Below are 144,179 nucleotides of genomic sequence, written 5' to 3' on the forward strand. Positions count from 1 at the left end.
AGGCCACCTCCTTTTTTCACTGCTGAATTCTCATCACCTCAGAGCATAGTATAGAATCAGCATTTCCTCAGTAAATGTCTGCTGAATGGCAGTTACAGTGGTAAAGAATGGCAACTTAGTTTGCAAAGGACAATACATAGGGTTTCTCTTTTATCTACAATGACACTTCTCTAAGAACCTCTCTACTGCTCTGCTGGCCTGAATAGATCCAAGATGACTACTTGTCAATCTATTTGGTGAGAGATGATGTATTGCACAAAAGAGAAATATACAGCTTTTTACCACACAACTTAGTGCATGCCAAATTCTTTCCTTCTGTTCAAAGCATTGTGTCTCTCTGGACTGCCCAGTTACCTTCTTCCCTATTACTCAATTAGCAATGTGTTAAACACCATTCCTCTAGTGGTTTTAACCTCAATAACTTACGCCTTGTGGCTTTCAAACCCTTCCACTTACATGAATGCCAAGTCCCATTGCTCTATTTCTTAAAACAACTCAAGTAGAACAGAATTGGTTTACTGCTATGGAAGCCAGTTCTCAATATTTCCTATGACCCCTTGTGGATCCTGGCCCAGACAGTGACCCCACACTTATATACAATGTTGCTCATTTGCAAAGCCCTCTGGTACCCCCCCCCCCCAAATCTGTCCATCTTCCAAAGCACTATTCAGCCATGTGTTCAAAACAGGCACTATATTCTAGGGGCCTGAGAAATTCTCCAGCAAATTCTCAGCCATTATCAGTTCTCCCTGCTCTAGAGAGGCAGCAGGAAGTACAAGGACTGTTTTTTGCAGCTTTACTTGAAGAATCTGGCAGTACACTAGGGATATAACGAAATGGCAGTTAATCATACAACTTTCCCTGAATGACTGCTGTGTGAAAAGTCAATTTTAGGTACTTTAGAGGGGACACGAAGAAAATATGGAAAGCTTTTTTGTCCGTACTTCTCAGAATCTGACCATCTAATTCTTGTCCAGACACATAAATACAAGACAAAAGTTTACTGGTCCTCTCAAAGAGCTGAAAAATACATAATTACAAAGTCAACTGAACAATATTTTATGAGCCAATGAGAAAGAAGAATAAGCATGGAACTAATTAAGACAGGTTTCTTGGAGATATGACTCCATGGACAGAGGTTGAGGAGGGAAGGGATATGGTATAATGGTATGATAGTTAATAGTATATGACTTGATACATATTGATCAGGTAGGAAAAAACGCTGACTTGAAAATATTACTACCCAGAGAGATCTCATGGAGTAGCATAGGTAGAGACAGGGCCCAGCATCAAACAGCAGCAATTCTGGAGATTTTCTAGAACTTAAAGCTCAACAGTAAGGCCTAAACAAGATTTCATGAGATAACCACAGCAGCTCCAAAGCTAAAAGAAAACCTATTATATTGGCCAATATCCTAAAGGTTTACTGAAAGCCATTATCCTCTGTAATTGCTAATCTGAACGTGCCCTTGCATATCTCAGTCCGCATGGATCTTAACTGTATCTACTTCTCATGCTTCTGACTCCTCACAGACCAATCTATGTTTTGCTTGCCAATATGCTTCTACTATTATTACTAATCATAATACCGCCAGCTCCAAGATAAAGAATTTTACACTAACCTTTTCATTGACTCTTCACAACGACATTTTGAGGCCCCCATTACACAACTTGCCTAAGGTCACACAGCTAGAGGTACAAGGACTGGAACTTGAATCTAAGTCTTTCTGACATCAAAGTTCATTCTGTTATCCATTATTCTATAGGTTTTTAATATGTACATCAAGGAAACATTATTTCAGTACCTTGCTATTTCTACTTCTAGAAAACATATAAAATAAAAATGAAACAAAAAAATTTCCAAACTCCATTTTCAGGCAAACTGGTATGGCAGAGACTGCAATGTGTTCACCAAAATCTATTTCCTTTCCTTTAATAAAACAAGCTCCACTACATTTCTAAGACACTTACTTGCAGTGTGATAGAGTCTGGACATTGAAATGTGGGTAGAATTAACATGAACTATTTCTAGCCCTGAGCCATAAAATCCTCCCATGTATCCTCCATTCTTTCTTCCCATAATTGCCAGCAGAAACCAGATGATCTGTTAGAAGACTCAGAGGCCCTTGTAGATGGATGGCAAAGCCACATGATAGAATGGATTTACTTAACTAATTCCTTTCCATAGCTAATGATTCTCCTAACATCATGGATGGCACTAAGCATTGTACCAATGAACACATAAACCATACACACATACACACACACACACAGACATGCATAGGTGTGGCCATTTACATTGAATAATTGTACCAATATGCCTCTTAATATATGTTTAGGTATCTACGAATAAAAATTTGCAAACAACACTGTTTCATTTGAGCTGGGACAGACAGTTCATTTGGTTAGAAACCAATATTAACAAAGCTAAGGTAGAAGGTTGACATACACAGAGAAAAACTGTTTAAGCAGCTATAACTGCTGCTCTAGCTCAGGCCACTGATTGAACCCTAACCTCAGTTCAGTGAGTCACCACACTAAGGGAAACTTTGGCTTAAGTAAGATTATGAGGATGGCTCAGTACAAATTCACCCTGACCACTGAATAAAAACTAAAAAAAGACTGTTATTGGGTCCAAAGTATGTCATTTTTTTTAATACAAAGGACAGTTGGCCCATTCTTTTCTTTGTTCAGGAAAATGTAAACATCCCCACATCTCTCCTTACTTCTAGAAGCTCAATCTGTTCTCTCTGCTCATAAAGACCTTGGCTCTTGGGATTAGCACAGCTTTAAGGCTACTGAGTTAGTTTATGTCTGTTTTATTTCCCCTGGAACCATGCAGAATGTACACACAGAACACAGTCCTGATCTCTGAGCTTTTATTATGCTTTTATAATCAATACCACAGGAAGTGCATGGATTTATCATTTCTAAAGCTTTAAAAATTATTATACAAACTACTGGTAATGTTGCTGCCAGCTTGCCCAACAAGTTCTAGACCTGGGCAAGACTATGAAAAAAAAAAGAATTGAAGACATGACTACTCGGTCTGTATGCAACAGTCCTCTATTATCTTTCTGGAAAAAAAAAAGAAAAAAAAAACCCATTACTTCTAAATAGTGGTGATAGAGCTTAAATCCCTAGGACTTGAGCTCGGTAACCTGACAGAAGCCCCCATAATCATAGTTTTCAGTGCCAGCTCATTTGATTTTCACAATCAATTATGAGGTATTGAGGGCAGAATTTAACTGTCTTCATTTCAGAGAACAGAATAAAGAAATAGAGAGAGGAAGTGACTTGTCCAAGGTCACACAGCTGCTTATTGATAGGGCTGCCAAGACTCTGTACTGGATCTTATGATTCTCATGTTTCTCATTTCAGCATGCACTTTCTTGGCCTGTTTGGAGCAGTTGCCCAGATAAGATGGGCTCTCACTTGAAATTAGTCAGCTGTATTGACTTGTTCTCAGGATGAATGCATCCTTAAGGATGGCCAGGTTCTTATTTACATTAAGATTCTTGGAGAGAGTCTGAGTCAAGACAATTTGCCTTTTTCACCCCTCCATGTTCATTTCCTTATTTCTCCTCTCTTCCCTTTTGTTGTTCCTTGATTAGCAAATAAACCAGTCAATTTACTTTCCCCTCATTTTGTCTCCAACCACCTTTAGCTATCTGCTTCAGTGTTCACGCTTCCAGGAACATTGTGTAATTTCTCTCTCATACATGGTTAAGTCTTTCTTCCTGCTCTCATCTATTTTCTTCATCATTTCTTAAAGAAACCCATTCCAATTTATCACCTTCTGCTTACACCAGTGACAGCCACCAACCCTACACCTAGATTCCACTCTTTCTTCAGAATCTAGAGAGTTTTGTGTCCACAAGCTTTGAAATGGGTTGATCCAAAGGTTTTCATCTAACTTTTTCTTAGAATTCTTTCCTAAATTCCTATATGGAAGAGATTATATCTAATTTCCATTGCAAATGGCTTGCAAGCCGGACAGGAAACAGTCCAGTTGTAAAACCAAAAAGTAGAAAGGGCAGATCTTCAGAAATGGGAGGTAGGCCAATATGTCAGCAAAACTGGAAAACAAAATACTATCCTTCACCTATCCCCTCTCCCCCAGAGGAAACACAAAAGAAGATTATTAATCTTTACTCGTTATCTGAAACTTTTAGATAGAAAGGTAATAAAAATAATAATTTATCATAATTATCAAGTACTTCCCAAGATATAGTAGGCCAATGGCTTGTTAAAATATAACCCTAGGGCTGAGAGGAGACTTGAAGTGTGACCCTTGTCCGTCTCCTCATCTTTACACAATTTGTTCCTATATATTTTAGAATTATTTGCCCATTTTCAAAGATGCCCAGAAAGAGCCATTATGCAACTTTTCTCTGGGGTTGTCTGCAATTGAGTAAAGACATCAAAGTTGACTTAAATCATATCAGCTATGTAGACATAAATCCTAAATATAAATCTTATCCAGACTGGTGAAAACTAATTTTAGAAATACAATATGTTTATTTGTTGAGTTACAATCTCAGTTATAGGACCCAGAAATAATGAAGAGAAGCAAAACATATCTTTGATCTTAGGGGCTCAGAATCTATTTGGGTATATCCATACTAACATTGTGATAGGCATTGCCATAGTAATTTGCATAAACTTCTACGGGAGCAAAAAGGAAAGAAGAATGAAATATGGAAAACAGAATTGGGAAAGGATTTATGGCTGGATCTTGATGGTTCACCAGGTAAAGTGGAAGAAGATGCACCATAGTTCAGAGGAACCAAAATGTGGTGTGTTTGAGGAAAAAGCACACCTATGTGTGTGTAATCCTGTTTTATGAGCTATTTCAGTGGCAGAGATGAAGTTTGAATATGATGCTGGGGCAATATTATGCAAAGCCTTGTGTTCTATGATGAGGATGTAGGATTATATACTATAGGTAGGGTTGTGAGTAGACAATTATATGGCAATATTTGCAATTTAGTAAAAAATCACTATGACTTTCAGAGGGAGGAAAGGCTGAGGGAAAGAGATTAAAGGATGTGTCAACAGAGTCCAAGTTGTCAAGTACCTGCACAGAGCTGTCCATTTGCTGAGACAAACTAAGAATGCTGAAGAGTGGAGTTTAATACTGATGAGAATAAGAGGCAGGGAAAAATAACAACACTTAAAAGAGAAACAAAATATGAAAGAAAGAAGAAAAAGTAAAAGAATGTGAATGTTAAACATAATTGTTTATTATGTAATAGGTATAGCACTAAATATTTTATGCACATTATCTCAATTTTAAAATTTGTTTTTAAATTTTTCACTTTTTGTTTTTGTGGGTACATAGTAGGTGTATATATTTATGAGGTCCATAGCATATTTTGGTATAGGCATGCAATGCATAATAATTACAACATAGAAAATGGGTTATCCATCTCCTCATGCATTTATCCTCAGTGTTACAAACCATTTAGTTATAATATTTTTGTTATTTTAAAATGTACAATTAAATTATTTTTACTAGAGTCACCTGTTATGCTGTCAAGTACTAGGTATTATTCATTCTAACTATTTTTTGAATCCATTAAATATCCCCACCTTCTCTCAACCCGCCCCTCCCCCCCCGCTACCCTTCCCAGCTTCTAGTAACCACCCTTCTGCTCTCTATCTCCATGTGTTCAATTGTTTGGAGTTTTACATCCCACACATAAGTGAGAACATGCAATTTTTCTTTCTGTGCGTAGCTTATTTCACTTAATATAATGGCCTCCAGTTCCAACCATGCTGTTGCAAATAAAAGAATCCCATTCCTTTTTAGGGCTGAATGGTACTCCATTGCATCTAAGTACCACATTTTTCTTTATTCATTCATTTGTTGATGGAAATTTATGTTGCTTTCAAATCTTGGCTATTGTGAACAGTGCTGCAGCAATTATGGTAGAGAAATATCTCTTCGATATACTGATTTCCCTTTTTTAGGGTATATGCCCAGCAGTGGGATTGCTGGATCATATGGTAGCTCTATTTTTATTTGTTTGAGGAACCTCCAAACTGTTCTCCATAGTGGTTATACTAATTTACATTCCCACCAACAGTTTATGAGGGTTCTCTCTGCATATCCTCGCCAGCACTTTTTATTGACTGTCTTTTGGATAAAAACCATTTTAACTAGGGTGAGATGATATCTAATTGCAGTTCTGGATTGCGGTTGTCTGATGATCAATGATGTTGAGTACTTACTCATATGCCTGTATGCCATTTGTATACCTTCTTTTGGGAAATGTCTACTCAAATCTTTTGCCCAGTTTTTTTATCAGATTATTAGATTTTTTCCTATAGAGTTGTTTAAACTCCTTATACATTCTGTCAGATGAATAGTTTGAAAATATTTTCTCCCATTCTGTGGGTTGTCTCTTCACTTTGTTGATTGTATCCTTTGCTGTGCAGGAGCTTTTTAACTTGATGTGATCCCATTTGTCCATTTTTGCTTTGGTTTCCTGAGCTTGTAGGGTATTGCTCAAGAAATGTTTGTCCAGACAAATGTCCTGGAGATTTTCCCCAATGTTTTATTCTAGTAGTTTCATAGTTTGAGGTCTTAGATTTAGGTATTTGATCCATTTTGATTTGATTTTTGTATAGGGGTCAAGTTTTTTTCTTCTGCATATGAGGTATCCGGTTTTCCCAGCATCATTTATTGAAGAGACTGTCCTTTCCCCAGTGTATGTGTTCTTGGTACTTTTGTCAAAAATGAGTTCACTAAAGGTGTGTGGATTTTCTTCTAGGTTCTCTGTTTTGTTTTATTGATCGAGGTGTCTGTTTTTATGACATTACAATGCTGTTTTGGTTGCTATAACTCTGTAAGTATAATTTGAAGTCAGGGAATGTGATTCCTCCAGTTTTGTTCTTTTTGCTCAGGATAGCTTTGGCTATTCTGGATCTTTTGTGGTTCCATATAAATTTTAGGATAATTTTTTCTATTTCTATAAAGAATGCCTTTGGTATTTTGAGAGGGATTGCATTGAATCTGTAGATTGCTTTGGGACATATGAACATTTTAACAATATTGATTCTACCAATCCATAAACATGTAATATCTTTCCATGTTTTGGTGTTCTCTTTAATTTATTTCATAACTGTTTTATAGTATTCATTGTAGATATCTTTTACTTCCTTGGCTAACTTAATTCCTAGGTATTTAATTTTATTTGTGGCTATTGTAAATGAGATGACTTCCTTTCTTTTTCATATTGTACACTGTTGCCATATAGAAATGCTACTAATTTTTACATTGATTTTGTATCCTGAAACTTTACTGAATTTATCAGTTTTAATAGTTTTTTGGTGGAGTCTTTAGGTTTCTCCAAATAAAAAATTATATCATCAGCAAACAAGGATAGTCTAACTTCTTCCTTTCCAATTTGGATGTCCTTTATTTCTTTCTCTTGTCTGATTGCTCTAGCTAGAACTTCCACTACAGTGTTGAATAACAGTGGTGAAAGTGAGCATCCTTGTCATGCTCTACATCTTAGAAAAAAAGGGCTTTCAGCATTTCCCTATTTAGTATGATACTAGCTATGGGTCTGTCATATATGTTATTTTGTTGAGGGATGTTCCTTCTATGCCCAGTTTTTAAAGAGATTTTTCATGAAGATATGTTGAATTTTATCAATGCTTTTTCAGCATCATTTGAAATGATCATATGATTTTTGTCCTTCATTCTGTTGATATGATGTAGCACATTGATTGTTTTGGGTATGTTGAAACATCCTCGCATCCTTGGGGTAATTTCCGCTTCATCATAATGAATTATCTTTTTAATGTGTTGCTCAAATCAGTTTGCTAGTATTCTGTTGAGGATTTTTGAATCAATATTCATCAAAGATACTGGCCTGTGGCTTTCTTTTCTTCCCTTTCTTCTTTCTTTCTTTCTTTCTTTCTTTCTTTCTTTCTTTCTTTCTTTCTTTCTTTCTTTCTTTCTTTCTTTCTTTCTTTCTCTTTCTTTCATCTTTCTTTCTGTGTTTTTGTCTGGTTTTGGTATCAGCATAATATTGGCCTCATAAAATGAGTTCAGAAATATTCTCTCTTTCACTATCTTTTGGAATAGTTTGGATAGGATTGGTATTCTTCTTTAAATATTTCATAGAATCCAGCAGTGAAGTAATGGGTTCCCAGGCTTTTGTTTGCTAAAAGACATTTTATTATGGCTTCAATCTCATTACTTATTATCGGTCTGTTTAGGTTTTGGATTTCTTCCTTGTTCAAGCTTGATATGTTGTACATGTCTAGGAATTTGTCCATTTCTTCCAGATTGTCCATTTTATTGGCATATAGTTACTCATAGTAGCCAGTAATGATCCTTTGAGTTTCTGTGGTATCAGTTATAATGTATCCTTTTTCATCTCTGATTTTATTTTTTTGTGTCTTCTCACTTTTTTTTCATTTGTCTAGCTAAAGGTTTGTCAATTTTGTTTATCTTATCAAAAAACCAACTTTTTGTTTCATTGATCTTTTGTGTTATTTTCACCATTTCAAATTCATTTATTGCTGTTCTGATTGCTATTATTTATTCTCTTCTACTAACTTTGAGGTTGGTTTCATCTTGCTTTTCTAGTTCTTTAACATGCATCATTAGGTTATCTATTTGAAGTTTTTCTTCTTTTTGCATGTAGGCACTTATAGTGAAAAATTTCCCTCTTAGTACTGATTTCACTGAATCACAGAGGTTTTGGTATGTTGTGATTCCACTATAATGTCTTTTACAAAAGGTTTGACAATTTTCTTCTGATTGTTTTCATTGACTCACTTATCATTCAGAAGCAAATTCTTCCTGTGGCTGATTTCTAGTTTTATTCCATTGTGGTCAAAGAAGATGCTTAATACTATTTCAACTTTTAAAACTATTTTAAGACTTGCTTTGTGATCTAACATATGGTATATCATTGATAATGATCCGTGTGCTGAGAAGAAAGTGTATTGCACAGTCTTTGGATGAAATGTTCTGTAAATATCTATTAGGTTCATTTGTTCTATAGTGCAGATTATGTTTGATGTTTCTTTGTTGTGTTTTTATCTGGGAGATATATCCAATGCCGAAAGTAGGGTGCTGAAGTCTCCAGCTATTATTGTATGGAGGTCTATATCTCCTCTTTAGCTCTAATAATATTTGCTTTATATACATGTGTGCTCCAGTGTTGGGTGATTATATATTTACAATCATTATATCATGTTGCTGGATGGACCCCTTTGTCATTATATATAAATATAAATATATTCATATTATATATACATAATATAAATATTTTATATTATATATACATAATATATATATATATAATATACTTATATTATATATATAAGATTTATATATTTGTTTATATATAAATAAGACAAAGAAGGCCATTTATATATAATATATTTATACAAAGGCCATTTATATATAATATATAAGTATATTATATATAAATGGCCTTCTTTGTCTCTTCTAACAGTTTTGCTCTTGAAATCTATTGTGTCTGAAACAAGTAGAGCTACTTCTGCCCTTTTTTGGTTTCCATTGGCATGGAATACTTTATTCCAGTTCTTTATTTTCAGTCTATGCACATGTTTATAGGTGAAGTTTCTTGCAGGCAAGAGATCATGGAGTCCTGTTTTTTCATCCATTCAGTCACTCTATGTCTTTGATTGGGGAGTTTAGTCTATTTATATCGAATGTTATTATCAATAAGTAGCAACTTACTCCTGCCATTTTGTTATTTGTTTCCTGATTGTTTTGTGGTCTTCCATTTTTTTCTTCCTTCCTGTCTTCATTTTAGTGAAGGTGATTTTCTCTGGGGGTATGATTTAATTTCTTGCTTTTTGTTTTTTTGTGTATCCATTGTATGGTTTTTTTATTTGAAGTTACTGTGAGGCTTGCAAATACTATCTTATAAGCCATTATTCTAAACAGATGACAACTTAACATTGATTGTAGACACAAACAAACACATACACACAAAGAACACTAGTAACAACTCTGAACTTTAACTGCATCCCCTCATTTTTTTAACTTTTTGTTGTTTCTCTTTATGTCTTATAGTACCATCTGTGTCTTGAAAAGTTCTTGTAGTTATTATTTTTGACTGGTTCAGCATTTAGTTTTTCTACTTATGCATAGTTTACACATCAAAATTACAGTGTTATAATATTCTGGAGTTTTCTGTGTACTTATTATTATCAGTGAGTTTTGTACCTTCAGATGATTTTTTCTTGCTCATTAACATCCTCTTCTTTCAAACTGAAGAACTCCCTTTAGCATTTGTTTAGAACAAGTCTGATGTTAATGAAATCCCTCAGTTTTTGTTTGTCTGGGAAGGTCTTTATTTCTTCTTTATGCCTGAAGGATATTTTTGCTGGATATACTATTCTGGGGTAAAATATTTTTTTCCTTCAGCACCTTAAATACATCATGCCATTCTCTCCTGGCCTGTAAGGTTTCCACTGAAAGGTCTGCTGCCAGATGTATTGGAGCTCCATTGTATGTTATTTGTTTCTTTTCTCTTGGTGCTTTTAGGGTCCTTTCATTATCCTTGACCTTTGGGAGTTTGATTATTAGATGCCTTGTGATAGTCTTCCTCGGGTTAAATCTGCTTGGTGTTCTAAAACTTCCTGTACTTGAATGTTGATCTTTCTCTAGGTTTGGGAAGTTCTCTGATATTACCTCTTTGGATAAACTTTTTACCCGTATCTCTTTCTCTACTTCTTCTTTAAGGCCAATAACTCTTACAATTGCCCTTTTGAGCCTTTTTTTTCCCCTAGATCTTGCAGGCATGATTAATTGTTTTTTATTCTTTTTTTTATTTTGTCTTCTCTGATTATGTAATTTCAAATAGCCTGTCTTCAAGCTCACTATTTCTAGTGCTGGACAAATTCTGCTATTAAGTGACTTTGATGCATTCTTCGGTATGTCAATTGCATTTTTCAACCTCTGGGTTAAAATTCTCTGAAAGAATTCTTAATTCCTTCCTTGTGATATCATTAATTTCTTTGAATTTCCTCAAACTAGCGATTTTGAATCATCTATTTGAAAGGTCACATGTCTCTGTTTCTCCACGATTGGTCCCTGATGCTTTACTTAGCTCATTTGGTGAGATCATGTTTTCTTGGATGATCTCGATACTTGTAGATGTTTGTTGGTGTCTGAGTATTGAATAGTTAGGTATTTATTGTAGTCTTTGCAGTTTGGGCTTGTTTATGCCCATCCTTCTTGAGAAGGCATTCTAGGAATTTGAAGGGACTTGGTCCCCAAGCCCAATATTGCTGTAGTTTTTGCACATTCATAGAGGTACCATCTTGGTGGTTAAGATCTGGAAAAATTCTCTGGATTACGAGGCAGAGACTCTTGTTCTTTACCCTTATTTTCTCCCAAATAAACAGTTTCTTTGTGCTGAGTTGCCTGGAACTGGGGGTGTGATTACGCATGAACCCTTCTGGCCACTCTTAGAACTGGGTCAGACCTGAAGCCAGCACATCACTGCGTCTTGTCCAAGGCCTGCTGTAACCACTACCTGGCTAACAACTATTATTACTCAAGGCCCTAGGGCTCTACAACCTACTGATGGCAAATCCAGCAAGGTTTGTGTTCTTCTCTTCAGGGTGGAGAGTTCCCCCAGGCCCCAGGTGGGTCCTGAGATGCTTTCTGGGAGCCAGGGATTGGAATCAAAGACCTTAGAAATTTGCCTGGTATTCTATTCTATTGTGGATATGCTGGCATTCAAACCACAATATAAAGTTCTTCCCACTCTTTCCTCGTCTTTCCACAGGCAAAGGAGCCCTTCCCTGTGGACATCACCACCACCCCACCAGAAGTGTTCTGCCAGGCCACCGTTGGTGTTCACTTAAGAACTAAGGGCTCCTCAGTCAGTTTGTGATGAATGCTGCCAGGCCTGGGAATCACTCTTCAGGACAGTGAGCTCCCCTGTGGCTCAAGGCAGGTCCAGAAATGCTGCCTGAGAGCCTAGGCCTGGATTTGGGGACCCCAAGTGCCTGCTTGTTGCTCCAACTTACTGTGGGCATGTTGGTACCTAAGGTACAAGGCAAAGTCCAATTTACTTTTCCCTCTGCTTTTCTCAAACAGTCTTTCACCATAGCCATCACAGCTGAGAATGTGCTGGATCACATCTGAAGTCAGCAAATCTCAGAGCCCAAGGGTCACAGTATACTACCTGGGTATTGCTGCTGGTTACTCAGGGCCCAAGGGCTCTTTCATCAGCAGGTGATTGATCCTGCCAGGACTGGCTTCTTTGATTCAAGGCAATGAGATCTATTTTGGACCACAGTGTGTCTAGAAATATCATCCAGGAGCTAGGGCCTAGACTGGGGGCCTCATGATTCTGCCTGGTGCCTAATCCTACTATGGCTGAGCTGTTTTTCATGATACAAGGTGAAGTCCTCTATACTCTTTGTTCTCCTCTCCTTAAGCAGAAGGAAGGAGATACTGTTATTGCTATGAGCTGCATTGCCTGGGTCTGGGGGAGTGGTAGGAGAAGCACACTTTTAGCCACCCTGGTTGGTGTCTCTTTAGGTCATGTGCCACCCTAGTCCTCTCCTTCTGAGCCCAGTCCTGTACTCGGAGCTGTCCAGGAATTGCACTCTTTGTGTCCTAGACTGCCTTTCAAGTTTAACTATCACCCCAGAGTACTTTGGCTCGTGGTGGTGAGGCTTGCTGAGAAACTTTATGGGATAGGTGATTCCCCGCTGGATAGGACTCGTCCAGATGATCTCTCCATGTGCAGATGCTGGCTGAGCCCAGGGTGACTTTGCTCTCCACTGTGACAGGGTGCACTGAATTCAATATAATGTCCCCCAGTCACTGTGCTCTCCCTCCGCTAAGTGCACAGATACTTTTCACTGCAGGGCTGCTGCTGGGGGATGAAGGAGTGGTGGCATCAGTGATTCAAGACTTTCTCTCTAACCTTTCTCAATGCCACTTTTGGTGATATGAAGTTAAAAGCAGATACTGTGATTGCTCACCTGATTTTTATTTATTGTGATGATGCTTTTCTCTATGTAGATAGTTGTTAAAATTGGTGTTCCTTCAGGGAGTACAAATAGTGTAGACTTGTATTCTGCTATCTTGCTTTGCCCTTGCGTTATCTCATTTAATCTTTTCAACAACCTGATGAAGTATGTATGACTGTCCAAGTTCACAGATGGAAAATCTACAGCAGAAAGAGATAGTGCTGTCCAGGGTCATATAAATGTAAGTGGTGAAAGCAGGATTCTAATTTCCATTCTTAACTACTTAGCTTGAGAAAGCAAGAGCAGGAGTGTGAGAAGCAGCACAAAAGGAGAGCAGCAGAATAGAGAAAAAGAAGAGAAACAAAAGTGAAAGTGAAAGAAAAAAATAAAACATAAAGAACAACATGGTGAAAGCGAAACAGGTTATATTATAGAGAACACTGTAATGCACAAACGCTAGAAAAGATTTCACTGCAGAAGGTGTCAAGATGACTGACTAGAAGCAGCTAGTGCCTGCCACTCTCACAGACAGGGGATAGGGTGGCCAGTAAACAAAAGTCCTTCAATGAGATTGTCCAGGAGGACATGTTGGGATTCACTAAGTAAGCAATGTGACTCATAGAGAGCAGAGAAGAGTGACACAAGACAGTCGCCCACCTGGGATTGTCAGAGAGGCAAGGGAGGCTCCCCACAGTGGGGAAATGGTGAGTGAGTAAGAACCCCAGGGGACCTACAATTTTGCCATGGCTCATTGCAATCGTGGGCACAGGAGAACCCCCGATCCCTTCCACCTGGAGCCTCCAGATTGACATGGAGAGGTGTGTGTAGTGTGGGCAGAGTCACCTCTCAGGTCCACATGGAGCCATAAGGGTCGTGGATCTCTGAGCACCGCAGCCTCAGCTGCCATAGCTCAGCCAACAAGGAAGGCCAGGTTCTCTCACACGTCCCCAGGATAAAGGTCATATCCATGGCGACAATGCAGAGGAGTAGATGAACCACAAACCTCACTTCCTCACCTCTGCTACTCCTCACAAGGCAAAGCCCACTGGCCTGGAACCCTGGCACAGACACCCCACACCTGCATGAACACTCAAACCAGTAGTAGCTCTGTATTTCTCTGGGACAGAGCTCCCAGAGGTAACCAAAAGGCCTGAGCTTTTGCCACTGCCTCAGCCCCCGCCCCTACTGCCCTCAGGCTGGGGAGGGAGAGAAGAGCCCAGTAACTATCACAGGACTCCAGTATATCGCAGCTGCCTTGTGGAAAAGCAGCCGGACTGTTTTCCACATGGATCCCTGGTCCTGCTACTCCTTACTGGGCAGGGCCTCCTGACCTGGGCCACCAGCAAAGACACTTTCTCCTCACCTGAGTAATTCAGTCAGTGGCAGCTCTGTGTTTCTCAGGGAGGAAATTCCAGAAACAACACAGGCTCTCTGCCATCGCCACTGCAGTGGTACCACCCTTGCTGCCCTCAGGATGGAGAAAGAATAAAGACTCTGATCACTTGGCTGGCACCCCCAGCATGCCACAACTGCCAAATGGAAAGGACCCTAGTCTCTCTTCCCCATGAAATCCCAACTCCCTGTTCTTCACCAAGCAGGCCTGCTGACTTGGGTCCACAATGCAACTGCCCCACTACAGGCTGAACATACCCATCGGCAGTGGCTTTGGGTCTCTCTGGGGTGGAGTTCCCAGAGGCAACTGACAACCCATCTGCCACTGTCAATGCAGTGGTATCAGTCATTGCTGCCACCAGGTGGGGGAAGAAACAAAAAGCCTCAGAACTTTACTCATGCCAGCATGCCACAGACACCCTATGGAGAAGAGACCAAACTGTCTTCCCTGTGAGCTCCCTGCCCCCACTGCTAATCAACAGGCAGGGCCCCTGGCTTGGGCCCATAATGCAGCCACCCTACACCAAGCTAATTTTTCTGATTGGCAGTGGCTCCTCATTTCTATAGGGTGGGGGTCTCAAGGGACAAGTAAGCCCTCTGCCATGGTCACTGCCAAGGTCCCTGCCCTGGCTTTCCCCAGGCTTAAAGGGAACAGTAAGCCTGAACTAGCCCCAGGGCTTCAGTGTGCAACCCAGGAGTGCCAGGCTGAGATCTGTGGCCAGCACTTGAGTGCAAGAGGAGCTCACATTCTCAGGGCAAAGAGAGAGAACACGAGTGTAAACACAAGAAAACGCAGAGGAGCCATGTGTCTAAGAGCCCATCTACAAGCCCTTATGCTTCCGCGCCATCTACTGGATTGCAGCCCAAGCTTCAACACCAAAAATACTTTGCTAATATACCCTCCTGTGAAAACAAGGACAAGAATTCAGCCACAAATAAAGACCATGTACAAAGTATCACCCCTCTGAAAACATCCACAAATGAAGCCAACTAATTATACTCAAATTACACCAGAATTAAAGGAACATCAGCCTGCACAGATGAGAAATAACCAGTACAAGAACACTGGCAACCCTAAAAGCTAAAGTGTCTCCTTATCTCCAAATGACCACACTGACTCCCAGCAATGTTTCTTAACCAGAATGAAATGCCTGAAATCACAGACATAGAATTCAGAATCTACATGGCAATGAAGACCATCAAGATTCTGGAGGAAGCTGAAGTCCATTCCAAGGAATCTGATAAATTCGATAAAATGATTCAAGAGATGAAAGATGAAATAGCCATTTTAAGAAAGAGCCAAACTGAACTGATAGAGTTGAAACACTCACTTCATGAATTTTATAACAAACACAATCAGAAGTATTAACAGCAGAATAGGCAAGCTGAGGAAAGAATTTCAAGGCTTGAAGACAGGTTATTAAACTTAACTGAGTCAGACAAAAATAAAGAAAAATGATTAAAGAAGAATGAATAAAACCTCCAAGAAACATGAGATTAGGTAAAGAAACCAAATCTACAACTAATTGGTGTCCCTGAAAGTGAGGGACAGAAAGCAAGCAACTTGGAAAACACATTTGAGGATATTTTCCACATAAGTTTCCCCAACCACAATAAAGAGGTCAACATTCAAACCCAGGAAATTCAGAGAACCCCTTCATGATACAATACAAGATGACCATCCCCAAGATACATAGTCATCAGATTCTCCAAGATCAATGTGAAAGAAAAAAATTAAAGGCAGCTAGAGAGAAGCAACAGGTCACCTACAAAGGGAATCCCATCAGGCTAACAGTAGACCTTTCAGCAGAAACCCTATAAGCCAGAAGACTGTGGGCCTATATTCAGAATCCTGAAAGAAGAGAAATTCCATCCAATAATTTTATATCCAGCCAAACTAAGCTTCATAAGTGAAGGAGAAAAGCAATCCTTTTCAGACAAGCAAATACTCAGAGAATTTATTGCTACTAGAACTGTCTTATAGGAGGTCCTTAAGGGAGTGCTAAACATGAAAATTAAATACCATTACTGGCCATCATAAAAACCCCATCCGAGGGTCAGCAGCCTCAAAGATTGATACTAGACAAACTCATGAAGCTGAGAAAGAATCATCATCATCAACAACAACAACAACAACAACAAATGCTTGAAAACCCAAAAGGCCAGAGTACCTCTTCCCCTCCAAATGATCGCAATGCTTCTCCAGCAAGGGCACAGAACTGGATGGAGGATGAGATGGATGAATTGACAGAAGTAGGCTTCAGAACGTGAGTAATAACAAACTGCGCTGAGCTAAAGGAGCATGTTTAACCAAATGCAAAGAAGCTAAGAACCTTAATAAAAGGTTAGAGGAGCTACTTTGAGCTGAAAAACACAACTCAAGAACTTTGTGAAGCATACACAAGTATCAATAGCCACATCAATGAAGCAGAAGAAAGGATATCAGAGTTTGAAGACCATCTTGCTGAAATAAGGCATGCAGAGAAGATTAGAGAAAAAAGAATGACAAGGAATGAACAAACCTCCGAGAAATATGGGACTATGCAAAAAGACTGATATAATTATTTGGAGTCCCTAAGACAGGGAGAATGGAACCAAGCTGTAAAAGACACTTCAGGATATTATCCAGGAGAACTTCCCCAACTTAGCAAGACAGGCAAAGATTCAAATTCAGGAAATACAGAGGATACCACTAAGATACTCCATGAAAAGATCAACCCAAAGACAAATAATCAGATTCTCTGAGGTTTAAATAAAGGAAAAAATGTTAGGGGCAGCCAGAAAAAAAACCAAGACACCTACAAAGGAAAGCCCATCAGACAAACAGTGGATCTCTCAGTAGAAACCCTAAAAGCCAGAAGAGAGGGGGAAGCAATATTCAATCTTAAACAAAAGAATTTTCAACCCACAATTTCATATCCAGCCAAACTAAGCTTCATAAGTGAAGGAGAAATAAAATCCTTTCCAGACAGGCAAATGTTCAGGGATTTTTGTCACCACCAGGCTTCCCTTACAAAAGCTCCTGAAGGAAGCACTAAATATGAAAAGAAAAAACTGGTACCAGCCACAGCAGAAACACGCCAAAATATAAAGACCAATGATACTTGTAAATTTGTTTAAGTTCTTTGTAGATTCTGGATATTAGCCCTTTGTCAGATGGATAGATTGCAAAAATTTTCTCCGATTCTGTAGGTTGCCTGTTCACTCTGATGATAGTTTCTTGTGCTTTGCAGAAGCTCTTTAGTTTAATTAGATCCCATTTGTCTATTTTCGCTTTTGTTACCATTGCTTTTGGTGTTTTAGTCATGAAGTTTTTCCCATGCATATGTCCTGAATAGTACTGCCTAGGTTTTCCACTAGGGTTTTTATGGTTTTAGGTCTTATGTTTAAGTCTTTAATCCATCTTGCATTACTTTTCGTGTAAGGTGTAAGGAAGGGATCCAGTTTCAGCTTTCTGCATATGGCTAGCCAGTTTTCCCAACACCATTTATTAAATAGGGAATCCTTTCCCCATTTCTTGTTTTTGTCAGGTTTGTCAAAGATCAGATGATTGTAGATGTGTGGCATTATTTCTGAGGCCCCTGTTCTGACCCCATCAAAGAGTGGGCAAAGGATATGAACAGACACTTCTGAAAAGAAGACATTTATGCAGCCAACAAACACATGAAAAGTGTTCATCATCACTGGTCATTAGAGAAATGCAAATCAAAACCACAATGAGATGCTATCTCACACCAGTTAGAATGGCAATCATTAAGAAGTCAAGAAACAACAGATGCTGGAGAGGATGTGGAGAAACAGGAACGCTTTTACACTGCTGGTGGGAGTGTAAATTAGTTCAACCATTGTGGAAGACAATGTGGCGATTCCTCAAGGATCTAGAACTAGAAATACCATTTGACCCAGCAATCCCATTACTAGGTATATACCCAAAGTATTATAAATCATTCTACTATAAAGACACATGCACATGTACATTTATTGCGGCACTGTTCACAATAGCAAAGACTTGGAACCAACCCAAATGCCCCACAATGATAGACTGGATAAAAAAAATGTGACACATGGAGCAAGATGGCCGAATAGGAACAGATCCAGTCTCCAACTCCCAGCGCGAGCGACACAGAAGACCGGTGATTTCTGCATTTTCAACTGAGGTACTGGGGTCATCTCACTAGGGAGTGCCGGACAATCGGTGCTGGTCAGCTGCTGCAGCCTGACCAGCGAGAGCTGAAGCAGGGCGAGGCATCGCCTCACCTGGAAGCGCAAGGGGGAAGGGGATCCGTTTTCCTAGCCAGGGGAACTGAGACACACAACACCTGGAAAATCGGGTAACTCCCACCCCAATACTGCGCTGTAAGCATACAGGCACACCAGGAGAATATATCCCAATCCTGGCCGGGAGGGTCCCACGCCCACGAAGCCTCCCTCACTGCTAACACAGCAGTCTGCCGCGATCTATCCGCAAGGCAGCAGCGAGGCTGGGGCAGGGGCGCCCGCCATTGCTGAGGCTTAACTAGGTAAACAAAGCCGCTGGGAAGCTCGAACTGGGTGGAGCTCACAGCAGCTCAAGGAAGCCTGCCTGTCTCTGTAGTCTCCACCTCTGGGGACAGCGCACAGCTGAAGACCAACAGGGGAAGTAGCGGGAGCCGGTGCAGACGCGAACGACTCTGTCTGACAGCTTTGGGGAGAGCCGTGGATCTCCCAACGCGGAGGTTGAGATCTGAGAACGGACAGACTGCCTGCTCAGGTGTGTCTCTGACCCCTGAGTAGCCTAGCTGGGAGAAATCCCCCACTAGGGGCAGTCTGACACCCCACACCTCACAGGGTGGAGTACACCCCTGAGAGGAAACTTCCAAAGGAAGAATCAGACAGGTACACTCGCTGTTCAGCAATATTCTATCTTCGGCAACCTCTGCTGCTGATACCCAGGCAAACAGGGTCTGAAGTGGACCTCAAGCAATCTCCAACAGACCAACAGACAGTCCTTCTGACTGTCAGAAGGAAAACTATCAAACAGGAAGGACACCTATACCAAAACCCCATCAGTACGTCACCACCATCAAAGACCAGAGACAGATAAAACCACAAAGATGGGGAAGAAGCAGGGCAGAAAAGCTGGAAATTCAAAAAATAAGAGCGCATCTCCCCCTGCGAAGGAGCGCAGCCCATCGCCAGCAACGGATCAAAGCTGGTCAGAGAATGACTTGGACGAGAGGAGAGAAGAAGGCTTCAGTCCATCAAACTTATCAGAGCTAAAGGAGGAATTACGTACCCAGCGCAAAGAAACTAAAAATCTTGAAAAAAGAGTGGAAGAATTGACAGCTAGACTAATTAATGCAGAGAAGATCATAAACGAAATGACAGAGATGAAAACCATGACACGAGAAATACGTGACAAATGCACAAGCTTCAGTAACCGACTCGATCAACTGGAAGAAAGAGTATCAGCGATTGAAGATCAAATGAATGAAATGAAGCGAGAAGAGAAACCAAAAGAAAAAAGAAGAAAAAGAAATGAGCAAAGCCTGCAAGAAGTATGGGATTACGTAAAAAGACCAAATCTACGTCTGATTGGGGTGCCTGAAAGTGAGGGGGAAAATGGAACCAAGTTGGAAAACACTCTTCAGGATATCATCCAGGAGAACTTCCCCAACCTAGTAGGGCAGGCCAACATTCAAATTCAGGAAATACAGAGAACGCCACAAAGATACTCCTCCAGAAGAGCAACTCCAAGACACATCATTGCCAGATTCACCAAAGTTGAAATGAAGGAAAAAATCTTAAGGGCAGCCAGAGAGAAAGGTCGGGTTACCCACAAAGGGAAGCCCATCAGACTAACAGCAGATCTCTCGGCAGAAACTCTACAAGCCAGAAGAGAGTGGGGGCCAATATTCAACGTTCTTAAAGAAAAGAATTTTAAACCCAGAATTTCATATCCAGCCAAACTAAGTTTCATAAGTGAAGGAGAAATAAAATCCTTTACAGATAAGCAAATGCTTAGAGATTTTGTCACCACCAGGCCTGCCTTACAAGAGACCCTGAAGGAAGCCCTAAACATGGAAAGGAACAACCGGTACCAGCCATCACAAAAACATGCCAAAATGTAAAGACCATCGAGGCTAGGAAGAAACTGCATCGACTAACGAGCAAAATAACCAGTTAATATCATAATGGCAGGATCAAGTTCACACATAACAATATTAACCTTAAATGTTAATGGACTAAATACTCCAATTAAAAGACACAGACTGGCAAACTGGATAAAGAGTCAAGACCCATCAGTCTGCTGTATTCAGGAGACCCATCTCACATGCAGAGACATACATAGGCTCAAAATAAAGGGATGGAGGAAGATCTACCAAGCAAATGGAGAACAAAAAAAAGCAGGGGTTGCAATCCTTGTCTCTGATAAAACAGACTTTAAACCATCAAAGATCAAAAGAGACAAAGAAGGCCATTACATAATGGTAAAGGGATCAATTCAACAGGAAGAGCTAACTCTCCTAAATATATATGCACCCAATACAGGAGCACCCAGATTCATAAAGCAAGTCCTTAGAGACTTACAAAGAGACTTAGACTCCCATACAATAATAATGGGAGACTTCAACACTCCGCTGTCAACATTAGACAGATCAACGAGACAGAAAGTTAACAAGGATATCCAGGAATTGAACTCATCTCTGCACCAAGCGGACCTAATAGACATCTATAGAACTCTCCACCCCAAATCAACAGAATATACATTCTTCTCAGCACCACATCGCACTTATTCCAAAATTGACCACATAATTGGAAGTAAAGCACTCCTCAGCAAATGTAAAAGAACAGAAATTATAACAAACTGTCTCTCAGACCACAGTGCAATCAAACTAGAACTCAGGACTAAGAAACTCAATCAAAACCGCTCAACTACATGGAAACTGAACAACCTGCTCCTGAATGACTACTGGGTACATAACGAAATGAAAGCGGAAATAAAGATGTTCTTTGAAACCAATGAGAACAAAGATACAACATACCAGAATCTCTGGGACACATTTAAAGCAGTGTGTAGAGGGAAATTTATAGCACTAAATGCCCACAAGAGAAAGCAGGAAAGATCTAAAATTGACACTCTAACATCACAATTAAAAGAACTAGAGAGGCAAGAGCAAACACATTCAAAAGCTAGCAGAAGGCAAGAAATAACTAAGATCAGAGCCGAACTGAAGGAGATAGAGACAGAAAAAACCCTCCAAAAAATCAATGAATCCAGGAGTTGGTTTTTTGAAAAGATCAACAAAATTGACAGACCGCTAGCAAGGCTAATAAAGAAGAAAAGAGAGAGGAATCAAATAGATGCAATAAAAAATGATAAAGGGGATATCACCACTGACCCCACAGAAATACAAACTACCATCAGAGAATACTATAAACGCCTCTACGCAAATCAACTAGAAAATCTAGAAGAAATGGATAAATTCCTGGACACTTACACTCTCCCAAGGCTAAACCAGGAAGAAGTTGAATCCCTGAATAGACCAATAGTAGGCTCTGAAATTGAGGCAACAATTAATAGCCTACCCACCAAAAAAAGTCCAGGACCAGATGGATTCACAGCTGAATTCTACCAGAGGTACAAGGAGGAGCTGGTACCATTCCTTCTGAAACTATTCCAATCAATAGAAAAAGAGGGAATCCTCCCTAACTCATTTTATGAGGCCAACATCATCCTGATACCAAAGCCTGGCAGAGACACATCAAAAAAAGAGAATTTTAGACCAATATCCCTGATGAACATTGATGCAAAAATTCTCAATAAAATACTGGCAAACCGGATTCAGCAGCACATCAAAAAGCTTATCCACCATGATTAAGTGGGCTTCATCCCTGGGATGCAAGGCTGGTTCAACATTCGCAAATCAATAAACGTAATCCAGCATATAAACAGAACCAAAGACAAGAACCACATGATTGTCTCAATAGATGCAGAAAAGGCTTTTGACAAAATTCAACAGCCCTTCATGCTAAAAACGCTCAATAAATTTGGTATTGATGGAACGTACCTCAAAATAATAAGAGCTATTTATGACAAACCCACAGCTAATATCATACTGAATGGGCAAAAACTGGAAAAATTCCCTTTGAAAACTGGCACAAGACAGGGATGCCCTCTCTCACCACTCCTATTCAACATAGTGTTGGAAGTTCTGGCTAGGGCAATCAGGCAAGAGAAAGAAATCAAGGGTATCCAGTTAGGAAAAGAAGAAGTCAAATTGTCCCTGTTTGCAGATGACATGATTGTATATTTAGAAAACCCCATCGTCTCAGCCCAAAATCTCCTTAAGCTGATAAGCAACTTCAGCAAAGTCTCAGGATACAAAATTAATGTGCAAAAATCACAAGCATTCTTATACACCAGTAACAGACAAGCAGAGAGCCAAATCAGGAATGAACTTCCATTCACAATTGCTTCAAAGAGAATAAAATACCTAGGAATCCAGCTTACAAGGGATGTAAAGGACCTCTTCAAGGAGAACTACAAACCACTGCTCAGCGAAATAAAAGAGGACACAAACAAATGGAAGAACATACCATGCTCATGGATAGGAAGAATCAATATCGTGAAAATGGCCATACTCCCCAAGGTTATTTATAGATTCAATGCCATCCCCATCAAGCTACCAATGAGTTTCTTCACAGAATTGGAAAAAACTGCTTTAAAGTTCATATGGAACCAAAAAAGGGCCCGCATTGCCAAGACAATCCTAAGTCAAAAGGACAAAGCTGGAGGCGTCACGCTACCTGACTTCAAACTATACTACAAGGCTACAGTAACCAAAACAGCATGGTACTGGTACCAAAACAGAGATATAGATCAATGGAACAGAACAGAGTCCTCAGAAATAATACCACACATCTACAGCCATCTGATCTTTGACAAACCTGAGAGAAACAAGAAATGGGGAAAGGATTCCCTATTTAATAAATGGTGCTGGGAAAATTGGCAAGCCATAAGTAGAAAGCTGAAACTGGATCCTTTCCTTACCCCTTATACGAAGATTAATTCAAGATGGATTAGAGACTTAAATGTTAGACCTAATACCATAAAAACCCTAGAAGAAAATCTAGGTAGTACCATTCAGGACACAGGCATGGGCAAGGACTTCATGTCTAAAACACCAAAAGCAATGGCAGCAAAAGCAAAAATTGACAAATGGGATCTAATTAAACTAAAGAGCTTTTGCACAGCAAAAGAAACTACCATCAGAGTGAACAGGCAACCTACAGAATGGGAGAAAATTTTTGCAACCTACTCATCTGACAAAGGGCTAATATCCAGAATCTACAAAGAACTCAAACAAATATATGAGAAAAAAACAAACAACCCCATCAAAAAGTGGGGAAAGGATATGAACAGACATTTCTCAAAAGAAGATATTCATACAGCCAACAGACACATGAAAAAATGCTCATCATCACTGGCCATCAGAGAAATGCAAATCAAAACCACAATGAGATACCATCTCACACCAGTTAGAATGGCAATCATTAAGAAGTCAGGAAACAACAGGTGTTGGAGAGGATGTGGAGAAACAGGAACACTTTTACACTGTTGGTGGGATTGTAAACTAGTTCAACCATTATGGAAAACAGTATGGCAATTCCTCAAGGATCTAGAACTAGATGTACCATATGACCCAGCCATCCCACTACTGGGTATATACCCAAAGGATTATAAATTATTCTACTACAAAGACACATGTACACGTATGTTTATTGCGGCACTATTCACAATAGCAAAGACTTGGAATCAACCCAAATGTCCATCTGTGACAGACTGGATTAAGAAAATGTGGCACATATACACCATGGAATACTATGCAGCCATAAAAAAGGATGAGTTTGCGTCCTTTGTAGGGACATGGATGCAGCTGGAAACCATCATTCTTAGCAAACTATCACAAGAACAGAAAACCAAACACCGCATGTTCTCACTCATAGGTGGGAACTGAACAATGAGATCACTTGGACTCGGGAAGGGGAACATCACGCACTGGGGCCTATCATGGGGAGGGGGGAGGGGGGAGGAGGGAGGGCTTGCATTGGGGAGTTATACAAGATATAAATGATGAATTGATGGGTGCTGACGAGTTGATGGGTGCAGCACACCAACATGGCATAAGTATACATATGTAACAAACCTGCACGTTATGCACATGTACCCTAGAACTTAAAGTATAATTAAAAAAAAAAAAAAAAATAAGAAAAAAAAAAATGTGACACATATACACCATGGAATACTATGAAGCCATAAAAAATGAGTTCATGTCCTTTGTAGGGACATGGATGAAGCTGGAAACCATCATTCTCAGCAAACTAACACAGGAACAGAAAACCAAACACCGCATGTTCTCACTCATAAGTGGGAGTTCAATAATAAGAACACATGTACACAGGGAGGGGAACATCACACACTGGGGCCTGTCGGGGGCTAGGGGACTAGGGGAGGGATAGCATTAGGAGAAATACCTAATGTAGATGACGGGTTGATGGGTGCAGCAAACCACCATGGCACATGTATACCTATGCAACAAGCCTGTACATTCTGCACATGTATCCCAGAACAAAGTATAATAAAAAAGGAAAGAAAAAAAAAAAAAGACTAATGACACTATGAAGAAACTGCATCAACTAGTGTGCAAAATAACCAGATAGCATCATGATGACAGGATCAAATTCACACATAACGATGTTAACCTTAAATATAAATGGGCTAAATGTCCCAATTAGAAGACACAGACTGGCAATCTGGATAAAGACCCATCAGTGTGCTGTAATCAGAGGACCTATCTCACATGCAAAAACACACATAGGCTCAAAATAAAGGGATGGAGGAAAATTTACCAAGAAAATGGACAACAAAACAAGAGGTGTTGTAATCATAGTCCCTGACAAAACAGACTTTAAATCAACAAAGATCAAAAAAGACAAAGAAGGGCATTACATGATGGTAAAGGGATCAATTCAACAAGAAGAGCTAACTATACTAAATATACATGCACTCAATATAGGAGCACCTGGATCCATAAAACAAGTTCTTAGAGACCTACAAAGAGACTAAGACTTCCACACAATAAGAGTGGGAGACATTAACACTCCTTTGTCAATGTTAGACAGATTAACGAGACAGAAAATTAATTACGATATTCAGGATTTAACTCAGCTCCGGAGTAAGTGGAACTAATAGACATCCACAGAATTCTCTAACCCAAATCAACAGAATATATATTCTTCTCAGTGCCACAAGGCACTTACTCTAAAATCAACCACATAATTGGAAGTAAAATACTCCTCAGCAAATGCAAAAGATCTGAAATCATAACAAACAGCCTCTCAGACCACAGTGTAATCAAATTAGATCTCAGGATTAAGAAACTCACTTAAAACCACACAACTACATGGAAATTTACCAACGTGCTCCTGAATGAGTCCTGGGTAAATAATGAAATTAAGGCAGAAATCAAGTTCTTTGAAACCAATTAGAACAAAGAGACAGTGTACCAGAATCTCTGGGACACAGCCAAAGCAGTGTTAAGAGGGAAATTTATAGCACTGAATGGGCACATCAGAAAGCTACAAAGATCTCAAATCGACACCCTAACATCAAATTAAAAGAGGTATAGAAGCAAGAGAAGACAAATCCAAAACCTAACAGAAGATAAGAAATAATTAAGATCAGAGCAGAATTGAAGGAGATAGAGACACAAAACACCTTCAAAAAATCAAGAATCCAGGAGCTGGTTTTTTGAATAATTAACAAAATAGACCACTAGCTAGAATAATAAAGAATAAAGGAGAGAAGAATCAAATACATACAATAAAAATGATAAAAGGGATATCACCACTAACCCCACAGAAATACAAACTGCCAAGAGAATACTATAAACACTTCTATGCAAATAAACTAGAAAATCTAGATGAAATGAATAAATTCCTGGACACATACACCCTCCCAAGACTAAACCAGGAAGAAGTCAAATCCCTGAGTAGACCAATAACAGGTTCTGAAATTGAGACAGTAATTAAAACCTACCAAGCAAAAAAAAAAAAAAAAAAGCCCAGGACCAGACGGATTCATGGCTGAATTCTATCAGAGATATAAAGAGGAGCAGATACTCCTCTGAAACTATTCCAAACAACTAAAAAGTAAGGACTCCTCCCTAACTCATTTTAAGAGGTCATGCCAAAACCTGGCAGGGACACAATAAAAAAAAAACAAAAAAAAACAAAAAAAGAAAACTTCAGACCAATATCCCTGATGAACATCAATGCAAAAATCCTCAATAAAATACTGGCAAAACAAATCCAGTATCACATCAAAAAGCTTATCCACTACAATCAAGTTGGCTTCATCCCTGGGATGCAAGGCTGGTCCAACATATGCAAATCAATAAGCATAATCCATCACATAAACAGAACCAGTGACAAACACCACATGATCATCTCAATAAATGCAGAAAAGGCCTTTGATAAAATTCAACATCTCTTCATTTTAAAAGCTCTCAATAATCTAGGTATTGATGGAACATAGTTTAAAATAACAACAGCTATTTATGACAAACCCATGGCCAATGTCATACTGAATGGGCAAAAGCTGGAAGCACTCCTTTTGAAAACTGGCACAAGTCAAGGATGCCCTCTCTCACACCACTCCTATTTAACATAGTATTGGAAGTTCTGGCCAGGGCAATCTGGCAAGGGAAAGAAATAAATTGTATTCAAATAGAAAGGGAGAAAGTCAAATTGTCTCTGTTTTCAGACAACATGATTCCACATTTAGAAAACCCCATCATCTCAGGCCAAAAGCTCCTTAAGTTGATAAGCAACTTCAGCATGGTCTCAGGATACAAAATCAATGTGCAAAACTTACAAGCATTCCTATACACCAACAATAGACAAACAGAGAGCCAAATTATGAATCAACTCCCATTCACAATTGCTACAAAGAGAATAAAATACCTAGGAATACAGTTAACAAGGGATGTGAAGGAGAACTACAAACCACTGCTCAAGGAAATAAAAGAGGACACAAACAAATGGAAAAACATTCAATCCACATGGGTAGGAAGAATCAATATTGTGAAAATGGCCATACTGCCAAAAGTAATTTATAGATTCAATGCTATTCCCACCAAACTACCATTGACATTCTTCACAGAATTAGAAAAAAATACTTCAAATTTCATATGGAGCCAAAAAAGAGCCTGTATGGCCAAGACAATCCTAAGCAGATAGAACAAAGCTGGAGGTATCACGCTACCTGACTTCAAACTATACCTCAAGGCTACAACAACCAAAACAGCAAGGTACTGGTACCAAAACAGACATATAGACCAAGGAAACAGAACAGAGACCTCAGAAATAACACCATACATCTACAGGAAAACTGGCTAGCCATGTGCAGAAAACTGAAACTGGATCTCTTCCTTACACATTATAGAAAAATTAACTCAAGATAAATTAAAGACTTAAATGTAAAACCCAAAACCACAAACACCCTAGAAGAAAACCTAGGCAATACCATTCAGGACACATGAATGAGCAAAGACTTCATGACAAAAATGCCAAAAGGAATTGCAATGAAAGCCAAAATTGACTAATGGGATCTAATTATACTAAAGAGTTTCTGCACAGCAAAAGAAACTTTCATCAGAGTAAACAGGCAACCAGAATGGGAGAAAATTTTTGCACTCTATCCATCTGACAAAGGTCTAGTGTCCAGAATCTACAATGAACTTAAACAAATTTACAAGGAAAAAAAAAAAATCAAAAAATGGGTAAAGGATATGAACAGACACTTCTCAAAAGAAGACATTTATGCATCCAGCAAACATGAAAAAAAAAGCTCAACATCACTGATCATTAGAGAAATGCAAATCAAAACCGTAATGAGATACCATCTCATGCCCGTCAGAATGGCAATTATTAAAAAATCAAGAAATGATAGATGCTTATGAGGCTGTGGAGAAATAGAAATGCTTTTACACTTTTGGCAGGAATGTAAATTAGTTCAACCATTGTGGAAGACAGGGTGGTGATTCCTCAAGGATCTAGAACCAGAAATACCATTTGACCCAGCAACCCCATTACTGGGTATATACCCAGAGGAATATAAATCATTCTACTTTAAAGACACATGCACACATATGTTTATTGCAGCACTACTTACAATGGCGAAGACATGGGACCAACCCAAATGCCCATCAATGATAGACTGGATAAAGAAAATGTGGTACATATAAACCATGGAATACTATGCAGCCATAAAAAGGAATGAGACCATGTCCTTTGCAGTGACATGGATGAAGCTGCAAGCAATCATCCTCAGCAAACTAACACAAGAACAGAAAACCAAACACCACATATTCTCACTCATAAGTGGGAGCTGAACAATGAGAACACATGGACACAGTGAGGGGAACAACACACACTGGGGCCAGGCAGGGCATGAGGTGCAAGGGGAGGGAGAGCATTAGAACAAATAGCTAATACATGCAGTGCCTAAAACCTAGATGACAGGTTAATAGGTGCAGGAAACCACCACGGTGAAAGTATACCTATGTAACAAACCTATACATTCTGTACTTGTATCCCAGAATGTAAAGTAATATTTTAAAAAATGAAATAAAATAAGAAATAAAAAATAATAAAGAGTATTCAAATAGGAAGAGAGGAAGTCAAACTATTCCCTGTTTGCAGATGACATGAATATTTATTTAGAAAACCCCAGAGTCTCTGTCTAAAACTCCTTGATCTGGTAACCACTTCAGCAAAGTTTCAGGATACAAAAGTCAATGTACAAAAATTAGTAGCATTCCTATACATCAACAACATCCAAGCTTGGAACCAAATCAAGAACACAAATTCCATTCACAATAGCCACAGAAAGAATAAAATACCTAGGAATACAGCTAACCAGGAAAGTGAAATATCTCTACAATGAGAATTATAAAACGCTGCTCAAAGAATTCAGAGATAACACAAATGGAAAAACAGTCCATTTTCATGAATAAAAAGAATTAATATTGTTAAAATGGCCATACTGCCCAAAGCAATTTACAGATTTGATGCTGTTCCTATTAAAGTACTAATGACATTCTTCACAGAATAAGAAATAACTATTTTAAAATTAGTATGGAACCAAAAATGGGCCCAAATAGCCAAGGTAATCCTAAACAAAAAGAACAACGTTAGAGGCATCACATCACCTGACTTCCAACTATACTACAAAGCTACAGTAACCCAAATAGCACAGTACTGGTGCAAAAATAGGCACATAAACCAATGGAACAAGTTAGCAAACCCCAAAATAAAGCTATATACCCAGAACTATCTGATCTCCGACATGGCTGACAATGACAAGCAATGGAAAAATGACTCTCTATTCAATAAATGATGCTGGGATAACTGTCTAGCCATATGCAGATGACTGAAACTGGACCCCTTCCTTACACCATGTACAACAATCAATTCAAGATGGAATACTTAAATGTAAAACCTAAAACTATAAAATCCTGGAAGAAAACCTAGGAAATACCATAATGAACATAAAAGCTGACAAAGATTTCATGACGAACATGCCAAAAACAATTCCAAAAAAAAAAAAAAAAAAAAAAAGACAAATTGGACCTAATTAAACTAAAGAGCTGCTACAAAGCAAAAGAAACTATCAACCGAGTAAAGAGACAACCTGCAGAATGAGATAAAATATTTGCAAGCTATGCATCCACAAAGGTGTAATATTTAGGGTCTACAAAGAACTTAGAAAAATCAACAAGCAAAAAACAACCCCATTAAGAAATGGGCAATGGGCATAAACAGACACTTCTCAAAATAAGACCTCCATGTGGCCAACAAACATATGGAAAGATGCTCAATATCACTAATCATTAGGGAAATGCAAACCAAAACTGCAATACAATACCATATCACACTAGTCAGAATTATTATTATTAAATTAAAAAGTCAAGAAATAACAAATGTTGGTGAGGCTGTGGAGAAAAGGGAACACTTATATACTATTAGTGGGAATGTAAATGAGTCCAGACACTGTTGAAAGCAGTTTGAGGATTTCCCAAAGAACTAAAAATAGAACTACCATTCAACCCAGCAATCTCATTACTGGGTATATACCCAAAGGTATACAAATCATTCTACTATAAAGACACATGTACGCATATGTTCATCACAGTGCTATTCACAATAGTAAAGACATAGAATCAACCTAGATCTCCATCCATGGCATACAAGATAAAGAAAATGTGGTACATGTACACCATGGAATAATTCACAGCCATATAAAAGAATGAAATCATGGCCTTTGCAGCAACATGGATAGCACTGGAGGCCATCATCCCATGGTAATGCAGGAACAGAAAACTAACTATTGCATGTTCTCACTTATAAATGAGAACTAAACTTGGAGTACACATGGACACAAAGAAGGGAACAACAGACATCAGGGCCCACCTGAGGGTGGAGGGTAGGAAGAGGGTGAGGACGAAAAAACTACCTATTGAGTATTATGCTGATTACATAGGTGACAAAATTATATGCAAACCAAACCCTCATGACACATGATTCACCCATGTAACAAACCTGCACATGTACCACTTGAACCTAAAATACAAGTTGAAAAGAAAAAAAAAAAAAAAAAAAACCAGTTCACTGAACCTGCTATTCAAGACCCTGTCTGTTGTACCAAAGAATAGTGACTAGTGCCATGAATGAACATTTCCCTGCCAATTAGCCAGTGGTGTGCATCTGGACCCAGGCTTGTTATTAGGTAAACTCATATAAAACTGTCAATATCTGACCATTTTTACCTATAAAAACAGCATCCCAATAGCTTCCCACCACATTACCTTTAAGGTGAAATACGCTTTCAATGAAAAGTTACTTCTTTAACTTCGAGTCTTGTCACTCTGAATTGTCCTAACACCTTAAACAGAGAAGTTGGACATATGCCAAGCTGCAGTGACTGTTGATCAGCCTTTATGGGTCCTTAGGAGGGATTCACAGGTGAAGCAATCAAGTTTTAAAAGCCAAGGAGAGGTAAAAACTGGGGAAATATATACCTCCTTTCACCTTATTTTTGCTGTGGTGGGTGGGGATTGTAGAAGGAGAGAGAGTTGTCAGAGTTTTAACTAAATTGAAAATAGAACCTGGGAATCGTTGAGATGTACATGTCTCTTTCATTGGGGCTAATAATTGGATGTTATTAAATTCTTGTAAATGGTAACTGCATTTAAGCTCACTTCAATGTTGTTTTACAGGTCTTTAAAAGAAAGTGATTTTAAAGCTTCATATCAATTAACAAGTTAGTTAATAAAATCGTTCCCTCCAAAAAGAGGATTCCTCTTTGGATAGATTGTATTTTTAATTACATGAAATGATCTCCAAGTTAAGTTGCACTGAGCTGAATCTCTGCACTAGACAATCACCTCTGCTGTTTTGCAACCAGTGGCTTTTAAGAATTCTTGTTTTTGAGCGCTTTCATTTTCTTTAACAGTGGTGAAATGGTGACTGGAAGACAGATGGAAAGCCAAGGGATGAAGCATTAAAATGAACTACTACACATTTGATTATTTTCTGATTATCAGAAACCAATGATAAAAGGAGAAGAAAAATATTTCTTGGCAAATATGAATTACATTCTTCTCTCTCTCTCTCTTTTTTTTTTAAATAAACCATCTCTTACTGTGGAAGAAGCTTGTATTCAATATTGAACACTAGCATTTTAGAGCTGGAAGGAACATCATATATTATTTAGTTCCACACTTCATTTTATAGTTAGGAAAGCAAGAATCTGAGAGGCTATATGTGTTGGCCAAGGTGAATCAGTGGCAGTCAGGATACAACCTAGGTCTTCTGGCTCCCCAGCTTTTGTTCATTACACTAGGCCACACTATCTAATTTTATATTTTTTATGTGATAATACCATTTGTAAACACTTACTAAGCACTCTATGTATAGTAACTCATTTAACCCTTATGATAACCCTTTAAGATAACTACTATTATTATTATGCCCTTTTGCATATGAGCATTTTGAATCCTAGAGAGGGAAAACAACATTTCTGGGGTCACCCAGCTAGTAGATGGTGCAGGGATGATTCAAAGCCAAACAGTCTGGTTCCAGAGTCTTTTTATCTTACCGATTGTGCTATACATTATGGTATCTATCTTTCTAGGTGCATGTTCTGTCTCCCCAATTAGACAGAAGTAACAGCACCACCTACAGGACAGTTAGAAAGCACGGAATATATGTTCGATCCTGAGATAGGTAATAATGAAGACAGAAACAAAATGAAACTTGGCAGGTGACAAGGTGAATTTATATCATAAAAACTTCATTGGTTAGATCTGCAGGCTCCTATTGCCTATTCTGGGGCTTTCCCCCAGCATTGATGGACATATACTTTGACCCGAGTTTTCTGCAAACCTCCCTTTTCAACACACTAAGCTATTCTTATAATAACTTTATAATAAATGGTGCCTGATGGCTTTACAGAGAAACGTTAATAAGTGTTCAACAACTTGGGTTTTTCAGCCTGATTGCTTCCATACAGGAAGGAAATATCTTGACCCTCTGCCTGTGACCTTACTGGCAGAAATATAGTTGGTGGCCACAATAAGCAAGCCATCACCACTTGTATCACAAGGGAAAACTGAGGAATCTATCAGTTCAAGTCAGCAAGCATTCATCACATACCTCATCTCGACCAGTCACTGTGCGGTGTCCTGTGGAAGATATACAGATGAAAAAGACACAGCCCTTGTCTTTGAGGGTTCCTCACAGACTAGTGACAGACTTGTAAATAAAAAACTAACACTTGAGGCAGAATAACATAAATGTCAAATATGGGTGCCAGCAATATGCTATAGGCACACATAGAAGTAATTCCATTTCTCTTGGAGAGTCAAGGAAACTTCAAAGATCAGATACAAGTTGAGCTGAGACTTGAAGAATGAGTGGATTTCACAATTATTAGGGAGAGGGGAAAGAAGAGCATTCAGAAGAGAGCAGTGAGAGCGAAGGCCTGAAGGTAAGATATTCCAGAGAATACTCTGATAAGAATTCAGTTGGTTATTTGGAGGGGCAGATAAGTAAAACTAAAAAGGTAATTAGAGACCCAAACATGAAGAACCTTATATAGCTGGCAAAATTGGTTTTAATGTTTTATAAATTTTGGATGATTTAATAATTCAGAGCACAGGAATGACAGGAGTTAAACTGCTCTTTTAAAAAGGTAATCTGGCATAATTTTGCAGAATGGATTGAAAAGTAGAGTTTAAAGGCAGTGAGACTACTATTTGGGAAGCTGTTACAATGGAAAATAAAATGCTAATATCTGAGCAGAGTTTGTGATAAGTAAAATCTGTCCTTAAGGATCTTTCACAAGTACCCTGACCTCCACCTGCTCCCACCAACAGCTTTCTCACTCTCTGCTCTATTCCCTAAAGTTTCCACTGGGTGAACAGGAGGTGGAAATGAGTTGATCATTCAAGTTCCCATTCAAGACTAAAAAACAGTCTTCCCCACTACTGCAGCCAGTAAAATCATTGAAATGTATTTCATGAAAACTGGATGTCCATAATCTCCATGGGCAAAAGTAAGATTGTGATGGTAGGCTTTAGATGGTTCACCAGAGTACCGGCTAACAAGAAAGAAATAGCAAATTACTTGTGAGCTGTTTCTCTTCTTGTTCTAAAGTGAGCAGTTATTTCAAATATTCCACTGAGATTAAAGCCATTCCAAGGGAGAAAATATTTCTCTAATATGCACGTATGCTTCAATTTGCTCATTCTTACTTTCAGAATGAGGATCCAGGCTAGAAACCACCCTCATTCTCCCCAGAAAGTAAAACAAATTTACACATTTTCCTATGCTGTCCTCATGCTCTTCTGTTATAGACATCACCAATTCCAGTTTCTCAGAGACCAGAGAAAAGGTCAGAGTTTCAATAATATTAGGGGTGAGATTATTTTATTAACATTGCCATGGGCCTCTCTTCCTTCTAAAGAGGTAGGAAGGAAAACACTTGAGGTACAGCTGTCTTAAAGAAACATTTTGTTCACAGTGACTTGTGTTGCTCATGTGGGGCATTAGAAGAATTATGGCAGTTAAAATTTGTTTGCAAATCTGTTGTTTCCTGGTTTGCTTCTAAAAAAAAACATACCACCATCTGTCTCACTGGTCTTAAATCAAATCCTGTCACTGTACTACTAGTGCTCTCCGCCTCTTTGTATTCTGCTTTCTGATTTAATCTCTGAAGAAGCCCCAAAATTGTACTTTGAGCATCCATATTCCCCTAAAATCCCAAGCAACCCCAAATCATTTTTTAAAGACAAAGACATACACTTGTGCTCCAGAAGATGCCATTTGTAAAGGCTACAATGTGAATGGTGACACCTGAATTCGGGTAACACTGCCATCCTACTATTGCATATGTTCTCCTAGACCTTGATCTGAGAACAAAAGGGAATTAATGGTTACTATGTGAAGCTTTTTGTCACCTTCTTCATTATGCCTTCTCCCTACCTTCTGTTTTCTCTGATGGCAAAGGCAATGCTATGTGCCCACCAAAATCTATGTTCTTTTTTCGTTCCTGAATACATCACTGGACTATTATTTGCAAGGCCCTTGCATCTAGATGGACCATGTAACTAATTGTCTGCAATGAGCAAAAGTGACTTGGGTCACCCCCTGGGTTAAACAGCTTAAGAGTGGTATGTCTTCTGTGTTTCTTAAGTTGCCAGAAGGATCTAATGGAAGACACTGAGGCCCCAGAAGATGGAAAAGTCACTAGATGGAGGTGGTTGAAACCCTGATGACTGAGTGGAGCAGAGCTCTCCTGCAGTTCTGCACTGGAGAATGACATGAAAGAGCCATACTTTTGATGTGCTATGCCAGTGAGAAGCTGGGATTGTTTCTTATAGCAATTACCATAAGTTGGCTTATATATCTTCCTAATATCCTCAGATTTAACCTTTGCCCCACTGCTCAAGGAATTCTATTAGAGATCTCCAACCAAGCCTGACCCACTCCCTACCCCCACATCTTCTAATCAAAGTATGTGTGCTCCCAGTCCCATTCTATCAGGACTCTGCTCTCTGTGAGCTGATAATTTTTTATCAAGTAACCCAGAATCTCATGTAAGAGCTGTTAATGGGTTAGTGAATGCCAGCCCTCTTGGAGATAAGGGAATCTGGATGAGGACAGAGCTCAGGAAGTCTCATATCTGTCACAGTACTATTGGCATTTAGTGAGGACTATCAGGCCAGAAACAGAGAGATGATCTAATGGTTTTGCAAATCAGATACACTAGACTGAGAACCCTATGAAGCCAGGAACTGGGTCTGCCTCAGGGGGGAATGAGTTCAAGTCACAGCTTTGCTGTCTGCCAGCTGTGAAGGTAAATTTCTTCTCTGAGCTGAAGTTTCCTCATTTTAAAGGTGGGAATGGAAGGTAATACTAGCTTCTTCATTGAGTTGTTCAAGGATTCAATGAGATTGGGTATGCAAAGTGCTTAGTATACCGTCTAGTACATAATAATCACTCGGTAAGTGATATAGGATGGATACGATGTTAGAATTAGTCAAAACCTTGGGGATCATCTTATCCACCTCATGTATAGATGATGAGCTAGAGGCCTAGATAGGAATTTTTTCCTTATCTGAAAACTTAGCCCCAAATAAACTAGTCCCATGAAATCCTTAAAGATCGTTCCAGCTTGAATTTTCTTGGCCCTTGGACATAAGATTTGGATAGTGCTCTCTGGACTTGCCCCTTTGTTGAGATGCTGCTATAGTAATGTCTTCCTGAATATCTTATTGGAGTTGGATGGGGAGCAGACTTGCCCTAATTCTAACTGTCCCAACAGAACCATGTGCAGTTCAAGGGAGCACAGCTCCTCCATCTCTAGTGCCCTAGTGCTCCAGCCAGTCAACAGTGGATTCTCTGGCCATGTTTTCCACTGGCTAGACTAGTGGTCTTAAGAAGACATTTAGCTGGGCACGGTGGCTCACGCCTGTAATACCAGCACTGTGGGAGGCCGAGGTGGGCGGATCATGAGGTCAGGAGATCGAGACTATCCTGGCTAACACAGTGAAACCCCCGTCTCTACTAAAAAATAGAAAAAATTAGCCAGGCATGGAGGCAGGCACCTGTAGTCCCAGCTACTTGAGAGGCTGAGGCAGAAGAATGGCGTGAACCCAGGAGGGGGAGCTTGCAGTGAGCAGAGATCGCCACTGCACTCCAGCCTGGGCGACAGTGTGAGACTCCGTCTCAAAAAAAAAAAAAAAAAAAAAAAAAAAAGACATTTGAAACTGTCTAGTTTCACTTTATTTTCCAAAGAAAAATAATCATGGCATACTGAACAAATCAAACCTTAATGAACTGCTTAGTTTGCATCAGAGGAGTCACTGGATACGACACAATCTGACCTTTTTTATTTCTTCACACGTATCTCAATTTCTGTATACTCTATCAATTATTCAGGTTTCTACTCAGGATCCAGATTAGTCATGGCACCAGTTCCTAATGTAACAGCAGTACAAGAAGCTTTCCTCCCTGCTTTCTTCCCAGAGCTGTAATCAAATCGATAGCCACAACTCTGGCTTCCTGGCCTGGGGCTGATCCCACCACAGCCACTAGAAGAATGGCAATGTTGAGGGCTTTGTTATTTTTCACAGAAAGAGATCTCACTATTGATCACTAAAGCAAAGAAAAGCTGGTGGCAGGATGGGGGAGCTAATGGAAAGAGATGAGATAAAATCCAGCTGGGCATCCCTGAGGTCATTCTGTGGATAACTGAAGGAAGTTCGGGTGAGAATCTGAGAAAGCAAATAAAAGAACCCCATTTCTGCAAGCACTGCACGGAATATCTGACAGCCCTTTCTGTCTTGGTGCATGTTATCTTTTTTCCAGCCGAACTACCCAATGATCAAACATGACACACCTCATGCTTACTAGTCTTTGTTCAGGAAGTATTCTGAAATTTGCTACCCAGCTGGAGGCTAAGACTATGTACATTCTTTTCACTTTACTAGGAGATTTTTTTTTTTTTTTTTTTTTTTTTTTTTTTTTTTTTTTTTTTTTTTTTTTAGCAGAAGTGCCTCTGTGTGCTATTACTGCTGTGCATATGTGCCTTGCTTTATGCAGGTAGGTTCAAGAACAGCTCCCTCAATTGAATTTTTGTAAATCAAATTATATTTCCTCCCTGCAGCACAATACAATCACGGAACAACTTTATCCTCATTTGGGCTCTAGCCTCAACTAATAGAGGCTTGAAGATTTGTGTCTGCTTCTGATTCCCGGTCCAATAGTTAATGCTGTGAAAACAAAGGCTTCCAGCACAAGAGAACCTGATATTTTGGAGGACTATTTTAGAAATAACAACAATGTCAACAACTGCAGCTCTCATTTTGTTGATCACTGCCTATGCATCACTCTGGGCAGTTTACATGTGTTATCACGTTTAATCCCAGGAGTATTTTTTTGAGTTAGGTGTCTCTATCCATATTTCACAAGTGCAGAAACTGGGTCTTCCAGAGATTAAGTAATTTGACGAAGCTCATGTGGCTACTTAGCAGTAGGACAGGGCTGCTATCCCACAGAAGCCTGTCTGATTTCAAAGGTTTGCTCCTTCAAATATTCCACTACCTCTCTAGTTTGGTGTAGCAAGGTGAAATTTGCTGTCACTTTACCTATAGTTGTAAAATGGGGGAGGGATATCTAAATGAAATGCTATAATCACTGCCTGGAGTTTAGTCTTTACTCTGTACTAACTTGCTGTGTGAATTTTGGCAAACAGTTTTGCTTCTCTAGCTCTCTTAGTTCTGTCATCTGTAAATTTAGGAGATTGATTCAGGTAATATCTAATGTCATTTTTACCTCTGGAAGTTCATTGCTATATATGCTTTCACATTCCTAAGAGAAGCACATTAATCTTTAAAATCCACTTAGGTGCCTTTTGCTGCCACAAGTCTTTCACAATTTTTTCACAATGGGTTATATTTTTCTGCATTGATCAGCTATGATGTAAAACTGATCACCATGTAATCTACACATGCAAACCCTTTGTCCTGATATTTTAAGCTAGCACATTTTGTTCTGTCCTCAGGACAGCCAAATGAACATTTTGCCTGAAGTTTTCACTTTTCAGTAGATCATTTTGACTTCCTTGTCTAAATGTCTTGTCTTTGCCAATACAATGATATCCTACCTGGAAAATGGCTTTTTGTTTCCAATTGACCTTTTCAAAAGCAACAAAGAGGCTCTGGCAGGCCTGTCATTAACCCTGAAGTAGTTAAAAGCAGGATGCCAGGAGCATCTCAAGCACCACAGATGCACTGTGCCTTGGGTTTGATTTTTCTCCCAGCTCTGATGCACTTTCAGGAAACGATCTGGAACACCAACCTCTAAAAGGAGCTGTGCTCCTGCATACCCAAATGTGGTTCAAAAACCATGTAAATAAATATACATGAACTGAACTGAAACAGCTGGGGGGTTCTCAGTAGGGACCTCTAATGACCTCTGAATTGGAAGGGACACAGCTGATCAAGGAATCATTACTAAGATTAAAGGCTTATACCAAAACCACTGTGAGACTTAAGCTACTGAATTTGCAATGTTGATGGCATAAACTGGAAAGCACTAACTAGCCATATTAACGTGCTGCTTGAAAGTCAGAAGAAGCAGAGAAATTTGAGTTATTTCTCTACCCTTTGCTGCACTTGCAGCAGAAACATGACAGTTGAGCTTTATGAGATGAATTGTTTTGCTTCACAGCCTCCATTATTATTGATGCAGGGGAGTCTTGCCCTTTGCGTAGGTTTTTTTGAGCACAATGCAAAAGCAGTAAGTGTTTGAGTTCAACCAACAGTGTCCATGACAAGAATCTTGACCATCAGGTATGCCAGGATCTTAGGAAGAAAGCGGAGAAGACTGGGACAGGGGAATTTTGAGGACAAGGGAAATGACTTGGTGTAAGGGAGATGACTGTGCTTTAGTCAGGAGTAGGCTGAGGCGGCCTTCCAGTGCAGGATGACTCAGTGGGTTTAGAGTGCAGGTCCACAACCCCACACATTATATAACCATGCCACGTGAGATGCATTAGGTAACTACTCACGTGAGCTCATGGTTGGCTTGGAGCCACTATTGTCTGCAAAAGGTATAACTACCCTGCTGACACTGTACACGTGGCTTGCTTGCACCCAGAGAGAGAATAAAGCCATGTCAAAACTGCCTATGATTCCTAGAGTGTTTTTCCAGTTACCCGCCACTTGCCCACCCACTCCCCTTGGACCTCAGCTTAGGCTAGAACCTGACACTTGGCTATATGGTTTGGCTTATAAATGGTGGTTGTAGAGTAGGGGGATGCTCACTAGTTGAATAAACTTTCACACTTCAGCTCAATGTGGGCAGGAGTTGCCATCTTGGAAAGGATGCTAAGTCAAGTCTACAGAATATGGTAAAACATCAGAAATCTCCAGGTAATGGTGATACCCAAAATGAAGGATGTAGCATAAGGAATTATGGTTCCAGACAGTTTGAACAAAAGATTCCACAAAACCTAGGAGTTAAGTGACAGGTTTCAGCTCCCAAGAGAATAGAGCCAACATATGGGCTAGGGAGGCAGGAGGTAAGGGTCACAAGGTAAGATGGAACTAGGGAAGGTGAGTGCTGGTGGGGTACTCAGTTTTCTCTTCTTCTCCTGACTTTCAAGCAGCACATTGATATGGCTAGGTAGTGCTTTCCAGTTTATGCCATCAACTAGACAGGAATCATGAGGTCTGCAGATTGAGTACACCTGGAGAAAGTAGGCGCCGCCGAGGTCAGTGGGCATGAGAATGGGCTTACCACATGCACACTGAGTTTTGCACTATTTGTCAGGATTACATTAAAAAACTGAGTCATGCAGAAACTTGAAAACATCAGCTGAGAGAAAATTGAAAAAGCTCCCAACCAGAGGGAGCAGATGAGAGGTGCAACCCATCCCTGGCTACTGGGCAAAACACTGCTGGAAGTCCTAGCCTCACCTCACTGCATACAACACATCCTGTTACTATTAATTAAATTTTCTCTGGGCCGTAGATACATCTGTTTTAAATCATTATTTCAATGATTAAGTCCAAGTATTTCTTACATCTGCTTCTACATATGTCCAGTCATACTAGAGTCAGGAATCAACCTTTCTGCATGACCTTGAGCATAATCCTTTGCTCTTCTGAATTCCTTTGCTCTTCTAAATTCACAACAGGATGTTAGTAATCAAACTAATCTCATAGGGTTACTGTGAAGATTAAGTGATATAACCTAAAGCACTAGTATAATAACTGGTGTGGAGTAAGCTATACAAAAACAATATTTAAAAATAACTCCTTAAGCTTTTAGGAAAACCCTCTTCCCCTGGAAAATAGGGTTAGCAAAAGCTAACAATCTAATAGGAAGCCCACTGAGGTTAGTAATCTGCCATCAAGCATTCGGGACATATGCATGGAATAAAATAAGGATTACTGAAGAGAAAAGGCCTTTCTTGTCAACAATACACACCAAAGGTAGAATAGCAAAAAGAAGTATAACGTGCATCTCTCACAGTCAGAAATTTTAAAAAGCAATAAATGAGAAATAAAACTGGTGCCAGAAAATATGTACAAATGTTAAGACGTGGGTTAAGTTTCGTGCTCTTGCAGGGAGCAGTTGGGGAGAGATGCTCTGACCGTCTTCTGTTGGGACATATTGAGCTTCTGATTTTGGAGAAAATCATGGAGAATAGAATATTCCCCCTACTCTTGTCTTCTATCAAGACCAGACCTCTAATAACCTCAGCAGAACAAATAATGGGCTTATCTTTCATAGAATAGTAGTGCGCCAGGGAATGAAATGAAGTGGAGTTGCAGGGGGCAGATAAATCAGGATCAATCTCAGGCTATTTTTCTCATCTCCCCTGTAACCTCAAAAGGTCTAAGATTTGCCTTTTGTTTCACTGATAAGCCTATTGAGATTTTAAGGGACCCTTGATCCCTTCAAAAACTCCATATTTACTTGCTGAAGCCTGAAATCCCTTTATACATGGCAAAGGTCATTGTGGAATGAAAAAGCAAATGTCTGTAGTCAAGGGAACATTTTGGAGTAGGTAAATTTCTCAATCCAAGATTCTAAAGAATGACATCCAGTCCCTTTCCTATTTGGATAAGGGAGCAAGTTGGTGATCCAGTAAAATGGCAGAGGGACCCTATGGGGTGTTAAGTCTACCTCTGAGTGAAAACAAGAATGGTCCAGATGGACATATTTCCAGTTGGGCCATGTCATAAAGTATCCTTCAGCTAAAGGGGAGGATTGTATTAGGTAGTGGGGAATGCAACAGAGAAGCTGTGCACCAAGATATTTCTATCATAAGATTGAAAAGCAAACTGTTTCATATGCCTTATAAAACCCTAGGTATTTTAAATTTTAATTAGCAGCCTTCAAATAATAGAGAATCATTGCTGGAAGTTTTCTTGATAGAAGTGTCCTGGGGATGCAAACAGAAACCATCATGGCCTCTGGGGCAATCAGAGCACTACTAAAATGCAGAGATATTCAGTCCTGATGAGATTACCCTCTGCATTCATAAGACTCATGCTGTTTCAAGTATAATGTATGATCTGGAGCAAGGCCTAGAAATCTGTAAACGCCTTGGGTAAGTGCAACGAGCCCAGTATCCACTCTACTCCTAATAATAGGAGGCTCAAAAAATAAAACACAGCTATAACATTCTAGTATGGGGTAGGGTAAGGAGGGGCTTACACCCAAAGATTAAGAGATAAAGAAGAGAAGATCAAAGCAGTTAGTTCTTCCTTTGTTGTAAATACCACCTCCAGGAAATGCCAAAATAAAGAAGAGGCAGTGACATATTTACAGTTTTGCCTACATTTCACTCATACCTTTCAGTTTGATTTTCCTCCTAAAAAGTGCATTTGATGGGTGTACCACTGAGAGAGCATCTGAGTTCAACAACAGAATTTCTTGCATAGGATTTCATATGCATTTTTGCTCATGCTGCCTTGATGGTGAATTTGTGTGTGTTTCCTGTGCTTACATGATATTTTACCCAGCCTTGAGCTTCCTGGTTGAGTTGGTGAGATGTTCACTGTGAATCAACCACTGCCTAAAAAGAAGCTGAGGACTCAAGCTGGGTTGTGTTTCATTTTGGTTTTGTTTCTGTTTTTTAACTTTTATTTTAGGTTCAAGGATACATGTGCAGGTTTATTATACAGGTAAATTGAGTGTCACAGGGGTTTGGTGTACGGATTATTTCATCACCCAGGTAATGTGTAGCACCTGATCGGTAAAACTAGCACCTGACACTTTTTCAATCCTCACCCTTCTCCCACCCTCCACCCTCTGGTAGGTCCCAGTGTTTGTAGTTCCCCTCTTTGTGTCCATGTGTTCTCATCATTTAGCTCCCACTTATAAGTGAGAACATGAGGTATTTGGTTTTCTGCTTCTGTGTTAGTTTACTAAGTATAATGGCCTCCAGCTCCATCCATGTTGCTGCAAAGGACACAATCTTGTTGTTTTTATAGCTGTATAGTATTTCATGGTGTATATGTACCACATTTTCTTTATGCAGTCTATTCTTGATGGGCATTTAAGTTGATTCCATGTTGTTGCTATTGTGAGTAATCCAGCTAGGTTTTGTAAGCAACATGCTTGCTTTCTGTACCCAGAACTGATAAATGCCTATCCAAATGAGGCCCACTTTGGGCTCTAAGCCTTACATACAGCTGCAAGATAGTTTAATGGATGGTTTTTTAAACTAAAGTCAGGATCAGCATTTTTAAATGGAATGGAATGAAAAAGAATGGACTATCCTATGGAAAATCTAAGAATCTGTCACATAGGGTAAGGCTAAGCTTTTCTGGGTAAAAATTTGTTTCAGTTAAGTGTACATATATAATATGTACATAGATACATGTCTATGTAAATAAAATACAGGTCACAATGCAGAATATATTTCTTACTATGAGTCACAGTTGAAAGCTTGAAAAACACTGGTTAAAGTTAAACCACCAAGTATGGTGGTGCCAAAATTGTTATCTCAGCCATTTCCCTCTGAAGACCTTTCTGAACCACTATCTTGCATAAAACATTTCAAAATCAAATATTAAATTAGAGCATTCCCCTTAAAAGAAGATAATAGTGTCCTGAATCCAAAGACATCAATGGGAACATACTGGCAAAGACATATCCCTCCTCATAGATTTGTGTGTTCCTTTGTTACTACAGTAAACATTTGTCTACCTACTTAACAGAAGTGTCTTGCTTCAGAAGTGCTTTGATCTCTGACTCACAGTTATCCCATATACAAAATGAAAATAATAGTAGTATCACTTCAAAGAGTTGTGAGAAATGTCTAAGACGATGTGATGATGATGATGATGATGATGATGATAATGATGAGAGTTAACAGTTACTAAGCTTATATTAAATGTTAAGCACTGGATATATATGGCATATAAGATAGGCACAATTACTGGCACATGGTAAGGGATCACTAATTTTAGTCACTTCCACTTGCCTTCCCTCTAAAGTCATTTCCAAACTTAATAGCTTATGATTCCAGAAGAACCAATTAATGGTGAATGCAGACTTGTCATCTGAGGACCCCAGACTCATGTCAGGCACCTAATTGCTTAGTGGGGTAGGAATCTGTTATAGTAAACAATGAAGTATCAGTGACAGCAGACAATCTTGGATGATGGTGCAGGAGAGACTACAGTAAGAGAAATTTAATCATGATGAGAGTAGCTATAGAGGGTTTTACTAAGTCCTGACCATCTATAGCAGGAGCCTGACCATATCACTATCCTCATAAAATATTTCAACACCTTCCCATTGTCCCTGAGAGAAAACTCAAGGACTTTAACATATTCCATAAAGCCCTCCTTGTTATGACTCTTGCTTGCCTTTCCAGCCTCATCTTAGCCACTCCCATTCAGGTACCCAATAGGCTAGATACAACATGCCATGGCCATTTCACCAACACGCTATGAATGTTCACCCTCCATGACTTTGTTCATATTGATTTCTTTAACAGAAATGCCTTTCTCCGCATTTATGTCCAATGAACTCAAAATATTTCTTCAAGACCTGGCTGCAAAACATGTTCTCTATCGAGTTTTCAACTGCTATTATCACCTCCAAGGCAGCCTACACTCTTATATTCTATGTTCCTATAGCACTTTGCCACCCCCGCCTTTATTAAAGCTATCATCTAGTATTGCAATTGTTTATTTTCAAGTCTGTCTCTCCCACTAGACTAAGGTTTATTAGGACAGAGATCAAATCTGACTTAAGTATCATTGCCTCCTTGACAAGATGTCTGGCATTGAGTAAGTGTTCAGTGAATGTCTGTTGTATGAATAGGCATGCAGAATTGTGGTTTATGGAGGCTGAAAGGTTCCTATTATAACCAGTGATATATAAAAAGAACCTATTGTTACTTGTTTATTCTCTGTCTTCCTCATTGTAAAGAGCAGGCACCATGTCTGTCTTATTCATCACTGTGTCCCCAGCACCCAGCACAGTGTTTGGAATACAGTAGGTACTCTGAATGGCTTAATGCATGAATAATCTAAAGCCAAGTTTCAAAACCTCAGCACTATTTTGGGCTGGATAATTCTTTGTTATAGGGTGTCTGTCCTGTGCATTATAGAATGTTTAGCAGCATCCCCAGCCTCTATCCAGTAGATACCGGTACACTACTACCACACACTCCCAGATGTGACAACCAGTAAGGTTTCTAGACACTGTCAAATGTCCCTTATGGAGCAAATTTCCTGTGCCTGAGAACCATTTACCTGAAGAAAGAGCTATTAGTAGACAGCAAAAATAAATTCTACCTGGTGCTCAGAGGGTGGGCCTTTTCAATATCCAAATTAGCAAATCCCTTCTCTTGTCTATCTTCCAATGACATTAAAGAGAACAAGGACGGAGATGAGAAACAGCCAAAAATCCCAGGTTCCTGGGACAAAAGCATGCCTATGTCTATTCTTCTGTCTTGATAGCCAGCTGTAACCCCAATTGACCAGCACAGTGTTTCTTCTGTTCACCTTCCACCTCACTTCACATTGCCTATGAAGACAATTCCACAGTGGCTGTAGATATTAGTCTTTATTCCAGGTAACTGCCTACCATGCATTCAGCTCTCCATAGGACATTGATTAGCATTGTGTTTGGTAAGCATCCACAGCATTCATTAAGGTATGACCTGTTGGAGGGAGTTGCTATTCTGTGGGTGTAGAAACAATGACTCATCACAAGGGTTTCCTCCCATTGCTTTACTAAGTCCCCTGACACCTTGGCTTTTATTCAGGCTTTCTTAGGTTTCTCATTCCTGAGACTCCCATTCTTGGGATTTAATCCTTCAAAAGATAATCAGAAAATGAAAGCCATAACAAGAATCACTTTTGCTTATGTTCTTCACTTTATCTTCAGTGTCCTCCCCTTTCAAATCTGACATTTGGTGAATGGATGAATAAATTATGGTCAGTTCTTTAACCAAAGATTAATCAAACTGGGAAAAAATAATGGTTACCTGGTCTAAGCCATTTATCTGTTAAGAAAAAAAATAAAACCCGGAAAATATATATGATTTACCAAAGATAATAACCAATGAGTGGTAAAGTTGGAAATAGAGCTTAAATCCCCATACCCCTATCTGGTACTGAATCAGGCTCATAGGTTATATACAAAAAGGAGTACAGGTGCCCCTAGAGGAAATAAGTGAGACTTATCTGCTGATATCAGGCTGATCCTTGTAATAGGCCAAACAGGCAAGGTTTTGATACCTAGTACAGTTTTTGTACATGGAAGGCGCTCAACAAATATTTGTGGAATAAATAGTTGAATGAGATATAATGTGGAATGGTGTTAGGGGTCATGCTAGAAAAGTTCTATGTTGCATGGAGGCATCCATTGTGGGAAGCCACAGGCAGCTACTGAGACAAAATTAAGAAGATTCCTTGAACTAGGAGCCCAAGGAGATCAAATTTTGTGGGTGGCCCAGGGACCTAAATTTTGTCCCCTCACAATTTAGCAGAAGGTTAATCTAGTCTCTGGTAAAGAGAAAAGTGTTCACTTGTTAATAATCAAGTTACAGAGCATGAGTCTGAGGCAGAATTTACCTGTAGTTCTACATGGGCATCTGTGTCTATAGTTCTGTGTACCTTTCTCTCCCTTTCCACTAGAATGTTTTCTGTCCTTCTTCAGCTCTCCTCCAGTGCCCATAATTCTCAGGTCTAAGATGAAGCCCCCAAAATCCTGAAGGTATTTACTCTGCTTATGGTGTGGCCATTCTGTTCTTGGAGGCTTTTTTGTCCATTTTGTAGCATATATGCTTTTAAAGGAAGTGAATCCAATAACAAAATCATATTATTAGGTCACACACACGCACACACACACACACACACACACACAGCCCATACTAAATCAGTGAGTAAGCAAATTTATTACATTACTCTTGATAGATAGCCTCATTAAATTTTCATAAAGGATCTGCATTAATAAAGTCACTACCTTCTTCACAGGGGAAATGGTGGTCATGGTGGCAGAGGCTGGGATAATGTACTTACTTAATGAAACACACTGTGCTAAGTCCCATTTTTAAAGAGGGAGAGGAGTAATGAAGTAGGTGACCTGTTTTGAAAAAAGCATGAAGCCAGAGATCTTGCAGGAAGCCCTTAGACGAGTGCCTCATGGCTAATGTTCAGTTCTGCTCCTCCTGTGTCTGGAAGTGTTTGTTGTTTGGTTGCCTCATCTAAAATATTATTTTCATATTTCTTTCTCTTTTTTTTTGTTTTTTGAGACGGAGTGTTGCTCTGTCGTATACAGGCTGGAGTGCAGTGGTGTGATCTCGGCTCACTGCAACCTCCGCCTCCTGGGTTCAAGTGATTCTCCTGCCTCAGCTTCCCAAGTAGCTGAGATTACAGGCGCCCACCACCATGACTGGCTAATTTTTTATATTTTTAGTAGAGACAGGGTTTCACCATATTGGCCAGGCTGGTCTTGAACTCTTAATCTCGGGTGATCCACCCACCTCGGCCTCCCAAAGTACTGGGATTACAAGCGTGAGTCACCATGCCCGGCCCTTATTATTTTTATCTTGAAGCTGAAATCCCTAGACTAAATCAGATGTGGGTAAAGTTGTTCACTTTTTAAATATCTTCTACTCTAGCACCAGACACTCAGTGGCCTCATGTTTTGGGTGCTTCAAGCTCCACACTGTGGTGCCCCATCTAGATTTATTCATTACCCTAAGGGCTAGAGTCTAGCTTTTTTCCTTATGCTCATCAAAACTTTTCTCTCCTGTATCAATATATCTCTGGCCCAGTTTTCTGTGAAGGCTGTAATTATAAAACTGATGTTAACAAACGTTTTGGTGTGGCAGAGTACCTGAAAGTCATAGCTCACTTTATGGAATGCCATGGAATGCTGATGCATTAAACCTAAATGTAGCATTTTGTGCAAAATATAATATGTTGGTTACCAAACAATTATAGCATTTTCTCCACATTCTGCCTATATAGAGCTAGCCTCAGGTCACAGGATTGTTTCAAGGCAGTTCTGTAACAGAGAGAGGACATAGTCTGGAGTAATGACAATTTCCCAAAAGAGAAAGATCCACAGAAGACAGTATCCCTTCCTTTAGTTCTCATTGTACTTGAGTTCCGGCTAAAGTATCCTTTCTTTCCTCCATGTGAACAAAAGCAGAGAGGCTGAGGTCCTGAGTATTCTTTGTCTACTATATAACGAGTTTAAGACTGTATGGAATCATTATTTTTTTAGACAAAAGTAGAAAAGCAAAACCAGGGGCTAATGAGTGAAAAGCAAAAAGAAAACATACAGAATAGCAATACATGCTTTGTAGAGTAGGAGCAGGTCATGGCCAGAGTCAGAAAGATGCCTTGAAAAATTGGACCTCAAATTCCATGCTGTGCAAGGACTAAAGTAAATGTCTGTGGGTCATTTCAGTGTCAAAGGCAGTGGGAATAAAAAGGACAAGGGCCAAGAACTAAAATGAGAGAGGCAATGGAGTAAGTGGCTATGAGGGAAATCTGCATGTTCATTTATGAGTGTGTGTGTTCATTTTATAAAGAATAACAGTAGAAGTAGTGGAGGGAAAGCAATATTTATCCAAAGCGCAAGTAATGGCTAATGTTCACAATACAGAAAACCAATTAATTAACTAAAGCGCAATTCACGTATCCATGTTTTATGCTAAGTATGAGGATGTATAGCTATATAACCTTGGGAAAGTTATTTAACCACTAAGTTTCCTCAGCTGTAAAATGGGCATAATAAATATACCTTGTTTCCAGAATGGTTATGAGAATTAAATAAGACAACATAGATAAAGCTCCTAGTGCAGTGCTATGGTCTGAATGTGCCCCCAGAATTCATCTGTTGAAACCTTAATCCCCAGTGCAACAGTGGTAGGAGGTAGGGCCTAAAGGTAAGTGTTTAGGTAACGAGGGCTTCTCCCTCATAAATGGATTAATGCCATTGTGAAAGGGGCTTGAAAGGATTGGGTTCACTCTTTCCCACTCTTTTGCTATGTTAGAAATAGTGCTTCTTCCCTCTAGAGGGTGCAGCCTTCAAGGAGCCCTCTTAGAATTAGAGAGCAGGCCCTCCCCAGACACCAAACCTTTTGATGCCTTGATCTTGCACTTCCCAGCTTCCAGAACTATAAGAAATAAATTTCTGTTCTTTATAAATTACCCAGGCTGCAGTATTCTGTTATTGTAGCACGGTGTCTAAGATACAGTGTCAAGTACATCACAGATGCTCAATATATAGAAGGATATTATTAGTACTATATTTATAAATGAGTTTAAATAGGTTGATGAATTTTGATTATAAGTCGCAATACAGAAAACCAGTTGCCCATCCTAGAACACCTTTAAAACCATATCTAAAAATCAAATGTATCTTTCAGAAGTCAAGTATTTTCATTTATTCATGGACTATTGTGGATCTAAGATGGGGGAAAACTTTTTTTTAATATTAGCTTCAGCAAAAGAAGTTTGGATAAGACCCTAAAGTTACCTTGAAAATATTTATGTTATGTATGTAAGGATCAACCGGGCTCTCTCTGTTATTTATCATAACACTTCCTCCCAAAAAAAACCTAGTTCAAAACAGTCTGATTGATTACTTAGAATCAGAAGGTCAACCAAAAAAAAAAAAAAAAGAAAGAAAGAAAGAAAGAAAAAGCTACACTTACTTGACCAAATTTAAATTCATTTACAGTTTGTTTGTTTGTATTAAGTTTACTCAAACTGTATACAAATCCACAGCTGTAGCAAACCCCAGAGTCTGAAAAGAGGTCTGCTAAAAGTTCAAATTAGAAAAAAGCTTAACTAATTTGGCAGTCTCTGAAGTGCCAAAAGTGTCGTTGAGAAGCAATAGTACTAACGGCCTGTTAAAATATCAGAAGTCAGACAGTGAACTATGTAGGCGACAAGGTTAAATACCATCAAAGAGAAGGACTGAAAGAAGGTCAATAATTGCCTGGACAGGAAAAGAAGATGAAGAGAATTTTCTTTTCCTTGCCCACACCACCACAGACCTCTGCCAGATGGAAAGGTATTGATAGAATTTGAAGTGACCAGGAAAAATGCAGAAGGTGTGCCCTCAGCTTCACAACTTGAACCATGAAATGCAAAAAGAACCAGTTGGGGGCAGGGTTTATAACTCTTAGCTCCCTAGTCTGAGCATAGCCAACTGAAAATATAGAGCTCCTACACACAAGACATGTTTGATGCACACAAGACTGATATTTAACATGCAAATATAAATCATCATAAAAAGATTTGTTAAACCATAAGGGACAGGGGTTGAGTTTAATTAAACGTGCTAGATAAATGTTTAAACCTAAAACCATTAATACTGAAAATCCTTCAAAAGTTAACTTGTCAGTTTTTTGTATATGTGCTATATTTCACAATAGATTAAAAAATAAAAATTATATATGTGTGTGTGTATTTATTTGTGTATATATACATTGACAGTGGATTAGTCCTATAGTCTTTTATCATGTCTTAGTTAGTCTTTGAATAAAGCTTGTTGCACCTCTGTTGCTAGAGAATTTTGTGGAGTTTCAGAGTTATCATTCTGCAAATCAGTGATCCCTATCCAGGCATCTTTGTGAAAAGTAGAGTAAAGTAGTCCTCCCTTATCCAGTTTTGCTTTCCATGGTTTCAGTTACCTGCCATCGATCACGGCCCAAAATTATTAAATGGGAAATTCCAAAAACAAATTCATATATTTTAAATCGCACACTATTCTGAGTAGTGTGATGAAATCCTGAGCCAATCCACTTTGTCCTACCTGGGGCATGAATCATCTCTTTGTCCAGTGTATCCACACTGTAAACACTACCCATCCATTAGTCACTTAGTAGCCATCTAGGTTATCAGATTCACTATTGCAGTATTGCCATGCTTGTGTTATGTAACCTTATTTTACTTAATAATGGCCACAAATCACAAGAATGGTGAAGCTAGCATATTGTTATAACTGTTCTATTTTATCATTAGTTGTTATTGTTAATCTTTTACTGTTCCTAATTTATAATGTAAGCTTTATCATAGGTATGTATGTATAGGAACAAATATTGTATATTTAAGGTCAGTATTATCCATGGTTTTAGGCATCCAATGGGGTCTTGGAAAATATCCCCAACAAATAAGGGGGAACTACTCAGTTAAGGAAACCAGTACCTCCCTTACAGTTATTGTGAAACTTTCCCCTAAAAGCTGAAAAAAAAATTTTAAACTACAAACAAAAAAAAAAGAATAATAAAACACATGCACACAAAGAAACAACAATTGCTGTTCACAATATATAGTCATGAACAATAGTCGATCTATCTTTTATTCCCCTTTCCTTATCTTCCCAAAACTGTAATTCTTGTCACCCTATAGATAAAAATCAATTCATATAGCAGACGTATATGGAGTTTCTATTTTCTTTTAGACACTGTGATAGATGTCACAATGACTACAAACACAAGTCACTATCCCGGCCTTCACTGAACTCATGATATCTTAGGTGAATCATTAGAACCAATTATACTGACTAAATGCAAAAGGCTAATGAGGCTATAGTAACAACTGCTATCATCTATTGGGTACTTAATGTATGTTGAGTCATTCATTAACTCCTTTAATCTTCTTAATAACTCTATGATATGAACATAATTAGCATCCCAATTTTACAGGAGAAGAAACTCACATACAAAGTAGTTGAATGAAGTACCAAGCTCACCCAGTAAGTGGTGGAACTGGGAGTCAAACACAGCCTGATACCAAAGCCTATGTTTTTCAATTTTCTTCTCTACTGCCTCCCATCAGGAGAATTTAGTTTGATTCAGAAAACAGAGGGACCCATTTGTTCTAGAAGTTCAGGGAAGGTGGTCTAGAGACATATTAAAAGTTGTCGAATAGCACTCAGAGCAGCAAACAAACATGGTTGGATAGCTCTCACATGCACAAAACGTATTCTGCCATGCTATAGCCCGACCTTCATTTCAAGTCTGCCTTATTTCAACCCATCTTGGGCAAGGTCCTTTCTTTCCCACCTTTGAGAATTCTCCTAGACCATCTCAAGTATCCAAACTTTAGATTCTAAAATAATTTTCCTTATTTTATTTCCAAGCATTTTACTTATCTTCTTTCACAATGGACTCTACAATCACCCTTCACAATCATGTAATGTGGCCAAAACAGTTTCATTAGAGCCAGAAGGAGGGAAAAATTGATCCAAGATCCTCATAAAATTATACCTAAGTGAATATTCAGTATCCTAATAGGAACTAAATCCCTGATCTACCAAGACAAGCCTTTAAATTATGATAATACTTTATTACATGCTGTTTTTATAAAACATGCCATCATTATTCAGTCCCTTTGTGCTAAATTAGGTGGGGATCTTGAACCCATTTCTATAAATTCCTGTTGTCAAGCTCAGCTTCCCCATGATCACACATTATTCAGTACTTATTAGTTGCCCTTTCTTTGTGTAAGAATATTTCATAAAAGTCAGGGTTTTCTGGCAGCCACAAATAGCTACCACCAATGCTATGGGAACAATCTTATGGAAACCACACAGCTAATTAACAGGATGCTCATAAAACAGGAGAGTCCTAAAATATTGAAATAGAAAACATTGGCTGCTAAACTAAGAAACATGAGGCAGGGGTTGGGGGAGGAAGAAATTATTGTCTGGCACCACACCTTCTCCTCTCACTGCATTATCTCAGAGTTTATCAATTCTGTTTTGGAAATTTTTTTATAATTGTTTTTAAAAATCTTTGACTATAATAAACTTCCCCTACACTTATGGCTTTCTTCTAACACATTTTTTTTAACATGGATGAACCTTTAGTGGCTGAATTTCAAAAGATATGTAAACCCTAAAAGTGGTGGGCAAAATTCTGCATGTCTGTGAGTGCGTAGAAGGTTCAGGGCTGGCTTTTCTCAGATTTTCAACATGGTCCTCTCCTAGATTGCTGCTCTGAGAGAGGTTGTGAAGCCTAGTAAGATAACATTTTCTAGATGATATTTGTGACCATGTCAAGCTAGGAATCCAAATTACTTCTGTTGGCATCATTTACTACATCTTTGCATTTGCTGGAATGGAATTTCAAAGTCACATTAAACATGGGTCGTTTTACTATAATACATTTCCTTACAGTAAAATTTTACTTCTGGTATTTCAGTCATTGTGGCAAGACTAGGATAAACTATCAACAAGTCATCAAAATTGTCTTTAAAATACCAGACAAAAATGAAACTCCTGGAACAAATATTGGGTCCAATGGATCATTGTTCTCTTTGATTAATCTTCTTTCTTCCATGGTTTTCCACATGCTTTTGGGATGTATCCTAGAACCTCCTAAAGGACACTCAGAAAAAAGGTCAACTAAAGATATTTGCAAAGATTAAGGAAGCTCAGAATTTGTTTACAGGGTATTATTTGTACCACACTGTATATTCACTGCCATGAAAGCAGAAAATAGTTGAATTAATCCTCACAAAGCAAATTAAGACAATGTTGTGCTGGGTCACGTTTGTGGATTATCAGATTTCCATCCATCAGTCTTGAGCTATTGCTTGGCAAATACTCAAAACCTAATTTTATACTCTACACAAAATTTGGACAAAGCCAATGGGATTCACTCTCATTTGTCAGGATTTCATTCTTCTTAACAAAAAATAAAGAAACTAAGACATTTACATGATATAATGCTTATAACTGTGATTCAATGATAGATTTTATTTTTAGGTGCAATCATTTTTTAGTCATTCATGTGTAAAGAAGTGCTGAGGGAAAAATACCATAGCTCACTGGGTCAGGGAGGACTGCATTCAGTTTTCCCTGGAACACAGCATGGTTGTCATCAATTTTACCTCAGGTGGAGGGTACACCATCAGTTTACACATTGATTGCAGCCACTCTTCCAGAGGAAGAATCAAACCCCTATTTTATTCTATTGTAGTTGGTTACCATAGAAGATCAGGTCACAGAACTGCCTTCCAGTGAAATTTGGTAGGCAGTCAACAACCAATATTGAGCACCCACTGTGTGCAGAGCATTAGGACAAAAGCAAACAGTCTCACTTGCGAGGGTATGGTCATTGACACTGACTATTGACTCAAACTTCACAGGAATGAAAGCAGGGCACATGATTTAAGTCATCCTTTCTTCTCATCTAAGGGTAGTACCTGTCATTGTTATTCCTCCAACTCAATCCCTTTCCTAAGTTCCCCATGCTTGCTACTTTGAACATTATTACTTCTCCTATATTAGAAATGACAGCAGTCTAATAAGGTTAAGTGTGATTTTCCCACATGTAAGGCAGATAGAGTGCCTGCCATCTGGGATCTGAATGGAATGTAGGCCCCAAGAATTAGAAAAAGTCTAGAAAGAAAACTCATCTAGTTGTGGAGAGCAATGTGGTAAAGCTCATTGGGATTCATCTGCCTTTCCATTTTTCTACCTCCTTTCTCATGTAATTTTCCCCCACCCCTGGCCTCCCAGAGTCACCATCATCAACACTACCTCTGAGCCTGGAGAGTCAAAATACTTTCCAATCATGTCATGGAGTGATCTCAACCCCTTCCCTATTATACACAGCTTGGGCAGGCACAGGGAGAAGGGTGATTATTTTTAACATCCTCTCTCTCTGTTTCAGCCATTTCAGAAAATGCTCAGGAAACGGGCCAGGATTTGCATAGCTCTGTAGAGAGTTGTTTAAGTCAGGCCAGACTAAGAAAAGTATGGAGATCTAAGTTTATCTAAATATGTGCAACCAAATATGCAATTATTTTACATTGTATGTTACATATTTCTCTATGTGCACAAGCATGATAGGAACAAAGAATTTTTTAATAAAATCTGAAGCACATTAACAAGGAAGTCAGTACATAATTAAGAGTATAACACAATAATGTTAACTGGACTGGGGACTAGATGCTCAACCATAGGTAACTCAGTGAGAAGCATTACAGTGCTGTTTGAATACCTTTATAATTTTTATTTTTCTCATATGCAAAAGATGCGGTCTTTCCCAATAATAATAATAATATATTATTTCACAAGGACTCTGTGAGTACATGTCCAATTTCATTGCATACAATGTCATTATGACAAATATTGTCCTTTAGAAAAAATAAAAAGAGGAAGTCATAATGGTTCCCTTCTTTCAAGTATTTTTGCATTCACCCAGCTGTCTACGATGCAGGCAGCTTCACATACAAAGACAGTGTTAGTTTCCCAACCTCAAAGAACTTGGAATATCTCAGCAGGGAAAATTTGAAAAAAATTATAAACCAGCATGAGACAAATCTCCTGAGAGTTGTACAAAGAGGTTTAGGAATTCAGAAAGGAGTTATATCTTCTCTGTCTAGAGTAGCAACAATGAGAACAGTTATCTTTTATTGAGTTATTAATATATCCCAGACATGTGGTAAGTCTTTCACGCATTACACTTTATTTTTTCCTACAATATATACTTCACAGAGCTTTCTCCATTTTTTCGTTTACAGAACTGAGACTCTGAGAGGTTGGTAATTTGCTCAAAGTCACAGGGCATATTCAATAACTCATCCTTGAGTAGTTGAGCCACAACTCCAAAGTTCATATGTGAAGAGATGCCATTTGAAGTTCCCTCTAAAGGATGGGAAGGTTATTGTTGGGTGGGGATATGAAAGATGCTTCCATAGGGAAGGAAAGCCTTAAATAAAGCCACAAAGATAGGAAACAGCAAGATGTATTCTGAAAAGGGTGAAAGAGGGTTTTGACTTAAGCCCGTAGGGGATCAGTAGAACAGATAAGGTCTGGAACAGATTGTGGAAGGCCTTGAATGTCAGTGTATGGCCCATTCAGTGGGCAGCTGGGATCCACCAAAGCTTCTGAGGAGAGAGATAAAGTAATCGGCAGCAGTAGTTTAGGCAGATTCATCTGGAGCGGTGACAGGATGCATTGATGTGACAGAGGCAGGGGAATCAGTTAGTATATGCTAAAGCATATAAAATGGCAACAAGGGTATGAAGTGGTGACTATTGAGAGGAAGAAATACAAGACACCATCAAATAACAGTCAATAGACCTGGTAACTAGGGAGAAAGGGAAAGCTGGAATCAAAAGGCACTTAAGCTGCTGGACACAGCAATAAGAAAACAAAAAGAGGAGTTAGTTTGAGGAGAAGATGACAGGCTTGTTTTCACATAGGTCAGACTTAAGCCATCTGACACAACAAAGAAATCCAAAGCGGTAAATACATTTGTACTAGCCCTTGGACTAGACTTGCTGATTTTCACACATATAAATTAGGTGTCACAGCCCAATCCCCTTCAGAGCTCTTTGAACAAAGTATTTGTATTTCAGGAAGTGATGCTTAAGTGGGAAATGAACTGTCTCCCAACAAATCCACATTCAATCAGTTTACTGTATAGCCATTTTAAGCAATACCCCTAGCAGAGAATCAAAAAAGAGATGCTTGTCTCACAGAAACATTCCCTTTTGTAAGCCTTGTAACAATGAGTCATTACTTATTTCCAACTTTGTCTTTGTCAGGACACAATGTAAAGTTGGCTGGGCATCATTGCAGCAGTACCATTCTGATTGGACTTACATGATTTCCTTGGCATTTTAGTTTCTATTGAATATTCTTTAATCTTATCTAAAACATCAAATAATAACAAAACTCCCAAGTTTGTATAGTACATTATATTTCACAAAGAACATTCACACACATATGATGTCATTTTATTTTCACAGCAATCCTATTGATACAGATATTATTATATTTTATTAATGTAGAAATTGAGGCTCAGAAAGTTTTATAATTTCCCCAAGGTCACAATATTTAATAAATTACAGAGCAGGGATGTGAACCCGAGTCCTCTGACCTGCTATTCTTTCTTCTATACCACAAATCATCCTTCTTGTGTAAATAAATGTAATTACTTTCTATCAAAAGAATGACTTCCAACCACCACCACAATCCCTGGAAGCTACTGCAAAATCAATAGAGCTCTAGCTTATCCTCAGTGAAGTTAACTACAACAGTTCATTTGAATTATCCTTAGTATGTCATTAAAATAAAGGATTGATTTTGAGCAAACATTGGGAATCATTAATTACTAGCAGTTTATTATCAAATCTTTCATAACTCAATGCTAATATTAGCTAATATTTACTCAGTCATCCATTGGTCAAACAGTGAGCATACTATGCCCATGTACCGGGCTAGATGCTTGGGATGAGATGGTGCCTATAGTTAAATAGAGAGAACACTGAAATAGAGTGCTTTTAAAGAACTGATGTTTTATTACTCTCGAGTATACACAGTAACAATTACAGTGACTGACTGTACACTCAAACACTGGCCACCCACACACAGACATACACACTGAATTGAGACACACAGAAATATCCAATTTCTTACTAATATTTTCAAAACAGCCTCTTCATTGAATGACTGCAACTGATGCATTTTTTTGTAACTAATTTTTGTGCAGACAAAGACATTGCTAATTTATAACATAGTTAAACCAGAACTGTTTTCATGAATTTCTGGACATTTTTTAAATAGAACACTAATTTTTCTTCCTAAATAATTTCAGATTTGGCAGGGCACAGTGACTCAAACCTGTAATCTCAGTACTTTGAAAGGCCAAGGCAGGAGGAGAGTTTGAGCTCAGGAGTTCAAGGCCAGTCTGGGCAACAGTGGAACCCGTCACTATAATTAAAAAGAAAAAAAAAATTAGTCAGGCATGGTGGTGCACACCTGTAGTCCCAGCTACTTGGGAGGCTGAGGTGAGAAATTACTTTAGCCCAGGAGGTGGAGTCTGTAGTTAGCTGTGGTGGCACCACTGCACTCCAGCCTGGGTGACAGAGCAAGACTCTGCATCAAAAAAAAAAAAAAAAATCTCAGATTTAACCCTGTTCTCCATCTGCACTTGTATATGACTTAATTCAAGTATGTGTTACCTTTACCCTGAGCTACCACAACAGTGTGGGCTTGGAAAGCAGACTTCCATTTGAGTAATGGCTTACCAGCCACTAACCATGTAACTGTTGGTGAGTTAATTAACCTTTCTGAGCCTTAGTTTCCTCTTCCGTCAAATGGACAGGCTAACTAATACAGGCATACCTCTTCTGTTGTGCTTTGCTTTATTATGCTTCACAGGTGTTGAGTTTTTTTTACAAATTGAAGGTTTGCGGCAACCCTGTGCCTAATAAGTCTCAGTGCCATTTTTTTCAATAGCATGTGCTCACTTCATGTCTCTATAGCACATGTGGGTAATTCACACAATATTTCAAACTTTTTCGTTAGTATCATACCTGCTGTGGTAATCTGTAATCAGTAATCTTTGATGTTATTATTTTAATTGTTTTGAGGTGCCATGAACCATACCCATGTAAGAATGCAAACTTAATAATTATGTGTGTTCTGACTGCTCCACTGATTAGCCTTCCCCTCCCCTATTTCCCCCGCAGGCCTCCCTGCACCCTAAGATACAACAATATTGAAATTAGTGAAATTAGGCTGACTAGTAACCTTACAACGGCCTCTAAGTGTTCAAATGAAACAAAATGTCACACATCTCTCACTTTAAATCAAAAGCTAGAAATGATGAAGCTTAGTGAGAAAGGTATATTGAAAGCTGAGATAGGCCAAATGCTAGGCCTCTTGCACCAAATAGTTAACCAAGCTGTGAATTCAAAGAAAAAATTCTTGAAGTAAATTAAAAGTTCTTCTCTAGTGAATACACAAGTGATAAGAAAGTGAAACATCTTTAATGCTGATATGGAGAGTTTTAGTAGTCTGGATAGAAGATCAAACCAGGCTACAGAATTCCGTTAAACCAATGCCTAATCCAACTCTCTTCAATTCTATGAAGACTGACAGAGGTAAGGAGGCTGCCAAAGAAAACTTAAAGCTTGCAGAGGTTAGTTCGTGATGATTATGGAAAGAAGCTGTCTCCGTGATAAAAAAAAAAAGTGCAAGATGAAGCAGCAAGTACTGATGGAGAAGCTGCAGCAAGCTATCCAGAAGATCTGGCTAAGATAATTAATGAAAGTGGCTATACTAAACAACAGATTTTCAATGTAGACAAAATAGCCTTCTATTGGAAGAAGACACCATCTAGGACTTTCATAGCTAGAGAGAAGTCAATGCTTGGCTTCAAAAGACAGGTTGACTCTCTAGTTAGGGGCTAACGCAGCTAGTGACAAACTTGAAGCCAATGCTCATTTGCCATTCTGAAAATTCTATGGTCCTTACAAATCCTGCCAAATCTACTCTGCCTGTACTCTATAAGTGGAATGACAATGCCTGGATGACAGTACATCTGTTCATTGCATGGTTCACTGAGTATTTTAAGCCCACTGTTAAGACCTACTGATATTATTTTCAAAATATTACTGCTTATTGATAATGCACCTTTTCACTCAAGACTCTGAAAGATGTACAATGAGATTAATGTTGTTTTCATGCCTGCTAGCCCAACACCCATTCTGCAGCCCATGGGAATGAATAATTTTGACTTTCAAGTCTTATTATGTAAGAAATATATTTTGTAAGGCTATAGCTGTCATAGATAGTGATTTTTCTAATGGATCTGGGCCAAGCATATTAAAAACCTTCAGGAAAGGATTCACCATTCTAGATGCCATAAGAACATTCATGATTCATGGGAAGAGGTAAAATATCAACATTAACAGGAGTTTTGAAGAAATTGATTCCAATCTTCATGCATGACTTTGAAGGGTTCAAGACTTCAGTGGAAGAAGTCACTGCAGATGTAATGGAAATAGCAAGAGGACCAGATTTAGAAGTGGAGCCTGAAGATGTGACTGAATTGCTGCAATCTCATAGTAAAACTTGAACAGACGAGGAATTGCTTCTTATGGATGAGCAAAGAGAGGTTTCTTCAGATAGAAACTTATCCTGGTGAAGATTCTGTGAACATTGTGGAAATGACAACAAAGGACTTAGAATATTACATAAGTTTAGTTGGTAAAGCAGCAGCAGGGTTGGAGAGGATTCACTCCACTTTTGAAAACTTTTGCTCTAAGATACTATCAAATAATATTGCATTCTACAGAGAAATCTTTCATGAAAGTGTCATTTGACTTAACAAACCTTGTTGTTATTTGAATAAATTGCCACAGCCACCCTAACCTTCACCAACCACCACCCTGATCCGTCAAAAGCTTTCAACATTGAGGCAAGACCCTCCTTCAGCAAAAAGATTACAACTCACTGAAGGCTCAGGTGACTGATAGCACTTTTTAGCAATAAAGTATTTTAAAATTAAGGTATGTACATTGGTGTTTTTTAGGCATAATGCTATTGAGTACTTAATACGGTATAGTTTAAACATAACTTTTATATGTACTGGAAAATTGAGAAAATTCTTGTGACTCACTTTATCTTGATATTTGCTTTATTACAGTGCTCTGGAACCGACCTCACAATATCTCCAAAGTATGACTATACCTATCTGATGAGGTTGTTATATGATTTAAATGGGAAATGTATATAACGGATAAATGAACACAATGTCTGGCATATAGTATGCACTTTTTAAGATATTGAGATACTTGGAGATATAAACTGAGCAGTAGTGACATAAGAATTTCTTTTCTTGTTATGTTTTTTATTTTTTATTGACATAACTGTACATATTTATAGAGTACATGTAATATTTTGATAAATGCATACAATGTAAAATGATCAAATCAGGGTATTTAGCATATTTATCACCTCGAACATTTGCCGCTTCTTTGTGTTGGGAACATTTAAACTCTTCTAGGTATTTTGAAATATACAATAATTGCTAACCATAGTCATCACTCTACTATACTATCAAACACTAAAACTTATTCTAACTGTATGTTTGTACCTATTAACCAGTCTCTCTTGGGATTAGGGAAAAGCTAACTGGTTGGAAATGGATTTGAAGCTGTTCGCATAGCACTGTCTTTTGATTGCAGAAATGACCACCAGAGTTGGAGCTAAAAGGATGACAGAGGTGTTAAACCTCTCCCCAGCCACACCTTAATGCAACCACTGATACAGACATAAAGACATAGAAACATGATCACAAGGGTAACACCTCACTCTCCTCCTTAAAAACCTTTGATAACTCATCACTGTATATTGGTTAAAATGCATACTTTTTAAATGACTTTAAAAGTTTTCTAAATTTAGTCACAAGCTATTCTAATTTCTTTTTTATATTTCACTCTTTTTTTTTATTATTATACTTTAAGTTCTAGGGTACATGTGCATAACGTGCAGGTTTGTTACATATGTATACTTAGGCCATGTTGGTGTGCTGCACCCATCAACTCATCAGCACCCATCAATTCATCATTTATATCATGTATAACTCCCCAAGGCAATCCCTCCCTCCTCCCCCCTCCCCATGATAGGCCCCAGTGTGTGATGTTCCCCTTCCCGAGTCCAAGTGATCTCATTGTTCAGTTCCCACCTATGAGTGAGAACATGCGGTGTTTGGTTTTCTGTTCTTGTGATAGTTTGCTAAGAATGATGGTTTCCAGCTGCATCCATGTCCCTACAAAGGACGCAAACTCATCCTTTTTTATGGCTGCATAGTATTCCATGGTGTTATAGTAAGGACTATACACACCCATACCGTAGTTATATTAAACTGCTCACTTCCCCAAAACATGATATGCATTCTTCAGTGTTGGTGATCATGTTATCTCTTCTATCTGTATTACCTATCTCCTTCCATGTGTGGCAATTCTCTCCATCACTGAAACTCCAGATAAAAACGTCACTTTCACGCCGGGCGCGGTGGCTCATGCCTGTAATCCCAACACTTTGGGAGGCCGAGGTGGGTGGATCACGAGGTCAGGAGATCGAGACCATCCTGGCTAACACGGTAAAACCCCATCTCTACTAAAAATGCAAAAAATTAGCCAAGCGTGGCAGCGGGCGCCTGTAGTCCCAGCTATTCAGGAGGCTGAGGCAGGAGAATGGCGTGAACCCGGGAGGCGGAGCTTGCAGTGAGCCGAGATCGAGCCACTGCACTTCAGCCTGGGTTACAGAGCAAGACTCCGTCTCAAAAAAAAAAAAAAAAAAAAAAAAAAAAAAAAAAAAAAAGTCACTTTCCCAAAAAAAGACTGCTATAATTACTGAAAATAAGGATAACCTGAATCATCAAGAAATGACATATATTTGGTATATTCCAGCTTAATAAGGTAGGATCAGATTAATCTAATTTCTTAATTGGGAAAAGTATCTCACAAAATAGTGAAGTTGTAACAAGTTTTGCATTTCAAAGGAGTAAATTTCAGTTACTTGGGAATTCGTTTGTTTGTACTCTGTGATTCACTGATTATTGAAAATAAATGTGACATCAACAGAATATGCTCTCTCTCTCTCTCTCTCTCTCTCTCTCTCTCTCTTTCTCCCTCCCTCTCTCCAGAGATTGCTTTATTCATTCAACCAAATTATAGTCACTTATTCCACATCCCTGGCTCCCAAAGGACCTCAAAGAGTTAACATGTTTGCTTCACACTCCAGTTCGGAATGCCACTCTTCTTTCCACTATTGGAATTCTGCTCCAGCATTACATTACAGAGCTTCCCTAATGTCTGCCTATGGGGATGCGGGTAATGGTGCCATCTGACACTTAGCATAATTTCATTCAAACTCATATTGCTTTTACATTGTATTTCTCTTTGCCATTCTGGCTCCTAACTGCCAGCAGCAGGCTCAAATTTTACCTAAATGGGAGCATTTTGACTTGGGGAAAGAACATTGCTCAGTGCCATTTGCTTAATCGTATACATTACTGCAGAGAAAGGGTCCTTACCCAGGGCCAAATCCCCTGCATCCAGAGCACAGGAAGTTTCCTTATTATTATTATTATACTTTAAGTTCTGGGATACATGGGCAGAACGTGGAGGTTTGTCACATAGGTATACATGTTCCATGGTGGTATGCTGCACCCATCAACCCGTCACCTACATTAGGTATTTCTCCTAATGCTCTCCCTCCCTTAGCCTCCCACCCCCCAGACAGGCCCCAGTGTGTGGTGTTTCCCTCCCTGTGTCCATGTGTTCTCACTGTTCAACTCCCACTTATGAGTGAGAACATGCAGTGTTTGCTTTTCTGTTCCTGTGTTAGTTTGCTGAGAATGATGGTTTCCAGCTTCACCCATGTCCCTGCAAAGGACATGAACTCATCCTTTTTATGGCTGCATAGTATTCCATGGTGTATATGTGCCACAATTTCTTTATTCGGTCTATCATTGATGGGCATTTGGGTTGGTTCCAAGCCTTTGCTATTGTGAATAGTGCTGCAATAAACATACATGTGCATGTATCTTTATAGTAGAATGATTTGTAATCCTTTGGGTATATACCCAGTAATGGGATTGCTGGGTCAAATGGTACTTCTGGTTCTAGATCCTTGAGGAATCGCCACACTGTCTTCCACAATGGTTGAACTCCCACCAATTTACACTCCCACCAACAGTGTAAAAACGTTCCTATTTCTCCACATCCTCTCCAGCATGTGTTCTTTCCTGACTTTTTAATGATTGCCATTCTGATGGGCATGAGATGGTATCTCATTATGGCTTTGATTTGCATTTCTCTAATGACCAGTGATGATTAACTTTTTTTCATATGTTTGTTGGCTGCACTTCTTTTTAGAAGTGTCTGTTAATATCCTTCACTCACTTTTTGATGGGGATGTTTGTTTTATTCTTGTAAATTTATTTAAGTTCTTTGTAGATTCTGGATATTAGCCCTTTGTCAGATGGATAGATTGCAAAAATTTTCTCCCATTCCGTACATTGTCTGTTCACTCTGATGATAGTTTCTTTTGCTGTGCAGAAGCTCTTTAGTTTGATTAGATCCCAGTTGTCAATTTTGGCTTTTGTTGCCATTGCTTTTTGTGTTTTAGTCATGAAGTCTCTGCCCATGCCTATGTCCTGAATGGTATTGCCTAAGTTTTCTTCTAGGGTTTTTATGATTTTGGGTCTTACATTTAAGTCTTTAATCCATCTTGAGTTAATTTTTGTGTAAGGTGTAAGGAAGGGGTCCAGCTTCAGTTTTCTGCATATGGCTAGCCAGTTTTCCCAACACCACTTATTAAATAGGGAATCATTTCCCCATTGCTTGTTTTTGTCAGGTTTGTCAAAGATCAGATGGTTGTAGATGTGTGGTGTTATTTCTGAGGCCTCTGTTCCGTTCCATTGGTCTATATTTCTGTTTTGGTACCAGTACCATACTGTTTTGGTTACTGTAGCCTTGTAGTATAGTTTGAAGTCAGATAGCATGATGCTTCCAGCTTTGTTCTTTTTGCTTAGGATTGTCTTGGCTACACAGGCTATTTTTTGGTTCCATATGAAATTTAAGGTAGTTTTTTTCTAATTCTGTGAAGAAATTCAAAGGTAGCTTGATGGGGATAGCATTGAATTGATACATTACTTTGGGCAGTATGGCCATTTTCATGACATTCATTCTTCCTATCCATTTGTATGGAAGTTTTTCCATTTGTTTGTGTCCTCTCTTATTTCCGTGAGCAGTGGTTTGTAGTTCTCTTTGAAGAGGTCCTTCACTTCCCTTGTAAGTTTTATTCCTAGGTATTTTATTCTGTTTGTAGCAATTGTAGTTCACTTATGATTTGGCTCTCTGCTTGTCTATTGGTGTATAGGAAAGCTTGTGATTTTTGCACATTGATTTTGTATCCCAGAGCACAGAAAGTTTCAAGGGCAAGAAACCAGCCCCTGCAGAGATATGAAAATCATTACTAAGCAGCAAAATGGGAGGTGGGGTGGAAAAGAGTCTTAGTGGAACCTGTTACCCCAAATCAAGGCTGGGCCTGAAGCATTTGATTAGAATGAAGGGAAGAAAGAAAAAAAGCATCCCTGCAGTTACCAAATATATGCATCTTAACTGTTCCTCCTCCCATAAATTCTAAGTGCTAATCAAAGAGACAGTATGAAGTAAGATTTTGAAGAAGGCAGGTGATATATGTAGGATAACAAGACCCAGGGGACAGATAAATGGTTTTAATTGACCAGAATATATTTTCTAAAAGGGCCTGGAAACAGAGATGTCCCTATAATGAGGGAGACAATAAGCCAGTCCTATGAGGAGGTGTAGCTGAAGATGTAGAAGAAATAACGACACAACCAGAGGTAAAGAGGGAAGGGTATTAAACCATGAGTTGTCAGGAAGCATTTAGATATCTTGCTGTTAAAGAAACCCAGGATATTTTCAGTGCTGGCATAAGGAGACGAGAAATCAAGTCTGCAGAAAAAAAAAATTAATTTTGGGGGCAAGTGGGGTGGGTGCAGGGAGTAGAGTGAAGAGGGAATATAAACAAAATAATATTCTTGGATGTGGGGAAAGTGTGGTATAGTGTCACATAGCCCCATTTCTCTTCAGGGCCTGTCCACATTCTAATCAATAACTGGCCAGCCTCTTGACCAGGACTTTCATGGAGGATGATAGCTTTTGTCAGAAAGGTCTTTCAGAGTCTTTTCCTTCTCATTCTATAGGCAGCTGTATAAAGCTCATCCCAGCTCCAGATATAGGGCTGCCAAGATCAGGCTAGGATCTGGTTAAGAAACCAAACAAACACAAAAATAAAATAAAAACTAAAAATCCTTGTTCAGAGCTTTTGCAAGGATGGATTAGCTAAAGATTTTCACATAAAATTTTCTCAGGAGCCCCCTCCAGGATTTCCAGGCCTTCCAACATAATTTATAAGATTTATAGTCTTCTCTTCTGTATTTCTCTGGGGTTATACGTTTCTACTTTCACCGCAGCTTCTTGCAGTCCTTCTTGGATCTCGAATAGACATGTATATTAACTTTAAATCTGCAAATCCGCAAGCTGAAGCCATCCAAACAAACAGTATGTATCTCTCAACACCTTGAACTCTAAATCTGGGTCCTCTGCTGTAAACCACACTTCATCATAACTTTCATAATTTCCAAGTACTTAGTTACAGCAAAATTAAGGAGATTAAAATCTCTCTTTTTGTGGTCTTAACATTTTATTCTCTTGTCAAGCTAGCACCAAGAGACTAATCCAACAAAGACCTAATGAAGTATTAGATTGAAATAACATCTACAGTCATCTCCATATTTCTCAAATAGTCATTATTGATTTATCAAGAAAACATTATTTTCTCTCAAAATTCAAACTCCCTAGCACCATACTCAAGGTCCTCCAAGATTTTGATCCATCAAAATGTTCAGCCTTTATATCTCATAGCATCCTTCTACTCAGTCTCTGTTATAACCCTGCACTACTTACAAGTTCACAAATTTTAACACCTCCCTTCCTTTTTCATGCCTTCCTTCTGGTCAGTATGCTCATCCCCACATACTATGCTTACTGAAATGATAATCATTTTTCAAGTCCCAGGTCAAATGCTGCTTCTTCATAGAATTTACCTGATCCCTGAGTGAGATTTAACACCTCCTTTCTCTGTGCCACAGTGGTAGTTTTTTGCTTATAGCTCTGCTGAACACTTACTGCCTTGTGCACTTATCTGGATCCTGCCTGCCAACAAGTGGTAAGCCCCAGAAGGTAGAGGACAGCTCTGGTTCATTTCAGCCTACCTACCATGGCCTCATGAAAACACATCTTTTAAATGTGGATCACTGACCATAACCGTGCTTGTTTTCACTTTAGATGAGGACAGCTTAAAAACAATGTGATTTGTATATCTGATTGTATATCAATCTTGAAAAACACTGTTGCTACTTATGTCTTAATAATTTGGGAGGACTGGGCAAATCCTTTGGTCATCCTGGAACCTTATTGTAATGGATGCACTACTGGCAGAGGCATAGAAAGATCCGATGTGGAAAAGTTCGTAATGGGACTAGACCATATACTGTGAAATTCATCTTTTGTTTGTTTTTTCAGGGGATGCCTCAAAAGTTGATAATGTACAGGAAGAAATTGCTTTTACCTTTTCCCTACTACTTTAAAAAACAAATATTTTAACTTTGGAAATGTCATTTCATCAGCTGATATAGCTATACACATAGAGTCCCAATTCAAAGAAAAAATGCCCACAGATTGAGTCAATTATACAAAAACTTATTTAAAATATAAAGTATTTGCTCAACTCAACATTTTTGTGTAGCTATGTTATTTACTTACGCATTTATTTCTACCCTATTTTACTCAATAAAGATTGTTTACCAATGAGAACACATTCAGTAAACTAATGATAAATACAAACAGATAATCAGGACCAGGATAAATACAAATTACATGTGTTTATAAGTTTATTTATCCATTTATTGTCTGAATCTTGCATTAGACTATAATCTTGATGGCAGTGTTTATGTCTGTTTCACTCATCACTATGTACGCAACACCTGCCATATAGTAGATATTCAATAAATGTGTTGAATTAATGCATTTTAAAATAACATTTTATGTAGATCATAAACCAAATTAATTTGCTGTAATTGAGCCTCCAATTTGGATATGAACTTCCTGGCAGCCAAATAAAAAGTGAAGAAATGTGTAGTTCTCAAAAAAAATTATACATAACTTTTAGGTGAAACAAACCTTTCTCTAGAATTCAGTTCTAAATAAGTTGCTTGCATGGAGCTTATAAGAGGCACTGGGTGATATATGAAATGATAGCCATAATAGTACTTCTACAGCAAATATACACATCACTTTACTTTAGCTGTATCCTGTTACATACTTTGATAAAAGGAAAAGCCAGAACAGCAAAACACAAGTTGGGGAGAAGAGGTGGCTCCTGTGAGAAACTAAAAAACATAGGGATATCTTGATATATAGCCCTTTGGGAGTCTGGTGTGACTCAAGCATAGAATGTTATATTTCTTTAGATCCTCTATAGTGCCAACATAATATCTTGTGTATAACATATGCTTCCTTCTAACTGAGTAATCATTTTTAAAATATCCAATTGCATTTAGTGAGTCCCATTCTTTCTTCTTCCCCACCTCTGTGCCTTTGCTTTTGTTGCTCACTATATCTAGAAAATCTTCTCTATCTTCTTTCCATATGTCAAAAATATAACCTGTCTTTCAAGATTAACCAGAAATGCTACTTATTTTTGTGAACACTTCCTGATCTGCTCTACCAGCTGTGATCCTTTGAAACCAGAAGGTATAGGTTACCTCTCCTATTTTACATTTATTTTATTCTGCTTTGTATTACAATCATTTAGAAATTTTGTCCTAATGGCAGGAATACTGTCTCACTCATCCTACATTCTCCAAAGGGCCTACTATTCATACTAGGTATTTCCAAAATCTTCAGTTGAATAACAATGGGTTGGGAATTTTGAGATTCCATCAATCTTATTGAGTTAATCTCATTTGGTTAATCACTTTGGCAATTTAGCGTGAAACCATAAGTCATAGAGATTCTTTAAAAAGATATTTTTAAAAGTAGTAATAGTTGGGATGTTGTGTGTAAACAGGGAAGAACATTTATGAGTATGGCAACTGTAATGTACAGGACAAAATTCAAGGGTCTACTAAAACCTTGAATTTAATCACTATGTGAAACAATTAATATTACCCAGTTTTGTGGTCATAAATTATAATCCTGATCCTGACCCTTGCCATTTGTCTTATTTGGGAGTTTACAGGGCTAGCTATACAAAATACATAAACAGTACAATGAGAGCTGCTGTTCATTTTCCTCAGATCACAATCTGGCATTGGCTTTGGTGAAGGTAATGGCTAGATAGACTGCTCCTTGCACAATGACTTTAATTTTTTTGGAAGAAATGTTGTGTTCAATCTGACCACAAGAAAATTTGTTACTTATCATCATTCTCAGCTCCTTGACATTGTGCCCAAGTATTTCCAGAAGCCTCTGGGCAATATGTGCTCAGTTTTCATGTTGCTCTTACAACCAGTGTTGGATATCAAAGTCTGACCTTTGCATCTCATATTCATCCTGTCATCAGTGCCTCCAAGTTTCTTTCAGGGAGGCTTAATTTTGACATAAGTTGTGTACTGTGATCAGCCGAATGTCTTGTTTCTCTTTTTTGCAATCTTAGGTTTCACAAGAAGTCTAAGAGGGGTTATGAGGCCAGTCAGAAGATACCGTTACCTCAAAAGACAGTACTGAGGAAAAAAAAGGGAGAACAATGATTGAAGGGGTTGAGGGACTCAATTACATTATTTTAAAATTAACAGCTTTATTGAGATATATTTCATATATCATAAAATTTACCCTTTTAAAGTGTACAGTTCAGTAGTTTTTAGTATATTCACAGAGATACGCAACCATCACCACAATCTAATTTTAGGATATTCTCAACAGCTTTTTGATAAATGCCTTTGATCGTAAATGGTAATGGGAAAGAGAATATCCTATGTAGGCTTAGCCTCACTGTAGGAGATATAAATTGAAGTGTGAATGATCATGAATATCAACATATATGAAAGCAGCAGTTTATACACTAGTACTAAATTATGTCCTTTTGTATTAAAGTGACACACTATCATTTTTTATACCTGAATACAATGTAATTATGCAGTACTGATACATTCAAATATCTCAATGTGAGTAATTAAAACCACAAAGAATATGAGCTTAATGTGGATGCTAAATATAGCAGCTGAAAATTGGATTCATGCCTGCTGTCACCCACACCATTTTATATTGATCAGAAAAAAAAAAATGTATTGATGGGATCATTTTTCTTATGTTTTCTGGTCATCTTTCCAAATTACCACATGCATTATTTTTACTAATAAGTATCTTATTTTACCTCTATGTTAAGAATCCTAGTTTTGATCTCTAGCTTTAAAATTCAGTTTTTATGGTTGCTAGGGAACTAACATATAATTCTTCAAGATATTATAATATAAAGGTGTAATTATACACTTGTTTTCAGAAAAAATACATCCAAAGACTATTTTTTCAAAAATAAGATTAACTAATAAAGCTAATTCTATGTGGAAAATAAATAAAAATTAAACAGGGAAATAGCAGTATGCATGATAATAGAGGAATCATCCGAACTCCCTATTGTCCTCCCCTATCTCCCACTTCTTCAGATCTACTCTTCGTAATGAAACAATCTTGATTTGTCTCCCAATGCAAAACATAGTCTTCTGTTTCTGCCTTCAGTAATATTTCATTTAGCTCCCCTCCAAAATTAGAAACAAGAAACTCATTATAGTGGGTTATGAAATTTACTCCTGATAGATTCTCAAATTTGTTATTAATATTTCATTATTGTGATTACTGATGGTCTTAGGTTCAGGGGGAAGCTGTTCTGGGATAATCAATCTCCTGTCTTTATGAGAAACATTATTCATAAACTTATGTAAAAGGTCTGCTCTTTCATTATAGTATAACTAGCTAACAATCTATCTGTGTATGCCCATCTGACCTTGCAATTACTGGCTTATCTTTATGATGCATTGCAATGGAGTTATTAATTCCACTTCCTTAAGACTTTTATTCTTTTGCTCTGCAGGTCAGCTAGGAAGAATGATAGAGATACCATTAATAATAATTATCATCAACTCTGGTGGCATATAGAAAACATTCTTTCAAAAGATTAGCATTTGCTCTTGAAGACAAGCAAAGGTAGATGCCTCTATTTCCAGGAAAACATTGTCTAACTCAGAAACATCAACTCAGTGGTAGCAGTTACTGGCTGAGAAAATGAGAACACAAAAATTCAACAGCATGGAGGCTCTCAGCTGTAAATGGACTGATTTGTTTCTTATAGGCCTTCTGGCAAAATCCCCAATTATTACCTTTGTCCCTTTCATAATGGTCCTGCTTGTTGCATGATTTACCACTGTTAGTCTGTTAGTAAAAGAGAGAAGGGAGCACAAAGTGCCAGCCATGCAAACACTAAAGTTCCCTGTTCCAACAGTGCTAAAATCACATTCATGCAAATGCATTTACAGTCTATTTGTCTCAATCAAAAATGCTCTTAGAATCCCTCCTGTTTCAGGGAAGCATACTTTGTTTGGAAGTTGGGGATGGTGAAATCACAACATTATCACACCAGATTCTTGAAAGGGACTCACAAAGATCATCTTGCTCAGGAAACCATTTGAAGGCAGGTTGTTGAAACCATTGTGAGTTAATTACGTCCATGTTCTCTTATATCTCCTTGGGCAAGAAGAATGGTGAGAATAGGAGTAATCTTGCAGAAAGTGATGGTGAGATTACACCAATAATTCTGGATTTCCATTGTTCTTTCCATTTATTCTTACTACTATCCAGGACCAGGCTCTATATTTTTGCCCTATGACAGGATTACTACAAGAGTTCCCTTAGTGACTTCATCCAGTCTGGCAATCATCACCACCATCAGAATTATCAATGCCTCAGACTATTTCATTTTGTCACAATTTAGTAATCTAAATCAACTCCCTTCCTGGTTCCCAGTATAATTATTTTTTTAAGGACAAGTACTTATTAGACATCTACTATTATCAAGCACCATTCTAGGCACTGCGGATAGCACAGACAACAAAACAGACAAAAATACTCACTCTAATAGAACTCATTCTAATTAGGAGAATGAGATAATAAATAAGTAAACATCTGAAATGTCAGATGGTGGTCCAGGCTCTGAACAATAATAGCATAAAGATGCAAAATAGCAGTTACTAGGGTGTGGTGATGGGAGAACAGAGAAATAGCTACAATCCCACATTTTTATAAAATAGGCTTTTATCTCTCTTCTGAAATTTGCCTTTACCGTCCTTTTATGTATGTTTACCCATATGCTTTTTGGAGGGAATTGGGCAGGATATGTAGTAGATAAATACATATATGTATCCCATCATAATAATTCAGAATTCTTCTGACTGGTTTTCAGGGTACTCTGTGATGATTAATTTTAGGTGTCAACTTGACTGGATTAAGAGATTACCCAGATAACTGGCAAAGCATTATTTCTGAGTACGTCTATGAGGGTGTTTCCAAAAGAGACTGTCATTTGAATCAGTGGACTGAGTACAGAAGACCCACCCTCACCCAATATTGGTGAGCACTGTCAAATCGGCTGAGGGCACAGAGAGAAGAAAAAGTCAGAAGAAAGGTAAATCTGTGTGCACTCTCTGTCTTCTGGAGTTGGGACACCCTTCTTCTCCTGCCCTTGGACATCAGCAATCCAGGTTCTCTGGCCCTTGGACTCTGGGACCTACACTAGTCTTCTCAGGCCTTAGGCCTCAGACTGAGAGTTACACCATTAGCTTCTCTGGCTCTGAGGACTTTGGACTTGGGCTGAGTCACCCTACCAGCTTCCCTGGTTCTCCAGCTTGCAGACAGTATATCACAGGAATCCCCAACCTCGATAATTGCATAAGCCCATTCCCCTAATAAATCCCTTCTCCTATATATGTGTGCACGTGTACAGGTATATGAGAGGATGTGTGTGCGTGTGCATGTATACATACACACATAGAGAACCCTGACTAATACATCCTTCATATTCTGATCAAAATACACCTTTTTTTTGTCTGTGGTGTTTTTTTTTTTATCATACTTTAAGTTCTGGGATACATGTGCAGAACGTACAGGTTTCTTACATAGGTATACACCTGCCATGGTGGATTGCTGCACCCATCAACCCGTCATCTACATCAGATATTTCTCCTAATGCTGTCCCTCCCCTAGAACCCCACCCCCAACAGGCCCCAGTGTGTGATGTTCCATCACTGTGTCCATGTGTTCTCATTGTTCAACTCCCACTTATGTGTGACAACATGTGGTGTTTGGTTTTCTGTTTTAGTTTGCTGAGAATGATGGTTTCCAGCTTCATCCACGTCCCCACAAAGGACATGAACTCATTCTTTTTTATGGCTGCATAGTATTCCATGGTGTATATGTGCCACATTTTCTTTATTCGGTCTATCATTGATGGGCATTTGGGTTGTTTCCAAGTCTTTGCTATTGTGAACAATGTTCCAATAAACATACGTGTGCATGTGTCTTTGTAGTAGAATGATTTATAATCCTTTGGGTATATACCCAGTAATGGGATAGCTGGGTCAAACGGTATTTGTTGTTCTAGATGCTTGAGGAATCACCACACTGTCTTCCACAATGGTTGAACTAATTTACACTCCCACCAACAGTATAAAAACATTTTTATTTCTCCACATCCTCTCCAGCATCTGTTGCTTCCTGACTTTTTAACCATCGTCATTCTAACTGGTGTGAGATGGTATCTCATTGTGGCCTTGATTTGCATTTCTCTAATGACCAGTGATGATAAGCTTTATTTCATATGTTCGTTGGCTGCATAAATGTCTTCTTTTCAGAAGTGTCTATTCATATCCTTCACCCACTTTCTGATAGGGATGTTTGGTTTCTTTCTCATAAATTTGTTTAAGTTCTTTGTAGATTCTGGATATTCGCCCTTTGTTAGATGGATAAATTGCAAAAATTTTCTCCCATTCTGTACATTGCCTGTTCACTCTGATGATACTTTCTTTTGTTGTGCAGAAACTCTTTAGTTTAATTAGATCCCATTTGTCAATTTTGAATTTTGTTGCTAAGGCTTTTGGTGTTTTAGTCATGAAGCTTTTGTCCATGCCTATGTCCTAAATGGTATTACCTAGGTTTTCTTCTAGGGTTTCTATGGTTTTAGGTCTTGTGTTTAAGTCTTTAATCTGTCTTGAGTTAATTTTTGTATAAGGTGTAAGGAAGGGATTCAGTTTCAGCTTTCTGCATGTGGCTAGCCAGTTTTCCCAACACTATTTATTAAATAGGCCATCCTTTCCCCAATGCTTGCTTTTGTCAGTTTTGTCAAAGATTGGATGGTTGTAGACATGTGGTGTGGTGTTATTTCTGAGGCCTCTGTTCTGTTCCATTGGTCTATATATCTGTTTTGTTACCAGTACCATACGATTTTGGTTACTGCAGCCTTGTAGTATAGTTTGAAGTCAGGTAGCATGATGCCTCCAGGCTTTTTTCTTCTTGCCCAGGATTGTCTTGGCTATGCGGGCTATTTTTTGGTTCCATATGAAATTTAAAGCAGTTTTTCTAATTCTGTGAAGAAATTCAATGGTAGCTTGATGGGGATAGCACTGAATCTATAAATCACTTTGGGAAGTATGGCCATTTTCACAATATTGATTCTTCCTATCCATGAGCATGGAATGTTTTTCCATTTGTTTGTGTCCTCTTTTATTTCCTTGAGCAGTGGTTTGTAGTTCTCCTTGAACAGGTCCTTCACATCCCTTGTAAGTTTTGTTTCTAGGTATTTTATTCTCTTTGTAGCAATTGTGAATGGGAGTTCACTCATGATTTATATGATCAAAATATGTCTTTTAAAACTTCAGTCTCCCAATACAGATTGAAAAGAGTATTTAAATCTGTCACATCATCATTGCTGATGGGCCTTGCCATAAAATTTTCTCTTCAAATTCCCTAACAAGTTTCTCCTATGGTAATATCATACACAACAGGTCCAGTGTATTATAATACTTTATGTGAAGATGCTCCTAATCAAGACCTGCCCATAAGGCTCTGGATGGTAGAGTGGAGGAAATAAGAGCCCCATCCCTATCATAAAAACAGTCTGACAGAATATGACTTAAGTTGTATATAAGAGGTTGTGAAAACCACAAGCTATAGCCCAACAACTAATAAAGAATGCATGCATTTTCATTCCCATCCTGGGAGATCAGCAGGCATTAGCTATAAGGGAACAGTAAGAATACTCAGGATAGAATATTTCACTTTATACAACATCTCATCAAAGTGTACCAAATTTGGACCCAAATCACCATATACTAGGCATGTTTCTTGCTCTCTGTTGAACTCAAAGTATACTAAGTTGAGACTAGAAGCAAAAGACAGACATTTGAGGCCTGCTGAGAATTAAGCCAGCCCTCTTTGGAAACATAGAAATAAGAAGGCACACAGCAAAGGGAAAAGGTACACTTATTACTATAAACCATTTTCTTCTCCCTAATCTGTGCCTCAGAAAAGGATAGGTTATAAAAGAGCTCAGAGAGAAAAAACTTATTATAGACAAAATATCACAGCTTGTATAAGAAAGAAGAGTTAGAGCTTAACTTACCAATTCCAAGACTAGTAAGTCAGTTAAGGGAGAGGATTTCACATACATTTCTAAGTCTAGAAATATATGTATGTAATGTGTGTGTGTGTGTGTGTGTGTTTATGTGTGTATATATATATATATATATATATATATATATATATATATAGAGAGAGAGAGAGAGAGAGAGAGAGAGAGAGAGACAGAGAGAGAGAGAGATTGATTGACTGATTGCCAGGCGAAATTGCAATGGAAATACCTGATTGTACATAAGCTAGCATATAAGGATGAGGAAAGGCATTTCAGAAGGCTGTTAGCATGCCCAGAATGCTCACTATGGTTTGAATATGTCCCCCAAAGTTTGTTTGTTGGAAACTTGGTCTCTAATTCAGGGATGTTTTGGTCATGAGGACACCACCCTCACAAATGGATTAATACCACAGGAGCAGACTCATTATTGTATTCTGTTACAGCGACATAAAGACAATGCTCTATGTTTCTGAGATTAATAGAGATAGCAGTTAGAATGAAAGAAAATGTATTGTTGTGATACACTTGTGTCCAATCATAATTGTATGATGATTCATTTGCCAGTAGAGTTTAGAGTATGAGAAAGTGGCATCAGATTTATTCAGCATAGGAGAAAACTAATAAGGGTCAATTGACCAAGGGCAATAAACATTTTCCACTTATATCCAATACACCCAGAGGAATTTTGTATGGAGTGGGAGTTTTGTTAGTTTCCCAGGGTTGTCATAACAAACTACAGTTCTTGGCTTAAAATAACAAAAAATTATTCTCTCATAATTCTGGAGGCCAGAATTCTGAAATCAAGGTGTTAGCAGGGATGGTTCCTTCTGGAGGTTCTGAGAGAGAATCCACTCCATGCCTCTGTCCTAGCTTTTGGTTGCTATTGGCATTTCTTGGCTTATGGTGGCATCACCTCGATTTCTGTATCTGTCTTCACACAGCTTTTACCTCTGTCTCTCTGTATCTCAAATCTCTTTTTTTCTCCAATAAGGACACTAGCCATTGGACTTTGGAACCCTCCTAAATACAGGATGATTTCAGCTCAAGACTCTTAAATTAATTACATCTTCAAAGACCCTATTTCCAAATAAGGTCACATTTACAGGTACTAGGGGCTAGGTCTTGGGCATATCTTTTGGGGGGACACAATTCAACCCGCTACAGAATTTCTCAGGAAAGGGGAAGTAAATCTTCAACAGTTGTCTGGGTGGGCCACTCAACAACTGAAATATTTTCTTTTCAAAGAGCTAGGTATCTGTTGGTATAGTTCTTAATTTCTTAGGGGCTTGCCTTTTCCAAGGACTTATTACCAAAAAAAGCAGCTGCTAACTTCACAAATCTACTTTATTATGAGCTCTGTCCCTGAGGCTGTTACATCTGCATCTCTCTGGTTCTAAGAGTGCATACCTTTATTTTGCCAAGGCTCATATTTTACTTCATAACACCTAAAACACAAATCCTAATTTGTCCATACATCCTGGTGTTCTGGAAGTAAACAAGTGTATGGTGGTGACATTATCACCTTAAATAAAACTAAAGATCATTAGACAATACATCCAATAATGTCTTTGCTTTCTGTTAGTGTGAAGCGGTCTGGCACATAGTAGGTTTTCAATAAACATGTATTAACACTCATAACTGAACCATGAATGTGGGTTTAAAGACAGATTACTATGACCAGAGCTATAAATCAGATTGCTAGGCAGTCTCGGTGATCACACTCAGGAAAGTTATACCCCACTAGCAGACAAATCCTCTCCCATATCCTACTGCTAAGAACAACATAATCAAAGATGTCAATGACTATGCACAGGAACCAATAAAACTGAATGGTGCTTTTGACTACTAAGCTATAGAAACCTCAGGAATATAGCAGAAGGAAAAGTATATCCCAGAATATGGCAGAAAGCCAGGTATAAACACGCATGGTTACTAGAAATATGTTCCCTTCACACTATATTTCATATTGGCAAGACACACCCATTTCCTCCACTGCCAATGACATATGTTATGTATGAATCTAGCACATACACACATTTTACTCTGGAATAACAGTATTAAAGGGAAATAGCCAATAATCTTCATAGTTCCTGTTACACTGAAGACTCAAGAGATGTTTTACCTTTTCAAATAGTATGGCTGTGATAGAAAACAAAACTAGTGCATTATCCCTATCCTGTAACATTCTATGACATAAACCAAAACATTCTCTATTCTATATGCTGCAAGTCGTAAATGCAAGAAGAATTCTACAGAGTCCCTTGTCAAACTCCTGTCACTTTCTCTTGGGTATAAATAACAATAATGAAGAAGACCTAATCGCTCCTTTAAAACTATATGATTTATGGGATAGCTCCTCTTATGGCTTCTGTGTAAGTAAAAACGTGTAAAAAAATTAAGCGAGCTCATGTTAACCTGGTGAAGAAAATTGCTTGCCTGGTATTGAAAAATGCCCTTCTGCATTACTTAGGCTGCACTGTAAACACTTGGGCTTTCCTTTGGAATGCTTGCAGATCAAAACAGATTGACTAGAAAAGTTACTGATCCATAGCTAGAAGGCAACAAAATGTAATCAAATGTTCCCATGCCCGAGAAAAGTGTGTGTGTGTGTGTTGGGGGTGGATGGTGATACTTGATTGAGCCCTATAGATCCTGTCAAGAAAGTGCTGTAATGAAACACAAATTACCCTGCCTTTGAGCAATAAACTGGAGGGCTGACACCTTAACTTGCCTGTTTCTAGGTGTGTTCCTCTTTCTTGCAATTAACCATGATAGTTTTATTATGGTCCACAGAACAGCTAATCAATAGGGTGGGATGCTAGTTACAGTCCACAGCCGGCTCTGTGTGCCTGCATAATGCCCACAATTTTGCTCCCAGCTCTTCAGTCTAATCCATTTATGGTTGTTTATGGCTCACAGTCAAAGAAATCTTCTATTTACAGCTCATTCATCATTCTTAACATTTTCACAAATCCAGGCCGAATGCTCTGAGGATGGGAAATAAACCCAGACTTCCCCAGTCCCCTTTGCTTTCTCAGCATATCAAATTTCCTTCTTCCTCAGAAAGGCTCACAAACCATATTTTGTTACACTCCAAAATTACATAACACTTGTTTCACCTGACCCATGAGATTATGCTACTAGAAATTTAAAAGGCAAATATATAACTCTAATTTATCTTGTGCTTTACAGGAAGCTATATTGTTCTAAAGTGAGAGTCCTAGTTCTTTGGGAATGGGATAGGGTGGCCATGGGTGAAAGTCAATAACCAGTTGTAAATATTGTTATAATATTTATGGAAAACCAGACTAGAGAATGAATATCACCTAAGAGTATCACCAATATGGTATCAACTAAGTCTCCCATGGTAGGCCAAGTCCAGTCCTTTCCCCCTTTTTTGAGCATGGAGTACTATCACATTACCAACTCTATGTGTATCATTATTGACGATAAACTATAGAATTTTCAGATCCATTCTTATTGAAACAAGTGCTCCCAAAGCTGGTTGAGAAATTTTGATAAAACTTCTTAACCAAATTTGTCTTACTGGGGGGAAAATGCAATTCTATGTCACCCAGGAATCAATGCCCTCCAGCCAAAGACCACCAGAAACACAACTTTAATCAAACAAATTTAAGTGCATTGATTCTTTTCAGTTAGGAAACTCACATCATGGGGAATCATGGGGATTTTTCAGTGAAAGGAGCTTGTTGCAGGATTTGGGCTTATGTTGGGTAACTCTGAGGAGAGTTTAAGTTAAGTATGGTTTTGCTCTGGATTAGGTTCTCTCAGGAAGCAGTGATAATTCTAGGATTGAGTATCAATAATTTTTATTGAGGAGACATGAGGAATGCAGTGGGGCTAAAACTATAATTGATGAAGAAGTAACAGCATCTCATATTCACCAGGGTGGGGGGTGGCATTTGGTCATCTCTATAGTTTGGGAATTGTTTTTGTCTGCATTCAGACATGATTACAAAGTAGTCTTGTTTTGTCTTGCTCTCTCATGGTAGCGGAGTGGCCTTGTTTGATGTTACTGTACTGAGAAATTTTTATGTTCAACAGAACACCAAGGTCTACCTGTGAGCTCCTTGTTAGCCCTAAACAGTTATCAGTCAGGGACCACAATATTCTTTTTCATAGCTTTTGTAGAGGAAATAGAACTGTCATGCCCAAAGGCAATGATAAAGTCAAGCTGCCTCAAATCCCCTAAAAAAGGTATGTACCACTGTACCTGGTACCAAGTATAACTCATGCTTTCTGGAGAAATCTTCCCCTGTTTACATCCTCTCTGAAAAATTAACACAGTTGTTTCTAGTTTCTATAGCTTTGATTTATCAGGACTTGTTTCTGGCTGCTGCTAAGAGCTTCTATTTACCTGATAATTTTTTTTTTAATTAAGCCAAAAAGTACAAATATAAATAATTAAAAGGTACATATTAAAATATTAATAAATCACATTTTAAAATTAGGAAGAGTAAAGTTTTTTCCTCATACTTATTCTACTTCAAAGAATTTCATACTCCTAAAAGTGTTTAGTACTGCTTACAACATTCCTTATTAAACCTATAGCAATGAGAAGGATATGGACACCTAAAAGTTAGTATTTCAGGGGAAAATACCGAAAAAACAATCCCCACCCTGGATACATCTATCCCAGGATTCTGGTACTGAGCTCTAATGGCCATTTTAGACAAAAATTTCTCATCTTCCCTGACATCATTCTTTTGTTAAATAAGTATTTATTAAATACCTAATACACACAAGAACATACTCCACTTTCATCAGTGTGGCAGAATAGATCATCTGAAAAGGCTTCTCCTTTAAAATGCTTACATTGTGGATAAGCCACAACTAATATAGTTTTAAATGCATTGCTGAACTCATGAGAAATAAAGGAAATCCTGAAGGGGAGAGGGCAGAGACGATGAGAAAGAGAAATAGAATGCAAGAGAGAGAGGGAGAGAAAGGCTAAAACCAGACCAGTAAGCAAAAGTAAAAACCAGGGTTGGCTCAGGGACCATGCAGACACCAGAAACCCAGATTAGAGGATTAGTGTATTCCCTAGGTACTGAAATTAGGCCTTGGGCTGAAGCAAGAGCAAATCGAGCACCTAAATTGAAACCGCTGCCCAGCCATGAGGAAGATCACACCCTTAGTGAACACTATAAATTAAAAAAACAAACAAAAATACTGCCTGATGGCAAAGGAAACCCATAAGAAAAACCGCCTCTTTTTCTGTAGTTCCAGATATGGATAAATGATCTCTCCCGAGATTGCTAGCAATAGGCCTACCCTCAGTTATGTCTGGGGTTTATATTTATATTATCCTTAGGAAACTCCAAAACAAGACGTAAGATTAAAGATGTCTCAAGTTGGTAACAACTCTTTGCACCTAGAAGAAGCAAACACAAAAATCCTCTGGAGGAAAGCATCATTAACTGTAGACCCTCAGAACTCACAACATAAATTTAGCCAAGGTAAAACCATACTTAGAAGTAGTAGAAACAAGAAAAATACTTATTTAGTCTCTCAAATATTTTAGATATTAAAATTTTATGATACAGGATAAAATGAGCAGATTTGCAAAGGAACAAAATAGAATACCTACAACTTAAAATATGATTGAAATTAAAAACTCAGTGGGTAGGTTAAACAAAAGATTGGATAAAGCTGAAGAGACTAAGTGAACTGGAAGATTAAATAGAAACAAATGCCCACAATTAAATTAAGAGAGACAAAATGTAGAAAACATGAAATAGAAATTTAAAAATATAGAAGGTATAAGTGGGAAGGCTGAATGTATGTCCACTTGAGGTTCTAGAAAGATAGAATGAAGAACATAGTGGAAGCAATAAAGAGATAATGGCTGAAAAGTTTCCAGAATTAATGAAAGACATGTATCTTCTGCTTTGGGAAGAACAATATATCCTAAGTATACTTAAATACATTGTGGTGAGATGGTAAAACACCAAAGACAGAGAAAATATTTTAAATGCAGTCACAGAGAAGGGAAGACAGATGACTTACGAAGGCATTTATACTGTGAATAGGATTCTCCACAGCAACAATAAACTCAAGAAGAAAGTAAAACATCTTCAAAGAGCTAAGGAAAACAGATGGATCTAGAACTGTATCTGTGTCAAAACTGTCTTTTAAGAATAAGAGCAAAATTTTAAAAAATTGTGTGTACCATCATCAAACCCTTTCTAAAACAAATTTTAGAAGATGTTCTTCAGGAAGAAAGCAAATTACCCCCAAAGTATTTCTGAGTTACAAAAGAGAATAGTAGGAGGATGTCAACAAGAAGGAAAATTAGGAAATCGCAGCTCCAGTTCCCTTCACAAAAATACTGACAACAGCAACTATCCCCAGCCAAGAATACCTTTGTGAAAATCTCAGAACCAGAAAGAGACTGAAGTACCTCCATGGAGCTAAAAAACAAACAAACAAACAAAACAAAACAAAACAAAACAAAACAAGAAAAGCGCCATTAGAAGGTTAAAAGGAGTGGTTTTACACTGACCACTCACCTCTTCTCCAGGCCACACCATGAGACACCAAGAAGGATCCTCTGGAACTGTGGTTTCTCCAACGGAGAAAAGAGAGTTCGAGGTGGACATCCATCTTCCCCAGAATTCTGGGGCACTCCCAGGGAGGCCCACTTCTGTCTTGCCCCATGGAGAACACTAGATTAATTGGCAGGACTAGCTAGACCACCTGGGATCAGCAGAGAACAAAGAAGGGCAGGGGAGAGGGCTCACAGCAACCAGTGTTTGGATCTTAGTGGTGGCACTGTCCCTGCTAGAGGCCTCACCCAACCAGAGATCCCAGACCAATGCTCTGGCCACATGCAGAGCCAACACAGTGGCCCCATCTGCCCAGGGAGCAAGGTTGGTAGTTCTTCCTAGCTGGTGTCCCTAGCTAGTAATCTGGTCCAGTGACACAACACAGAACGTGGTCTCACCCTGTCAGGAAGCCCAGTCAGCAACCTTGCCCAATGGCAGGGTATATAGCTTGTCATTCAGTTCAACTATGAAGCCTGGCTAGCAACCCTGCTGAACCACCCAGGACAACCAGTGACCCCACCCAACTGTGGAGCACAACTTCAGGCCCTGCCTGAACATGGAGTCCAGCCAATAACACCATCTGTCCAGGGATCACAGCCTACAGTCCAGAGGAGATTGCGGAGTGCAGCCTGTGACCCCACCCAATCATGGAGCCCACCCAGCAGCAGCACCAGACAATGAAGCGGAGTCAGTGAAATTAGATAAACCCACTAATATATGTTCACCTAATATTTGACATGCAGAAGAATGAAACTGAACTCCTATCTGTCACCACTTATACAAATTGATTCAAAGCAGATGTCTTATGTAAGACCTGAAACTGTGAAACTACTAGAAAAAAAAAAAAAAAAAACATAAGGGAAATACTTCATGACATTGGACTGGAAGAGTATTTTTTGAATAAGACCCTAATAGCACAGGCAACAAAAGAGAAAAATAGATAAATGGGATTACATCAAACCAAAAGACTTTTGCACAGCAAGAGAAACAATCAATAGAGCGAAGAAACAACTTACAGAGTGGGAAAAACTATTTGTAAACAATGCACCTGACAAGGGATTAATATCAAGAATATGTAAGGAACTCAACTCAAAAGCAAAAAAAAAAAAAAAAAAATCAAATAATCTGATTTTAAAATGTGCAAAAGTTCTGAATAGACATTTCTCAAAAGAAGACATACAAGTGGCCAACAGGTATAAGAGAAATGCTCAGCATCACTATCAGAAAAATGCAAATCAAAACCACATTGAGGTACCACCTCACAACTCTTAGGATGGCTATTATCAAAAAGACAAAAAACAAAAAATGCTGGCAAGGAGACAGAGAAAGAGGAACTCTTATACACTGTTGGTACAAATTTAAATTAGTGCAGCAATTATGGACAACTGTATGGAGGTTCCTCAAAAAATTAAAAATAGAACTACAGTATGATCCCACAATTTCACCATTGGGTATAAGAAAATGAAATTAACATGTCAAATATAAATATCTGTACCCCCATGTTTATTACATCACTATTTACAAATTGCAAAGATATGGAATCAACCTCAGTGTCCATCAACGAATGAATGGATTAAAAATGTGATACACACACATACACAATGGAATACTATTCAGCCACAAAAGAATGAAATCCTGTCATCTGTGACAAGCTGGATGAACCTAGAGAACACTATGTTAAGTGAAATAAGCCAAGTACAAAAGGACAAATAGCATATTACCCCATTTGGATGTGGAATCTGAAGATGTTAATCTCATAGAAGTATAAAGTAGAATAGTGGATACTAGAGGATAGGCAGGGTGTGGGGGAGGGGCAATGAGAAAAGGTTGGTCAACAGGCACAAAATTATAGTTGTATAGGAGGAATAATTCTAGTATTCTATTGCACAGTAGAGTGACTATAGTTAAGAACAGTGTATATTTCAAAATAGCTAGAAGAGAGAACTTCGAATATTCTCACCACACAGAAATGACCAGTGGTTTGAGGAAATGGATATGTTCATTACTCTGATGTGATCATTGTACAATGTATACATGCATTGAAACAGCACATTTTATCCCATAAATATGTACAATTAATATGTGTTAATTAAAAATTAAATATAACCTTACAAATTTACCACGGTGGTTCACGCCTGTAATCCCAGCACCTTGGGAGGCTGAGGTGGGCGGGTCTCGAGGTCAGGAGTTCGAGATCAGCCTGGTCAACATGGTAAAACCCCGTGTCTACTAAAACTACAAAAATTAGCCAGGCGTGGTGGCAGGCGTCTGTAATCCCAGCTACTCGGGAGGCTGATGAAGGAGAATTGCTTGAACCGGGGAGGTGGAGGTTGCACTGGGCCGAGACTGTGCCATTGCACTCCAGCCTGGGCAACAGAGTGAGACTCGGTCTCAAAAAAAAAAAAAAATACTTTTTATCTTATAAGTAGCCCAATTACCAGTCACTCATAATAAAAGTTATAATCATATTTAGAGACAATTCAAGCATATATGTTTTTGAGACTAAGATATTTAGTACTTTCAGTTATAAAATATTGTCATCACCTAACAATAATAATAATAATGACCAATCATGGAGATTAAAATTAACTCAAATGCTGGACAATAACAGTATGTAAGGCTGGAGGGGGTAATGGGAGGCCAACTGTTGTAAGATCTTAGTATTGTTTGGTGGTAAGGAGTCAAAGATACTAATTATGTTTAAAATTATTTGATAAGTATGCATGATGATACTTTAAGGTGAATCATTTATACAGAACTAAGTGTATAATTTTCAAACAAGTAGAAGGGACAAAATGAATTTTTTTAAACAAACAGTCAATCCAAAAGAAAGCGAAAAAAAAAGAGAGAAAATAAGCATAGAAAAAGTATGACAAATAGGAGGTTTAAAATAAGATGGGAAAAAATTTATCCAAATTGATCAGTAATCACAATAAAAGTACACAATGTAATGAAACAAAGTTATTTTAGGGATACAAAGTAATTGTGAGAAACATGCATGTTTTCCTCAGTTATTTATTCTAGACTTGTCGTTGAGCTGTTTATGTCTCATTTTGGATTGTTTTCTGACTCACCGACTTATCAGAGTAAAGAGTTCAGTAAGTTCGCCTCCTGCTGTGTGAGGAAGGTTTGCTTTTCATTTATCCTAAAATGACCTTTTAAGACTCAAGAGATGTCCACTGAGGACTAGTACTCTGGGGGTTGAAAATAATTGTTTGATTCCCCTTTTCAACTGCTTCATGATTCCATAGACATCAATCTTATTGCCTCTCAGCTTTCCCCTTATCTATGTGTTCTGTCCAGAGAGTTAGATGCCCACTCCAACTCCATCTTATTTTGGGAACCAGATAAATAACTCAGATGTTGAATCTCTGAGTAATATTCAAGTTCAGAAAATGAAGCCTCATAAATCTCAGGAACAAATATGTCAATTACAGAGAGATTTCAGCCACAAAATAAATAAATACAACACAATTAGTCAGACTGGTTTCTTATATCTTCTAGAAAGGTGTTCTCTTTCTTTCTTTCTTTTTTTTTTTTTTTTTTTTTGGAATAACATCTTGCTCTGTCACCCAGGCTGGAATACATTGGTGAGATCTCAGCTCACTGCAACCTCCACCTCCCAGGTTCAAGTGATTCTTGTGCCTCAGCCTCCTGAGTAGCTGGGACTACATGACTACATGCACACGCCACCATGTCTGGCTAATATTTTGTATTTTTAGTAGAGATGGGGTTTCCCCATGTTGCCCAAGCTGTTCTCGAACTCCTGACCCCAGGTGCCTCGGCCTCCCAAAGTGTCGCGATTAAAAGTGTGAGCCACCGCATCCGGCCCTACTCCTTTTTGATCTAAGAAATCACTCAGGGAATTTTTAAAGATACTTTTTGTTGTTTCTGTATGGTAATAATGAAAATATCTTAGGTTAAAAAATACTGTATTTAGGCCAGCATATTATTATACATTTTAATGTGAAAATTATTTCTAATAAAATGTTTAACCATAAGCATAATTTAATAAATAAGTAAGTGATGATAATTAGCTTGTGTAAAATTAGCATAAAATCAACCTATAAATTCCTAAATGATATACTATTTTCAGTTTTGGAGACCAATTGTTTATACCAAGGAAAGTTGAACCATTGCTAAATGCTAAAGATTAAATGAGATAAAGGATAGGAAAGTGGTTGACCAAACATAAAGTGCTATAAAATGAAGGTGGTTAATATAATTATGTTTATTAAAGAGGTACATAAACATTGTTGAGCAGAAATTGATGGCGCTGGAAATAGGACATATATAATAAGAACATGGGAAACAAGGCTTCATTAACCAGTTGAATCATCACCACCACCACTATCAAATATCATTTTGTAACAGTGTAGTTCCAGAATACATGTTCTCCTCAGAAACCCCAAAATTTCAGCGGCTTGCAGAGTAAGACCTCAACTCAGCTAATGCTCTATTGGCAACACAGCATCTTCTAATACTCCTTCATGTTCAAGTGCTATAATTTGCATTTTAAAAAGCCTGTACCTGCCTTTACTGCAGTAAATACAACACAAAAGTCTACTACAACTTTATAGAAGGCTTTATTTACGTAGCATTAGTTATCCTTGATAAATTAGAGCACATTCTTAGAAGAGATAGGTTTTTAGTTGCAACTCGTGTAATGAAAAGAATCAGAGAAAATACAGGATACTGATTGTGTCATGGAAGGGTCACCATTCTTTCTGAGAGTCACCATAAGCTGAGGCACAGCAGTAAAATGCTTGAGGAACCCTGGCTGATCCCATCATAGCTGGATGGTATTTTGCTCTTCGGTTTGTCATTTCTTGTTTTCCTGTTTTAACGTGGTGCTTTGTTGATACCATATTTCCACTTTCTTCCTTTTCAATTTCCCTCACCAATTTCTTATACCATTATCCTCTTTTATGAGAAACTCCTTTTCTGAGAACCTGGCTTATAATCACCTTCCCATTTCTAGGCCTCCTTTCTGACATGTAAAATGCCTACTATCAATTCACCCTCATTCATTTCTGCAGTTTCTCCTTTTTGCCTTAGATGCTCATTTTCTATACCATCTCCCATTCTCATTTATATGGGATTTCCCTTTCTCTTTCACTAAATGTGGCCTTCATTAATTTCAATGACCTTAAGAAGCCCTTTATCCTGACATTTCTATGATTGTGAGCTGTTTATTCCCTTTTTAATATAAATAATTTTGAAAGTTTAGCAGGGAGCCTTTTTTCCTCTCAGGCAATTAACTCCTTTTTTTTTTTAAGGCTAAGGTTTAAAAGAACCTTATTTTGCCTGAGTGTTTTGAAAATAATCATCCCAAATAATACAAGAAAACATCCTAGTTCAAGAATTTGTTGGAGAATGCAAACTTGAGCCAAAAAAGAATTGTTATCATGTGTAGATTCAATATAGAACCTACTAGCTTTGCAAAAAAATTTAATATTTTCTAGTTAGCAATGGTTCCAATTTTATCCAAAGCATCATTATTACTGAGTATACTTATATTTGACCAAATAATGCTTCTATGGCTCTTGCAATTGAAGATGCCATCAATCATGGCACTATCCACAGATGTAACACAAAAGCTTTGTCACTGAAATACTATTTATTTCATGGTCTTACTTCAAGTTCTCTGATAATTTTATGTGTTGTTTTTCAAAAATATTCAGACATCATTTTTTTCATATTGGATGAACTTTTGTCACTGAAAATCCTGGGTAATGATAAACGTTTACTGTAGACTTAAGGTTCACCTTTAAGAAAACTTTGAATCATTCAGAAAGTGCCCAGTATGCTATTGAGCCCTATGAAGCTAGTCATTGAGAATCATCATTTTCTACTCACAATCTGATTCTCTCAGAGAAATTGTGCCAGTGCCTTCACAGATTCAGTTAAATTCATATAATAGCTTTTACTTTATGGTAAATATATGTAAACCACATGATATTACAACCCAAACAAATCCCAATTGAGGGACATTCTACAAAATGTCAAACCAGCACTCCTCAAAACTGTCAAGGTTATGGAAAGCAAAGAAGGTATGAGAAACTGTCACAGCCAAGAGAAGTCTAAGGTTGCTGGACAAGTAATTGTTATCCTGGATGGGATTCTGGAACACAGAAAAGATATTAGATGAAAACAAAGGAGATCAAAATAAAATACAAATCTTAGTTAATTATAATGTATTAATTGATTCATTAATTGTGACAAATGCACCATTTTGACTTAAAATGTTAATAATAGGAGAAAGTGGGTATGGAGTACATAGAAACTCTCTTTACTATCTGCAGTTTTTCTGTAAATCTAAAAACTGTTCTAAATTTTGTAAAACAAAAACAAAACAAAAAAAGTTTACTAAAAAAATAGTGTCCAAGCAAACAATCAAAATAACCAGCCACCTAAAGAAACTGGTAACATGAAAAATAGCATAAACAACACATAAAAGAGGAGATCCAAAAATCATAGAAAGTAAGATTAAAAGCAATGTCTATAACACAAATATCCATAATATTTTCATGTAGATAAAAACCGAGCTTGCCTGAGCTTGAAAATGTTAGCAAGAAACTTGACACTATAAAAATAGCATGACAGAACCAAATGGAAAACCTAGAAATGATTAGTTCAAAAAACAAATTCAGGAATGCAACGATTGTGCTGAACAGCTGAAATTCATGAAATGGAAAATAGTTCATATTTTAAAAAACTTCTCCAAGATGAGACAAATAGAAAGGAATAATGAAAAATAAGTAAAGGCAAGAGATAGAAAGGATACTGTAAGAAAGTCTAACATATGTATAACCTGAATTGCAGAAAGAAAGTTAAGTAAAATGAAACAGGAAGGGTATTTGGGGAAATAAAAACTGCAAACTTTCCAAAACTGATGACAAATATCAATCTATACATTTGGGGATCCCAAAGGATTAAAAAAATCCACAACAAGACACGTAATGATAAACTGAACATAATGAATAAAAGAAAATCTTTAAAGCAGCAAGAAACAGCAGAAGAAAAAATTATTTCAAAGGAGAAACACTTAGACAATAATAGCATATATGTCAGGAACAGGGAAAATAGAGTTAAACTGTTCTGAGATCTTTGAGTTTTCAGAGGAGAGTTAAACTACCAATTAATTCAGGCTTTAATAAGTTAAGGATGAGTGTTATAATTTCTAGGCTAATTACCAACAGAATAACAAAATAATATGTAAATATCTTTGGGACAATAGAGATGAAAATCAATCAACTGAAAAAAAGTTTAAAAAGGAAAGAAAATTGAGAAAGAAGAGAAAAAACAACAACAAAAAGCACATAGGAAGATAGTAGATTTAAAAACAAATATATCAGTTATTACATTGCATGTAAATAAACTCAGCATTCCAATTAAAAGAAAAAGATTCACAGGCTGAATTTCCAAAAAATGAATATGCTGTGCGCAAGAGACATATAAAAACCATAAGGATACAAAATTGTTGAAAGTAAAATGATTGGAAAAGATATACTATTCCAATAATAGCTGGTAGAAAGTGGATGTGCCTTTATTAACATCAAATATAATAGATGTTTATGCAAAAATATCATTAAACAATAAGTGATATGACAATTCTAAACTTATTTATACTATAAAACTTGGTCTTTAATATGCAAAGCAAAAGTGACAGAACTCAAGCAATTCACACGTACACAAAACAGAAATCCAAATGGCCAATAAACATTTTTAAAAGTGCTTAACTTCAATGACAACCCAAGAAATTAAGATTATAATGAAATACTTCTACACACCCACAAGAAGACAAAACTTTTAGTTTTTTAAGATTGAAAGTAACGAATGTTGATAAAGACGAGGAGCAAGTGAAAATCTTATACATTGCTGGTAGGGCTGTAAATTGGTACAATCGCTTTGAAAAATCATTTGGCATTATATTAAATTTTAACATTAAAGTATATCTCATGATTATGTTGTCCTATTTTATTATCCAAACAAAGACACTTTTGAGTGAAATAGGGCACTATAAATAATTACACCAAGACAATAGGTAACAACCAGGACTGAATCAAGCAAACCAGGATATAATGTCTCCCTACTATGATCCCACGATTCTCACTCTTATCTCCAACAGAAATGCATGTGTTTATATATCAGGAGCAATACTGATAATAGCTGAAAGTTGGATTGAACCCCAATGTCTGTCTACAGAAGGAAATGTGCTATATTCACAGAGAGAGAGAAAGAGAGAGAACAAACAACATAGATGATATCTCATAAACATAATCCTTAGCAAAACCTGACACAAAAGGATACATATTATAGAATTACATTCATATAAAATTCAAAAAAGACAACAATATGGAGTTTGATAATATAAACAAATGATAAAACTATAAATAAAATTAAGGAAGTAACAATTACACATGTTAGAAGTAATTGTTACTTCCTTAATTTTAGAGAAGGTAAGGAGGAATGAGTACTTTCAAGAGATTGTAGGGGTGCTTCTTCAATCACTTCATCTATGCTGTATGGTAGTTATATGTGAGTGCTCACATTGTAAAAATTCATGAGTGGTATATTTATTTTCTTTGCTCTTCTGTATGTTTACTATGTCTTTCAACAAAAAAGTCTTTTTTAAGAGAATACCAGATGCTAACCAAGGAAGTACTATCTAGTAATGTACAGAGGGAGCCAGGGGCTGGCACTGCAATATGTAGTATTCAAACTGAACAAACAGGGCTTTTTGAACAACAATATCTCAGCTCTACTTTTGCTTAAAAGAGAAGTTGCAAAACAAAAGCATTTGTAAGACAAGGACAACACTAGAAAAAAAGAAAGGAGGGCGGAGCAAGATGGCCAAATAGGAACAGCTCCAGTCTCCAACTCCCAGCGCGAGCGACACAGAAGACCGGTGATTTCTGCATTTTCAACTGAGGTACTGGGGTCATCTCACTAGGGAGTGCCGGACAATCGGTGCTGGTCAGCTGCTGCAACCTGACCAGCGAGAGCTGAAGCAGGGCGAGGCATCGCCTCACCTGGAAGCGCAAGGGGGAAGGGGATCCGTTTTCCTAGCCAGGGGAACTGAGACACACACCACCTGGAAAATCGGGTAACTCCCACCCCAATACTGCACTGTAAGCATACAGGCACACCAGAATATATCCCACACCTGGCCGGGAGGGTCCCACGCCCACGAAGCCTCCCTCACTGCTAACACAGCAGTCTGCCGCGATCTATCCGCAAGGCAGCAGCGAGGCTGGGGGAGGGGCGCCCGCCATTGCTGAGGCTTAAGTAGGTAAACAAAGCCTCTGGGAAGCTCGAACTGGGTGGAGCTCACAGCAGCTCAAGGAAGCCTGCCTGTCTCTGTAGTCTCCACCTCTGGGGACAGCGCACAGCTGAAGACCAACAGGGGAAGTAGCGGGAGCCGGTGCAGACGCGAACGACTCTGTCTGACAGCTTTGGGGAGAACCGTGGATCTCCCAACGCGGAGGTTGAGATCTGAGAACGGACAGACTGCCTGCTCAGGTGTGTCCCTGACCCCTGAGTAGCCTAGCTGGGAGAAATCCCCCACTAGGGGCAGTCTGACACCCCACACCTCACAGGGTGGAGTACACCCCTGAGAGGAAACTTCCAAAGGAAGAATCAGACAGGTACACTCGCTGTTCAGCAATATTCTATCTTCGGCAACCTCTGCTGCTGATACCCAGGCAAACAGGGTCTGGAGTGGACCTCAAGCAATCTCCAACAGACCAACAGACAGTCCTTCTGACTGTCAGAAGGAAAACTATCAAACAGGAAGGACACCTATACCAAAACCCCATCAGTACGTCACCACCATCAAAGACCAGAGACAGATAAAACCACAAAGATGGGGAAGAACCAGGGCAGAAAAGCTGGAAATTCAAAAAATAAGAGCGCATCTCCCCCTGCAAAGGAGCGCAGCCCATCACCAGCAACAGATCAAAGCTGGTCAGAGAATGACTTGGACGAGAGGAGAGAAGAAGGCTTCAGTCCATCAAACTTCTCAGAGCTAAAGGAGGAATTACGTACCCAGCGCAAAGAAACTAAAAATCTTGAAAAAAGAGTGGAAGAATTGACAGCTAGACTAATTAATGCAGAGAAGATCATAAACGAAATGACAGAGATGAAAACCATGACACGAGAAATAGGTGACAAATGCACAAGCTTCAGTAACCGACTCGATCAACTGGAAGAAAGAGTATCAGCAATTGAGGATCAGATGAATGAAATGAAGCGAGAAGAGAAACCAAAAGAAAAAAGAAGAAAAAGAAATGAGCAAAGCCTGCAAGAAGTATGGGATTACGTAAAAAGACCAAATCTACACCTGATTGGGGTGCCTGAAAGTGAGGGGGAAAATGGAACCAAGTTGGAAAACACTCTTCAGGAAATCATCCAGGAGAACTTCCCCAACCTAGTAGGGCAGGCCAACATTCAAATTCAGGAAATACAGAGAACGCCACAAAGATACTCCTCCAGAAGAGCAACTCCAAGACACATAATTGCCAGATTCACCAAAGTTGAAATGAAGGAAAAAATCTTAAGGGCAGCCAGAGAGAAAGGTCGGGTTACCCACAAAGGGAAGCCCATCAGACTAACAGCAGATCTCTCGGCAGAAACTCTACAAGCCAGAAGAGAGTGGGGGCCAATATTCAACGTTCTTAAAGAAAAGAATTTTAAACCCAGAATTTCATATCCAGCCAAACTAAGTTTCATCAGTGAAGGAGAAATAAAATCCTTTACAGATAAGCAAATGCTTAGAGATTTTGTCACCACCAGGCCTGCCTTACAAGAGACCCTGAAGGAAGCACTAAACATGGAAAGGAACAACTGGTACCAGCCATTGCAAAAACATGCCAAAATGTAAAGACCATCGAGGCTAGGAAGAAACTGCATCAACTAACGAGCAAAATAACCAGTTAATATCATAATGGCAGGATCAAGTTCACACATAACAATATTAACCTTAAATGTTAATGGACTAAATGCTCCAATTAAAAGACACAGACTGGCAAACTGGATAAAGAGTCAAGACCCATCAGTCTGCTGTATTCAGGAGACCCATCTCACATGCAGAGACATACATAGGCTCAAAATAAAGGGATGGAGGAAGATCTACCAAGCAAATGGAGAACAAAAAAAAGCAGGGGTTGCAATCCTTGTCTCTGATAAAACAGACTTTAAACCATCAAAGATCAAAAGAGACAAAGAAGGCCATTACATAATGGTAAAGGGATCAATTCAACAGGAAGAGCTAACTCTCCTAAATATATATGCACCCAATACAGGAGCACCCAGATTCATAAAGCAAGTCCTTAGGGACTTACAAAGAGACTTAGACTCCCATACAATAATAATGGGAGACTTCAACACTCCGCTGTCAACATTAGACAGATCAACGAGACAGAAAGTTAACAAGGATATCCAGGAATTGAACTCATCTCTGCACCAAGCGGACCTAATAGACATCTATAGAACTCTCCACCCCAAATCAACAGAATATACATTCTTCTCAGCACCACATCGCACTTATTCCAAAATTGACCACATAATTGGAAGTAAAGCACTCCTCAGCAAATGTAAAAGAACAGAAATTATAACAAACTGTCTCTCAGACCACAGTGCAATCAAACTAGAACTCAGGACTAAGAAACTCAATCAAAACCGCTCAACTACATGGAAACTGAACAACCTGCTCCTGAATGACTACTGGGTACATGACGAAATGAAAGCGGAAATAAAGATGTTCTTTGAAACCAATGAGAACAAAGATACAACATACCAGAATCTCTGGGACACATTTAAAGCAGTGTGTAGAGGGAAATTTATAGCACTAAATGCCCACAAGAGAAAGCAGGAAAGATCTAAAACTGACACTCTAACATCACAATTAAAAGAACTAGAGAGGCAAGAGCAAACACATTCAAAAGCTAGCAGAAGGCAAGAAATAACTAAGATCAGAGCAGAACTGAAGGAGATAGAGACACAAAAAACCCTCCAAAAAATCAATGAATCCAGGAGTTGGTTTTTTGAAAAGATCAACAAAATTGACAGACCGCTAGCAAGGCTAATAAAGAAGAAAAGAGAGAGGAATCAAATAGATGCAATAAAAAATGATAAAGGGGATATCACCACTGACCCCACAGAAATACAAACTACCATCAGAGAATACTATAAACGCCTCTACGCAAATCAACTAGAAAATCTAGAAGAAATGGATAATTTCCTGGACACTTACACTCTCCCAAGGCTAAACCAGGAAGAAGTTGAATCCCTGAATAGACCAATAGCAGGCTCTGAAATTGAGGCAACAATTAATAGCCTACCCACCAAAAAAAGTCCAGGACCAGATGGATTCACAGCTGAATTCTACCAGAGGTACAAGGAGGAGCTGGTACCATTCCTTCTGAAACTATTCCAATCAATAGAAAAAGAGGGAATCCTCCCTAACTCATTTTATGAGGCCAACATCATCCTGATACCAAAGCCTGGCAGAGACACAACAAAAAAAGAGAATTTTAGACCAATATCCCCGATGAACATTGATGCAAAAATTCTCAATAAAATACTGGCAAACCGGATTCAGCAGCACATCAAAAAGCTTATCCACCATGATCAAGTGGGCTTCATCCCTGGGATGCAAGGCTGGTTCAACATTCGCAAATCAATAAATGTAATCCAGCATATAAACAGAACCAAAGACAAGAACCACATGATTGTCTCAATAGATGCAGAAAAGGCTTTTGACAAAATTCAACAGCCCTTCATGCTAAAAACACTCAATAAATTCGGTATTGGTGGAACGTACCTCAAAATAATAAGAGCTATTTATGACAAACCCACAGCTAATATCATACTGAATGGGCAAAAACTGGAAAAATTCCCTTTGAAAACTGGCACAAGACAGGGATGCCCTCTCTCACCACTCCTATTCAACATAGTGTTGGAAGTTCTGGCTAGGGCAATCAGGCAAGAGAAAGAAATCAAGGGTATCCAGTTAGGAAAAGAAGAAGTCAAATTGTCCCTGTTTGCAGACGACATGATTGTATATTTAGAAAACCCCATCGTCTCAGCCCAAAATCTCCTTAAGCTGATAAGCAACTTCAGCAAAGTCTCAGGATACAAAATTAATGTGCAAAAATCACAAGCATTCTTATACACCAGTAACAGACAAGCAGAGAGCCAAATCAGGAATGAACTTCCATTCACAATTGCTTCAAAGAGAATAAAATACCTAGGAATCCAGCTTACAAGGGATGTAAAGGACCTTTTCAAGGAGAACTACAAACCACTGCTCAGTGAAATAAAAGAGGACACAAACAAATGGAAGAACATACCATGCTCATGGATAGGAAGAATCAATATCGTGAAAATGGCCATACTCCCCAAGGTTATTTATAGATTCAATGCCATCCCCATCAAGCTACCAATGAGTTTCTTCACAGAATTGGAAAAAACGGCTTTAAAGTTCATATGGAACCAAAAAAGAGCCCGCATTGCCAAGACAATCCTAAGTCAAAAGGACAAAGCTGGAGGCGTCACGCTACCTGACTTCAAACTATACTACAAGGCTACAGTAACCAAAACAGCATGGTACTGGTACCAAAACAGAGATATAGACCAATGGAACAGAACAGAGTCCTCAGAAATAATACCGCACATCTACAGCCATCTGATCTTTGACAAACCTGAGAGAAAAAAGAAATGGGGAAAGGATTCCCTATTTAATAAATGGTGCTGGGAAAATTGGCTAGCCATAAGTAGAAAGCTGAAACTGGATCCTTTCCTTACCCCTTATACGAAGATTAATTCAAGATGGATTAGAGACTTAAATGTTAGACCTAATACCATAAAAACCTAGAAGAAAATCTAGGTAGTACCATTCAGGACATAGGCATGGGCAAGGACTTCATGTCTAAAACACCAAAAGCAACGGCAGCAAAAGCAAAAATTGACAAATGGGATCTAATTAAACTAAAGAGCTTTTGCACAGCAAAAGAAACTACCATCAGAGTGAATAGGCAACCTACAGAATGGGAGAAAATTTTTGCAACCTACTCATCTGACAAAGGGCTAATATCCAGAATCTACAAAGAACTCAAACAAATATACGAGAAAAAAACAAACAACCCCATCAAAAAGTGGGGAAAGGATATGAACAGACATTTCTCAAAAGAAGATATTCATACAGCCAACAGACACATGAAAAAATGCTCATCGTCACTCGCCATCAGAGAAATGCAAATCAAAACCACAATGAGATACCATCTCACACCAGTTAGAATGGCAATCATTAAGAAGTCAGGAAACAACAGGTGTTGGAGAGGATGTGGAGAAATAGGAACACTTTTACACTGTTGGTGGGATTGTAAACTAGTTCAACCATTATGGAAAACAGTATGGCAATTCCTCAAGGATCTAGAACTAGATGTACCATATGACCCAGCCATCCCACTACTGGGTATATACCCAAAGGATTATAAATTATTCTACTACGCCGGGCGCGGTGGCTCAAGCCTGTAATCCCAGCACTTTGGGAGGCCGAGACGGGCGGATCACGAGGTCGGGAGATCGAGACCATCCTGGCTAACACTGTGAAACCCCATCTCTACTAAAAAATACAAAAAACTAGCCGGGCGAGGTGGCGGGCGCCTGCAGTCCCAGCTACTCGGGAGGCTGAGGCAGGAGAATGGCGTAAACCCGGGAGGCGGAGCTTGCAGTGAGCTGAGATCCGGCCACTGCACTCCAGCCCGGGCGACAGAGCGAGACTCCGTCTCAAAAAAAAAAAAAAAAAAAAAAAAAAAAAATTATTCTACTACAAAGACACATGCACACGTATGTTTATTGCAGCACTATTCACAATAGCAAAGACTTGGAATCAACCCAAATGTCCATCTGTGACAGACTGGATTAAGAAAATGTGGCACATATACACCATGGAATACTATGCAGCCATAAAAAAGGATGAGTTTGCGTCCTTTGTAGGGACATGGATGCAGCTGGAAACCATCATTCTTAGCAAACTATCACAAGAAGAGAAAACCAAACACCGCATGTTCTCACTCATAGGTGGGAACTGAACAATGAGATCACTTGGACTCGGGAAGGGGAACATCACGCACTGGGGCCTATCATGGGGAGGGGGGAGGGGGGAGGAGGGAGGGATTGCATTGGGGAGTTATACATGATATAAATGATGAATTGATGGGTGCTGACGAGTTGATGGGTGCAGCACACCAACATGGCATAAGTATACATATGTAACAAACCTGCACGTTATGCACATGTACCCTAGAACTTAAAGTATAATAAAAATATATATATATATGTACTATTAAAATAAAATAAAAAAAATAAAAATAAAAAAAAAAAGAAAAAGAAAAAAAGAAAAAAGAATCCTACTAGAAAGAAAGAAACCTTGTGAAACTCAGTTCAATATTACACTGGAGCACTGAGAATCCCCCTTTCCAAGGTTCTTCACCAAACAAAAATATTAAATAACTCTGTTTATAATATAACCTGACCCTTCAGAACGGAACCCCACAGTTATACTAGGATGAGACATAGGTGTGCTTTTCCCATCTTTCTGAATAAACGGTATTATACCTTAATCTTTTCAGTTGTGTCACTGCTAAATAAGAGAAATCAAAGGAATGCAAAAAAAAAAAAAAATGACCATTTCTCTTATATATCTCCCCCTTTCTCAGGCTCAGACAAACCTCTGAGAATGTTCCAAGAGATGGTCCTATCAACCTGTCATTTACTAAGTAAACAGAACAGATTTGACCTAGGTCTTCGTTTTATGAGTTTTATTTGTCTGTTTTCAGCAGGAGGTAAAATGTGCCAAGTTGTTACTTCATTTTCACTCTAAGGTTTGAACACAAATAACCATTCATCTAAGTGTTGGACCACGCAGTACAGAACCACTTAAATCCCAGGAACATGTCACTTGTGCTAATGGCTTCCGCTAGTCTATGAGGAAATGTTACTTGCATCTTGCTGACCACTTTGAATTGATTAAGGCAAAGAGAAATAAAAAGATCTCAAAGGAAAATTCACCCCTGTCTTAAATGCATGGAATCAGCATGTCAAGGAGTTTAGAAACATATTTCATGAGGGAATCTTTAAAGTCTGCAAGGGACAAATCCCCCATTAAAAATTAAATTTGTACTCTCAAGGACTCAATCAAGAAATACTTTTGCTGCAAATGACATAAGTAGGACAAATGATAATGTCTGGATAAAGATCATAGAGTAAATAATAATATGTCAGTATTTTTTATTTTAATAATTGCACTGTGATTATGTAAGAGATTGTTCTTGATTTTATGAAACTCACACTGAAGTTTTAGCATTAAATGGATATCATATTTGCAACTGGCTCTCAAGTAGTTTAGGAACAAAAAGCTTATTCAAATCTGTATCTGTAGGAAGAGAAAGAATACGAGAGAGAAGGAATGTGGTAAAATATTAACATTCAGAAAAGCTGAATGAAAGGTATATGGGAATTTTTTGTACTATTTCTGCAACTTTTCTATAACTCTGAAATTATTTCAAAATAAAACATTAAAAGTCAATGAACTCATGGGTCGAAGTCTAGAATTAGGAACCATTATGTAACTCTTTGATAAGAGGAAAATATACAGGCTCAGAAAATAGTAATCTAAGACTGTGGACAAAGCACTTGATTTTCCTGAATCTCAGTCACAGCATCTTTAATGAAAATGAGCTGATTAGATAGTGTTTAAGCACAATTCCAATTCTAAAATGTTATGGTTCAAGGTTTTATTATTTGTCCCTCATCATCTCCTCCTTTTCAACTGTCGAATAACCTCTCTCAAGGAATTATAGAAATAATGATAGCAGTTAACATTTAGTGAGTATGAATTATATTGTAGGTAACTTTCTAATTTATACATTATATGTAATGTATACATATAATTTATACATTATATGTAATGTATACATATAATTTATACATTATATATAATGTATAGATACATTTATTTACATATACATAATTTTATATATTTATATACATTTTATATATATAAATTAGAAATATTATATATATAAAATCTCATTTTATCTTCACAACAAACAGATTTGCAGGAACTGTTATCATTCTCATTTTGTAGAGGAAACTGGGGCACAGAGACACAACAAAATATACCTCAGGTGATACAATTGGTAAGTGAACGGAGCTGGGCTGAGAGCTTATGCTCACATTCTTTACACCAGAGGTCACAAAACTTTTTCCATAAGTGGCCAGATGGTAAAATTTTAGGCTTTGCATACCACATAGGTTTCTGTCACATGTTCTTCTTTGTTTTGTTTGTATAACTCTTTATAAACAGGAAAACATTTTCTTAGCTCAGGAATTGGGCCAGATTTAGCATACAAGATGACTGTTACCCTTACCTGACTCTCGAATGGGGACTGATCAGTCACCAAATGACATAACTGGAAAGAGACCTGAGTGATTAACTCATCTAACTGTATTATATAGATGAGATACTAAGATATCAACTTATTTGCCCAAGTCCATGTTGGTCATTAGAGCCTGATCAAAGATTAAAACCCCAGTTTTCTGACTCCTCATTGAGTGCACTTGCAATCACAGAACAATCAATTTTAGATGCATACTGGAAAAACCTAAAGTATGCTATTAACTTATATTTTCATTTATGGCCACAAGCAACTGATGATCAACTTTAAATCAAGCTGGAAAGCAAGACCTATATAAAAGTTTTCAATGACAACAAATATTATATAATTAAGTACTTAGCTATTGAAATTGATTCAAATCAACTCAATATTTTTGAGGAACTGCCATGTGTCTAATACTGCATGAGAACAAAAAGAACTAAGTGAACTCTGTCTTTAAAAGAAAGCCTTCTGGAGAAACACAAAATTGTGAGCAAAAGACTAGAAATCCAGATAAGGAAATAATCAATGAGGGCTGCAGCTATACCAGGAGTTTCTATGAGAAATGGAACTGCAGATAGAGCTTGAAGAAATGGGGTAAGCCCTTTGGAGAGGTCTTCTGCTTTGCAGTTGCATGGACTTCAGTTGAGCAAACATCAAACAAAGACTAAGTGAGAACAAAAGTTATGGGACATGGTGATTAAAAAGGCATTGCGTCTGTGCTCAGAGACCTTAAAATCTGAAGACCACACAATTTACTGGTGAAATCCTTAAATATTTGAACACGTCTCATGGTAGTTCTCCCAAAAGCTATTAACTTGACAGCTAACACAGAAGACACAGTGTCAACAAAGGAGTGAAAACTGATGATTGCATAGGAAAATGGTGACTCGGTTAACTAAGTTCTCGATAGTTACCTCCAGGGTAACTTCTCCCTGACTTCTCTACGTGACAGTTCTCTCTGGGGCAGGAAGAACAGTGTTCAGGTAGTAGAAAAGACAAGTATCCAGCCCATTTGAGCTGAACCTGTTATCTTTGTTACTGTAAAATTTAATACAACACATATTTGCTGTTTTATTTGTTTACCAGTACAAACCTCAGTTGAACATATTAATTTGTACCAAAGCAAACTTTGACCATCAAAGTCCATGAGCTTTCTTCAACCGTCCACTAGTCAAAACTTTATCCTAAAATTATAAGGTATCATAATGTCAGCTATAAAATTGATGTGATGTCAAATTCACTTGAATATTCACCAATAGTTCATACCTGCATGTTACTATCAAGTTCTTATAGCCTTACAGTAGTTCTTGTAATCTATGGATATGATACCAATATTTTTACATAGTGTCACCAGGAGCTAAAATAAGACAGCTAATCTGGTGGGTAATAGAGGGAAGGGAGGAAAAAGTCTTAAGTTCTTTGAAATGACTACTATTAAAGTGTGAGAGTGAAATACAAAAATAACCAGATGACAATTAGAATACCCAGGTTTTGGTTTTGGTTATGCCACTAATAAGATATCAGATGGTGAAAAAGTAACTTCTTTGGTCTTCAACTTTTTCATATGAAAATGAAGGGCTGGATGAAATGACCTCTAAAGGCCCCTTTAATTTTAACTCTATCATTCAATGGATTACACATATTTTACTGTAAATATAAAAGTTTATTTATGTATTTTAATTGATACATAATAATTTTACATATTTATGAAGTACATGTGATTTGTAATACATGCATACAATATGTAATTATCAACTCAGGGTAACTGAGGTATTCATCACCACAATATTTATCATTTATTTAAGTTGAGAACATTTCAAATATTCTCTTCTAACTATTTTGAAATATACAATAAATTATTCTTAACTATAATATTGTACTGTGCTATTGAACACTAGATCTTATTCCTTCTATCAAACGAACTATTTAAATGGAAGTAAAATCAGGAGGCAAGAAAGAGCATAAGACTGGAATTTAGAAAACTTGACAACTAGTCCTGACTCTGCTGTTCATTAGCTTTGTGACTATACACAAATAACTTAACATTTCTGGGCCTTAAACTTTTAAATTGATATTCTCTGACTAGCCAGGGCCTCCATATGGTATCCATATCCAATCCTACCCTTTCTCCAGACAGTATCTTTTGAATAAGACTTGCATTCTCTCTCCCCTACATTAAGATTTTGTCTAAACTTAATCATCCAGCATCTCTTTCACTCAAGTCATATTTCCTATAATAGAATAAACTTAATCTTACCATTATGAGAATGTGGGTTACTGAGACAAAGTTGTTCCGTTTCAGTTGGATCTTTCTCTATATTCTTAATGATAATGTTAACATAATGACTTTAAATTGTCACACACTTTGAAATATCACATTTAATCCCCCAAAAAAATTCTGTTAGGCAAATACTACTATTATTTTTATTTTATATGTGAGAAAATGACTAAATGTGAGTTCATTGACTAAATTCACACAGCTCTTAAATGGTGGAACAAGGATCTGAAAGCAAGTCTGTCTGACTCTAACCTTCTTAAGCAGCAGTGTTTGTAGATTCAGAGCAAGTTGGTGGCAGAAAGGTAATAGAACACGTCAAAAGGGACAGGTTCTCTGGAAACCCCAGACACATCAGAAGTAGTTCCCGTTTATTTCCCTTAAGAAAACATCAATAATGATTCTAGAACTTAGGCCTGAGCAGTTACTTTGTCACCCATGCCTCCAATCTGTATTTTCCAATCAATATGGCAGCTTCAACAACACTGGATGTCCCTAGTCTAACACAAAGCAGTGATGAATCATGATGGCCTTTAGAAATAGAGTGAACTAGGCCACATAATAGAACATCCATCAATTAAAATAGGAGGTTCTAGCCAGTGCAGCATTTGGAAATTAAAGAAAACCACTGAGCATGTGGTGAGAGGTACTTGATCATTCCCATCTAATGTACACATTTAATCATCTTCCCAGCTGGGCCATACACAGTGGACACAGTAGAGAGGGTCTTCTTGTTTGCAGAGGAACATTGTACCCTGTGGTACCACTCTTCATCAAAGCAGTCACTGCCACACATTTGTTACCTCTAAAGCCCTCAGGAGCTGCTCCTGAACATCTGTTAATAAGGAATTCATCTTAATTTATTACTTTCTTGTTTAAATAAGCATGTAACACCTAAAATTGCAAGCACCATTCTCAGTTTATCACTTTCATGATATATTGGAAAATATACTGAGCTAGAAATCAGAAAGCTAGCCTGGTTCCCTAAGCATTACCCTACACTTCTTGCAAGCTCAGTCCTGGAACCCAAGTTATTCCTAATCAGGCAAGATTTAAGAATCCTAGTTTAGTACTCAAGTGCCCCATAATCAAACCACCTTTACTTCTAGTCATGTTCTGAGCACATGCCCCATTCTAGTAACTGAACTTTGTGCTAAACTTCTCTAGCCTCAGTTTTCTCACTCCCTCCAAAAATGAGATGGTGTGAGACTTAAATGAGATAATGCAAGTATTTAACACATAGTAAGCATTTGATGAAAGTCACTTGCTGCTACCTTATTCCTATTATCAATGTTGTGCTGGTAAACTGGCTTTCCAGAGGGGAAAAGAGGTCTGATCTATAATATTTGCTCATTCCCATGGTGCAAATACTCCTACCATAGCTGATAGCAAATAATCAACATGAAGTCACTGAAGGTAAAGTTAGGAAGAGAAGTATACACAGTCAGCTCTTACAAGCCAGTATGAGCCAGCTCCACCAGATCACTGCATGACCAAAACTCTACCTTGTAACCCACTTCAAGTAATTGCCCCTATTGCTTCCTTCTGTATCTTAACACTAATAATTCTAATACTTTGGACCTATTTTGCTCTCAAACTAAAGTCCCATTCCTTATACCGAGAAGTAACCCCAGAACTGACCCAGAACATGTTATCATCCCTCTCTGATCTGACAATGTCAATCAGTTCTCTCTCATCTGAAAATCTCTTTGCTCACCTGAGTCTTGGAATACCACCTACACCCAGAATTTGTATCATCATGTAACATTTGCCTGCCACACCATTCTGTTCTTGAGGGACTTCTCTAATTAAATTCATCTTCTTGAGATGTTACCATCTTCTAATTATGGGATGGTTAGAGTTCTGTCTGGGGCCAGAGACAGGGCCTATTGAAACAGAGGTAGAGTTTGTGAGCAAGAACCAAAGAGCTCACTCATCCATGGAAATAAAATTTATGCTTTTGGTCTAACTAGCACTTTATTTTCTCTATCTGGATACCAAACCCTAATTCTATGTACTAGTGGTTGAGTAGGGCCACCATAAGCATACCAGGGGTTTCAGGATGCTATAGACACATTTAATGAATAACTCACAACATATAATCATACCCAAACCATGAACTCAGGAGTTGGTCTTTCATATAGAATAAATAAGTTCCAATAGTTTGCTCATAGTCTCATATGGCTATTGGGTATGTTACTTGGTAGCTGGCAAAGCTGGCAGAAAATTGAAGCAATTATCTATGCAAGTGAGCCTGTGATTCAATTATGTGTATAATTATGACACAGCATTAATGCTGATAATGATGATAAAGATGATCCCATAATAACTGAGCCAGAAAAGAGAAAAGGGTAATTTAATTGGGAAAACATGAAGCCACCTAGAGCATCTGTGGGGAACTGAAAGTTCTTGGCTGTTCACATGACAGGGATGAGAGAGCAGAGCAAAGGACTATCCCAGTGAATTTCATATTTCATTAAATAGAAAATATAGACCTTATACAGATTATAAAATCAGAAAGAATTAAGACACAGTGAAATTCATGCAGCAGGAAATGTGAATCTGATCATGTATAGTTTTGTTTTAAAATTTCCCAATATCTCAGCATTATCTTATGCTATGAGTTTACCCTTCAACTGTAACTGTGTGGAAATGCTGAGTGATTAAGAGGCTTGTGAATTTCTGTCCCTCATGGGGATGTATGCATACATCCAGCCTGGGGCATTCTCTCAGTATCCTACAATAAAAGCGATAGAGCTCACCAAGATCTGCATAAAAAGAAGGCTTCTATAGAAACCCAATGGCCAAGTCTCACCAAAATCATCCAGCTTCTCCTATATACAATAAAAGACATGGTATTCACCTATTCCTTGAGGTCTTCTATACAATTTACATCCACTTAAATTATCAGAAAGCAATACAACTTGGCTGAAATTTTAGTCATCTGACAAAATGCTTTAATTGAAGTGTGATTTGATATGGTCTTTCACCTAGGAGGTGGGAGAGATCAGAAAGAACTGTATATAAGACCTCATGAGAAAGGAGGAGGGTTAACTGAATTCCCTGCAGATTCTTTCTATGTTGGCTGAATCAGAATTGCCTGTAAAACTGATATGTAGTGCAAACATAATTTATTTGCCAAACAAGGACACTTTTAGGACTGAAAGAAGATACTATAATGCATACATCAGGAAAACAGGCATAAACCACGACTATCCTTGGAAAATCGAGATGTATGGTCACCCTGCATAGATAGGGAAAGAATACATTTTTGGTTTTTACTAAAATACCAATGAAACTACCATAAATTTTAATATTGTCAGAAAACTGCTGGAAACAGAAACTACCAGAAAAAGTGATCTGGTCAGTCAGCAAAGCCCAAATTAGACAGGTATTTAATTACAATTATTAAATATAAGGAGATTGTTCCAAAGTTGAGAAAAGAGGTTAACATATGTATGAATTATGCAGTATCCTGATTTCAATATTTGTCTCCAACGAACTACACAAATTCACTCAAACATTAGCACACTCATTTGGTTGACATATGTGAACTCATTTGGAAGCTGCTTCTCCATAGTGCATAGGTGCTCAAATCCATGTATGATAAAATAAAGAGGGGTTCCACAACTCTTAGCAGTTATATGTGTTCGTGAAATAACAATTTATTCTTTTTTCTTCTCCCTTTTTTCTCTTCCTCTTCTTCTTTCTTTCTTTTTTTTTTTTTTTTTTTTTTTCCTTCTTCAGACAAGTCTAGTTTGAACTTGGCTTACTTTATACTATCAAACACTAGTATGTTTTTTGGCAATTTATCACTTTTATCTTCACAGAATAAATACAGTGCTTATCAAATATGCTGAATGGGTTATCTGACTTTAAATTTGAGCTCCATCGACTTCTGTCTCACTTTGTTTTCCTCTTATTCTCCAGTAGGGCAGGAGTTCATTGATAAGCATTGAGTGCATCTCTCTGCTAATGAACCTATCGACAACAGATACATAGTATTATAGACTTTTATACTTTGTTATGAGCAACCCTTGATTCTATCATGTATCTTTGGTACTCATATTCTCTAACTATAAACACACACATACACACACACACACACACACACACACACACACACACACACACACACACAGACTGAGTATTCCCTATGCACCATGTTTTCAATTAATCTAGTCTATATTTAATGTAGCCTTATAGAGGCCTGTAAAACATACTAAATTGAACTCACACTTGAAAACACCACTACTTTATTTAGCATCATTTAGCCAGTATTGACACTGGGTGCTAATCCAATTGATAGCTTAAAACTTACTGTTTGGAAATGAGAGGACTTTATAGAGCACAGGCTCCAGATCAACATAAAGAGAATTTAATGGAAAGTGTTTCCAGATACTTTAACTTTAAAATGCTCTCCCATCAACCCCAGCCTTTCAAGTAATTAATGATCATAAACAAATGCTTGAATGCATTAGAAAGATTGCTATTTAAAGCAAAATTACAGTCAATCTTCTGGTAGAGCAAAATTTTTTCTTGAAATGGGAATAATCATCCCCTAATTCATATGTTTTGAAAAAGTTTTGTATATATGGTTTCTGAAAGCTTCACCTATCCTTCAGTTCAGGTCAACAGGTATTTACTAAGGGCTTAGAATAAGAATTCCTCCCTTTTACCAGTGTTGGCAGAATAAATTGGCCCACTTTGGGTCAGATGCCGATTCCTCAGACAATTCACTATGGAGAAGAGGTGGGATCATATTGTACTAGCATAGCGACTCCTATGGAAACCATGTGGATTTTGGGCGAGGTGTGGAAAAGAATGGATCCTGAAAAAGGGGGTGTTCTTACATAACACAAAAGGTGTCCAATATAACATAACATAGCATTACATTACATTACAGAAGAAGCTTGAAGAGCAGACCTTATCTTTAAGAAACTTACCATTTCATTTCCACATTTCAGAGATTTTAAAATTAAAAAGACAGTATAGAAAAGAGGCAAGAATCAGGATCCTTTCATTAGGAGACCTTTAACCAAGTCCAGACCCTTACACTACTGAACTAGGTGGCTGTTTTCTGAGGGCTTTTGTTCCTCATCTATCAAAATAAGGAGGTTGGAACAGAAAATTTTTTAAGTCTGTCATCTTTCCCACCTAAGGAAATTGTACCACCATCCATCCAATTGCTCCAACCAAAAATCTAGGAGTCATTCTGAATTCTTCTTTCCCCCTCCACCTCCAAATCTAAAACCTCTTCTTACCAAAACAACTCCTCACAGTCTCCCTCATCTCAACATGTGGCGACTCTAATTCCTTCCAGTTACTCAGACATTAGGATCATCCTCGACTCCTTCGTCTCACAACCCATGTACAATTGATTTGTAAATTTTGTCAACTTCAAAATTTATACAGAATCCAAGCACTATGCAATATATTCAGTCTAGTCCAAACCATCACCATCTCTAGCATAGATTACTGAAATAGCCTCTTAAATGGTCTCTATGCTTCATCTTTTTCCTCCTTATGGTCTATTATCAACACAGTAGCCAGAATGATCCTGTTAAACATAAACTGGATGATACGACTCGTCTACTCAAAACTCTCCAAGGGATTCCCGTGTTGTCTTACAAGGCCCAACGTGAGCTTCCCCATTGCAGAACCCCTTTAATCTCATTTTACTCTCACCCTTTCCCATTCTACTCTAGACACACTGGTTTCCCCACTGTTCCTCAAACTAGTAAGTACATTTCTACCTCCTGATGTTTTATTTGCCTAGAACTGTTACCCCAAATAACCACATAGGTTTCTCCTTTATTTTCTTCAAGTTTCTGTTCAAGTGTAACCTTACTAGAAAGCTTTTCCTTACCACCCTTTATAAATAAGGTTACATTTTAAGGTTCAAATGCAACCTTATTAGAAAGTTTTTTCCTAACCACTCTTTTTGTAAAACAGCAACCTCAAACCCATCCCAGTACTCCCTTCACATCTTATCCTGCTTCATTATTGTTCATACTTCTTATCCCCATTAGTCATATTACGTTTTTCTTCTTTATTATATCTATCTTTCTGTTAGACTACAGGTTCCATGAGGGCAGAGATTATATTTTGTTCACTGCTTATTCACAGCACTTACAATAATGCCTAACACAGGGGGTGGGACTTAAATATTTGTTGGAAGAAGGAATGAATGAACAAATCCAGTTCATCAGCAAGTCCTATCATTTCAACTACCAAGATATATGTCAAACTGGCTTATTTGTCTCCAACCCACTGTTGCTACCTTAGATTAAGCTTCCATCATTCTCACCGGGATCTATGCAGCAGCCCTCTATGTGGTCTTCCCACCTCCACTCTCACCCTCCTACATTTGTCAGAGTGGTCTTCTAACAATGTATATCAGATCATTTCCTCTCCTGTATAAAATACCCCAGTGGCTTCTCATAGCTTTTAGGATCAAATCCAATCTCCTACAAATCCCACCATGACCTAGTTTCTACCAACATCTCCAACTTCATTTTTTAATCACACTCTTCCACATTTTCCATTCCTAGTAGGAACCATCTCAGTGCTTCTTATGTGTGATTTGCTCTGCCAAAATCTCTTTTGACCTTTCACGTTTCAGTTTTTCTCCTCTACAAGAAATATCTTCCTTTTCTGTATAAAGCAGGACTCCTGTTATCACCATTTCACGAAGAGCCTTCTTCTTCTCCTTTGAATATATTAAAATTCATAATAACAGTAATATTTGTACATTTATTTGCTTAATGTCTGCCCAGCTACTCTAAATTCTGTAAGGTCCTTGTTTGGTCCCTGTTTATTTTGTTCATCACAATATATCCAATGCTTAGCAAAGTATTTCTAATACCCTGAAAAAGTGTTAAATAATTTTATCTAAGCCAATGAAATTTAAGTCCATGTTATAGTTAATGTATATATCTTACTTTCTTATTAAGTTTCTACTTTGGGGGTTGAGCTCCAAATAATATCACATAAACCAAAAGGAATTACAGCTTTCTTATTTGACTTTGATCTTTGGCAGACAGATAAAGACCCTTTCTGGGAAAAAAAAAGTTCAGTGCAGTCCTGTAATACATAATGACATTCTGGGCAACAATGGACTGCATATACAATTGTGGTGCCATAAGATTATAATACTGTATTTTTAATATACTTGTCTATATTTAAATACACAAATATTTACCTTTGTGTTCCATTTGCCTACAGTATTCATTATGGTAACATGCTATACAGGTTGGTAACCAAGGAACAATAGGCTATACAATATAGCCTAGGTGTGTGGTAGGCTATACCATCCAGGTTTATGTAAGAACACTCAGTGAGGTTTGTACATTGATGGAATCATCTAATGATGTTCACACAATGATGAAATTGCCTACCAACACATTCCTCAAAACATATCCTCTTTGTTAAGCAATACATAACTGTATTTATGTTTTAATACTTCAGTTACTGCCACCTCTAGGGTGGGGACAATCCTGCGAAATATTTTTGTGGAACTCTTTACTATTTATAAAATTAGGTTTTAAAATAAATTGCAAAATTCATGGGCCCATGTGAGATATATACAGCGACTTAATAAAGATTTAGAATGATGGGTCGAAAAGTAATGCTTATGTATTTGTTTCTTGTCTGATCTGTGCATATAAATATTCTTCATGTTCAGGGACCATCTCTTTTTGTGCTTTATTGTAAATATGCCATTCTTGGCTAATTTATATTGGCTACTATGAGAAAAACAGCAATACTGTTATTCACAAGTTATGGCTTTTCAGAACCCATTTAATGAAATGATATAAATCTTATCTCTTCAGTTCTGTAATACCATTTACTTACTGTTCATTACATCATTACTCATGATGCTGCAGCATCCATGCCTCACTCTCCATTAATGCTGGCCACAAATGTAAGCCTTGCCTAGGGTATGCAGGAAAATGTGAATAATAATTTGTTTTCTGGTCATGTTAAATTTTTACAATTTGGGCTTTTATAGCATAAAGGTAGAACAACACATCCTCCAATCATGTCTTCTCTTCAATGCTTTGGGCCAGTTATTACATTCCTCAAATATGGTTGCTTTCAACATTGACTACACCCCCTGACTTCCATACAATACCACCGGCTGGGAATATAGGCCAGGGACCCATGAGCAGAATGAAAAGAGTGGTACTACTCATGCAAGGAACATCTGTCCCTCTTCTGGCACAGTTTAAGATCAGCATCAGAGAATGTGATATCACCACATCAATTGAAGGCAAGAGAGGACAACAAGAACTTTTGACATAGCGGCAGAAGAGTCTCGAAAGCCTTTAGGAGACATAAATGTGACCATCCACTGTCTGAGAGAAGACATAGAGCCTGTGCAAAAGAATGTGGTGACTATCCTGGGTGCCAGTAGTGGATAGGTGAGGGGTTTAAAAAATGCCAACAACTGCCCCCACTATCCTCTGGTGCTATATGGAAATGGTTGATACACAGTTGGAATGCAGATGGAAAAGAGCCAATACTTAGGTCAACAGTGCCCTAAAATTATGATGTATTTAATGCGAATGAGAGTTGTCTAAATCAATATCTCAGTACCAATCTGGCAACCCAACATTGCACAATCACTGGAAAATATTCCATCAGCTAGTGGGAGCTATCAATTTACCAGGCTGCCCTCTTGGAACAGGGTCCCATTTAAAGGTCTGTGAAAGGATTTCATAGGAGTGAGTCTTGGGGCTCATTAATGCAGCTGTTGACCCCAAGAATAGAAGAACAGATAGTTCTCTGAAGAAGAGAAACTGGGACTGAGATCCACACAGGTACCAGTCCACACTAAGGGTGACCTAGTGGAAGAGCTTTAGAAAATTTTGAGGAAGGCTTCTTTGCTCACAAAGTGCCGAGGACATGAGGACAATTTGGTGAAAGGCATCTACCACAGTTGAAGAAAATTACAAAAGCAAAGCAAACCAGCCAAAATGCTTGGGCATTCCAATCAGATAGCTTTCTATACAAGATCATCACTTTCACGGTAAGCTTATTTTTATAAAATGTTAAGATTAGCAGAAAATCAAGCTGTCCTTTTGAGTGCATTTTCCCCTCTTGTCTAAAGCTTGTGAATTAAAATCACTATTTTTGGCAGATTTGAAAATAGGATGTGGGTATTAGAAAAGATGACATGGTTTTTCTTCTTGAACCATTTGAAAAAGAAGTGCTGAGGAAGGCATCATTTTTAGCGACTTGGGAAGAGTTAGACTGCTTTATTGCTTGTGAACACACAGGCTCCAGGGCCCTATATTCTTAGGATAAAATGAGCTTTGGGACCTGAAGAGCCTCCACAGAGGCCTCTTTTATTGCTTACAAACTTCCTCTGTGATTAAGATCTATCCCAGACCTCAGCAGTTACGTGACACAGACCCCCACATCTGCATATCTGCTAGCCAATTTCCTCTCTGCGTAGGGGTTCTCAGACAAGTGCTAGAATTGGATGATTTTATTCCTTTCGGAAACAAATTGTAAAGCTGACATCCGGAACTATTATAGTGAACACCTTAAGTCGGCTACACAATGGTCCTTTGCAAACTGGTTTCCCTTTTAAGTAAAAGCAGTTGTGGCTTTCGAAAGTTCTTTTTTCTTCTGTATATATTCTTCAGTATACTGTGAGTACAGAAGAAAAGTAGAAACTTCTTCCGATATAAATGAAGGAAAGGGTACCAGGGTGGTGGGAGAGGGGTAGGGAACCTACACTTTCTTTCTTTTTTTTTTTTTTTTTTGAGACGGAGTCTTGCTCTGTCGCCCAGGCTGGAGTGCAGTGGCCGGATCTCAGCTCACTGCAAGCTCCGCTTCCCGGGTTTACGCCATTCTCCTGCCTCAGCCTCCCGAGTAGCTGGGACTACAGGCGCCCGCCACCTCGCCCGGCTAGTTTTTTTGTATTTTTTAGTAGAGACGGGGTTTCACAGTGTTAGCCAGGATGGTCTCGATCTCCTGACCTCGTGATCCGCCCGTCTCGGCCTCCCAAAGTGCTGGGATTACAGGCTTGAGCCACCGTGCCCGGCCGGAACCTACACTTTCTTATACAGGCTATTCAGATTCCATTCCATGGAAATCTTACACAGTTCCAAAAAGGAAGAAAAAATATGTGTTCCATATGAATTTTTATGCCACACATGTGAGTCAGAGATATTAAGAGGTAACAACTTTCCTCGGGAAGAAATTTAGAGCAGCACATTTTTAAAAGTACTATTCAAAGATGAAAATGCTATGTTTCATTAAAGGAAAATAGAATTTACTAATCTATGATTAAATTTTAACAATGATAACCAAAGGGTTTGTGATTGAATTATAAATTAACAAGATCAACTCTTCTGAAACCCCTAAAATCTTGTTTCTTAGACTGTATCTACACAATGACTGAGTCATTCTGTTGCAAGGATCATCACACTAAGCCACAAACCTTACTGCCTATGATATAGTTGCTCTGTGAGAGCAGCAGAGCATTTGGTTAGATATGTATATGAGACTCAAGTCTTAACTCTTTCTTCCAAATTTATGGTTTATGATATCCTGGGTGTATTAGTCAGGGCTCTCCAGAGGGACAGAATAAGATATATGTATATATGAAAGAGAGTTTATTAGGAGAATTGACTCACACAATCACAAAGTAAAGTCCCACAATAGGCTGTCTGCAAGCTGAGGAGCAAGGAAGCCAGTAGTGGCTCAGTCCAAGTCCCAAAGCCTCAAAAGTGGGAAAGCAGACAGTGCAGCCTTCAGTCTGTGGCCAAAGGCTCGAGAGTCCCTGGCAAACCACTGGTTAAGTCCAAAAGCCCAAGGGCTAAAAAACCTGGAGTGTGATGTTCAAGGGCAGGAAGCATCCAGCACGGGAGAAAGATGAAGCCTGGAAGACTCGGCAAGCTATCTTATTCTACCTTCTTCCACCTGCTTTTTCTAACCATGCTGGCAGCCAATTGGATGGTGCCCACCCAGATGGAGGGTGGGTCTTCCTCTTCCAGTCCACTGACTCAAATGTTAATCTCCTCTGGCAACACCCTCACAGGCACATCGAGAAACAATACTTTGCACCCTTCAATCTAATCAAGTTGACAATATTAACCATCATACTGGGTGACTTCATCCCCTTTGCTAGTTACAGAGCAGGGTGGCTAAGAAGGTCAAGGTGAGTATTCAACTCAGGCAATCTGGCTTCTACCTTCACTCCTCCAATAAAACAGCTCTGGTAAGGGTTCCCAGCATTCTCCCAATTTCCAATTCAATTCTACTCCTCAGCTGAATTTGAGACTATTTCCCACTCCTTCCCCTTTGAAACTCTCATCCCTTGCTCTGGTAACACTCCTAATTATTTGCCTTCTATACCTTTGGTGGTTCTTTCTTACTTTGTTCCTTTTTCTCTGCCTCACCCTAAAAACTGATGTGCTCGGGCTTATGTTCCCACTTTAAATAGACTTTCTATTTAGATAATATTTTCTATTTAGATAATATCATCTACTACTCTTTCATCATCTATAATTTCATCAGCTAACACCTATTTTCATCTTCTTGCTAAATCAATTGATAGGTAGATAGATACTCCACAGACACAAATGTAACAAAACTTGCTGCAACAGTCTCAATAATTTTCTTCCCCGAAATCCCCCCACTCCCCCCCAAAAAACACACCCATTCTCTGGTAATCCACATTTCAGTTAAAGGGATCACCATTCCTTCCAATCACTCATCATCTTCTTTGATTACATCTTTGACCTCCACTGTCTCTTCCTACCTCTGCAAATGAAGAACTAAGAGAACAATTCCCTAAATCCCATTCAACTCTATTCCCTTGTACTCTCCTCCTCCCTTGATTCAATTTTATCCAGGCCTTTGTTGTCTCTTTTCTGAATTGTTGCACTAGTCTATTAACTATTAACTATGTGCCCTGTGTCTACTTTCTAACCCCTAAAATCTCTCCTTCTTTCTCAAGACAGAGTGGTTTTTCTGAAATACATCTTTGATCAAGTCACTTCCCTTATGAAGAATTCAGCTTAAGCAGATTCCCATTGCCTACAGATGCCATTCAATCACTTTTATAGAAGAACAACAGTTACAAATTATTGAACACTTACTATATCTCAGGCCTTGTGTTAAGTACTTGACAAATATACTTTACATAAATTAATCCTCACTCCAATACCATGAGGTTGTTTCAGTTATTATTTCTATTCTATAGGTGTGGAAACCAAAACTCAGAAGGATTAGATAATTTGCACAAAGATTACATAACTAGTAAGTAGCAGACCCCAAATTTGAACCTGTTCCAACTGATCCAGAAACAGGATTGTACAGCTTCTATCATATACCATCTTGCTTAACTTGTCTTTCCAACCTTATTTCCGTGATGCTCCACTACATAACTCCCAGTATGCCAGACACTCCAAACTACTTGCCATTTCTCAAAGATGCAATATGTTCATCTTTCATGTTTTTGTGTCTTTATACATGCTATTCCCTCTGACTAGAACGCTTTTTTCCATCTCATGGACTTGATTAGTTTCTACTCATCCTCCTAGATGTAGCTCAAATATCATGACTGTGTAGCCCTGCCCACCTCCTCAGTCAAATCGTTCCCTTCTGTATCAAACTGTACTGCCTTGCCTTGTATATGGAATAGAATGTAAGCTCAATGAGGATAAAGACTGGTTTGTTCACTGCTATTTCTCTGGTATCTAGCACAGTGCTTTGCATGTAATAGGCAGTCAATAAACATATTTTGAATGAATTAATTACTAATACCCTTTTCATAGAACTTATGATGATACTACACTAAAATTATTTTACATGCCTATTGCTTATACTATAGTGTAAGCCCCTTCGGGTGGAACCACATTTTATTACTGCATATCCATTGTTATTAATTCAATGCTTGACTCATAGTAGGCACATGTTAAATATTTATTAAAAGAATAAATGTCTGAAATTAATGCCATAGAGAGTCATTCCTTAAAATAGGTTTTGTGGTCCTAAAAGTTTCTTTTTTAAAATGCAAATATGCCTGAGGGGAAGTATAGAGGCCACACTTTGGCAATTATTAGGTATTAGGACCTTAGCAGAGATTGATTTGCTAGATAGATTTCTAACATGACAGCTGCCAGCAGGTGGGATAGGACAGAATATGGTGCAGTACAACGGGTCCATAATAAGGGACACAGTAGTGGTCTCTGAGCTGTCTAATGGTTGCCTAAAGGCACCCAGTGTCTTGAAAAAGAAGAAACACCTTTGTACTTATAAATGACTCTATGTATGAGGTGCCTAGAAGTGGAGAGTAAAGCAGATGGTCAAATAAATTGGTTGCTAGTTGGATAAGCAAAAGGTAAGTCTGGGAAATTTACAGATAAAAGAAGTTTTCCCATGATTTTACTATTCTGAACAGACAGCTCTGACATGGAAATACATGGACAGCACTCACTTACCAAATAACATATATTAAATGGATATCTTGAGTAGAAAGTAAGGTATCTCTATTTTGCTTAGAGCTGGCTCTGGACAGCAATTTGTGCCACTTTAGGCTCTTTGTATTATGAGCATGTAAGCCTGTAATTGCTGGCAAGAGCCTCAGACATTGCTTGAAACCAACAAGGCCATTGTCACAGCCCCCACTCCTACAAGACACGTATAAAAAAAAACAAAACAAAACAAAACAAAAAACCCACTTTGACATTTGCATTCCTTAGTGAGCACCTAGGGTTCTTTGGCTGGAGGAAGGAAAATGGATGGAAAAAATCAGGTTTCAGCCTATTCAAGAATTAGATTTACCTGACTAAATAGTTTTTCATGCAGAGTTAAAACCACTTAATGGGTCTATTTTCAAAGCTTCTTTGCATTGATTTTAGGGAAAAGTACCTTTCTAAGACCCTTTGCAAGATTTAGCTTATTTATCCCTCAAGCAAGTTAGAGTATATAAAGTTTCTAAGGAAGAGAAAAAAAATTACCACACAATCCACAGAGGCCTCAATAAATGGGATAGAGAACAAAAATGTAAGCAGCTACAAGTCATTGTACCCAAAAGTTTGGGGTGTCATTACTTTTAGGCCACAGGAAACCAGGGCTAACCCCAAGTGCTCTGGAAAACAAAATCAGTTCCATGCTCAGTGAAACCTCCAGAGCTGAATGTCTTGCTGGTTTGAGGGCAGGGAAGCCCTTCCATACCTTCCTTCCCTACTTTAGAGCTTTCAATTCCCATAGTCAGTTTTTCCTTTGGGTTAAGATACTCAAATGAAATGGAAAAAAACCCTGAGAGTATGAAGACACTAATTTATTCGATTTAACTACCTAAGCACTAATTCACTTGTTAGCTACCAGGGAAACATCCTGGGAAGAAGAGTGTAGGACTTTGAAGGCACATGATCAAGTTTTTCAAATAAGGGAAGGGGAAAGTTTAGAGCAGGACTGGCTACTATAAATGACCCTGGTTAAACAGGAAATGGTGCAAGAGCCCTAAACACAGTGTGGGCAGGCAGCAAGCAGTGAGGGCACCTAAAGGCAAGGTAGGGAAACACCAAGTACCATGAACAATTCTTCTGTGTCACAATTTTCCAAAGCTGCCCCTGAAAGCAACCTTACGAATTGATCTTGGCTCCGTTTACTCAGTCCCATGTACCCAGTACCTCTGAAAACATTCTTCTAAAAAATGCATAGGGAGACACTGCCAATCCACAGGGATAGGGAATCCATTTGTCACCAGAAATGGGATTAGGGGGACACTCTGTGCTTCTCTTTGAATCAAGGTCTTTGATATGGGATGCCACAACTCAAAAGTCCGTACTATCCTCATTATTCAAGAGCCCAGGTAAGCATATTGATGCATCTCTCAACTCCAGGACAGCCCTCAGTCTCAACAATATGTCATGGGGAGTCAAGCTACCTCTAGTCAATCATGCCAGTTTTTTTTTCCCTCCTATGGTAGGAATGCCTGTCCCTCAATTGGCCTCAGTTTGAAGCCTTCAGGCCTTGCACCTTTCATACCTCATTACTCGCCATTACTTTTGCTCACAGAATAAAACCATCAAATCTAGTTTTGCTTCTTTTTATTTTCAGCACTCTCCAACTCAGTTCATCTTCTTTTGTGGCATCTGTCTCTGCTTTTGACACTCCCCCAACCCTTTCTTCTACATTCTCTGGAGCTGTGTTCTACTATCAGTTGCATTTCTTATATTTTCTACCTATCCCCAGAGGATTCCCTCTGCCTTCTGATTTACCTGCTGTCTGCTGGCTTTCCCCTGAGAGTTCTGCCTCCCTCATGACTATTTCTAAAGGAAGTCTCTCTTCCACTTCCTCTTCCTCTTCCTCTTTTTCTGTGGACCAAGAGAGTTCTGCCTTCTCTTCACTCATGTCAGTTGCCTGTCTTCTATTTTTCCATCACTTTCCTTTACCTCTTTTCCACTGAAGCCCATACTACAATCTAAGTACATCTCCACCCTCTCTTCCTCCACGATGGCATTGCTCACCCCCAAGTCCCTGTTCCATTTTGTGCTTCTAACAATATTTCCTCCCACACAGACTCCTGTCTAAGGTGGCATTAATTTCTCTCTGCATTAATCCGTATGACATCCTGACCTAGGAATTTCTTGACTCCTTCTACTCTGAAGGCCTTCATTTCCACTACTTTCCAGTATCTTGACCAAAATTTATAACTTCACCTCACCTGGAACTCAAACTAATACCCTGCCCTCACCCTTCTAAGAACAACCTGCTTTGCTCCCTCATAACATTTCTCCATTTTCCTGGTCTGTTTCACCCCCTCCATTGCCATCCCCTAACCCTCCCGTTTTCAGGTAACATAAAGCAGGGAAACATCATAAGATAAATCCATGTTAACTTTTCTTAGTTGAACCCTCAATGCTGCTGGTTATTTTATTTTAGTCCTTACTTTCTGCCTATCCCAATCCTTCTAGCCAACGTCCTTACCTCAAGCCCCCAGTTTCACCTGCTCTACATGCAAACAAACAAAACAAGAATTTTTAAAACACTTTGGTCCTTCAATCTTCTCGAGTAATTCCCCACTTGTCATTCCTTTTACTGGCAAAAAAATCAATGAGGTTTTATTTTCTACGTCTCTTCACCGCACATCCCCTTATTAACTCTTAGTACTGTATAAATTGTTCACTTAAAAGTAACTAATGATCTCCTTGTTGCCAAATGCATCAGCCTCTTCTCCAACTTCATCCTACTCCAACTCTCAGAAGCATCTTATAGTTTATTACACTCTATTTGTTAAATAAATAATGAATATATCTATATATACCCTCTCCCTTCACTGTCACCTCTCCCATTCCCTCTTTCCCACCAGAAATATCCTTTGATGTCGCTATGACAGCAAGGCCCCCAACTTCTCCTACCCCTCTCAGTCATTTTGCCCTCCTCCCTACCCAGCGTGCATGCCCTCATCAACAACACTTCCACTAGATCTTCATTTACTTTGTCCCCTTTGCATTCTGCTGGTTTTGCCTTGCCAAATCTCACGGTTGGACAAACACAACTCTCCATTTTCTCTGCTCTACTTTCCAGACCACAACATATTGCTAGCCAAAGTCACAAGACAGGACTAAATGCCTCAATTACACATGCATTGTAGGATTGGGTACCTGGGTTCTCAATATATTTCATCAGTTTATTTATCTCAAATCAACCTTCTATATCAGCATTCCCTGAAATGCATTCCCTGGAACACTGATGATATGGGATATTAATAATAACTATGTGAAGAAATGACTACTAAATGTCCGATAAATAAATTGGAAAATGCAAGATAAATGAAGGTAGGTAATTTCTGTACTACAGAAATACTAAGAGTCTTTAATATTCTCATATATAATGTGAAATGCATACTATGATTAATTTCCCAGTACATTTTCCCTAGAAACATTTTTCTCATTGTCTCCTGAAATAATATTCTGAGGGACATCATTTGGCAAAAATATTTTAATTTTACAGTCAGCCATTTCTATTTTCTCTTCTCAAATCTTCCCCAATCAACCCATTCACAAAACTCCAATGACACTCTGGGTCCTTTCATTCTTAGCTGACGGTTTTTGTCTACTGCTTCACTAAGAAAAACATGTCCATTGTATGTGAACTCCCATTCTAGTTTGTACTTCTCTTTATTATACACACATAGCCTTCCACTGCTATAAAGCTAAACCTTTGCTTTGTGCTACTGATCTCTCATCTCCATAACCTTACTCTCTCTGCCACTGTCACCTTCTTCATTCTTCATTTACCCAGACTCGCACACCTTCACCCAGACATGGGTTCACTAAAGTCCTTCTGTCCTAAAATAAGCAAACCTACACCATCTACAAGCTACCATTTATTTTCTGTCACTCCCATATTCCCAAAGGGAATGTCTGCCAAACCTACTTCCAGTGCCCTAGTTTAAGTCTCCATCATTTCTTGCATTATGCAAAGACACCTGAATTTAGTTTCTAGTGGAATGCTGTGTACATTATAGGTACTCAGTACATGTCTCTTAAGTGTGTTGTGCAACAGAAGCCAATGAATATCCCCAAAAGCACAATCCTGAATACCATAATCCCAAATTGTTAAAATCCTGAAAGATCAAAATCCCAAAAATATAATTCTGAATATTTGTTTAATTCTTTAAAAGACATTTATTTACATTTATAAAAGGGGATTTATTTGAGAAATATAAAAACATGATACTTCACAGGCCACTTTACACAATACAATAGGCAATAATAACATATATATTGTTCAACCATAAACACTCAGATATACTGTCACACAGATATAACAGTTATGAGCAAACAAATTGCATTTATAAAGAAACAGGTCAAAAGGGAAATGTATAAATGCATATCACCATGGTTGGTAATTTTGTGCACCCAGGATGATAACTGCAATCATCTGAAATACTGTGATGAACAACCTGATTGGCAAGATCTATCAGAAACTGAGGTGGGTCATCACCACACATGCAGTTTCCCAAAAAGCCAAGATGAGGAGAAATTTTATCAGTCACAAATACACATGTACAAAAAGGACACCTCTTTATTTACTAAGGAATTGTCAACAATTCCTCACAACCTGAGGAGTTTGGTTTAAGTACTATGTGTGCACAACAACATGCACACATAGTGCTTACACCAAAGTCAACGTTAGGATAATGTATTTTCATGGTGTCAAATTTGCAAAAATGCATAAAATAAATTAGAACTCTCTCAAAGTCTCACACAATTGATATCTTCAATATTGGAAATGATGCAAAGATGAAATACATAGCATAGTGAATTGTAAAAAATAATGCTAACAATTTAAAATAGTGAAAAAAACTAAAAAAGAAAAAGAAAAAACTAAAAAGAAAATTTGACATATGAGAAAGTGTATTACAGGGATAGATTACAGGCGATTGCACAGAGATAGTCCACAAGAGCTGGCAGACATTCACAATCGTTAACTATATGTTGAAGTCTTGCATCATGACGAACAGCTGCTTTTTTTTCTTTTGGGACAATGGCTCTCCTTGGAGAATATGTTCACATTCATTTTTTACATGGTGCTGTTCTTTCTGAAATTCTTCTATGATTCAATATACACCAACATGAGCATTCCCTATTAAATTTTCCCATATTCTGTGCCATGCTTCTATGTTGTTTTGGGTATACAAAAATCTGTTGAGCATGTACTCATATACAGATCACAAATTTGGCAAAAACAATACTAGTAATCAAACAGCAACATCGTTGAGTATCTTCTTATCCTATCATACATATAATTATTTTTAAACCAGTCAGTAACTTTGCTGGCTTCTTTGGGCAAATGTGGCTTTAATTCATTAAAAGCTGCTGGAATGTCATTAGCTGGAAAGAATGCCAATGCTGGCAAATGATACATTTTTAAACTGAAGTTTGCATTGTTACCATATCGCATGGTAAATCTACTTATCTGAATTTTCTTACAAGTGAAAATAAAGACAATAACAAGGTAATAATTCTGTCTAACATGATGAAACTAATATGATGGAACTATTCTTCATATAACTGAAAACTACTCACCCCTTTCCCAGAATTCAGCTTTCAGGATTTCAACTTTTGAAATTTCAATCTTTTGGGATTGTGATTTTCAGGATTTTAGACTTTAAGGATTTGGATCTTTCAGGATTTTGACATTCAGGATTATGGCATTCAGAATTGCGTTTTGGGGGATTATGATTGAAACCCTTGTACATTATGAAACTAGCCTGCAAACAACAGCCTGTCTAGTTAAAAGAGCAGGCTTGGGACCTAGACTTGCCTGGATTCATATTCAAGCCTTACCTCTTACTAGCTCTTTAGTTTGGGCAATTTAAATAACTATTTCTTTGGAAGTCAGTTTCCTCATCTGGAAAATGTAGATAATAATGGTAATTGCCTCATAAATGTACATGGAATAAATAAGTAGATACGCGAGAAATGCTATAAAAAGTGTCTGGCAACTAGTAAGCAACACAGAAATGTTAACGGTTGTCAGCAGAATTACTTTGTTACATATTGATTACGATATAAGCCGATTCAACAAACAGCTTCATAGACTTTCCAGTTCCTGCATTCCCTGGCACCAGCATGTGCTTTAACAGAAAAGGCCTTCTCTGGATCAGGCTCATAAAAGATACTGTTTCTGTCAACAAATCACTGAAAGTGACAACATCAATACTGATTTGAAAGCAAGATTTGGCCCAGGTGATTTCTAATCCACTCAAACTACCTCTAGAGAATTCAGGGTTGAATGTCATAAGGGATCTAATTATTCTTTGTGTGATGTTGTTTTATCACAGACTAGAGTAGGACATGGCCATAAAGGCCCATAAACAAGTGATAGGGCCTAGAGGATGGAAATTAAGGACAAGAAGCCCAGTGGTGTAGCACCAATCTATCCAAGTCCAGAGATGAAACCTGAGGGCAGAGATGGAAATTTAATTGTTAGAAAAGCTTACAGGTTACTGGTTAGAAGTAAGCTCTGGACTCAAATTGCCTAGCTTCAAATCCCAAATCCTTACTCCTCCACTTGTTGAAGTATGACATTGAGGAATTTGCTTCACCCAAGTCTCAATTTCCTTGTAATCAAGGGATTGTGATATAACAGTACCTCATTTATAAGACAGTTGTCAAGATGAAATGTCAAAATCTATGCACATAGTTTGGCACAGTGTGTAGATCAATTTTACTTTTTTATTATTATACTTTAAATTCTAGGGTACACGTGCACAATGTGCAGGTTTGTTACATGTAGTTCAACCATTGTGGAAGACAGCATGGCAATTCCTCAAGGATCTAGAACTAGAAATACCATTTGACCCAGTGATCCCATTACTGGGTATATACCCAAAGGATTATAAATCATGCTACTATAAAGAGACATGCACACATATGTTTATTGTGGCATTATTCACAATAGCAATTTTACTTTTATCATCATTGTCATTATCCTTATTAACAGAGCCTAAGTCCAAGATACCAGCCCATAGTTAGAGACCCAAACCAGAAGGCAAGGAGTAGTTGTAGTGTTCCTATGACAGAACTTCCTAAGTCAGCCTGTATTGGACTTACTTTATCCTACTTTGTTCCCTGCCCCATCCCATCCCCCCAGTTCTTTCTCCTGGGATTAGAATATTTTCCCCACAAATGACTACATGGATTTGTCCTCCCCATTGGAACTACAGAGAGTTCCACTGCCTTAAACGAGGTTCTCCGTGACCTACATACTCCTTTCCTCTTCAGTCTCATCTGCCATTGCTCTCATTTACATTTCGCCTTCCAAGTGCATTGAATTACTCATAATCTCCACATATTCTCTCATGTCTCTGTGCTTTTGCACAAGCTGTTCCACCTGCCTAGGAATCCCTTATTCATTCAACAAATAATTGAGCATGTCTGGCACTGTTTCAGGCACTGAGGATATAGCAGTGAACACAACAGAGGGAATTCACTTACCTTTGTGGCACTTACATTCTAGTCGGGGCTTTGATAATAAATATGTAAACAAAAGAACACAACTACAGAGTGTGGCAAGTGCTATTAAAAATGAAGAAAGAATAATGAGATAGAGAACAGGGTGTTATTTTCAACAGGATGAATAGGAAAGGTCTCCCTGAGTGGTCTCATGTGAATTATTATTATTATTATTATTATTATTATTATTATGTTTATGTTTATCCTTCAGGTTTCAGCCTCAGCCTCTAACTCTCCAGGAAGCCTACTCTGAATCACCAGGTTGGGATAAATATCTCTCTTCTGGACTCTCATAGCACCCAGTGTAAGCCCCACACAGTGCGTGACTCATAATAGACATTCAGAAAAGTAGGGGTTCCTAACCACGGGACTATAGACATTTAGAGAATCCACAGGAAGACTAAATTGCACTCAAAAGTTACCATATATGTGCATTTATGTATTTTTCTGGAACCAGTGTTCATAGTTTTTGTCATATTCTCAAATAGTAAATGATCTCATCAAAGATCTACTGCTGAGTTGATGGTCAGTGAACCACCAAATTTCACTGCCTCCTGGTGAGCACTGCATTAGCTCTCCTTGGATGAGCTCTGTCCCAGAGGTATGTGTGCGGTTTAATGCCAAATTAGTGCCCACACTAACTCATTTCTTTAATGTATTTAACATCTCTTTATTGAGTGGCTAAAATACACCAGGAACTATGTTAAGCTCAGTGGGGGCTAAAGAGGTAAGGTCTGAATATAGAGCACAGCAAAGGCCTCACACCACTTCCTCACATACAGCCATTATCTTCTATTTGTTCATAAACTCCTGTAAAGAAAGAACCCCTTGCTTTGCTTTCCTCTATATTTCTCTTTAGCTCTTAATGTGAACTTTTCATGTAGATGGTGCTCAGTAAAAGCCTATTCATTTTGTTGTCATTTTTGTCAGAAGACAGGGCAGTGAGCGGAATTTCATCATATCCAGTTAACAAGGGGTTTGAGTGTACTTTCAGAAACATGATTACTTATGATTTATGAAATGCGTAGAAAATATAAATTCCCCTGAATCAATGATGTGGCCCTATCCTGAAGTTGAGTGGCTGTACCTATGTTGTGTTCCATGGGAAAAGTTAGGCTCCTGAGAGGGAACTAAAATTGCCATAAAAAGATATCTTAGGGCTAAATTTGTTACCATCAGAAGCCACAATAAAGCAAAAGAGCATAATTCAGAGAGCAACAGGATTATGAAAAACAAGGACAGCTTTTTTGGAGAGAACTTAACACCCAGAAAAAGGAGGAAGGTAGAGGAGTGAGGGAATAGGAGAAAAGAAAACCTGTGTTGCCAGTGGCCTCTGAATATCATTTCGGTTCTTTGTCAAATGGGAAATCGTTTCATTACAGTCAGCTGAAACTGTCTCTGAAGTGATAAATTCTAAAGTCTTCTTCCTTCCTCTGCCTAATTCCTTTTGAACACACAGGGTCATACCTGGCCTAGTTGAAAAATCAAATTGCATTCCTTCTGCCATAAGTAGTATTCCTTAGAAGAATAATTGAAACCAGTCTATCATTCCCTAAACCTGCACGTTGTGCACATGTACCCTAGAACTTAAAGTATAATAAAAAAAGAAGAAGAATTGGAACCATGTCTCAAAATATTTACCTTTTTTCCTCAGACCCTACTAAAACATCATTTTTATCCTTCCTATTTTGCTAAAAAGACAGTTGGGGAAATCCAAAAAATTGAATATTCAATTTCTCTTTTATGAGAATAAAGCTTTTCCAAATCAGATTTTTTGGGAATAGAATATATCTGAATTTGCTCACAGTCTAACTTTTACACGAAGGTTAAAGAAAAATAATTATATCAAGTATTTTGCACAAATGTAAACTAATTGCTAATAAACTGCTTTAGTAAAAAGACTCCCTTGGACAAGCTTTAATTAAGATATATGACTCATTTGTAATTAGAATATTATTTCTGAGAAGGCAGATGTAAAAAAAGAGTGGCTATTTCAAAAAAGAGTTCATTCTGTTAAAGTAGAGTTGGCATTCGTCCTACAATCTTGTTTTACTATCTGTTTTTGCATGTAAAGATAAAACAAAGCCCAGTATTTTCCAAATGATCATGAATTCTAAATTTGAGGGGGTGGGGTTATAAAAATGAGCACTATGTTGTACACCTGAAGAGGAACTTGGAACCTAAGTGTTCAAAGAATACATAACCATCCATGGAAAACCAACCTTCACATAAATGGCAACATCTCACACTGGATCCCATTGATAGCTTTCCAAGTGTAAAACTCACATACAGGGCAAGGGTGTCGTAAATGTTTCAAACAGAAAAATGCCTCACTGCTTAACTACACATATTTCTGTAATTCATTTTCAGTCTAGAACAAACAATGCCATCTATAGATATTATAATTGTTTAAACATATAAATCACAGTTATTTTAAAGTCTGTATGTAACAACTTCATTACCTGAGGCCCTTGCAGATCTGTTTCTATTACCTGTTGATTAACCTCAGCTTTGGGTCATACAGTCTTATCTCTTCCTATGCCTGATTGTTTTTGACTGAATGTCCAAAATATCATATGTGAAAAATTGTGAAACCAATTCGAGGCTTTAGATGAGGTTATCTTTCACCAGAGATGATTCATATTTTTGCTTTGTTTTGTTTTGTTTTGTTTTCTGGCAGGCACTAAGAGTCTAAGGGCATGAATAACTCCAGATCACTTTAACCCAATCAGATATTAAAATGACTATATGCCAGGCTCCAGTCCCTACAAGAGCTAGTCTATTTCTGATTTGCCTTTCCACCTAGGATGTTGCCCTTCAGAGTCTCAATCTAAAACCAGGGGCTTTACCAGAAATCATCCTCTTTGATGGACCCTGACCTTTAAATATTATCCACTAGAATTGTAAACAGCTCAGCGATACCTTTGGAATCAAGAAATATGTTGAAGGAGAAAGTGACACCAAATGTTAGATTAACCTCTCTGAGCTTCTCTCTTCTCTCTGACTGACCTTGAGTCCCCCAGTTCTTCACTCCCTTGTTAGATCCCCAGTGTCTTAAAATGGACATTTTTTATTATTATTATTTTTTATTTTTTTGAGGCAGAGTCTTGCTCCGTCACCCAGGCTGGAGTGTGGTGGCTTGATCTCAGCTCACTGCAAGCTCCACCTCCCGGGTTCACGCCATTCTCCTGCCTCAGCCTCCCCAGAAGCTGGGACTACAGGCGCCCGCCACCATGCCCGGCTAATTTTTTTGTACTTTTAGTAGAGACGGGGTTTCACCGTGTTAGCCAGGATGGTCTCAACCTCCTGACCTCGTGATCCACCCGCCTTGGTCTCCCAAAGCGCTGGGATTACAGGCGTGAACCACCGCGCCGGGCCAAAATGGACATTATTTCTATTTTGTCTGGTTTTTCTTGTTGCTCTCAGTTGGAGGGTTGGTCCAAACCAGCAGGATTCATTGATTTGGTAGGCATGGTAGACACCATGCCTAAGGCCCTCAATATTTTTAGGAGCCCACAAATGTATCTTAATACATTTTAAAATCAAAATAAAAAAAGGAATTTTAGGTTGAAGATGTTTTAATATATAACATTAATATAACAATCTTTATACCAATGCAGTCATAAAACAATTTTGAATATTTTTGGGCCCATGAAGGCAAAAGTGCCTAGAGCCCACAAGAGTCATAATGTGCCCCTAAAAACCAGTAGTCTGCATTGCTAAAAGCAAAACTCTTCTAGGAATATTTTAAAACCATCAATACTACTATAATCTCATCTCCACAACATTTTACACTTTACAAAGTACCTCTTGTCCACTATCTTGTTTGAGACTTCTAAGAATTTGGCGAGTTAAATGAGGCAGGTATTGGTTTACTGTTTTGGCAGAGAAGGTAAATGAGATACAGAGAGTTTACATGATTTGCCCAAAGTCACACACCAAGTCAGTGATAGCTTCAGAATTAGAGCTCGCATCTGGAGCTGAACGATAATTTGAGAAATATGTTGTACAATATAGTCACAGACCCTGTGACTATTTTGAAAATAATATGACATGATAATTTATGAAAAAAGTTATGAAAACACTTTTTTACATCAACGAGCATACTGTTTTAGGAGTCATAAGGTCTGAGTTCTAATCCTGACTCAGCACTAGTTTATTGTGTGACCTTGAACAAGTCTTCTTTCCAACCTGGCCCTCCTCATTAAAATTAGTATCTGGAGAGCACAATCTGAAATTCTCTATTGGCTTTATTTTCTTTTAAATTCAATGAGCATGCCAAGTCAAAACACTCATCCTGGAAATTTTTTTAAAAGGATGCCAGAAGTGAAGTGACCCATTGTGATTCTCTATTCAACATAAATAGCCTACCTCATAATAGCCAGTCTTCTTTGATGTAACAAACTAAAGCGTATAGGGAAAAAGGAGCTGCAACAATGAAATAAGACCATGTCAAATAAATGCCATTTCCCCTATTGTCTGAAGGGTCTCAGAGACAAATCAATATGTGTGGAGTCAGGTCCCTGTCCACACTGCCACTGCCTTTATTAATATTGCTTTATTCGATTTCATTAATATTGCAAATACCAGCAAACAATTTGTGTTTAAACCTTCCTCACTCTCTTTCACTAAGACATGACAGTTTAAAAGCAGAGTTATATTTGTCTGAATCCCATATACTTAGATTCTAGAATAATCCTTGACAGCAAAGCCATTTCCTAGCTAGATAAGTGAGTTGTTTAGATCACATTTTGACCTAAGGAGGACATAGAGTACACAAGTGGAAATTAAACCCAAGGGACAGGGCTTTAATAGCTGCTGCCTAAGGTGATAGTTTTATACAATTCCATTCAGACCCCTGGAATTGCCTATGGTCATAAGATAGGGGAAAGAACACTCCCCCGGGAGTTAGGACACCAGGGTTTAGGGCCTGCTGTGCCACAGACTGAATTGTTATATAAGGTTAGTAAACCACTTTCCTCTCTAGACCTCCGTCTCCTTTTCGCACAAAAAAAAGAGGTTACATTAATTATTTCTGGGACCACTTTTAGCTTTAAACATTTATGCTTCTGTCCTCAATTGGTATTGCACTGTATGGGCTCTTTGCAGTCTTTCCCAGCTTCTGTGCCACCAGAATTGCTTATGCCCCCTATCTCTCGGTTTCACTCAGTGTTTCTGGGTGACACCAGAATGCTAACACTGCTAACATGGACTGCCCAACATTTTGCCAAGTGTACTGCCCACATGGGAGGCTAAAAGGATTTTAAGAGCATTCTCTACTGACAAGTGAAGATCTCTGGAGGTATTGGAGTCAGAGTGGAGGAAAGAAGGAAAAACCTCAAGATACCGCGCTTCATTTTATGCAACATACAAGCCACGTCTTCCTTTCACACTATCAAAGCCTTGCTTTGTTAGGAGCAGAATGCTGCTGGAGCACCTGGTAGCCCCTTTTCCAAGAACACATTTTCTTTCTATGCTGATTGCCCTTTATCTTCTGTAAGGCCTGGACAGCATGGACTGTCCACTACCATGGCAGGGAACTGGGGTAGTTCCCAGGATGGAGATGTCCAAGATCATATACGTAAAGAAGTGAGTAGGTCTGAAACTGCTAATGGGGCTGCAGGCTGAGGCAAACTGCAGTAACAGTGCAGAGGATGAGGGGGAGGAGGAAGGGAAGAAAAGGCAGGAAGCAGGAGGGAGATAAGGAGGTGAGCAGAGAGTGGAGGGAAAAAAAGAAAATGGTGTAGAGAAATATGAAAGCAAACATGAACTTGATTCTCTGAATTTAAATATCTCTTTATGTTCAAATTAAGGGATTTATTAAATGCAATTTTCTGAACCAGAAAGTTGATTGTAAAATATTAAAAGTGTTACAAATTTCGACAGGAAAATAACTCATTCCTGGCCCACAGCACTAGACCATGTATTATTCTCTTTCAGATTTTCAACTGATCGCTACAATCACTTTAGGCAACTGGCTGTTTTGAGGATTGGTAGTAAGGCCTCCAGTGCTTTATGTAACTTGTATGTGTATTGTAAAATTACTCAATCTAGTAAGGGGTGCTTTTATTTTCTTTTGAGGCCTCTGCTTTAAAGGTGGTGGATCCAATAATATAGGGATTCACATATGGAAACAAGTTAATGAGCTTCACTCTTCCACATCTTCCAGTGCTGTATCAGCACCCCCATAGCCTGATGCTCTGGGCAGCTACCTGGCTGATCTGCTCCTCAGTCCAATTCTGCTTTCAGAGAATTCCAAGCACGTTACCTCTGCTGCATGATACTTTTCTGAATGGGCAGTATAGTCTAGTTAAAAGAGTGCGTGCTTTGGGATGGGCACAGTGGCTCATGCCTGTAAACCCAGTACTTTGGGAGGCCAAGGCAGGCAGACCACCTGAGGTCAGAAGTTCGAGACCAGCCTGGCCAACATGATGGAACCCTGTCTCTACTAAAAATACAAAAACCAGCTGGGCGTGGTGGCAGGTGCCTGTAATCCCAGCTACTCAGGAGGCTGAGGCAGGAGAATCGCTTGAACCTGGGAGGCGGAGGTTGCAGTGAGCCAAGATGGCACCACTGCACTCCAGCCTGGATGACAGGGTAAGACTCCATCTTGGGGAAAAAAAAAAAAAAAAAGAGTATGTCCTTTGGACAGAAATAGACTTGAAGTTCAATCAAACTTCTACAATACTTTTGCTGTGCAGCACTGGGCAAGTAAAGGATGATTATTCATACTTTGCAAGGTTTTTGTAACCATTAAATGAAATAATGAATGTAAAGCCCCTAGCACAGAGTAGGTATTCAAGCAATGCTAGTTGTCATGATAATTGTTATAACAGCAATAGTAAATATTGCTGATGTTATTTTGTTATCCTCTCACCAGCCTGGTTCAGCTTGTTCATGTGGCCTACAGTTAGGTCAGCCTCAAAGCCTCTGCCTTACCAGATGAGGATTGCTAGTTTCCAGATCCCCTCTCTACCCACTCATACCATCCTACTACCCACTGTGTGCTCGAGGCTTATATTCTGACAGACAAGCCAGCCACAGGCCAAAATTCACCAGCAGGAACAAGGGACTAATGGCCCTACCAGCTGTAGCACCCAACCCCAGGGAGGAAAGAAAAATGAGGACGCCAAATATATAAATGGCTCCTGTCTGGACAGCTCATGAGAATTATCAGTTAAGGACTGAGGATGCGTTGTGTGCTCATGTCTTCTTGGTTATGGGAATGATGGTTGTAATGTAGTATATCACACTTAATCACTTCAGCCCATCAATTACCTGCAAGGGAGAAGAGAAAGCATGGCTGTTGCCAAGAGAGACTTATAATTGATGGTCATCCGAACAGCATAGATCAGTTCTTGCATCAAGTATGAGCAATTAGAAAAAAAGTTGCACTAGAAATAGGCAGGTGCTATATCTGTTGGATTCTCTCTCACTTCAGAATTTGATCTTAGTCTTGCAATGACAAGGCCTTATTTTATATATTCATGGGCAAATTCACCCTCACTTAGGAGGGGTTGGGCAGTCACCCTCAGGCCTCAGGTAGAAAGGCTCCTGCCCCTTAGAAAATCTTGGGCCCTAAGGTTTCACCTTAAGTCATGCCTTTGGAAGGAGTTGCTGAGAAATAATAGATGCTACATCTTAAGATTTCCCCCCATCCAGTCATCTAAAGCTAACAAGCCAGGCTGTACAATAAACTCCTATCTGTTACAGTTATCTATATTAGGGCATTAAAGGCTCATGGCCAGAATCCCATGGCAAGCAATGTACTCTTAGATTCCAACTCCCTATCTTGACTGATATCATCATGTCCCATTAAATGTTGTCCCTTGATACCTGAACCATCATGCCACTACTTGCTTAGCCTTATCTTTCCTTTTCCATCTTTGCTATCTCCTTTCTCCTTGGTCTTGGGCCTTTTCCCACTCCATTATTCACTGGTGTGACAATAGATAGCACAAGGTCTCAGCCCAGGCAGCAGTAGCAACTTGAGGGCATAAAATTCCCTTACAGAGTTCTTTTAGCTTCTATCACATAGACCTACTATTTTCCCTCCTGGGGCTACAAGCTCCTTGAGGGCAGGAACCATGAGTTACAATAGTAACTGCTACAAAATGTCATGGTAAGCCTTACCAGTAAATCAGAGATTTCACATAAGCACTTCACAGCTCCCAACATGGAGTGAGTATTCTATAATTGTTAGCTGCATCAACTTCATTCTCATTTCTAGTTGCATTCCCAGCACCTAGTACAGTGCTTGGCACACTAAAGGGATTAAATATGTATTCATAGAGCCACAATCATATATCTAAAACCCTTGGGTCCATAAATGCTTCAGAATTTAGAATGTTTTTCAGATTTAAGAAAGACAATATGGGCTATATACTATAAATTGCACCCCCAACAAGATCTGGGGCATCATCTCATAATTTAACACATTAATATATCTGTAGTAGATCACATACTCACTTCATGTTGCATTAATAAAGAATATAAAATGCCTCATATATTAGATAAGGACAGATTTTGCTGTCAGTGAGTTGGGGGACCAAATTTACCAAAAAGAGGGAGGGAGGGAGGGAGAGAGAGAGAGAGAGAGAGAGAGAGAGAGAGAGAGAGAGAGAGAGAGAGAAAGCTCAGGTTTCAGACCTTGGATTTAGGAATTGTGAACAGGAGTTTGTAGATCTATATTGAGTACATATATGAGTAAAAAAGGACTGTCTTCAGCCTCAGCACCCCTGTTGGAGTAGAGAGATGTTGCTAACTATTCCCCTCTAACTCCCTGAACCAGTTTGCCCTCTGTGTTTTACATCAAAATTGAATAATGTACACTATATGGTAATGAATCTCTGCATTCACAGGGCTGCGACCTTCGGTAAGACTCTTTACCTCTCCCTTAGTTGCAATCTCCACATCTATAAAATTAGGAGTGGTAAATTTAGGGGGTGGAGAGCTAATACTTAATGAGAAGCTTCTAGGGTGTGATTACTGTCCATATCTCACAGATGAGGGAAGTGAGGCTCAGAGAGTTATGAAACCCCAGCCCTTTCCCCTTAGTTGAGAAACAGTTGAGAAAATAGAAGGGAAAAATCTAAAAACAAGCCAAAGCACTAGCTAATACACATGCTAAATAGTATAAAGATGATAATATGTAACAAATTACAAACCTGATGCCTCTGCTACCTGCTAACTTTTTATACCACATCAGCCTGTAGCAAGGGCAGAGTATAAAATTAACAACTAAAAGGGGAAACCAGTGAGATGGAAATACCTAAATGTGTGGGAGAAGCAAAGACCACTTAATTGCAGAGATCCAAGATGCTATATTTTACTCCAGTTGAAAATGCAAATGATGCCATCATCAACTATTCCTTGGCAATATTTCTTAGTATTCACAGTGCAGTTGTGTGGTCTGAAAACAATTTATACTGAACGAAAACTAGTGCTTCTTTGACTGATTCTGATATTGGATTCTTCCCTTCCCCTCCCCCAAACACAATCTCTTCTATGAATACACAGTGAGTCAATCTGGTATATCTTGATGGTTGAATAAGCTCTTTGATTTTTGAATTATTTTGAGATTAACTGAATTTGAAACATGGGCTGCCTGCAATGTCTTGCTGGCACAAAAAGATGAGCTTTGTTATTGACAGAGAAGACTTGCAAACGACATTTTTTATCATTATTCGCCTGTGCAGAATTCGTGTTCACTTCAGCCTGCCCTAGCTGCCTGGATGAGCACTTGGAGGCCAGGTTCAAAAGTGCAATTTACAATCTTCTCTCTCGACTTCTGTGACCTGCTGCACAGTACATGGTGACTCTTCAGCCTGAGAGAACAGACACATATTTTTTTGCCACAATCAATGAACATCGTCCATTATATAAGGGTTTTGAGAACTTTCATGATATTCCAATTTGAATCAAAATGTCACTGCTTCAAGGGTCTGTTTGTGAGCCCTACAATCCTGTTCTTGGTCCCAAAGGAAACCTAGCAATTTCATATCAGCCTTAGGGCCTCAGTCTGTGGACTACAAGATAATCAAGCATTCTTTATCTATTGCTTATTCTCTTAGTAACTCCCACTCTTCCTCATTTCTCCTCTTTTCTCCCTCTATTCTCTTAAAACCATACTTTGCTATCTACTTAAAAGAATTACTTGTCTATCAACACTGCCACCTCTAACAATCTATAATCTCTTCTTTGTCTCTCACTCCTAATTTTGATAGTCTCTTCCTTTTCTTATTCCTTTTGGGTCAGCTTGTCCTATCCTTTAGTTGTTCTTCAAATTCTTTTCTCTAGTTTATCATTCTCTACTTTCATGTTAACAAAAAGTTCACTTGGCCTGTCCTATAGACATTGGCACAACACATATGAAAGCACTCATGGGATAGGCACAACAACTCAACAACTAGTTGGTTCATTTAGTCACTGTCTTCGTCTGTTTTCTATTGCTATAACAGAATGGGCCACAGACTGGGTATTTATAAAGAAAAGAAGTTTATTTGGCTCATGGTTCTGGAGGCTTGGAAGTCCAAGAGCACAGTGTCATCATCTGGCAAGGGTCATCTCATGATAGATAGGTGATAAGGCAAGAAATCACACGCAAAAGAGACCACAAGAGCAAGCCAAGCTGACTTTTAAAACAACCTGCTTTCTTGGGAACTAACCCACTCCCATGATAATAACATTAATTTTTTCATGAGCTCGTCACCCTCGTGACCCAACCACCTCTTTAAAACCCCACTTCTTAATATTAAGTTTCCAACATATGAACTGTTGACAGACTCATTCAAATCATAGCAGCCACCTACTAGAAATTCTGCTTTAATGCATAGATAAGAATGATTTTAAATAACTATGCAGTAATTTGAAGAAGCTGATGCTTCTGAAGTGCTCACACTTTTTGCATTTCTATTATACTGAGCAAACCCTATGTACCAAATGTTTATAGGACCAATTGTGAGGACACAATTGTGAAGAAAGACAAGAAAGTGAGAAAATGAGAAAGAAAGTGAAAAAGGAAGTGAGAAAGCAAGAAAGTAAGCAAGAAAGCAAAAGAAGGGAAGGAGGGAAGGAGGGAAGGAAGGAAGGAAGGAAGGAAGGAAGGAAGGAAGGAAGGACGGACGGACGGACGGAAGGAAGGAAGGAAGGAAGGAAGGAAGGAAGGAAGGAAGGAAGGAAGGAAAGGAGGGAGGGAGGAGGGAGGGAGGAAGGAAGGAAGGAAGGAAGGAAGGAAGGAAGGAAGGAAGGAAGGAAGGAAGGAAGGAAGGGAGGGAGGGAGGGAGGGAGGGAGGGAAAGGAAGGAAGGAAGGAAGGAAGGAAGGAAGGAAGGAAGGAAGGAAGGAAGGAAGGAAGGAAGGGAGGGAGGGAGGGAGGGAGGGAGGGAGGGAGGGAGGGAGGGAGGGAGGGAGGGAGGAAGGGATGGAAAGGAAGGAAGGAAGGAAGGAAGGAAGGAAGGAAGGAAGGAAGGAAGGAAGGAAGGAAGGAAGGAAGGAAAGAGAGAGAGAGAAAGGAAGGAAGAAGGAGAAAGAAGGAGAAAGAAAGAAAGAGAAAGCCAGCCAAAAGGCCGCCTCATACAAGCCAGCAATCAGTCAGGCAGCCTTTAAGCATGATGACAAGAAAGAGGACAGCCCAATTACAAACACAACAATCCTAAAACCTACTAAAACTCCAGTCCTTCCAAATCACTCCATCTTTCTCAAATCCAGAGTCAGGAAGAGTGGTGATGCCCCTGGGCAACTGATAAACAATAATCTTGCATATTCCCATAAGGCCTCTGTGCCACCACTGCTGCCCAACTAATCTGCAGACCACTGCAAAATACTTCCTCCTTATCATCTTCGCTGTCAATCCCAATAAGCCCCAAGCTGAAATCAGTGAGGAGAAATCCTCCTTCTCCACCAGTTACACCCTGCTTTTAGCTAACAGGGCAGTAATTACTTATCCTCCTAGGGTCACACATAAACTCTGTAGATATGACTATTTTTGCAATTATCTTTACCATTAGTATAATTGCAAGCAGCTTGAGGCAAGAGCTGTGTCATTTATGTATCCCCTGGTGCCTCTAACATGATGCCTATCACACAGTAGATGCCCAATAAATATGCATTGGATTGAGTTGTATCAATCAGCGCCACTATCCACATTAAATTATTCTCCTGTTTTCCACTTTATACACTATAGACATCTGCAGCCCTTTCCTTCCATTTGGTCTTTGCTTTATTGCTAAAGGCAAGAATGAAACTGTCACTTTAAATCCAATGGCCTTCCCCTTATTGAAAGCTAATCATCTACAAGGATTTTCTCTCCCACTGATACCATATGAGGAAACAATTAGCAATATTTTTTCTGATGCCAGCAAATGACCTCAGTATTAATCTTATCAGGTTTGCCTCTTTGGGGAGTTTATTCAGAAATCAATCCAGATTACATTATAAATCAAAAAGAAGAAAAAAGCAATTCCTAGCTTTCTATTCTACCAATGTGAATATATCAGTTAGGTAATATTCTGATTAAAATCTCAGGACTATGTCACAAATGATCTATTCTAATTTTCTTTCTCAGCTGTATACTTAGCTTGCTAATATGTTGAAATCATTTGTTCCAATAACTGCTTCTGTATTTCCTGTCTGTTTCCTTGATTATAATTTCACATATTCTACTCCTCCAGGATACTGGACACATGGAACATTATCTTCATTCTTGCCTATGTGCTTGCCATCCAATAATGGGTACACTTTCAAAATTCAAACTCAGTTCCTAAATTAGGCAGTTCATTAAATATATCCATTGGAAACTCCATTTTCTTCATCTTCCTTTCAGCATCACCCAATGAAGGTGGCTAACCTGATGACCTGCATAACTTATCTCTAACCCCTTACTTTCCTGTGTACATACAAACTCAGAGTATAAAGGCCCCAATTGGTTGTTGTCATCGCACTAACTTCAGCAAATTTTCAGCCAAGCATCATCTAGCTATTCATCTGGATGTCCATGACCTCCATGACTCTTTTCATAATGTATTCTATTTCAAGATTGAAATGAGCCCAGAGTACACAAAGACATAAACTCTTCATTCTCAGAGTTGTCTAATTAGTTGGTAATGATTCTGTTTATACAGCTCCCATAACCTTTATTTCTGCTGAGGTCGCTTTTTCTTCAACCTCTTGGCCTCTGACATATAACACATTTCACTTCCCACGTCTTATCAGAGGAGTCTATTTTTTATCGATCTGTATATTCTTTACCCTCTCTGATCAATGTCACACAAAACTATATCAACCCTTGTGGAGCCTAGTCCATTTTTTAGTAACTTTTATCCATTTACTAAGCAATATATTTGTTAGGCAGCAAGTATTCCATATAATAACTTGATAAAGACTTCCCAGTCCATGTTACATGAGAATCCTGGATTGAATAGCTCAGCCACTGAAATATTTTGACCCTTGTACTATGATATTACTTATGCTCTGATGAGATTAAATTGGCTGCTGTAAGGAGAATAGATCATAAATGGGTAGAAACAGAGAGACCAACTAATAGGCTCTTTAAAAAATCCAGGTGAGAATAGATTATGCTTTGGAGCTAAATGGTAGCAGTAGAGGTGCTGAGAATGGTCAGATTCTGAATGTATTTTGAACATAAGAGCAAGATTTCACGACAGATTGGTATCTGAGAGAACGAGAAGAGTTACAGGTGAGGCCAATGTTTTAGGAATGAGCAACTAGATAAATAGAATTGTCAATTACCAAAATGGGAAAGAATAGGTTTGGAGTAAGATCAAGAATTGGATTTTTGAATATGTTAAATTTGAAATGCCTTTCAGATATCCAAGGGAAAATGAACATTAGGTAGTTAGCTATTTGAGTCTGGGCTTCAGGGAAGGATCTGTTAAACATATAAATTTATGAGCAGTCAGTATACAGATGGTGATCAAAGCTATGTGACTGGATGAGATTGTCAAGGGAGTGAGGATGGATAGAGAAGTCATCCAAGGAGTGAGTCTTAGCACACTCCAACAATTAGAAGTCACGAAGGTAAAGGAGAACAAGCAAAGAAGTTTGCTAATGAGTGGCTGAAGAGAAAGTAGGACAGAATACTACCTTGGCAATCAGGTGAATAAAGTATTCAAAAAAACAGAGAACAATCCACTGTAACAAATGTTGCTAAAAAGGTGAAGAGATGAAGACTGAGAGTTAACATTGGGTTTGGTGATTTATTGATTATTGGTGACCTTGGTGAACCATGTTAGTGAAGAGGTGAGTATAAAAGCTTTATAAGAAGGAGTTGAGGAGAGGAGTTGCCCAGAATCTATATCTTGTCCTAATAGTGTCCCAGTTTTGGAGAAAACATTTATCCTCCATTGAGGGTAGGCTTAGCAGGAGAGTCATTCTTAGCTTCACCTCTCCCTCCCACCTCTCACTGTGAATACCCAGGAGTCTAGATGCTTCTTCCACCAGCCGCTGATATAGCCAGGGAGAAATCTTGTGACAAATGCAGCCAATCAAATATTCTACAAAAGGTTTGAATTTTTAGTAAGAGAAACAAGAAAACAGAAGTCAATATTTGTTGTGGAAGTAGAAACAGCAGCTCAGCCACATCCTAATCCAGCTATTTCTGTGATGACAGAATGTTACTATATTCACTAGAGCTTCTTTAGTTCCCTCTCTTTGTAAACCTGATTTTCCAACCTCCCTTCAGTTATAATGAGTCCCCGATGTTCTTTATAAATGTCTCTTTTATTTTAATCCAGCCTGAGTGTGTTTCTGTTGCTTGCAGCCCAGAACTCCAACTTCCACCATAGTACAACCTCAACAGGACGCCAGGCCACTAGCTATAGTGGCAAAAGTTGTCAGGGAAGCTTACACTCTAGAGAATCAGACACAATCTTTCCAATGTCAAGAGGCCAAGGGTGGCCGGGCACAGTGCCCCACACCCGTAATCCCAGCACTTTGGGAGGCAGAGGTGGGCAGATTACTTGAGGCCAGAAGTTTGAAACCAGCCTGACCAACATGATGAGACCCCATCTCTACTAAAAATGCAAATATTAGCCAGGCGTGGTGGTGCTTGCCTATAATCCCAGCTACTCAGGAGGCTGAGGCAGGAGAATTGCTTGAACCTGAGAGGCGGAGGTTGCAGTGAGCCAAGATCATACCACTGCACTCCAGCCCGGGTGACAGAGTGAGACTCTGTCACAAAAAAAAAAAAAAAAAAAAGGGGGGGTCAGAAATTTTTTTTTCCTTGAAATTGTTGCTGAAATAGCAGCAAAACTGGCTTAGAACTGAGTGCATTGTCTACTATACAGTTCAGTAAATATGGATTATACTGTGTACCTGTTTTGCTATACAAGACTTTTTCACCTACTCTTCTTCTTCAACAAATTCTTTTTCCAGATGACATTTCAAATACTCTTGGTGGAGTAAAGTGTATAGTTAATCCTTTAAAGAAAAAAAGAAAAGGGAAAGAAAAACTCTGTTTACTTAGGATCAATCGGAAATGAAGATAAAGCAGCTCTGGAGTGGCAGCGTTGATCAGTAGAAAAGAAAAATCAATTTACATAGGACTTTTCAAGGCCACATTAAATGCGCATTGCAGGCTAAACCTATGGTTTAAACTATCTATCTTAACTTCGTTTCCTGGGACTACACGTCTCCATATACATCCTAGAACAGTTGCTCTCAAATCTGGTGCCCATACCCAAAGACCCTAACTTAGGTCTGCACTCTAAACTGCAAGCTTCCTGAGGGCAGTTCTCAACAGAATGCCTGACCCACGGTAGCAATTCAGTAACTATTTGGCGAAAAAATAAATAACTTGAGTTTCTAATATTCTCTGGAAAAGAAAGGTAAGTTTTCTTTGAGTTTTTGGGGCACAATCATTTTTCAACTTTTTGAGAAAATATTTCTGAGTTTGTCACTAACTCAGAATAAGTCATAATTGGCATTTTGCTGACATGAACATGGTAATTGATTACTTCTTCCCAGCTTAAGGCAAAAGATAAATACTTTTTAAAGCCAAAGTAATTCTTTTTTTTTTTGCCCTATGTGTGAACCAGCAGGTATAGAGGACAGCATTGCTGTAGGACAATAATAGATAAAATAGGTATCACTTTTTAAATTCTTACTATATGCTAGGAACTATTGTAAGTGTTTTATATATGGTATGAATGATCTAACTCAAGCATGAAGAAGAAAATCTAGACAGGAAAAAAGATGAGGGATAACAATAATTATTATGCTATAAAAATAATAACAACAATAATAATACTTCTTGAGCATTTACTATGTGTGAAGCACTGTTCTACGTATTTTGTATGAATTATCTCAGGTAATCCTCACAACAACCCTATAAAGTAGGAACTATTATTATTCCCATTTTACATATGTGAGAAGCAACCCTTTGAGATGTTAAGTGACTTGCTCAAAAGCTTACAGATAGAGAGTGGTGAAATCAGGACTCAAAGCTAGACCTATATGATTCCAAAACCTAAATAAACTCTTACCCATTCCACCACATTGCTTCCCTTTTAGGAGAGCTTTCATTTCATCCTGAATCTGACTGTATTGATTCAAATAAGACAATATGTGGAAAATAACTTTATAAACAGTACAATGCTATAGAAATAAAAGTGGTTATTGTGATTATTAATTTGTCTTTTTAAACATTTATTGAGTTACTGTATAGACACTATAGATGGTGTTGCATGCAGAGGATACAGCTGTGAGCAAGACAGGCATGGCCTGTAACCTTAAGGAGCACACAGTCTAGGGGACAAGCAGATATGTAAACAAAGAATTACAACAATATAGGAAAGGCAAAATCAGAGATGTGTACACAATCATTATGGTATTATGGGACCACACAGGAAATATTAGCCTACCTTGGTAGTGGAGAGAGCAGATGGACTATTTCCTAAAGAAGACAGGCCTGGCCAGATGCGGTGGTTCACACCTGTAATCCCAGCACTATCGGAGGCTGAGGTGGGCAAATCACCTGAGGTCAGGAGTTCGAGACCAGCCTGGCCAACATGGTGAAATCTCGTCTCTACTAAAAATACAGAAAAGTAGCTGGACGGGGTGGCAGGCATGGTGGTAGGCACCTGTAATCCCAACTACTTGGGAGGCTGAGGCAGGAGAACCGCTTGAACCCAGGAGGCAGATGTTGCAGTGAGCCAAGGTCACGCGCCATTGCATTCCAGCCTGGGCAACAAGAGCAAAACTCCATCTCAAAAGAAGAGGAAGAAGAAGAAGAAGAAGAAGAAGAAGAAGAAGAAGAAGAAGAAGAAGAAGAAGACGACGACGACAGACATAAGCTGAATCTTAAAGATCTATCAAATCATACAGATCAATTAGGTGTAGGGACGGAAAGGCATTCTAGACTAAGTGGTAGTAGATGCAAAGTAGAAAAGCAAGAAATGGCATGGCATAAGGAAGGAATAAAATACATTTCTAAGGTAAAGTTGGAAAAGTAGGCAGGATAAGGACTTGGAGGGCCTTATATGTCATATGAATTACGGTTAGCTTTATTCAGTAGGTAACAGGAAAGCTTTGCACAGTTTTAACCAAAGGAATGACAAGGTCAGATTTCATAACAGAAAGGTCTGCCTGGTTGTTGCATGGAGAATGTACTGAAGGGGAGAATATCAGAGGTCTATTGGGAAACTACTATCAGTTCAGAAGTTAAAATGAGAGACCATTAGTAGGGATAGAGTAGAAAGGACAGATGCAAGAAATATTTAGAAGAGAAAGCCAACTAGACATAGTGATTTATTAGATGTAGAAAGTGAAATAAAGAAAGGAATATAATATGACTTTTCAACTGGGTAACAAGACAGGACATCAGAAGAAGGAACAGATTTGATGGGAAGGAATAATGAGCTCCATTTTGAACATATAGAGTTTGAATTGCCTGTGAGACATCCTGCTGAAGATACTGGCAGGCCATCAAATATATAAGGTTGACATTTCAGGGAGATGTTGGGGCTAAAAATGCAGATCTGGGAATCATCTCCACGTAGATTATGAGTGGACAATGCCTGGTGAGAGGGCTGACTTTGGCAAGTGGAATTTCTGTGGATAATGACAGCAGAAGCCAATTTACAACAGAATGAAGAGGGAATAGAGGTGTGAAAGTGGAGACAATAAGTGTAATCTACTTAAGAAGTTAGGATGAGAAGAAAAAGAATAAAAGAATAGGACTCTGGAAATCAAGGAAGAGATTTTATTTGTTTTTAGAATAGGAAAGATTTATACTAAATGTTACTTACAATCTCTTTCAAGGTCACCATTGAGATGGCAGCTTATTGGCAATGGGCCAGTCAGATCCCTAGTAGTAGATCATAGGAAAGAAGCCTAGGTCCCCAATATTCTGAGAAATTTAGTAATGATAATTCTGAAAGATGAAGTTGACAGAAAGGGAGAGTAATTATTTACGAATAAGACAAATTGGTGATCCACTTATTGGTAATTTTGGATTGCTAATAAATCCAAAATTTATTAACAAATAACAAAAGGGGGTTCAATAACTCAACATCACATTAAGCCAAAAAATACTGTAAAGCTGTCTATAGCTGCTCATAAATTGAATTGTGCAGCATGTGATTGACTTCCTGCCAAGAACATTTGCTTGTTCCAACTTAGTCTGCTTTATCTAGATAGAGTAATTATTTCATTTTGGCAAAGACACTTATTTGAAATTAACACATACCAACCCCCACATTTTACCCCTTCTGAGTTGTCTTCATCTCCCTTTGTCTGCCTAATAAGTCTGTTAATGACAAGGTCTCTACAGTAAAGGCCTTCCAGAAAACATTTGTCTCCAGATAGAGGCTCACTAGAGTGGAGCCATAGTACTGGTCACACTGGGTCTGGTACCCAGAGAGCAAAGAGTGATTCAGCCAAGCATCTAATCTACCTGCAAGAAGATGGTAACTGCTGCTCTTCCAAACCACATCCCAGGTTCTGGGCCTAGTCACATCAGGTCACATAAATGGGGCAGGCAGTATTTGAATGACTGTAGCAAGTCATACCACCTTGATATAGTCTTGATCATTTGTTGCCACAAGTTAACAGTCACTTCTGCATCCATCTCCTGACCTCATGGAGCAGGTTCCAGATAAGAATACAGCTTGCCTGATCAGAGAACTATTTCTTAGTATTCACAAACCCCCAAGATACCAAATGACACCTTCTGGTTCCATGCAGAAAAGAGGAGGGTGCTCTTCTCCCCAGGTGTGTATTGTGTTTTATCACCTGGACCCAAAATAGAATTTAGTATTCGGTCTCACAAAGACTCTTCTGAAAACAACTTCAGCTTCTCTCTGTAGTTTTTAGGTACATAGGGACTAAGAAAATCAGTCCATGGGATCAGTAAGAGCAATAGACCCCATAATTGCATTAGCTAACATATTTTGAGGTAATTATCAGACACTGTTTTAAATGTTTTGTATATATTGACAGGTTTATTTTTTTCTATAACCCAATGAAGTTAGTACTTATCTGCATTTTTAATGTAAGGAAAGACAGTCACAGAAAGGTTAGATAACTTGCCCAAGGTCACTTAGCAAATAAGTGGCAGAGTCAGTATTTGAATCCAGGCAGCTTGACTTTAGAATCTATGCTCTTAGTTCAAATGATCTATTGCCTTTCTGGGCATACTGCCCTTGCCATTAACATTCTCTGTCTTTGATCCCTACTCACCTAAGCACAGCAGCCTACTTCTCTTAGGTCTCTTTCCTGTTAGATGCTTCAGTTTACGTAGTTTGATACTGTGTGAGCCACTGATTCAGCATACAGCTAGATTATGAATCCAAGATCAGGTTTAGCTAGGATATCCTGCTATACTTAATTGAGATAACATATGTAAAGAATCCCAAAGCAATGTTTGGTAAATAGCAAGCACTCAAAAATATTCATTTTCTAGATTTTTAAAAACAACAACAAAAAAGAACCATCTAGTGCCCAGGCAGACCATAAAAGAAGATAGCTAATCAGTCTGGAATTCTGATTTCAAGGAGTTGAGAGGAAGAGGGTAATCAGGTCATTCTAGGCGGTCCCTCTTAGTTTTGTTTCAACTCCTCCCTACTCATCCACACACAAATTGTGCCATGGGTAAGGGCAATCTGAGCTTTTCACAGGCCTGAGGTTCAATCTATGTACCCTTAAGAAGATTCAATGGAGCAACAGGAAATTTGCACAGAGAAAGAAGGTAGGGAGAGAGAAGAAAATCGACCCAATCAGTAACAAGAACTATTCTGTTATACAAAGCAAGCCTGCATAACTACCCTCTTGTAGGGTTAAAATAATGAAACCTCAGATTTATCAATCATTCACATCTTAATAGGAATATGATCCTTTTCAAAAGGTGAGCTCACTATAGGTTGGTTTCCCCGAAAAGTAGGCAATAGTTGGGGGACCTGATGACCTAAGGTTGAAAGAGGAAGAGCAATAAAAACGATCTTCTCAAGCTCCATAATTTTGTCTAATGCTTGGTACACAATTGGCTCCTACAACAAGTAGGACCAACATATCCATTAGGCATAGTAGGCACAGGGTGTGGTGTCCACAAAAAAAATGTTTTCCTTTGCTCTAAAATAAGAAGAAAAATTTAACTCTGAGGTAGAAAAAAGTGTTTTAATACACAATATTAATATATTCATTTTATACCAATATAATCATAAAATATAATTTTAACATTTTTATGGAAGAATAGGTAAATGAAGACAAAAATGCCTAGGGCTCACAAAAGTCATAATATGGCCCTGGTCCCGGGTTGTGTTTCCATGGAAGTAGATACCGAGAAAGAGTTTAGCATCCAGGATGGTTATTAAGAAGTACCTGCAGTGGCAGCATTTGTAGAAGAGAAAGAAAGGAAGCTGAAAGAAACAGAGGGAAATGTCAAGCTGCACTGCAAGTTTAAGGACAGACTTGGCCAACCCCGCCGGAAGCTCTGGAGCTAGAATGGTCCTTCAGAGTCGTTGCAGGTTGGGCTGGGATGATCAGGCCTTTTAATCCCCACCTTGGATATGGATGCTCCAAGAAGTAGTGTGGCCTAGGGTGAAGTGACCCCGTGTAGCTGACATAAACCTTGAAGGGACTGGCAGCTGGAGGCTCTCTGTTAACTTGATTCCCAGTAGCTGTGCAGCATAGTCCCTCCTTGAAGAAGGAACTGACTGGTGCCTCATACCATCCCCCTGTATCTATTATACTCACTGTGGAGGAAGAGCCTTCAGTGGGAAGGAATCAACACCAACTACCTCTGCCAGCTGAAAGCAGGGCCCAGTGGCATTATAGCCCATTTCCTTCCAGTCTGTTAAGAACAGCCACAGGAAAGACATCATAAATTACATCAAATACATTATGTAGGGCATTTATTTTTATCTCAGTCTATAGCCCTTGAGTTATTTTTATCACCTTTTAAAGAAGAAAATTCAGCTCTCCCTGGCCATCTCATCAATTTGTCAGGTTTGAATTCTGAAATCTATATATCCATATAAAATTTACACCCCTCCAAGCATATTTTTATCCCCACATAAAATTTATGTCAGCAGTGTTTTGCCAATATGGCTACCATAAAAGTTTTGTTTAGACCAAGAGAGTGAGCTCTATATGTCGTGGATAACAATTTCCTTGGTGCAGAACAGTCAATGATATCAGTTACAGGATAGACGGCCTGGATGACTATCTTGTATACACTTTTACTAGCATAAATGTGTTCATCTTCTGATTAGATACAAAATGGGCCAGGTACCATCTTATCTACAGTTCCTTTCCCACACCTGTATTGCATAGGTAGCAAGACCCAGAGAAGGGAA

Source organism: Rhinopithecus roxellana, chromosome 7, assembly GCF_007565055.1.
Source record: "Rhinopithecus roxellana isolate Shanxi Qingling chromosome 7, ASM756505v1, whole genome shotgun sequence".
In the NCBI taxonomy this organism is placed as follows: domain Eukaryota; kingdom Metazoa; phylum Chordata; class Mammalia; order Primates; family Cercopithecidae; genus Rhinopithecus; species Rhinopithecus roxellana.